The sequence below is a fragment of the Tyto alba genome, unplaced genomic scaffold (assembly GCF_018691265.1).
Source record: "Tyto alba isolate M040663 unplaced genomic scaffold, T.alba_DEE_v4.0 Super-Scaffold_17, whole genome shotgun sequence".
In the NCBI taxonomy this organism is placed as follows: domain Eukaryota; kingdom Metazoa; phylum Chordata; class Aves; order Strigiformes; family Tytonidae; genus Tyto; species Tyto alba.
In genome coordinates, this window is record NW_024881279.1 from 9392952 (window position 1) to 9532567 (window position 139616).

The window sequence follows — 139616 nt, forward strand, 5'->3', positions numbered from 1 at the left end:
GCGGTGGTTGACTCTGAGCCTTTTAGCTGTTAATTATCCTTAGGTGCTTAGAGGAAAATATCCCAGCAATTCCGCCCGTAAATCTTATTGATTCTCACCTTGAGTCTTTGGGAGCATTTAGGGCACCTGAGCAAGCTGCCACCACTTGAATTAATTGAGCTCTGTAGAACAGCTGCTGGCTGGTGGCTCCCTGCACATTAGGCACAAAGCAGAAAGACGTATGTCCTCAGCCAGCTCTGGCACAAGGTACTGATGGCAGAGAAACACGAACTCCTGGGACTCACAGCACATTGCCAGCATGCTTCATTTCTCCGTGGGAATGGCACATCCCTGGCTGGGCTGAGCCAGGGGCTTCCAGGGCTGCTGTGGGCAGTCCAGGACCTGGGAGGGATGCAGGACATCTCATCTGAAGCAGAGAGAGCTTAAGGTATGTTGACAAAGTGTGCTGGAATGCTTATACCTTGTTTCTCTTTGCAGAAATGTCTGAAATAATTTTGCTGAAATTTCTGATGGTGGTGGGGTGACATGGAGGGTAAATATCCATCGAAGAAAATATCAGCCTCAATGGTCAATTTATGCCATGTTTTCATGAACACCTGGAAACTGAAATGATTTAGGGGACATGTTAAGCAACTTCAGTCTAATATATCTAAAGAAAAATATACAAGGTAGGAAATTCTGGTCTAGAGGAGGTATTGCTTTCTACAGCCAATATCATCAATAACTAGGAAATGGGGGTGTTTTGAGAATTTTTCTCGAGCAGACAGGGTTATTTATTGGCTTTGGGAAAGTTCTACAAGGACTGTGGCTTTTGGAGGAAAAACCTGTGATGATAAAAGCAGTTATGTATCATTCACCCCTCCAATCCATTTATTAAAAACATTAAAAAACTGCATAGCAGACCTCAGTTTTTTAATTACGGGATATCTACTCTCGTTTAAATCTAACTTCTTAATAACAGGAAAATCCATGGGGCACATTCTCAACACAAACACCTTTGCAACACCACTTCCCAGTGGGCAGAAGCTGGGTGGAAGCGGCGAGGGGTCAGCAGCTCTGCAGAGCTGCTGGGAGATGGTTTCTGCCCCCTGGTTGGCATGAGTGCCCTGAGCAGCATGGTGCCTTTGGCTGGGCTGCAACAACAAACTGCCGAGCCCCTGGGCTGTGGAGTCCTGCTAAGTGAAAGCACTTTTTAATGGGGATGTAATGGAACTCGTTAGTGTCTGCTGTTTTATTATACAGGTTGAAAATTACTTATTAGTGTGAATGTCTTCACTCTTCATGCTGATTGTTCATATGCTTTGCTAGAAGGGTCCAAGAGCATTTATCTTGAAGCCAGGGAGTATCTTCCATCTCTCCAGATCACATGGCTGAAAATACAGAAAGCCTACAGGACTGTCCAGGAGTACTTGGTGTGTTCTCATCCCCTTGCTTTGGCAAGGAAAGTGGAGAGTTTGCTGCTCGGGCTGCGTGTAGTGATTTTGTGCATGGCGTCTCTCCCCAGAGCAGGAGCACAAGCTCTGGGGTTAAAAACCCACAGCAAGGAGAGGTTAAAAGCTGGGTTAAAGAAGGAGGTGTTGGAGAAGACCTCTCTGGCAGAAATGGGTGCTTTCTTCTGGTTCTGAGCTAAAGCAGGTTGAAATGCCAGTATTTGGGGTGACAGAATAAAAGGTTTGGGTGTTTCATTTTAGAAGTACTTGAGTCCTTCATGATGGCCACAATGTGCCACTAGTAGCTGTCTGCTGGGGTTGGGAGGCACCTGCCATGGCAGGGTGACAGGGACTTACTGGCAGCCTGCCCTCAGCCCCACTCACTGCTGGGGCTGCAAACTGGGACTGGCATTTGGGCTTCCACTGCTTTGTGGGAAAGAAACTGATCCAACCTGATGAAATGGTTGGGTTAGAGTTTCCTGATGAGGATCCTTAGGGCAAACTGGCTATTTTTCAATGGGAAACTGTCAGGTTTTCTGAAATTGAAAATTTCCAGTTCAGTTTTAGGATTGCAACTGGTGGCCCAGAGACCTAGGAATAGCTCTGCACCAGCATGCCACCCTCTTCTCAAGGAGATCTTTCTCTTCTAGGAATGACCTCTGGGTGCCCTTCAAAAACCTTTTTCCTAGTGGATGCCAGAGGTAGCCCTGCAGTTTGGTCAGTCATGCTACATTTGCAAGTCCCTCAGGAACAGGACTATGACACCCCTCTGGAGCAACTGGGTTCACTGAGAGCGCAGCACTTGCACGGCTGCTGCAAGAAAATTTGCTCAACCTTGAGTGCATTGTCCCTGACAACGCTCCTGCCTGGCAGGATTCATGGAGCAGTAACTACTACGTAAATAAATGTGCTGGGTTTGTGTGTCAGGGTTTTTGGTAACAGGGAGGGGGCTACAGCAGTGGCCCTTGTGAGAAGCTTCTCAAAGCTCCTCTGGCTCCAAGTCAGACACACCTCTGGCTAGGGCTGAGACAATCAGTGATGGTGGCTGTGCATGTGTGAGAACATATTTAAGAAGGGGAACCTGGGAGGAGGAGTGGGGACTCGTGAGGAGGAACTGCAAGGATGACACCTATGTGAACAGCGAGGTCAGTGGAAGAAAAGAGGAGAAGGGGGAGAGGAGCATGAGAGCAGAGATCTCCCCTGCAGCCCGTGGTGAGATGGCAGGGCTGCCCTCCTGGAACCCATGGAGGTCACCAGTGGAATAGATGCTGACCTGCAGCCTGTGGAGGAGCCCACAGAGAAGCAGGCAGCTGTGCTCGAAGGAGACTGGGACTCTGTGGGAAGGAGAAGCCCCCACCGTTGTAGTTTGATGCTGAGAGGACTGCAACATGCAAGGGTGACCCATGCTGGAACAGCATGGAAACGGCTGTGGCCTGTGGGAAAGAATCACACCAGAGAGAGTTTGTGGAGGACTGTCTCCCATAAGAAGGGAATCACGCTGGACAAGGGAAGAATGCAAGGAGTGCTCCCCCTGAGGAGGAAGGAGCGGTGGACTGACTGCAGCCCCCATCCCCTGCCCCTTGCACATGTGTGAATCTTAGGCTTTACACATCTCACCAGGGAACAGCGTGACTGGCACCGGCAGGCAGCAAGCAAGCTGGTCTGGAGGTGCTGGGGAGAGAAGATTCCCTTTGGAAGAATATTCCTGCTCTGAGGTCAGCACAGCTCCTGGATATAGGGAAAAAAGAAGTGACCAAGAGTGTGTGGCAACTGCTGATGGGCATTCAGTCCTTGGGACCAGACTAGAGGAAAAGTAAAACTGTAGGAGACATGTATAATGGTGATATCCTGTACCCAGTTCCAGACAAAATTAGGCAAGTGGAACCTGAGAAAGGGGCTGAGCTGCCATCCAAACAGAATGGTGAAGCTAAGGGGTGACATCAGCTGCTTTGTGCTTCTCCCCCATGTATCCCCCTTGCTCCAGGACACTGAATTAAAGCAGTTCCCAAAGGGAGGGTCAGGATCCCGGGTGAGGTCGCCAGACTGGCAGAAATCAAACAGGATATTCATGGCCAAGCAACACCTAGAGATGCTGAGGTTAACGGCCACCATCAAAGAATCTTTAGACCTCCAGGCCAGCATCAAAGCAACCAGGCATCTGCGATAAATATGCAAGCCACACTTCAGGCAAGGAGAGACAAGTGAGCTGTTGTACATGGAGCAAGGGAGGTGGGGAGCTCCTGCCCAAATCACTGCTTGGCAGAGGAGTTTCCCGGGAGACTGCTTCCTCAGAGCCTGTGTGGGGCCAGCACAGAGCTGGGTGGCACCACCCAGAGCTGCTTGGCATGGCCCAGGCAGGCACAGGGACACGTCTGGGGTGAAGGATGAGGTGGAGAAGCAGGCTTGGGGATAACAGGTAGGGTGCTTTTGTTGAATTTAGGGAAAGCAGAGCTGGATTACTTCCTGGTGAATTGTGCTGCAGAAATGGGGTGACTTCTTGGCTGCTTCTCAGCATAGCCCTGGAGCTGGGGAGCAGAACCTCCCAGTGCCACAGATGCTGGGCAAGATGGGTCCAGGAGAGGTGAGGACACCGAGGGAGGAGTGGGTCACGTGGAGCTTGCTAGATACAGCCGGTGTGTTTACACCGGCTGGAGCTGGTACACACTCAGCTTCCCTTCATGTGAAGGATGGGTGTTTAAGAGCTGACCAGCCAAGGAAATTTGTCCCTATGGCTGATGCAGAAAGGTTGGACAGACACTTCCCTTTCTCCCCCCTCACCCATGCATTTATTTTCTAACATTTAAAACTCTGCCGAGGTTTGGCCTGGCTGGCCACCAAGTGAGTGTGGAGAGCAAGACTCACTGTCTCTCTCCTGCCCAACAGCTCTGGAGCCAGTTTGGCTCTTGGCCACCACAGGTTCCTTCCTGCTCAGGCAGCAGGCAGAGCAGTGTCCTAAAGGGACCAAGGAGCAGGAACGCTGCACCTGGGCTGGGGGACAGGACAGGGACCCCACGGGGCTGCACAACCCCTGGCTGCAGCCACCTTCCTCAACCACCCAAGGACCTGCTCCTAGAGAGGGTAACGGTGCGAGCCTGGCTGGAGGGGAAGGCGGCCCGAACCAGTGGGAGCTGTGCAGCCCCCGAGCCGCACTTGCGAGGAGCACAGTGACCCCTGGCAAGGAGGGGACGGGGCTGTATGGAGTACAGGACCACAGCTTGTGTTATTGCAACTCAGGTAACCCCTGGGTATACAGCCAGGTGGCCAGGCCAGCGGCCGGTTCTTCTGGAGTTACATATAAACTTCCTTTTGGAATTTCACCAGACAAATGCTTAAATGTATTCAGGATGTGGCACATGCTGGCAATCCTGGAGGCGGCAGCGCACGAGGGTGTTGCTTTCTGAGCCAAGGGGTTGGGTACCGAGGGACGAAGAGAGCCAAGATTATCTCAGTGGAGCATCCCTGGCAGCCTGAGACTCCCTCTGCAGACCCGCCAGGCCCGTGACGCTGTTGCCCTTCCAAATGAAATGCTGAGCTCCTGTTTGCCGCTCACCCCCTCCTTGCCTTCCAACAGCTCCGCTGTGAAATCAGCTTTTCATCCCTCTCCACGCACCGTCAGCTGGGAGCTACATCTTCAGCGCCTTGTCACGCTGGCGGGTCTCCTGGGGGGGTTGCACAGATGTCCCCTGGGGGCTACAGGACCCGCCGGGGCTCCTGGATGAACCTTTTCGGGGCAAAGCGGAGCGGTGTGCTCACTGTGAGAGAGAAAAGGCTGGGGGAGGCTTCTTAGAAATAAAAAAAGGCACAGACTGAGGGCTGCTGTGAATTAGACAGATCGTGCTAAACGGTATTGGCAGTGCAAGTTGCCTTTTAAGTGTGTCTAATTTGCACGCAGTAACACACGGGGCTCGGACTCTCTTGCCGGCCGTAAGAATCAGGGGACAAACACCGAGGGTGTTAGTGAGGATGATGAGCGAGAGACATCCCATCAGCTAGACATCGATCACCTATTTTAACCTTCTCAAATAAACGTCAGTAGGTTTTGCAGGGCTCAGGACACAGGAGCGGGGGGTCCCCAGGACAGGGTTATTTCCCGAGTCGCTTCCTGCACCTTCCACTGGAGACGAAACCATCCGCGGCGCGTTATCGTTATCCCCGGGCGTGGGTACCCCACAGCAGCCCCATCCCTCCGCTCGGGGTTGCACCGCGCAGCGACACCCCCCCCGCGGCAGCCGTTCCTCCCCGCTTCCCACGACCGACCCTCTGCTCCTCCCCACTCGTGTTTCGGCAGCAGCGTTTCGCTGCGGGGGGGGGGGGGGGGAGCCGGCAGCGGAAACCCGGAGCTGGAGCGGGGCGGCCCCTTTAAACGCGCGTGTGTGTGTGTCTGTGTCCCCTCAGCCGGGCGTTGCATCAGGCACGTGCGCGCCGCCGGCCGGGCCCGCGGGGGCGCGCCCCGCCCCTCCCCGCCCCTCGCCGGCGGCGCGCGCGCGCGCGCAGGCCGGCGGCGGCGCGCGCCCCCGCGGCAAGTCGCGTGGTCCCCGCGCGTCTCCATATTGCGGCGGCGAAAAAGGGGGGGGGGGGTGGGGGGGGCGGGTAGCGCGGCGGCGGTGGCTACGGGGAGTTCCCCGGCGGGGCGGGGGCGCGCAGATGGCGACGCAGGTGGAGGCGCTGCTGCCCGGCGCCCCGCTGCTGCCCGCCGAGGAGCGCGCCCTGGTGCTGAAGCCGCCGCAGGACGGCGGCCGGGAGAAGGGCGAGCCGCCCATGGGCCCCGACGGCGGCCCCGCGGCGCCGCGGCCGCCCAGCGCCAAGCAGCAGAAGGAGGAGAGCAACAACCAGGAGAAGGAGAGCCTGCTGAGGGCGGGGGGCGAGGCGGAGGACGGCGGCGAGGCGGGCGGCGCCGGGCGCCGGGAGTTCATCGAGGCCCCGCCGCCCAAGGTGAACCCCTGGACGAAGAACGCGCCCGCCGCCGCGCCGGCGGTGAACGGGCAGTCGCCTCCAGGTGGGTGCTCCGGTGGAGGGTGGGGGGGAGGCGGTTGGTCGAGCCGCCGACCGCGCCCCGGCCGGCCGCGCCATGCGGCACGGTGTGGGGACGGCGCCGCGCCTGCGGCCCTGCCGGGGAGCGGGGCCGCGGCCGGGGCTGAGGGGGGAGCGGGGCTGTGGGGGGTGGTGTGTGTGTGTGTGTGTGTGCGTGGGGGGGGGGGTGTCGGTGGAAGTGGGAAGCGGCGGCGCCGTCCGTGGGCCATGAGGCGGGGAGCGCGTGTGCGGGGGAGGGGAGCGCGGCCCGGGCAGCGGCCATGAGGCGGCGGCGGGGCGGGGAGTGGGAGTGGGGGGGGGGGGGGGGGAGAAACGGAGGGACGGACACGCTGAGGGCCTGGAGGCGGCCGGGGCCTGGCGGCGGGCACGCGGCGAGCCCGTTCCCCCCCCCCGCTCCCAGCATTCCGCCGCAGCGCAGGCAACGTGGTCGCTTCCTCGGGCGCCGCCAGCCAGCGGCTCCCCCCGGGAGCGCGGCCGCCGCCACCCACACCCCACACCCCCCCCGCCCCGGGATGGCGTGGGGAGAGGTGTGGGGGGATACACGCACACACAGACACACACACACACGACGTTTCCCCGTCCCCCGCGGCCTGGCGCTGCCCACGTGTGTGCGGCGGCGGCTGCCCCCGGCGCGCAGGCCGCGCCGCCTTTCTCTGCCGACTCATGGCGGCGGCCGGGGGCTGCGGCGGCGGCCGCCGAGCGCGGCTCTGCCCCTGCCCGCTTGCGGCCCTCGGTGGGGGCTCTCAGCGGGGGGGGGGGGTGTCCCCAAAAGGGAGCCTCGTGGGGGAGCGGAGGGGCAGGCGTCCCGCGGTAGCGGTGGGGCGACGCTGTCCAAATCGCGTCTGTTAAACCCGTCAGTAAAGGGTGAAATTGCAGAACACCATTTCCTCGGAAGTTGGGAGAGGGGCTCCCTTTACCAGCCGGGCATCCCTCGTACCTGCTTCAACTGAATCGGTGCCAAGAGGAAAACGCACAAGTTTTCACTAAGCGTCTTGTTTGGGAAAGACTTAATTTTTGTGGCCTGCCTCTGTTAACTCTCAAATCGCACTGCCAGATATGACATCAGATTCCCAATTACTGTACATGCTACTGTTTTGCAAGAACTGTTACTGCCTGGCATGATGATTCATCAGAGTTATTGATCTTTGGAAGATGGACAGCTCTGCAATTTCCACCTGGAAAGCTGTTGTCTTAATGGGGTGTATGGAGGAGAAGTTAATTGTGCCAGGTAAAAGTCCATGTTTGGATTGTTTGGTGGTTTGTCACTGTACACATCAACATGAGTAAAGCTTAATGAAACCCAGGACAGCGTTGCTGTCTGCCTTTGCCTCTTGTAGTATGGCATAAAACTGGTCACATCGCTCCTTCGTGTGAAAGCTTCACTCACTCCTTCATGCTCCCTTCTCGAGTAACATTCCCTAGAAATAAACCAAAAGATGCAAAACCGCAAGATGGAACATTCCTGTTTGTGGCTCGCTTCTGAGGCATGTCCAGGTTCATTACCAGGCCTGTTGCAAAGGTGGGTGACTCGTCAGAGCGAGCAGAAGAGGCAGTAAGCCTCAAACAGGAGGTAGTGGGGCAGTCTGCCCAACACAGGGAGGGGGCCCTTGCAACGCCTGTGGTGACTTTTTGAGGGAGAGAGTGTGTCAGTAGTGTGTCCAACCTATGGTGGGGCAAGGGAGTAATGCTGCAACACTCAGATTTTTGGTCCTAACACAGTTATCCCAGTATTCCCGAAGGTATTTAAATAGTGGAATTGGTTAGTAGTGTGTTTTGGGATGCTTGGCAGCAGTGACTGGTTCCTGCAGTGCCCCAGACACTGCTGCTTCGCTCTCCTCTCTTGGGTCATTGTTTCTTTTGCTGCCTGCTCATTAGCAGAAGAGAAAACGTGTAAAATAAACACGGCTGACGAACTCCCACGAGGGACAGGCTGGCAGCTGACCTTGCCTGGCGGCCCTTCCCCTGAGCACCTTCTTGTAGAGTTTGCAGGCTCCTGGTCTGTCTTTGCTGCTTTGGGTGGAGGATTCCTTTTGGCAGATGCTTACAAAAAAAGGTTTGTAGCATGGGGTTGTGTGCATGGCAGTGCTGGTCAGGTGAGTTGTCTTGTTGCAGTGACCTCCAGGAGGTTTGCCGAAGGAGAGTGACTCCTTTGTACGCCTGAAGAGGATTGAGAGCTTCTGAATTCTAGAAAGTCACCACTGGATGGTTTTGGTTTTTCAGCAGAGCTTAGAAAACAATGGCTCACGATCCATTAGTGATCCCAGAGCAGTGCTTGTGTGCTGGAGATATTAAATGTTCCAGCCCTGATCCTGCTAGGGGTTGTGAGGAGACCAAGAAGCCTAGTGAAGACAGCTCCGTAAAGTTAAAGGGATCCCTCTATGACTTGTTTTACAGGCTTTGAAAGCCCTAATTTTTTACAACTATTACAGTAATTATAGACACATAGTACAGATTTAATGGACAAGACCTATTCCTTAGGTGTTCACCCATTCTGCAATCATCTGTGTTGGAATTGATGCTGATAAAAGTAAAGGCATTGAGCTCTCACCCAGAGAAAATGGAGCCACCTTCAAGATCTTTGTAAGGTTTCTGCTTTCTCTGTCAGAATATGGATAGGAAAGAGCTTAACAAACGCACCTCTGGTTGTTCTGAGCTGTTTGACTCGCTGCAGCTGGGAAAGTTGAATGCATTGGGGGGCTGAGGTAGGGACTGAAGAACTGTGTTCTTTCTTGATGGATTAGGATTTATCTTCAGAAGCCTACCTGCTGCAGCATTTTTATGCTCAAGGTTGACAGTGGGGTCTGTAATAGGGTAGTTGACTCAATGTTACTGCTTTTTCAGGAAGGAGGACTATTGAAGCAAAGCCTCTCCTTGCTTCTTAACCCCTCCTCCCAAAAGCACAACAGCGTGGCAGTAAGTGGAGCAACCATTACATTGAGTTAGACAACAGCGATACTGCTGATCCTGTAAGCAGAGGCTCAACTGGAGTGGAACGCCAGAAAATCTTCCTGGTGTCTTGACAAGATGCATATTACATTTCTGTCCGTATGCATTTCAGAATTAGAGTGCAAGGGAGCAGAGGGGATCCTTTGAGTTCTGAGATAACACGCAGTCCTGTCCTGTGTTGCAAGGCTTGTACTTGACACTGCTTACTGCTTGTGAGGGACGCCAGGAGAGCTGGTAATGATGCCTCATTTTTACTCTCTAATGATCTAGTAACGAGGTCTGTGTGACTGTCCCCTCTTTATTATACCTTCTCTTCTTACCATGTAAATAAATGCAGCCAGCAGCCTGACTGGCAAAGGCATGATGGTAGTGTGTGTGTCTGCAGTAGCAAAGGAAACATTTTCTGGCAAAAACAGTATTGCATTTTTGGCTATAAACCAGATTCAAAGTATTTTCTCAAATTCTTCTATAGAGCAGAAGTGTGGCTTGCAGTTAAGACAGCTCGACCTTCTGGAACATGCTGTACTCCTCCGCTGTGCCCTGCACCAGGGCTGGTGCTGATGCAAGCATTGGTGCAGACAGGTGTTAACAGCACCCCATTTTGAAAACCTGCTGGATTTATTTCAAGAAATGTTGCATCAAGGCACTTGGCACTTCTTAGTTTTTAAAGCCCTTTACATCTTGGAAGTAAGAACATGCAGGTTTTAATGACTGGCACTGCAATTGCCGAGCCTTGCCTGCACTAACTTTTATGCTGGTCTTCATTCTCGTTGCAAATGCTCAGCCAGGAGAAAGCGATGTATTTCCTAGTGGAGATGCAGGAGGTGTTTTAGTTTCTTGCTTGCCGTTTGGCAAATGCACTGGGCGGATAAGAAGTACTTTCCAGAAGGCACACCTTAGTTGCTAGCAGCAAGCACCAGAGGTTAGCTGACTATTGTTCAGAGAGAGCGCGTGTTGCTTTATGCCAGAGCAGAGTCTGGGTTGGCTACTGGTACTGAGAAGTTAGGGGAAGATTCATTAGCTTCTCACCCCTGGCTGACTAACTCCCCATAGGGCTTTCCTTGAAACCAGCCTCCCATACAGGAGATAAGATGTATGGGAAGCTTATTTTACCTTTGGCATTTCTTTGCGTTTGGAGTAGACACACGCATCGGCCTGTTTGGGTATCCAGCTCAGTAGTGCTGCACACACCTATTTCCAAAATGTTGGGCAATTCTCGCTCTGTCGTGGCATGTAATTGTGGAGCTCTCCTGGCTGTTTGTTGCAACAGAGCTGCTATCGCAGCAGGAGTCCTTCCCCCCTCTGCCCCGCCCCAAGTTTCCTCTCTGAAATACTGTTTTGTTCCGATCCCACAACTTGCATTTGAGTAACTTTTCCCGTCTCGTCCGGGAGGATGAGGGTAACTGCAGCCTGCTGCTCCAAAAAAACCATGAAACTCGGTGTTTTCCCTCCCCTGCATACCTTTGCCCTTCAGCTTTGTGCTGGACCTTTGCCCTGTTCTGCACTGTTTGTTTCGGGCAGGCTGGGGAATGCAGAGCAGCTCCTGAGAGCTGACTCACTGTCCCTGGTTGCTGGGCTTCAACGGTTGCTTCTGCTGCGACCTCCAGTTCCAGATTGCCAGGTCTGAGGTGTCGCCGGAGGATTCTCACTGCCTCCTTACGTGCACAGCTCTTTTAAGCTGTTTAATGCCTGTTGTGCCAAAGGGGTTTCAAGCGGGATTGCATCTGGGATCACTGGATTGGGCAGCAGAAAGACTTGGGTCAGATGTGAACACAAAGCAAGTGCAAAAAGCAAGGCTGGGAATGGGGGCAGTGGGGCTGCAATGCTCTGCTCTCCAAATTATGACACCTGATCCTTTTGCTGTGCTTGAATAGTGTGAAATTATCCTCAGGGGAACACCAAATGCCGATTTGGATAGAGTTAGGTTGTTCTTTGCATACTTGAAACTACTTTGTAATGTATCTCCAACACCACCTCTGTGGTTGTGCTTGTTTGGCTAAATAAGGAATGTGCATTTTAGTAGAAAGTCATGCTGTCTAGACCAGGTTGAATGTTTTAATCCTTACAGTTACTACAGCTACAAACAGCAAGCGTTTAAAAAAACCCCAAACTTCTTAATGAGAATTTAAATACACTTGAATGCTGCCAAAGGACTGTTGTGGCCTTTATGGTAGTGCACCTCTCAGAGGAGCTCTGCTCCCATCTCAGTGACCAGGTAAACGGAGGTACGGTGACCTCGCTGTAGATCTGGCAGATAGCTGATAGGAGAGCTGGGAAGGCTTTTTGCTCTGCGCTTACCTTAAGTCCAGCTGGGAGTGGTGAGCTTTGTTCATTCCTAACCACAGTACACATTTACATTATGGTCTTTAAAATGTTATTTATCCTCTGGTCATTTTGGCATTGGAATCTTTGCTGACTTCCTACCAAGGGCTTAAGTCTCCACACTGCTGGCTCTGTCAAATCCCTGGCTTGCTGTGCACACAGGGCTCTTGGGGAAAGGTGGTGTAGCCTTGGTGATACCTACTGGGATCTCTCATGGTGGTAATGCTGCTGTCTAGGTGGAGCCTTGCATGGGCTAGAAGTCATCTCCTGGGGTTGGGTAAAGCGTTGGGTACTCTGTGTGAATGTTTGGTCTCTGGCATGGCCACCTCTGCATGTTTGTCCCTTTCTTCACTTGAGACCAGGCTTCAGTTCCAAATTCATTCTGAAGGTCCAGGTCCTTGTTAGTGATCTCTGAGTGGAGTTGGGGGACTTTTCTCATTGCATTGAAATAACTGGCTAATCTGAATATCTAGTAGCAAATGATACAGCTGCAGACTTGAGCAGGTCAGAGGAGAGGTAAAAGAAAGGCTTTGAAGAAGTTAATGCAGTGCTGTGAGATCTTAAAGCAGCTGCTTGTGTATTTAGGAAACAATAATTGGTGACCAGAACAAATGGGAGCTGAATTTGGCCTTGAAATAAATCAATTACCAGAATTCTTTGTGGGGAGGGTCCCTGGTCAGGGTGGTCTGGATTGCTTGGTTGGAAGAAGTGGGTGTGCTTGTGAAGGTCCTGCAGCCATGGAGTAAAAACTGGCATGAGGCATTTGGTGAAAATAGGTTTGCTGATGGCCACTGTAATACTGTGCAAGATGCACCTGTTTTGGGGGGAAAGGTTGTGGAAACAGTGGTCAAGTCAAATGTCAGCATGTTTCTACACAGAGGCTCATCCTGTAATTGCAGGTTTCCAGGAGATCCTCCTAACTGAAGTTTCCTCTGTCGGGGCATGTGTGTGTGCTACAGTTTGGGGGGCATCTGTGGGCAGGCCTGGGTGGATTGCCTTCTCTGAGCCAACTGTCATGTGATGTGTTGTGGCTTTGCTGGCTTCAGTATTGCACTGGGCTGCTGGTGCTGGTTGAGCTGCCAGAGCCATCCTTAGCAAGTCGTGCGGCCCAGCTTCGATGTGGCACTTGGCTATGGACTTTGTCAGGGTCAAGAGCTTTTCCTGCAGCATTAAAACTGCATGTGCTGGGGGATATTCTTCTGTGATGTGCAAGGAAAGGGAGGAAGGCTGTGAACTGGATGATTTAATACCTGCCTTATCAGTGGTTTACCTTCAGTGTCCTTCTAGAGTAAAGCTGACAGGAGCAGCAGCTTGCCTCGACACTTCCATGTGTTGCAGTATGTACGAGAATGTGCAGCGGTCTTCAGTACTCTGCAATGGTTGTGATTTTATTTTTGCTTTTTTGGGGTTTGAGTTATCCCGTTCCTTTACATGGTCACAAGTCAGAATGGTTGGTAGGCATCTCTGCTGTGGATAGCTTGGGGCTCTGATGGTGTGTGGGAGGTGACCATGGTGGCTCTGGCTGGGTTGGATGCTCTGGCAGGACAGGTCAAGTGGAAGCCTCCATTAGCTCGAGAAATGGCCAGTGGAGGTGGCTGTTGGTGTGACACAGGTCTGTCAGTGCCGCTCAGTCTGGTTCAGGTGACACTCAGAGGTGACACGGGCGTGCTTTCTTCCCTTGATCTAGAAAATGGCACTCCACTTCCCTCCAAAGCGTGCGTGGCACACACAGCTTGCCCCAACCTGTTCTCTTGAGGAAGCACATTGGCTTCCTGCCGGGTACCCCTTGAAGTGGCTGGAAACAGGTCTGCAGCGTGCTCCTTTAGCAGGCAGAGCTGGCCCGTGACCTGGCCACATGCCTGCAGGAGCTTCTCTCCACTCCTGACTTGATCTCCAAAGTGGCCCTGCCCTCAGACAGGGCCCAGGAGAGGCATCTCTGCCCCACAAGGAAGGTGGTGGAGGAAAAGCATCTCTGGTGCTCCACAGTGTTACTTGCTCAGTTGCTGGCAGGCTCTGCAGAGATCCTTTGGTGAGAGTGGTAGCCAGGGGGGGAATGGGGGGAAACAGGGGCTTGGATGGGGCTTCTGAACCTTGCATGTCCTTGACACACAAGCCAGAGTTAAACTGTGATTGGAAAGTGGGGGAGGAGGGGGCGGAAATGTGCTGTGTGTCCTTCCCACTGGGCACCAGTGTGTAAGCCTCAGGGGCGGCGCACAGGTGGGAGCCCAGTGCTGCTCCATTCTTCCCTGCTCAGGTATGGGGGTGCAACCCCAGAGGCTCGGGGGGGGGTGGTGGGAGGAAGCAGAGTCCGTCCAGAGCACACTGCTGAGCACGTTTTTCCAGCTGAGCGGCAGCGTGTGCCGTGCTCCTGCAGAGTGACTCTGCAGTCTGCAGGGCATGGCTGCATGCTGGAAGGGATCCGCCGGCAAGAGGGAGGGCGCAGGGGGCTGCTTATCTCTTCCCCTTCCCTGGTAGTCATTTGCCTTTTTTGACCCAGCTGCCGGATGCATACATGGAGAGAACAGAGGGTTTTCAGGGTTAGATATGTTAGGTTTTAAGAAGTCTGAAACACTGAGAAAAGAGGTGAGTTTTTCCTGACTAAATATGTGGGGAAACGAGTATGAAATTGGAAAAGCCACAAAAATGAGGAAAGGGTAGAGTTTTCTTGATGGGAAAGTAAGAGAAAAGGTGTGTGGGGAGATGGGTGTCTTACCTGCCTGGTAACTCAGAGGTGCTGCCAGAAGGTGAGTACGTTGCTAAATACTTGGCAATGTCCCCCAGCAGATTATTTGTAATATATATTCGGCCTTCACACTAAATTCACTCTGCTTTTTTTTTTTTTTTTTTTTTTCCCCTTTATAACTGTGCTTTTGAAAGCTTCTGGTCAATGGTGCAAATGAGTGATTATTAATTTACCAAATGTTAGTAACCAAACTATCTGGTTTGCACAGTTAGAGATGATGAAGCTAGTAATGGAATGAAATAGTGAGAATTTATGGTTAATAAGCAACATCCAAATGTTTGATATGCCAACATTCACTTCACTTTGAACTACAAGAAATTATTTTCTAAGGGTTCTCCAGGGTCATATATTCCATTTTTTGTATTAAATGTTGCAGAAGAAGCACAGAGCTTATTCCTGCAAGACACTTAGGATTCTTACAACAATAATTTTATATTTTACTGTAGCCCTTCTACATAGTCACAAAAACAGCATAACTCAGGAGCAATGTCTGTTTATGTCAGCTCTCTCAGACTCACAGAACAAGCCTACTGAAAATAAAGACCATAATAACAAATAGCAATGCTCTTGGCATCATCTAGCATAAAAAGAGATTTAGAGGAGTGGCTGAAGCACTTCACCCTACCTGTGTATCTCCAGACAGGCGCATGTTGGCAAGTCAGCTACAAGGCTGTGCAAGAGGGCAAGGGAAAAATAGAGCAAAGAATTAAGTGTAGAGTGACACCAGTATGCATGATGCTGAGTAATTACTTGACTGTAGCAGCAGATACTGAAATGTGGAGAAATGCATCCCAGAAATGTTATTGGGAGGTTTTACTCTGAAACGATAGGATATTTGTGCACAAGATACCACCCAATCAGACAGAATAGCGAATCACGGAGGTGTCTTCACCATGTGCTCAGATGACAAAGCATGAGACTTTGCTGGCTGTAATCATATTAAATTTCACTTCCCAGATAAACCTTGAGAGCTCGGGGGAATACCTAATATGATCTAATGCATCTTCTGAGTGCTCAGAAATCCTCTGCCACTGCAGACAGTCTTGCACCTAACTGTTCAAAAGGGAGACTGATTTCTTTTGGCTTCCCCAAACTCAGATGAGCTCTTCTATCTCCCCTTTTTAAATTGGAGAATGACAAAGGTGACATTTGCATGCTCTGCAGGGAGAAATCTGCTGTAAGTGACCCATATTTTTAAAATGTAAAATTAAACCTGCAAATGCAACTGTGAGGATGATTTGAAAGAGATGGGCCAGATTACAAGTGGACAATGCTCTTAACTTCAGTTGGAGCTGAAATCAGAGTTAATCTAATCAACAGCAGAGAAGTGGAACCAAGCAAGGATGGGATTTGGAGAGTGATTGGAAAAGCTGTGTGTTTGATTAAAACCAACCAAATAGCCTGGACTGGAGGGGGGGAACATCTCAGACTGTGAGTCTGGTGATTTCTAATTCAGTTAAGAGATTAAATTATGTTGTCTTCACTGTGCTGCCTTGTGTGTCCTACGGACCCAGTGCTTGGCCATCTGCCCACAGCCCTAAGGTGGAGAGCGCCTTGCAATTTTCAGTTCCTGGGGTTTTCACAGGGATTTATGGCATTCCTGCCTGATGTTACCGGGCAGACCTATGATACTGGGACTTTTGAGGAGGTGGAGGGGATCCTCTTTCATGGAGAGATTGAATTTCTGCTACAGTAATGGGTTCTCCACTGTAGGGAGAAGGATCTGTCTTGCTCACTGCTTATTGAGCTGTCCTAAGGCAAAGCTTTGTGGTGGCGTCTGAGACTGCCTGTCCTTGATGTGCATGTAGAGAAGCATGTTGCAGAGTGCAATAACCCTGTCAAAGGGAAACGCCATCCTTTACTGATTTCCACAGTCTGGGATCCAGTTGGCTTCTGGGCCATCCCAAAACGGTTCTTGTATTTCAACACCAGTCTCTGACACATGTTAATTTTGCTTGATCATATCTGAAGTCTTACTGCGTGTTCAATATCCAGTAGCTTAAAGAACAGTTTGTGGAGGGTGACTGTAATCATTGGGCCCAGACTCATCTAAGGTTGGTCTCCTGGAAGGCTGGAGACTTCCAGTGGTATCACTTCAGGCTTACTGGTTATTAAAGAATGTGTGGCAGAGAGCTGGCTCACCAGCTGCTTCATGGGAAGAGCAATCAGGCACCTTGAAGGTGCCTTGTACATTCTGTGCAGTTTTTTGTCAGGTGTGTGAATAGGAGTGTTAGGGCTTGTGGTTGCAGCAGTAGTGCTTTGCTGCTTGTTCATTTTGGAGATGGAGGGAGAAGGGGTTAATGGGATAGAACACCCAATGTTTGTTCTTTCCAGTGCAAGCACTGATAAGTGGATGGGAGCAAAAACAGCCGTGACCTTACAGTTATTCCTTGTGTGCCTACGCATATGCGAGTATTGGATTCACAAGACTATCTGTTTGGAGAGCTCTCATTTTTTCCTGGTCAGGCTGACCAGATGCATTCCTCAGAACCCCATTGGCATCTCCGATGCTCGGAGAAGAGATCTGGACCCTCTTCCAAGCAGGTCTCTGACAGGTGCTTTTGCCAGGCACTGCGCTGGTCCCGGTGGTGACCGTGTCTTCAGCCGCAGTCACAGCCCTGCTTGGTCAGCTCTGCTCCCCTTCTGTCTGGAAGAGGCTGAATGTCAACATTAAGGTATTGATTTAGTGTATGATGAGAAGTTAAAGGTAGGGAGCTGTCTTAGGCAGGTAATGTTCTGATTCTGGAGTAGGTGATTTTTTTCTAGGGGTATTCATCTTGCAGCTTGGTGGTGCTGGAAGCCTTCATCCCTTTCAACTACATGTAGTTAGCAGGGGCACCCCAACTGAGCTTCACTAAAACCATGATTGTTTATACACTGAAAACCTATTTTAAGCATTTGTTTCCACATGGTTTATGGGAAATCAATGTCAGAGCTCACACTGGCTGCAGCTCTTCAGCCTCTTAATGTAGGTGACAGGGGTGTCTGAGAAGGAACATCCTTTGGTTGGAAAGCAGAAGAGAAACTGATCTGGGAGCTGATAAACACTTCTGTAGATTTTTACCTTTTTATTTCACAGACTTGTAGGACCTTACCAACAGCAGGTTAGGGTTGATCCATCTGGCTAGGATCTTTTACCTATCTCAAGCTTCAGCTTCTCTTCGAGGGGGTAAAGATACTTCTTATTATAGTACCTCAGCATTGTCCAGAGGCATGGGAGCTGGGAAGGGTTGGGAAGATCTGGGTGGCTGAGAGCTGGACCCTCCCTGAGCCTGCTTGGCAGGTAATGAAGGAGGGGAGGAGGAAGCAAGCAAGATCTCAGGAGGGACATAATTGTCCATGCTAATCTTTGGGTTTGGGGTTTCTTGCTTTGCTACTTTTTCTTACCAGACCTCGCCCCCTTCTCTACTGAGCATTGCTTTGAAGAGGCTTGTAACTGTCTCGGGAACCTGTGCAGGCACTACCTTGGCCTCTGAGGGGGAGCCAGGTGATAGATTTGAGCTGAAAAGTTGCCTGGGGATGGTGAAGAGATTCAAGCAGCATTGGTCTCTTTGCAGCAGACAGTGGACTATGTGGACTATGTAATTTGGACCTTTTCCCTGCCTGTGCTGTTTGCACTGGGAGGATTGCTGTCATAGCCAGAGGACCAGAACTGAGTCGTCCCTGCAGGGCGGCAGGTCAGTTTAGGACGAGAGATCCTTGGAGATCTTGCTGTCCACCAGCATTTCCCTTCCCCAGCCCTCTCCCAGGCAGCTAGTGCAGCCCTGGAGCTGCCATTGCATTTCAAGCCATTGCAACTGAGTTCTGGTCACGTCTCTTCTGCTGAGTCCCTGTGTGACCTTGGAGAGGTCATTTTTTTGCTGACGCCTGAGTCTTTTGTCTTCAAAATGTGGGGGATGATTTTGTTACAACTTAATGGGTCAAAAGCCAGAACAAATCAGCTAGTGTCTTCCTGTAGCAGTGGCAGTGTGGATGAGCCCCATGTCCCACTGGGAGTGGCCAAGGAGCATGCTGTCGTGTGCTTGTACCTGTGCATGCAGAGGAGCAGCCCTCGCTCAGCACACCGGTGCAGTGGTACCAGTCAGTGTGCTTTGGTGACTGGCAGGTGACATAAAGCACCCTGAAGTCGTTTTTCCCCCAGTTTGGAGAGCAGAAGGGTAATTGCAGGGGGCTGGCGGTGGGCAGCAGGGTGCAGGGAGCTGATTCTCGCTGGCACTCGGCCTGCGGCTGTGCTGCCCCTCTCGGCAGTTACAGCTGCGGGTTGCTGTAATAACGAGTCAGCGTTTCTCTTGCATCAGGGCTAATGAGCTGCTCTTCAGCTGCTGCTCCTCAGGCCCTGCTGGGAAGAAGCAGCATCCGTGGCAGAAGAGGGGTGCTGGTGGCAGAGAGACTGGGGACAGGCAGCGGGTGGTAAAGGTTTCTTCCTGACCACAGCTCCTGAGCAGGGAGAAGGCAGGCTTCCTGTGAGGGGGGTTGCATTTGATATTAAAGTGTGGCTGGTTGAGGAGCCCAGTTAGCATCATGCTTCTGCAGTGAGCAGAGGGGAGCAGCAGAGGGGACATACAGGCTCGTAAATGAGGTAGCCTTTCTGGACCTGTCCTGGTTACCTGAATAGCAGTGGTGGCCAGATCGCCCCTGAGGTGAGGGTACATGTGTGGATGCACCAGCTTTTCTCTTTAGATGCCCCATTTTAGCTTATGGTCTCCTCCCGCGTTTAAAAATACCATCAGACAAAAATTGGGATTCTGTATCCACCCCCCAGCACTGCCTCAGATAAGGAGGACTGCCCTCAATTTGCTTATGTCTCCTGGGCTTTTTGTGCAGCAACTCTGGGTATTGGTGTTCAGAGCAAATACCTCTGTCCCGTGTCTGCACCCTGTTGTGGCAGCCCTGAAAGGGATGCTCCATGCCTGTCCTGACATCCTGCTGGCTGCCACACGCACCCTTGACCTCCTCCTGCTCCTTCCTTCTTCCACCTCCCTTTGCTGATAATTTGTGAAACATGATTTCTGCTGAGATGTCATAGTCTGTATGGATAATGTATGTACAGAGCTAAGGAGGATGGTAAAGGGCTTGGGAAATACCTGTCTCAGCAGAGGCTGGTGCTATGATGAAGAGGTCATTGGTTCCTGTGACAATTATAATCCTTCTGTTTAGACACCAATTCTTTGGTTTTGGGCCCATGCTGAGAAACAGTGTCTGCATGCAAGCAGGGGAAGGAAATGTGAGACCACAGGGCCCGAGTTTCATGGGTCTTCCTTGATTGCATCGTGAAATTGTTACTTCTTGCTCCTTCCCATTTGGCTGCCTGGGGGCTATTTTATATTGACCCAGCGCCGCAGGCTGGATCTGGCTGGGAGGTGTGGTGAAGGCAGGGGCAGAGCTGCCTGGCTCTTCCTGCATGGGGAGTGCCTGCTGCTGGGCAGGTAGCCGGTCGGATGATGGAGAGCTGTGGAGCATCATCCTCTGCAGCGTCTGGCCTGCATCAGGATACCCAGCATCAGGGTGCCTTGAGGGGAAGGCTGTATGTGCGCTGGGAGGAATTGGTGAGACTGGTTTGCTGTCTTCAGCTTTATGTGTTGGGACTTTGCTTGAGCAAAATCCCAGCCTGGTCTCTGTGCCTGGGTCCTTCGTGCTTGATTTTTAACCTTGGGAGTGCTGGGAAGGGAGCTGAGCTGGACAGCCAGACTCAGTCCTGCAGTGTGCTAGATGGGCTCCTTGGAGAGCAGCCCTAGGGGTTTATCTTTGCCCTGCCAGCCACACACCCTTCTGTGTCCCTCCCCACCGTGGCTTTCTTGGGAAAAGAAAGTGTTGCCAGATTTAGACTTCTCTTGGGCACCTCAGGTGCTGCCCTTAATTGGCAGGCTAATTTCTAATCTAGTCACTTGTGCTTGAAAGAGGAGAAGGCATCCCAAAGGGTTATTGTGCCTGCTGTTACCTGACCAGCCCTGCCTCATATGTGTCCTCCCAGCAATCCTACTTTTCAGAAGAGCAAGTCCTGCAGACTGCTCTGTTCTTGTTCTCAGCAGTGGGGAAAGCTGCCTGCAAGCCCAGCACTCTGGGTCTCTGCTTTGGAGAGCTTGCAGTCACATCTGTGTTAATCATAGGTGTCATGAGTTAGAGAAGCTCAGTCTCTCCCAGACAGGAGGGCTGAGGAGTTGGATGCAAGTGTCCTTCCTCAACAGGAGTTGCACTGGCAAACCTCTTGGTGAATGTGAGCAATGTCTGCCCCTGGTCATCATGCGTGGCCCTTGCTTTCTACTGACCCAGGCATCTGAGGAGCTTCCACTGCTTTTCTAGCAAATGTGGTGGCAAATCTGTTGGGTTGCTGTAGTTTCTAGAAGGGGGTAGCCTGAACCTCTTGTGGGTGGCTGGTTGTGCAGATGGCTGGCCAGGCTGCAGCATGTATTTGATGAAGAGTTGGTTGGACAGCCTAGCAGGAATACAAACTGGAGAACTGCACCTGATAGGGGTATAGCAAGGGGAATGGTTGCCAAGGTCTGTAGCTCTTGGCTGGCACAAAGAAATTCCTTTTCTCAGCCATTGTAGTAATATTATTATTTGTTAAGTTTGTTTTGTGGTAATAGCTGGTACAGCTAGCTGATCCAAAGAGGTGGGATATACATTACCCAGTGCTTCTACCTTGTTCCTCTGCAGAGAAGCTGTCTGGGAGTTGCCAAAGTAGAAAAATGAAGAAATTTACTCTTGTTTGGGACCTGTTAGATCAAGTACAGGGTGTTTCTACTCGTTGTAGGAGCCTGACCTCATCAGCAACCATCACAGAAATACAAAATGTTTTACATGTACCTGGGTGATGTGCTGGTGGTGGGCTGCAGTAGAACATGCAGTCTGCAAAGGATCCAGACTGGTGCCTGGAGGCTTCTCCGGATGTGTTGGATTTTCCCTGAGATCATGCCTTCAACATGGCCACAGACCATAACCCTGTGTAAAACTACGGAGGGAGTTTTGATTTTATTTCTTTCCCCTCTGCCCCCACTTGCTTCTGTTGCTTATATATGGGATGAAAGCATCCCTGCCTGAGGACGCCTTGAACGCAGTTAAAGGTAGCTAAATAGGAGCTCTTTGGTAGAGGTGTTGTTTTGCTGTTTCTGTGTTGGTTGAGCCCAGGACAGAGAGCATTGTCCTGTCCAAGGGGTAGTCCTTGCTGCAACTCTTGTGACTTTACAGCTGAATGTGTGTTTTGGGCAGCTGATAAGCAGGAGCCAGGGGCCTGCCCCTGTCCTAGGAGGACCTTGGCTTTCTGGCAGGCTCCCTACCCCCTCTTCCAAGTTCCTTGAAGAAAACATAATGTAGTGCTCTCTCGAAAGTGCTGTTTTCATAGCTGCTTGGGGAAGCCTTTATCACAGTTTCTCCACACGTGCCGTTGTGTGTGCTCCGCAAAAGAGTGAGTCTTTCATCTGATCCTTCCCTGCTACCTCAGTGAGTGTCCTCCTCCTAGCAATAAATAGGGTCCATCAGGAGAAGGACCTATACCTCTAACTGGAAGGAGTTTGTGGGGTGGGAAGGTGTTGAATAATCCGTTTCGGCATCTGAAACCCTTCAGACTCCAGCAGCTATACGTGATGGGCTATGCTTGCTGGCAGAGCCACCAGAGATGGGAAGGGGAAGGACTCCTGCCGGGTGATGCGTGATGTGCCAAGGCACTGGGCATCTTCGGGGTGGTGGGTGCGTGCTTCTGGCTGCCTGTTCTCTGGTATAGGTGCCGTGTCGGAGTCAGCCACAGCTGTTGATGTCCCTTGTGGCTACAAAAATCAAGAACCATCAGGAAAATGCTCGTTTTGCTTTGGCTGCCATCTGCACTTCCCAGCCCGTCAGCATATTAGGTGTTCTCTGTGCAGGTTTTCATTTGATAATGCTGGCCAGGGGGAACGTGGGGGTGCCACCGACTAGGTCATTGTGTGGATCTTTGTACATCTTAACGAGCTTTTTATTCCTCACAGCTGTCTGTTAGAAGCCAATTTAGGTTATTTATGACAGCAATACATTCAGGTAAACACTGTTTCCTTCAAAATCTTTCTCACAACAAGTGGTTGAATTGAGGTGGGTTCCAAGCTGGATTGATGTTTAACTTGGGATACTAAGAAAATACTTCCTCTGTTTAGCTAAAGCAAACAAATCAAGAGAGATGGGACCTTTTAAATATGATTCGCACTCCAGCTGCAACCAATACTGACTTTTTTTTTTTTTTTTTTTTTCTTCTCTTTTACAGATATATTTCCAACTGATGGCCAGTCTGGTATGTATTAATTAAAAATGGAGTCTTCAAACCTCCCTCCCCCATGCCTTTCCTGCCCTTCTTTCTGCAGAGTCAGTACTAACGAGGTTTAGAAGACTAGTACAGGAATATGTTACAGATACTAATTTAAAAAACAAAACCCTAGAACACACAAAAAGCCAAACAAAAAAAACTCAAAAAAGCAAACCAAAAAAGCCCCTTTATTTGGCCATTCCTGTATGTCAATGACATGTTTTATGCTTTCCTGTAGTGATGACTGTAACTGCTGGAAGGTTACTTTCCTCCCATACATGGTAGCATGTCAAATTTGGGTGTCCAGGCTGAAAAGAGTCTGGGAAATTGTAGGCCTTGATCATCACACATAACCGAAAACATTGATGTGTCAAGATGCAGATGTAACTCAGAATTGCTGCTGTTAGTCTGTATGTTAGTTGTATACAGCTTGATGTGTCCATGAACCTGAAGATGTATATTTGAATTTGCAATACTTTGAAAAGATGCAGACTTCCTCCTTGGACTGCTCTGTGTGTTGCCGCTGAATATCGCTGTTAAGACAGCCGAGATACACACTGCATTGCCATCAGTGCAGGACCCATGAAAACTTCCTGGCCCCAGTGGTGCATGCAGCCTCACTAGGAGGGACCCTGCAGAAATGGATTGGGGTCCTAGGGAGGGAGAGGAGGCTACTCTGGACAGGTCCCAAATCAGGAGGGGGATGTAGTTTTTAAAAGCAGGCATCTATGATCTCAATTCTTGCCTTTCCCAGACTGCTGGGAACTCTTCATCCAGATTGGTGTTGAAGTTCTGAGACTGAAGGAAAGGTTTATGTTTTACCCAGTGATACCAATTCCAGTCAGTAAGATCTTGTTGTCTCAGAGCTGTAGTGTCCCAGGGAGATGTCCTGTAGCAAAGGCACTGGGAATGGAGGTCAGTGCCTGTCTTGACCTTGTGTGATCTCGGGCACGTCACTATGTCTACTTCCTACCTGCATCTTTGGCTTTACATGGGATCACATTTCCCCAGTTCACGCAGTAGTGTGAGGGTAAATTGCTGCTGATTGTGGAGGCATTGATCTGGATTTGGAAGTATGGAAATTGGCTCCATTGTCTTAAAGCTGATTTCAGTAAAAATAACTCACTGGTTTTGAGAGGTCTGGCGTAACATTGGAGACAGTGTAATTAGACTTCATGAGCTGAACCAGAGGGCTATAAGTTGTGAGTGTGTATGTGTTTTCAGAACTCTTAGCCAGCTGAAGAGGCCATGGTACATAACTAGATCTACTGGCGTGTTGCAGAAAATGCCTCTGTAGGTGTTGGAGAAGTAACCCAAATAGTATCCCAATGCATCTGTGAGTCTTTAATGATTTTTTTGCTTTCAGAACATGTAAGAGTGAAATATTAAGACTGGTTTTGAAACAGCAAAGGTATATTCCCATGTCTTGTTCTTAAGAGGCTTTTCTCCACCCTGCTGAAGACCTGCCTTCATTTGATGTTGGGTTTTGTCTGCCTGTGCTGCAGACTCAGAGGTGTCCTTTGGTTGGCATAACTCCATCCTCTGCTCTCCAGCTGGTTGGGGACCTTCACAGCTGCCTCCAGGGTGGGGCATGAGCATGTGCCTGCAGCAGATGATAGCGTTGTAGTAAGTGTGTGTTACATGTCAGTAGTGTTGCAGAAAACATTACCTACAAAGCTTGTTTTTTTGTTTGCAATTCTGTATTTCTAGGGAGATAAATGGAAGCTTAAACAGGATTCCTCTTAATGGTAGGTGCACAGGACACTGGACAGTCCTTTCTTATGCCTTCTTCAGAAAAGCCTTTAAAGGTGGTGTCATGCTTTTTCTTCCCATGCACTAAGCTCATCTGGAAGCCCTGCTATCTCAAAACACAGTGAAGTGTGAATGCAGCAGGCGAAGGCAGGGTAGCACCGCTGGCAGGGGGCAGCAGGCTTGCCTGGAGCATACCTGCTCCTAGCATCAGTTGTTGTGCATTCCTGAGGCTGTTGGGTTTGACTCTCTCACCTCCCTTTCATTGCTGAGGTTGTTTAACAAGTTAATTTGCTCAAGTCTGTTACTGCAAATCACCAGGACTCCCATATCTATGGCAGTGCCTATTTTTTAAGGTTAATCTTGTAAGGCCAGGTGGGTCTGTATGACTGGTTTCCCTTCTCGGGGAGAAGTCCGTTGTTCTTCCACCCAAGGAAGCAGTTATCATAATGACGGAGGATGATGAGTTGCGGTAACAGAGTTGAGACTTGCATAGGTGGGGAACCTGAGCCAAAAATCAACCATTTTGTAGGCACAGTAGCTGTAGTGTGCCCCAAAGCATGTTCCTGCTTGTTAGCGTATGGATGCTGGAGGCGTTCTGCCCTCAGCCTGTTGTCATGTGCAAGCGCTATGGAGGTGGAAGGGCAGCAGTGTTTGTGTCCCAGTTACCTAACAGTGTTTGGAAATAAAACTGTTCTCGGAGAGAGGCAACTGGCTTTGCTTCTGTCTGGCACAGCAGTTCCTCGGTCCTCTCCTGTCCCACATCCAGCGACTAGGATTTGGCAGCTGTAGGGTGCTTTTCAGAAGAAGCCACTTCAAACCTTGTGATCTGGAGTTCAGGTGGAAAGCTGGGAGACATTGAGACCCTTAAGAAATGTGGGGCTGGGCTTGGCGGTGTGGTGGCAGAGCAGAGGGACTGACTCTGTTCCCCACCTCTGCTGTTAGAGGGCTCTGAGGGCGGTGTCTCCACCTGGAGCTCTGTGGACATACTGGCAACGAACACCTAACCCCTCTGCAAGGCTGCTGTTGTTCACCTCCCAGGACTTGCTGCCACATGGGGTGGTAAAGTTTGCCTGCTATTTAAGGAAATACTTTTGCTTGCTTTAAAACGGATCTCCTGCTAGCTTTGTGTGCTGTTCCTGTGGCCTCTTGGCATTCACTGCAGCCAGTCCTCTTCCTCTCAATGGTGGAAGATCCCAGATTTTTTTAGTCTCACCTCTTAAGGGGCTGCCTTTGGGCAATTTAATTACTTTGTGCATCTATAACACTGCTGTGCCCTTATTGAAATGCAGAGACCAGAGTTGACTGCAGGGTGCAGTTGTGGATGCGCTGGTGTTCAACAGAGCAGCAAGTGATGCTCTGTCTTGGTCTTACTACTCCTGATGTGTTTTTTTTAATCTTCTGCTGCACCCTGAGCTAATTATTTTGGAGAATTGTCAGCAGTGATTGAGATATCTTTCTTGAGTTACAAATGCTACTTTGAATTAAATGCTGTGAAGTTTTCCATAACGAGATGTGGGTGATGCTCCCACTGCAAGGAAGCAATTTTTGATGGAGGATTTTAAAGGAAGAGAGATGGGTCTTTAAATTAGGAGAGAAAGTGCTGTGTTTGCACTGTTTTGTAACTGGGTATTCCTCACTCCTTTGGGAAGGCTCGCTCTGTTTAGGGTGTTTTTACTCTTTTATGCTGTGCATTGAGACAGGGGAGGCAGCCACCTGTAGCACTGGAATTACCTGGATTGGAGAGAGTGATTTATGCAGCAGGATCCATGTGACTGCACACAGGAAAGAAGTTGGCAGCATTTGTTGTATCAAAGTTATTTAGAAAAGTCTTGAATTTCACTGCGTCTGGCATAAGGTAGAGACCATAAGTGAGGATGCTCTATCTTGTGCTTGGAGAGCATACCCTGAAATCGGCTTGGCTGAGGTTCAGTAATCCTTAAGTAGGAAAAAAGGAGCCTTTCTGCCTGCTCTCAGAGATTGCAAGGATATTTGGCTGCCTTCTTGTTGTTACAGTTTTAATGCTCTGGATTTGTCAATAGCCCCTATACCTGTGCTTTATTTAATCCAGGGGGTTATAGGACTGTAGGATTTCTTCAGTTCATTTCTGGAGACACCCTGCTTAGTGGGTCACCTAGGCCTGGCCTCCCTAAATTCCTGGGAATGTTTGCTGCACCTGGTCCTCCCACCAAATCGCTACTGCTTTCCCCCGTCCCAGGGGATGGGGCTGGATTTCTGCCTGTTGGTGGCTTTGTCTTACATGGCCTCACAAACTGAACTGCTGCTCGGTCTCATTTTGTTATACTCAGTCGGGTAAGGAGGTTTGCAGCTGCCCTGGTGCAGGCGTTGAGGGCGAGTCTAGCAGTTGCTTTGCAAGTGGCCACTGCACAGGGAACACGCTGGTTTTGCAGATCCCGCTGCAGAAGTAGCCAAAGTCAGGTACAGGAATCACAGCGGGGAGGAACTAAGAATGATACTTTGAATTACATCACGGTCTCCTTTCTAGAAACCTGGTTTCTGGCTCTCTTCTTTAAGATGATGGGTTTTCCAGAGGCATGTTTTATGCAGTTTGCACCTTTGCCTTGGATGACCCCTCACCCCCTCCACTGGCACAGGCAGTGGGAGCTGTGCAGACCCCTCCTAGACAGTGTGAACGCTCAGATGGAGGATCTCGCAGCAGGCACTTGGCTCTCAATTCCTGACTCTTCATTGCTAAATGTTTACAGTGAGATGTACCAGATGCTTCCCAGGAAGGGTTTTGTCATCTTCCAAGTCCCCAGATGCAGCTGCAGAAGAGGCTGATGGCCATTAAAGGGATCACATCAGTGCAACGCCCTGTGTTTGGCAGCGACGCAGTGACCTCTTCTTGCTCACACTACGGGCACCGCCGGTTGTGCTGTCTCATCGGCTGCAGCGGGATGCAGGCGGAGAGCACCCCTCTGCTGATGACAAGAGATTAATGATGTCTGGTCCTCAGGCTTTCTGGCTTTGTTTTTTTTTTTTTTTTTTTTTTTCCCCTTCTCCTTTGAAGCTCTTCCACTGCAGTGGAAGGGGGAGTGGATGATGCTCTTGGCTTTTGTTGCCGCACACCTTTTTTCTGGGACCTTCTCTCCACAGCAGTGGCACACGTGTGTGACCACTGCATGGCTGCCTTTGCTTCCTTTCCATTCTCGGCATGGCCATGTCTGTCTTGTTCTCCCAGCCACTGTGCAGAGAGAGGGGTGGGCTGATCCAGGTGAGGCAAACTCCCATCTCTAGCTCTGATCATTCCCAGTCCTGGGCACGCGGAGGCTGGCAGCCAGAGCATTGCTGCTGAATGCCACCCTTGCACTGGTCACACTGGTTCCCTGTGTGCCTCCAGCTTTCAAGATAAGGTCCAGGACCTTGGGCTGGGCCGTGTTTGTTACTCTTGGTGCTTATCAGCTTTTGCCACTGACAGGGTGACCCACTGGGCAGCGCTGAGGATGGGAAGGGAAGGTGCCCCCAGCCCAGGCTGCATGCTGGTCTGGCCCCCCTAGGACAGCCTGTGTGTGTGCATGTACACCGTGCTTGGTCCATGCCTGGCATCCCCATCCTGGTGTTAAAACTCCTGGCTGGATGAGGGACTTCCCGGGTGACATGGAGGTAGGATCTCCGGAGGTGGCAGGTCAGCTCCTCCAAAGGGGGGGCCAGGGAGAGGCGGGCTCACTAGGTCATCTTTTTTCCAACTAAATATAGTTGCCCGTGCTTTCATAAGGCCAGGATTTTTGCATCACGTGACTGTCTTATCCCTCCCGGCCAGGCAGTCGGTCAGAGTAGGGGATCGTGTGTCTGAATGGGTAATAATTAACTGTTAACTAGCTTTTCATTAGAGCCTGGCAGAACAAGCAGAGCAGTACAGCAGAGGTAAGCAGGAACAGAGGAAAACTGCTCCTGGTCCCTCCTGGAGGGTGGACAACCCCCTTTAATTTGGAAATCAGTTGCCCCTAAAGGTGAGTGGGCTGGGATTTTTTTTACTGTTTTATTAGGAGTTGCGAGTCTTGCCATGCCTTGTGTGTCTGTCCTTGCTGTCCTGTAGTTCCTGCTCATGTCACCCCTCCTACTTCCCCACCACTGATTTTTATTTTTTTAGGTCATGAACTATCAGCTGTTCTCTGAGCCAGCTTGGAGGAGAGCCTGACCCTCCGGCTTCTCCATGATTTGGTCTGCCTGCGTGCCCTGGGCCCCTGCAGCCTTGCCTCAGGTGCCCTCCTCTCCCCGCTCTGAGGTGTCCTTGCTGCTCCTTGTCGCCCTGAGCAGCAGCTGGATCAACTTGCGCCTTTTCTCAGGGGCCCCAGCCTGCCTGTGACGGACTGATGTGGTGTTTGACTGGGAACGTTGCTGGCTTTTCCAGCCCCTCTCCCCTGAACCCGATGGAGTGCTTGCAGGTGTCCTCGGAGGTTTTTCTGTATTGTGTGATGGTAGAGGAATTGCTGGCTAAATGCTCTGCCAGCTGGAGACTTGACTGGACTAGACAAGCTGGGTCAGGCACTGGTGCTGGAGAAGCCTCTCCTGCAGGGGTGGTGGGGTGATGGGTGCCTTTCTCCCTGCTCAGGGAGAGCAGGGTGGCCTAGCAACTGTGGGGGCCCGAGCCAGCCTGGCTCCTTCATTTTGACAGTTCCTGGAGTCCAGTCAGCCGGATGACCTTGTCTGCGTCCCCAGTGTGATGCCTTCTGGGTTGTGGGAACCACTGGCTTTCCCAGCAGAGACCCCGTAGTTTGAGACTTGGTTTTCCTCAGAAAACCAGGGGGGTTCCTGTGCTGTCTCATTCTGCACAAGCCTGGTATCTCAGGGATCGGTGTGGTGGTGTGAGCGTGGATCGTGTGTCAAAAGTTTCCTAGAAATCCTTTTCAGGGAAGAGTGGTGCTTGAAAAGGCAGTGGGAAGATGTCAGTCACCCTTGAGAGAGTTCATTTGCTACCTTTAATAGTAGTGTCTGTGCCAGGAAGAATCCACAGTGCCCTCACAGGTGCTGTTAACGCTAGAAATGCCTGTTGGCACTTCTTAACCTGTGTAGCTTGGCCACAATTTGAAGGGTTTCTGTCTTGGACTGGGAGGCCACAGGGAGGATGGTTATGCATCTTTGCTAAGTTCAGACCCTTCCTGCCTCTCATCTGCCCTGGAAAGAAAAGTCAGACCCTGCAAATAACTTGTGTGTGCAGAGCTTATAACAGTTACATGCATTTAAGAAGCAATACTGTTTATCAGCTCGCAGTGACCAGGGCTGTGTTACATTTGGTGCCCCTGCTTGCTCTGAAGGTCTCTGTGCAGGTCTGTGCTGCCTGCAGTGTGCTGTCCGCAGAGAGACAGGCTCTGCAAGTGTCTTGAGTTGCTTTACCTCCCCCTGCTCTGGGGCTGTTTTAGGAGTATCAGCTGAAGGATGCCAGGGCTTGAAGAGCTGGGAATATAACTCAGGTGCCCACACTCCCAGCCGGTGGTGGTGCTGTCCCGGCATGCTGTATTGAACCTGCCTGTACCCCTGGCCTCTCTCCCTGCACTTTTTGAGGGCAAACTCTTGGAGCCTGCCTAGGACACCCAGGTGGAAGTGTTCTCATGCTCCCTGTGGAGCTGTCAGATGCCCTTTTTGAAGTTATTTTTAGCGAGTGATCTTTGCAGCAGTTGCAGAGCTTACATTGCAGAGAAGTGTAGGCAGCTCCCTGCTTCCTTTGCTGTTACAGTAGGGCTTGTAAGGTGGAGCTGCGTGCTGAGGAGCTGCACAAAATTGCTGGGAAGGCTTTGAGCCATGGTGCCTGCAGCTTGTCTCTTGCTCCTGCTGAACAGGCTTCCCACATGCTTTGCAAGCCTGAATCCTGCTCAGCTGTGTAGCTTAAGGATCTGGTCTTCTGCTTGGTCCTGACCTTACCCATTTTGCTGCAGTTTTTCTTGCATGTGCAGGAAACTTCTGATATTTCAGAGGTCTTGCAAATATCCCTCTTACCTTTATAAACAAGGCCAGATGCTGTGCTGCCAGCTGGGAGCCATAAGACCACATGCTGCAAGTGGTGGGGCCAGCTGTGGTTCTCCACAGTCCCCAGGAGCAGGTGAGAGCCCCTGTTGACACTCACTCCTTTATGCTGGAAAATGTCCTTGTGATAACATCTCATTTAAAGCTGTTAGAGAACTCCATCCAGTGCTCCTTTGATTTCCCCCTCCATGCATGCACCTCCAGCTACAACTGCGATTTGGTGGGAGGTAGAGCTATAAAACATTGCAAACCTAGAGAAGGTGCAGCCTGCATGCCCAGTTTGCCCTGAACCTTGCTGTTTTTGTATACCGTATGATGTCTTCAGCAAAATGTGAGCATGCCAGGCATTTGGTGCTATGAATCCCAGGCTTTTCCTCTTGTGCATGGAGCTGCAGAGACAAGCGTTTCTCATCTCAGTCTGGCGTTAGCTCTGATACATGGCTGAGGCACGCAGAGGTGGAAGCTGCTACTTGCTCTCTGGGGGTATCTGCACCTCTTTCTACATACAGGGGTGCTGCCAAATCGCTCCCCAGAGAGACCGAGGTCCAATTCCTTCTGCCTGTGCTTCCCAGCCCCTTTACAGTAAGGGTGTATTGCCCACCGCTGCTGTCTTGCTGATGAAGAGGTGGGTGCAGCAGCCATGGGCAGAGCGTTTGCCTGTCCCTCAAGGCTTTTCTGCCTGAAGCTTCATGGGGGTCCTCCATGGGACAGACTCTCAACAACAAAAACCTTCAGCACCATCTGCAGCAGGTGGGCTGCTGGTGGGAGGAGGGAAGGCTGTTGTCGGCTTGCAGGTCACGTCTGGCCTGCAGGACTGATCCTGCAAATGTCTCTGGAGAAGGTGTGGTGTTAGTGGGCACAAAGCTTGCCAGATGTGTCCTCTGATGGCTCGGTCAGGCTCAAACTCCTAGTCATGGAGATTAAGTGCATGGGCAGTGATGAATGCCACAGGAGAGCCTCCGAACCAGTGTCTTGCCCCTGATACTGTGTGAATCAAGCTGCCCTGGGAGAGAGCTTGCTTGGGGCCTGGAAGAAGGACATGGATGGAGTTAGTGCCCTGGGTTTCCTGTGTTGGTGAGGTTGCGACACACCTTTGTGCAGCTGTTCTCCATTGGCTCCCTAAGTCCCTTCTGGGGCCAGCAAGAGGGTTCTTGCAGCCACAGTGGGGTCTTGGCAGGCTTGGCTATGGCAGGCTGCTTGCTGAGTCCCTTTTTCTTGCAGGAATTGATCTGCAGGTTGGTGCTGTCCCACCATGTCTGTCCTGTGTATTGTACCCCAGGAGGAGGTCTCCTGCCCCCCCAGAAAGACTCTGAAGGAGCTAGCTATCTCCAGGGGAATCAGCTAATCCCCGGGCTGATTTTTCTCTGCCTGGGCAATGAGCGTGTGTATACAAATAGCGTGAGCAAGTAGTAGTCCACTTTGTAAGCTGTCTTAATGGTTTCTGACTTTATTCTTCTCAGAAGTTGTCATACCTGGATGTCCATTGGTTTCTCAGGAGGTTAATGCAATACCTTTTCCTTGCTGTCTCATTTTGACTGGGTTACTATTCCCCCTTTCACTTGCAACCTGCCCAGACCCCCAGGCTGCTCAGGGCTCAGCTTACCTTTGCTCTTTGTCACCTAGAGACCTTGAAGAAGCACTGCCAGAGCGGGTGTCCGTTGTGTTGGTTATGAGCTGTGGTCCTTGCGTGCACCATGACTGTCCCATGGAGCATGGGAAGGAGGGAGTATCATTTGGAAACTGTTGAGTAGTGAAGTGAATCCCGTTGGACCACTGGGAGCATGGCCGGCTGTCCCGCACGGCACCCTCGGGCCCCTGCCAGGGTTCTGAGGAAACTGGGGATACCAGTTTGACACTTCTAGCCCCAGCAAGACCTGCGGCATGGAGCATGCGCCCCTGCCTCAGCCTCTCCAGCGCAAAGTCCGGGCTCTGGGCTTCAAAACCACCTTCATCAGCAGTTTCTCCTAGGTGCTGGGGTGTGGGCTGGAGCAGCTCAGGGGCAGGCCAGCTCCTTTCTGTTGACTTGGCTGCCGGGGGAGGAGGGGTGTGCTGTGTCAGGGATGGAGCGTGTGCTGGATCTGAGGACTGCATCTCTACTGGGAGCCTGGGCTGCCCTCTGAGGCTGTTCCAGCTAGTGCTGAGGTGCTCTGAGCACTTGTCTACATTGCATATGAGTGGTATACCAGGAGCAGGCACTTCAGCTTTCTTGCTAGAGGTGCAGGTATTTCTGCAGTATAATGCCAGGTCTCTGCCCAGTCCTGCAGATTTATTCCACCTCTGCATCTGTCTTCTCTAAAAATCTATTACAGGCTGCACTGGATATAAGAAAAGGCAGGGAACCAGGCAGCTGGGCGTTGGGTTTGGATATCCCGGGTAAGATAGCAAATATGTCTCCTAGGCTGAGCTTGGTGGTCCTGTGGCACATGTCCCTCTTGGGGTGGGAACATTTAACTGTGGAGCTGCTGTTGCCCTGGCTGTCTGGTCCTTGTGCAGTGGCTCTTCTCCTTCCAGGTACTAGATGTTTGCTCACCTGGATGCCCCCATAAGCTTCCCACCTTGAGGGCTTCTGTGCCACAGCCAGCCACGGGCTGGAAGGAAAGAACAAGGTGTCTGCACAGCCTTGCCCTTCTTGGTGCTCGCTGGGTACATTGGGGAGCGAGCATCAAAAGCCAGTGAATTCTGTGGCTGTGTATTGGCCACGTGAGAGGGGTTTGGCTGGCATTACTTGTGCCTTGTCCCCTTGGTTGTTAAGAAATAACCTCCTCATGGCTGGGCAACCCTACGGGCAAACAATCTGGTTCTGGCTGCAGGCAGTGGATCAAAACTTGAGACCTGCTTATCTGTTCCTGGCTGTGCCAGCATCTGCTCTGTGGCTGCAGGCAAAGCCTCTCCTTCCTTCCCTGCCCACTGCCCCCTTGCCAGTGTCACACCACTAAAGCCCTGGCTCCTGCTGCAGCTGTTTTGTCTGTCCCCTTGCATGGAGGAACCTTGTGTTTTGGCTGGGGTGGGAGGTTGGTCAGGCAGTACTAGTACAACTGAAAATTACTTACTGCCACCATATAAATGCAAAAGGAGATTTGTGAAATGCCAGGAGGTCTGAGACATCTGTCAGCAGCTTTTAAGGACTCGGCTATCAACCAGAGCAGTATCTGTTATCCCTCGCTAACACTGCTTGTCCTGAGCTCCTGCGTGGGGTGAGCAACACTCAATTGCTCCCTATTTCCCAGGTTGATGCAGTGATGGAGGGCATGGGGTTTTCCCACAGTGGAGTTTGGCAGGGGGTCTTTTCAGCTGCTTACCACAAGATATGTTGCTGTCCTTGTAGGAAGGTTTTCTTCTGAAACCTTAGGACCTGAGTTGGCCTAAATGTGTTTTGTGTGGGTTGGGTTTGGTTTTTTAAATGCTTGGGTTTGCTAGAGTCTCTGCAGGAGAACATGAAGAGCATTTTGGGGCTTGATGTCCAGGAGCTTGACTACAGAATCGTTGATGGATTGGAGCTGGAGCCCTTGGTTAGGCTGGCGTGCCGTGGAGGGTGCCAGGCATGTGCAGCTTATGCTCTCCATGGCTCTTGGCCCTGTCTGTCTGTCTGCTATCAGAGTTACACCTCCTCGGTCTCCTGCCTTGGTCTGAGCAGTCTCCTCTGTGACTTGCAGATCTCGATTCCGTCTATGTTGGCGAGAGCCACCTGCAGCTCCCGCTGTGGTGCTGGCCTAGCTGTGTTCCTTGGAGCAGCCTCCCTGCCAGGCTGCAGCACGTTGCTTTGCATGTTTTGTCTTCCACAGCACTCTGCAAATGCTAATTAGTCTTCTCAGCACCTCAGCTAGATAAGGGAACCCTGTTCCTATCTTGCAGATAAGGAAAGCAGCAAAACTTGTTTCAAACAATCTCCTTCCTCCCTCCCCTGCAAAGATGGAGTCTGAGACACCCACTCCGGCAGCCTGTGCCCCTGCGTCCTCTCACTAGAGGTTGTAAGGGGACCTCTTTTCTACTGGTCCCCAGAAAAGCACAAGAACATCTATGGCCATGAGGCTGCTGAGCTGAAGCAGCTGGAGGAAAGGGCTGGATGCCATTGCCGCGAGCTCTGGGGCTGCAGTGCAGTGGGAGGAAGCACGTGGGTGAGATGCTCGCAGTGAGAGAAGGAGCCCTGCTCTCCCCCAACCAGGGAAATCAGTGCCTAATCAGGCTGCAGAGCAAGTTCAGTTATTTTTTCCTGTGATGCCAGGCATGTCAGTGCTGTCAGAGCAGGCAGGGGTGCTCCGTACCGGTGGAAAACCAGGCTGGCTGCAGGTTTGTGCTGTGTAGTGCTTGGTGCCTTTTGAAGCTATATTTAGTTGGTGACATCTGTGGGCGTTGAGTGGAGGATTTTAGGGACTGTTTTGAAAGTGCCTGTTCTTCCTACACTAGCAGGAAAGTTTAAAAGGCTTGTGGCAAACTTTGTGCCATGGAACCAGGATTCTCAATGAGGTGCACGTGGAATAAATGAGAGACATGTGAGACTGCTGCTGCTCATGAGGGGAGGCAGTGCAGGTGGGCTGGGGAGGTCCTGGGGGTAAAGGGGAGGATTTGGGGATCCAGCTGAGAGCTTGGGCTCTCTCAGAGGTGAAATCCCTATGGAAGAGCCTTGGGAAAGGGGCGCACGTGGCTCTGTCATGCCATGTCTGACTCTGCCTTATTGACACTTCAAAGCCTCCAGCTCTGAGCAAGGCTGGGCCAGCAGGATGAATCACAGGTTTCAAGGCTAGGAAGGGGACCGGTTTTGATCATCTAGGCAAAGTTGTCCTTCCTAACTCAGGAGATCAAAGGCAGTGAAGCTGGGTAGGAGGCTATTCAGGGTGTTTCCTGGGGCATCCCAAGATAGCCTCTGCTGTGCCTTGGGGCTCTCTTCACCTCCCTCCCACCCTCACCCCACACCCTAGTCTGGGGTGCTCTTCTTTGAAATAAAGCCAGTGGAGTCAGCACAAATGCTTGCTCCTGTCGGGTGCATGGCACCTGGCACGGGCTGCCCCTCGAGGCAGGGGCTGGCGAGTTCCCTCCTCTCCCTGCAGAGCACTGCTGTTGGAGAGGAGACCCTACTGTGTGGTTCTCCTGGGGCTGGTTTGTGTTAGGCAACAGCATGCTGCTCTGTTGGACTCCGTGCGTGTCCTGCGCAAGCCAAACCTGGTAGGGAGAAAACAAGTCAAATTTCTTTTTCTGCTTGTAAGGAGGTGGTGTATGAGCAGGAGCCAAGACAGGTCATGGTGGGGCTGAGGTCTTGTTTGAAGTCCATTGTGGTGCGAACCCCAACAGTTACACTCTGATACCTTAAAACACCCCAGGGGCACTCGAGTGTCTAAATACTTTTGGCTGCAGCAGGATTTAGGCACATCCCAGATCCGCCGCCGCCTCTCTGTACGTTCTGTCTTGTGAACTTGCTGCCCTGTGCTGGGATGCACGGGAGATCAAAGCATGAGACGAGCAGCACCCGTGTGCCGCAGGCTCGTGCGTCCCTGTCAGAGCTCTCCTCTACTCCCTGGGGAGGGCTGGCCACATTGGTTCGATGATGGGCCTTGCCTGTTCAAGGACATGTTTGTTTTGCTGTGCGTAACAGCAGATCAAGTTCTGTGTGGTGCTTTACAGAGCGACCTTAACTCCTCACCACCCCTCCTCCCTGGCTGTCAAGGCCAAGTGGGGAGGGCTGAGCTAAGTCAGGGAGTGCCTTCCTGTGGTGGGACGGGGTTAAAGGTCCATTTCTTGGCCACCTGGATTGATCAGGAGTTGTCTGATCCTGATGGGGCCCTTCTGAAACCCAGGTCTGAAGCTGGCTCTGTTTTCTGTTCACCTTTACCTCTTAGCCCTCCTTTGCTGAAGGGGGAGCTGACTTGCTTCCCACCCGCTCCCTCCAACCCTTCCCCAACCCTCAGCTTAGTTTTAAGTTTTCTTCTCCTCCTCCTCCTTTTGCAGAACATACGACTCCTGCGAAGGTGGTGAGGGCTGCCAACCCAAGACAGCGGAAAGGGAGCAAGGTAAGGCTGTGCCTGCTGTCCCCCTTGCTGGCCACCAGCTTCTGGTGCAGTTGTCAGCACTCTGTGAGCATCCTGAGGGTCTGGTGAGCAGACCGCTTCCTTCGCAAGCCTGGTTGTGGAGGGGTTGGTGTGCTGGCCTAACCACTTGAAAGAGTGTGGAGAGAACATCCTGATTCTCTATCTCCTCTTCAGCGTTTTAGTGGTGTTGCATGCTGCCTGCACTGATTTTCTGCCCAGCTAGGCTAGGGGAGATCTTCTCACAGCCCCTCTTTCAGGGAGACACTTGGAGCACAGCACTGGATATGGAAAGCCTCTCCCCACACCCAAGGACACCCCAAGTCCCTTGTGGGCTTAGCCAGTGCCCTGCTTCGCAGTCCAGGCAGGGCAGTGGCATGATAGAGCAGTGTGTCCACAGGTACTTTCTTCCTTGTGCAGTCTGTTCTTTACTGACACACAGAGAGTCAGGGTAATTGATTTCAAACAAAGAGACTTCTTTGGAGGAACCGGGGCAATCTGTTCCAGAGGATCAACACGTGATGGAGGGGCAGTTGCTTCTAAGGATGTTGCTTGCAGCTGGGGCACAGCTAGGGACATGGGCTGTTGGTGTTGGCTCCCAGGTGCCAGTGAAGACACACCTAAAACTTGATCTGACTTTCCTTAACTGTTCCATCCTGGGGAGAGGGGGGCCCTGGGAATGGAAGGTGCTTCTGTCTGGGAAACAGGCATGGTCTTGCACTGGAGGTGGTTTTTCTAGGAAACCTGCCTCCTGGGGAGAGGAACGTGGCACTTGAATGTCGAGATGTGATCTCATGGAGGACTCCAAATTAATTTAGAAATAATAACCCCACAAGGGCACGGAGTAGTTTCTGTGCCCAGATAATCTTAAAATCAGTGCCCAGCCATGATTTGTCTTGTACCCAGGCAGCTGTTTGGCTCCTTTCCTCTCTGAAACCTGGAGGAGGTAGAAATGATGGTAGTGGCCAGCTCACTTGTTCATCAGAGAAGTGACTGGTGGTCCTCCATGTGGTCATGGGATGTTTGGAACAAGGGATCTCCCATCACCATCAGATCCTGCTTGAATTTTCCCATCAGTTCTACATGAGCCCTTTGCTTTGTCGTGGCCAGCCCTTGGGTGCAGTTGGGCACTTAAGCGAAGCTATGCCTGCTGTAACCTGTCACTAGATGAAGGCAGCTTCTTGAATGGGGTGTAGCTGGTTCAGGTGGATTGAGGATGCTGAATGCTGTGTGCTTTCCCTGTCCAAGGGACAGTGCCTCAGTGAGTGAGTTGCCTCAGTGAGTGAGTTACCTCAGGCGGCTTAGTGCCAAATGCTGCTGCTGGGGCAAAAAGTTAGCTGGGAGCTGGGAAGCTGGTAGCTGACGGGGCTGGTGGCAGCCTCATTACAATCCCTGATAGACATAACCTTGTCTACAGTTATTTGGGATTAATTTGGGGACCCTGCTTGGGTGGGGAGAGGGGCTGTATATATGCAGCTTGGGTGTCGCCCCCAAACCTCCCAGGGACAGTCATCTGCAGGACAGCGGTGGCTGGTGGATGTGGCAGTGTGGCTGGAAGGGCTTCTGGCTGCTGATGGAGGGAATGGCACCCACAACTTGTGCACTAATGAGACCTTTCTCTTTGGATACAAGGTTGGTGACTTCGGTGATGCCACAAATTGGCCAACACCTGGAGAAATAGCCCACAAGAGCATCCAGGTGAGAGCGCAGAATCACTCTGGTGAGCAGGATAAGGCCCTTGCAGACCTTCCTGTCCCTCTGGAAGCACTGGCTGAGCCAGGCCATTTGGGGTGCTGAGTGTCAGTGCGGAGGTAGCCAGAAATAGCGTGCAGGGGATTTCCTTTTAGGGCTGCCCCTCATGTTGAGCGCTCTCCCTCAGTGCTATTCTGGGAGCCTGGAGCCCAGTTTAAACCCTCCTGGGCTGCATGAAGCAGGTAGAGCAGCTCCCAGACCTGCTCTCCTTGGGGCTGCTCAGTGCAAGAAGGGGCCTGATCAAAAGTCAAGACTTCCACAGTAGAAACTGAAAATGCCTGAGAAAGAGCTGGTGTGCCCGAGGGGCATGGCCTTCCACTCTGCTACGAACGTGTCATTGAGACCTTCCTATTTTTGGATGCTGCTTTGCCAGCTCCGGCTGTCTGTCAGGGCATGAGGGTCAGTCACCCTCTTGCCACTGGGGCAGTCCTGTCCTTTGTAGGCCATCCCCATCCAGGAGCACCAGGCCACCCTGGAAGTCCATCCTGGTAACTTCTGTGCCTGGGGCTTTTGTCTCAGCTTGAGCACTTCCCAGCACCTGCAGAGGCCCTTCCCCTGCTCAGACATAAGCCCTTTCCCCGGAACAGGACAGCTCTGTGAGACACAGAGCAGGGATGCTCCCAGCCTAAGGCAAGGTCCTCCTTCCTGTTCCTGCTCCTGCTGGGACAACTGGGGTCTGCCTCCAGCTCTTAATTTCTCCCACCTCTCACATATTTTATACACTGGTGTGTCTCCAGCAGCCGCACAAAGCACCGTCCCTCCGAAAACTGCCTGTCAAGAAAGACATGAAAGAGCAGGAGAAAGGGGATGGGAGTGACGGCAAAGAGAGCCTGAAAACCAAATCAGATGAGTCTGGGGAGGAGAAGAATGGTGACGATGACAACCAGAAGTCAGCCCAGAAGAAGAAAGGTAAGGCAGGACCTTGTGGGGACAGTCCCCCAGGCGCAGCCTGCCTCCCCACTCTGTGACCCACAGCCAGATGGAAGCGTCCACTGCCTTTCCTGAGGGCCTTGCTGGCAGGACACAGTCCCAGCGTGGGCATAGCTGTGGTGAAAAGGTATTTGCAGGCATCAAGGGGGCAACATGTAATTTTGCTGGGAGTAGGTGGAGCAAGGACCAGGTAGGGGCGTCTGTATGTCTTGGGAACGTGGCAGTAGTCTGCCCTCTCACGTGCACTCCGTGGTGGCACAGAATAGCCCCTGACTGTGGGTTGCATCAGCCAAGGTTGACACGTGGACTCTGGCCTGAGCCTTGGCGGGCAGAAAGGGGCAGAGGAAGGACAAGCTCTGTGAAGCAACAGGGGAGTTCTGTGTCATGTCCCTCCATGTCCGAGAGCCCCAGTTGGAGCCTTTCTGCATCTGGGCCTGGAGGGATATCTGAAGACAGGATCTGTCCAAAAGGCCCTGCTGCTTTCTCTCCTGCATGTGTGGGGGCTGCATGACAAGAGGGGGCTGCAGGGGAGGAAGTAGACTGCTCTCTGAACCTGTGTCACACCCAAACCCTGTCCTTTTGCAGGCAACAAACACAAGTGGGTCCCTTTGCAGATAGACATGAAGTCAGAGGTGCCTAGGGACAAAACGGCCTCTCGGAACAACCGGCAAAACGAGCAGCACAGGCACCCCTCCAACAACCGCAGCGAGCTGAAAGGTGGGGGCTCGGGCTGAGGGCCAGCATGGGGCGGTGGGCACGCTTCCTGCATTCAGAGGGCTCTGGGTGCAGCAGGCTTGCTCCAGGGAGGTGGTTTCATCCCATAACACTCCTCCTGCCTCTCCTTCCCCATCTGCTGCAGGCTGGCACCCGGACAACAAGCACGAGCGCAGCTGGCAGGACCACGATGAAACCTCCAGCGTGAAGAGTGAGGGAGGAGCCGTGCGAGGGACCTTCCGGGGCCGAGGCAGGGGCCGGGGCCGGGGCCGGGGCCGTGGCCGAGGAGGTGATCACTGTATGTGTGGCCTTGTGACAGTAGGGAGAGAACAGAGCATGTGTCAAAGTGTGCAGGGCTCTCTGTGTGCATGTGTGAGAGCTGGGGCTCCAAAGTGGGCTGGGGAGGGCAGAGCACTATAGGGATACAGGGGAGTATTGTGGCAGGACATCCTAGCTCGTAAGTTGAGCTGCTTTTAATAAAAGCAAGTTATTTCTATTAGTATTTTAATAAAGGCAGATATTTTTCTGCTGTTCGGGCCAAGCTCTTCCACCTGTTTTCTGCCCCTTGCAGTACCCCTGTGTGCAGGAGTCAAAGCATGCTGATACTCTGCGTAGGCTTTATGTCGTGTTGAGAGCCAAGCAGGAGTCATGGCTTGGATGGCGAAGAGCATCTGCACTGGCATTTGACAGGGCAGTGTCTGTGCTAACCCTGACACAGCTTCAGTGTAGAGCCTTCATGTGTCACCTGAGCTGCTCAGTTGTTCCTGGCCTCTCTTTGGTGTGGTGTGTTGAAGCTTTACTGGGATCCCTTCTTCAGCAAAGTTCTGAGAGCAGGAGGATGAGGGATGGGGGGGCAGTGATGCCCCAATGTGGGCAACCATGGGGGCCCCAGGAACAGTGCAGAGGGAGGTCTTTGTGCGGGAGTCCTGCCTCATCTGGCAGTGCAGCCTGTCTAGCAGATCCCAGGGGCTCTGTGCTGACCCTTACTGGTGTCCCACAGGGCACTTCGACTACCAGTATGGGTACCGGAAATTTGAGGGCTCGGATGGCTCCCGCACCCAGAAGTACGCTAGCAACATCACTTACTACTTTGACAACATCAGCAGCGCCGAGCTCTACAGTGTGGACCAGGAACTGCTCAAAGACTACATCAAGCGGCAGATGTAAGCACCGCCTCTTCTCCTTGTCTGAGTGTTGGTTGTTGGTGGGATGTTCACAGATACCCTCCCTGGAGCCTATTTCCATGCGTAGGGTTAGAGCCGTGTGTTGACTGTGCCACACACCTTCCAGCACCAGCATGCCCCAAGTCTGGGCTCCCCAGTCTGTCTCTCTTCAGCCTCGCAGTAGCAGAAGTGTGTGGGGGGGATTGTTTCCTCACGGTGCCCAGAGGAGGGTGCGTTAGAGCTGCCTCTCACCAATGTGTTGTCCATACAGAGAATATTACTTCAGTGTGGACAACCTGGAGCGAGACTTCTTCCTCCGTCGCAAGATGGACTCAGATGGCTTCCTTCCCATCACCCTGATCGCCAGCTTCCACCGGGTGCAGGCGCTGACCACCGACATCAGCCTCATCATCAAGGTGAGGGCAGGGAAAGATGAACTTCCTTCTTGTTCTGCTTCTCACCACCCCTGTCTGAGGCCTGTTTTCTAGATGGGCCATGGGTGAGATGCAAGTGGAGCCTTCCCTTGTTTTTGACTTGCTCCCTCCTCCTCTTGGTCCTCCTAGAGAGGAAGGGCTGGGGCTGAGCGACTCAGTGTGCCAAGACAGGGCCCTAAGTTAACTGGGTATCACTTGGTTGCAGGCTCTGAAGGACAGCAAGGTGGTGGAAATTGTGGATGAGAAGATCAGGAGAAAAGAACAGCCAGAAAAGTGGGCTCTGCCTGGCCCTCCTATGGCAGACTACACACAAACAGACTTCTCGCAGTTCATCAACTGCCCTGAGTTTGTGCCCCGGCAAAGCTTCCAGAAAGAGACAGGTGAGCACTGGGGGAATGTGGAAGGAGGTGTGGGATGCAGTGTTGATACTGAAGCAGGGATGAGACCCTGTAGGTCAGGGATGTTCCCTGGGGTAGGGCTCTGCAATTTACTTCCAGCTTGGTGGTGGAAGCTGGTATGGGCTCTGTCCTCAGACACCCAGAGCGCTGCCACCTCTGTAGAAGGAGGAGCATGAAATACACTCTTGACTCTTCCTCTGTGGCAGCTGAAAGGATTCAGGGAGGGTCAGTCCTGCTGAAAGTGTCTTGGCTGTGCCTGGAAATACTCTGCTGCTTCCGGGCAGAGCAGAGGACACTTGTGAACCCAGCTTTTCCTTAATGGGTGAGGAGATCCTGGGCAAAAATGGGGCAGCAGGTATGGAGCTGTCAGCCAAGTGCTGGGGAAGGGTCTGCTGTCCTTTGTGGGTGGCCCCCTGCTCTTGTCACCCCATCCCATGGGGACTGGCAGGAGCCCAGGCTGAGCCCGAGAGGTCAAGTGGAGGATCTTCTTGGTGCTGTCATTAGAGTTAGTTTTGGCAGGAGAAGATCTGTATCCAGTGGCTCCAGACTGTCCTGGGAAAGTTCCCGAAAGCAATGGAGACACCTGCTTTAGGGCTTTGTGTGTCTGGGAAACTGTCACTTACAGAGCTCTGTGGCCACCACCGGCATCGCAGCCTTAACCAGAGACTTCCCCCTTCTCTCCTCCCAGTACTTACTGGTATGCCTAGGCCACTGGATGCTAGCTAGTCCCACAAGCTGTGCTATGTTGCCAAAATAACTCCCTCTTTGGTTGGGTGCCTAAAGTACACAACCCCCCAGGCTCCTTCCCTCCCTCTAAAGCACCTTGTGGTTCTTGTTGGCTCTAGAGTCTGCTCCCGGCTCCCCACGGCCCGCCAGCCCAGTCCCCACCAAAACAGAGGAGGTCAGTAACCTGAAGACAATGCCCAAGGGCCTGTCTGCAAGTCTGCCAGACCTGGATTCAGAGACATGGATTGAAGTGAAGAAGAGACCGCGGCCCTCCCCAGCCAGGCCCAAGGTAGGTCGTGTAGGAGCTGTCAGGGTGGGGGTCTCCCACGTGTCTGGGTGACTTGAATCGTAAGTTGGCAGGTTTCTGATCAAATAGGATCTGTTGGTCATGGAGTGATATCCTGGTTTCTCCTGGCCCTATCTTGAGACCCCATTTGGAGCTGCTCCTCAGTGTGGTATAAATAAGGTGTTCTCCCCAGATGAGCAGCTTCTGGCTGTGATAAGGAAACAAGGGGCAGTAGTTGGGTCTCCAGGCAGTAGGCTTGTGTCGCTGTGCGGTCTTTACCCTGTGTTACCCTTGCTCCTCTACCTGTAGAAACCAGAGGAGTCAAAGACACCACAGCAGCAAAAGCAAAAGGACCAAGATGAACCCGAGGAGCTAGACTTCCTCTTCGATGAGGAGATGGAGCAGATGGATGGCCGCAAGAACACTTTCACTGACTGGTCAGATGAAGATTCGGATTACGAGATTGACGATCGGGATGTGAACAAGATCCTTATCGTGACACAGACGCCTCCTTACCTGCGCCGGCATCCTGGTGGGGACAGGACTGGCAACCACACATCCAGGGCTAAAATGAGCTCAGAGCTGGCCAAGGTGATCAACGATGGGCTGTATTACTATGAACAGGACCTGTGGACAGAGCAGTTTGAGCCAGAGTATTCGCAGATCAAGGTGAGAGCGGCTGATCTGAGGAAGAATATGCGTGTGGGGCATGGGGAGCCTCGTGCAGCAGGCTGGCTGCATTGTTGGTGTGAGATGGAAAGGGCAGTACAACAGGTTACAGCCCACTCCTGGGGTATAGCTAAGTCAGGCTTAGTCCTCTTGCAGAGCTTGGGATTCCTGGTTCCCAGCATCACAATCTGCTGCATCAGGGATAAACACAGCTCTGTAACATGGCGTAAGGCTGCAGCCAGGCAAACAAAGTACCAGTAATGAGGTGACCTGGAACATGGGGCCCATTGCTCTGCTGTCTGCCAGGGTATTGGCAGGCAGTGCCAGATCTGTGGGGGAACCGGGTGTCTCTGCGCTGTCCACAGTGCCCAGTGCACCGTGGCACGGTCCCTTGGAGACCGCACTTATTGGGGGCAGGTTTAATAGATGGCTCGGCTGCACTTGGCCTGTGCTCTTCTCCATTTTGATGCCAGTTTGCAAAGACTTGGGCTTTTTATAGAAAGCCCATCTGCTGCTTTGAAACATTTGAGTCCCAACTTGGTGACGCTCGCAGCTGGGGACTTGCCTAGACTCATTCAGTGACGGAAATTATTTTGGCTGTGAGGTGGGATGGGCTGTTGGAGCTACCAGCTGGGCTCAGTGTTCCCATGTCTGGTACCTGGCACATTGCTGAAGCAGTGCTGCTTCCTGGGGTGGCAGAAGCTGAGGGTGTGGGGAGAGCAGGTGTCAGAGGGACAGTGTGTACTGGGGTTATGGGTCCTTAACATACATGGGAGTGCTGTGCCCCATTGCTGGCATGGCTGTGAGAATGCAGGGAGGAGGATCTAGGGACACAAGAAGGTGGCAGCAGGAGCAGTCGGGTCCTAGCCAAGTGTGGGTCACTGAGCTTGCCTTGAATCTTGTTGTACCAGCATTGACCTGGGTGGGTAAAAACCTGAAAGAAGCAAGTGATGGTTTAGTAGAGCTGCCGTGTGGGATCCCTGAAACCTTTGGAGCAGCAGTGGCTGGGATCTGGCCCATGCAGTGCCTGGTTTTGTCTGCTGCATCTTCCCTTCCTACCTCTGCACAGAAAGAAGCCCTTCTGGGCACCCAGGCCCTGTGGCTGCACTTGGTGCCCAGCATTGTGGCTGTTGCACAAGCAGAGGTGGTGGTCATGATAAGCTGATGGGATGAGGGGAAAAGAGGGCAATTGGTTGCTTCATCATCTTCGTCTTCCAATGCAGCAAGAGGTGGAGAACTTCAAGAAGGTGAATATGATCAGCAGGGAGCAGTTTGACACTCTGACCCCAGAGCCCCCTGTGGATCCAAACCAGGAAGTCCCTCCTGGTCCCCCCAGGTTCCAGCAAGGTAAGAGATGGGGCACAAATGGGTGGAACTGAATTTGTCTCTATTCCCCCTGGTGAGAGGTACTCGGAGGTTTTGTAGCAGCTGTGGAAAAGGAATTGGGGCCACAAGCATGTGGGATTAGCTTTCCCAGAGCAATGCTGTGCTTCCAGGTGTACATTTTGGGGATCTGAAAGAGGAGGCCCGAAAGTGGGGGTATCCCAGTTGAGTGAGGAAACCTTAGCAGACTTAGATGTAGTATCGTGGCTGTGACTTTCCTCTTGGACCCTCTGTGAGTGCCTGGAAGGCAGCTGCCTGCCGGGCCTTGTTTGCCTGCGCATGGCACCTGGTGCCCTGTCCCCATCTTGGGGATGGGGGATTTATTGCTGCTGTCAGCCACTAGGAAGCAACTACCTTGGGAGGTCCCTGGAAGTTCAGTCCTTGGATCTGCTGCTAGGCTTCAGGCTGTCTGGCCAAGCTGGTGACATGCTGGATTTGAAGCTGCTTGTCTCAGAGTGCTGGGATGTGTCCCTGCATTCCTGCCCCTGCTGCTTCCCGTCTCCCAGATGGATGTTCCTTGGCTCTGGTAGTGCTCTCATTCTCAGAGCTCAGCTTGACCCAGGGTGCGGGGGGGGTTTCTCTCTGCAGTACCTACAGACGCTTTGGCTAACAAGTTGTTTGGAGTCCCTGAGCCTTCAACCATTGCCCGGTCTTTGCCTACAACTGTACCAGAATCACCCAACTACCGCAACGCCAGGACCCCCCGGACCCCTCGCACGCCTCAGCTGAAGGACCCAACCCAGACACCCCGGTTCTACCCAGTGGTGAAAGAGGGCAGGACGATAGATGCCAAGGTGGGACCAGGGCTGGAGGTACACAGTGGGAGCTGGGGTTTCCCAGCTGGGGCCTGGGGAGGAAGGGGACATGTCCCTGATGCACCATGTCTTGCAGACTCCACGGAAGAGGAAGACGAGGCACAGTTCAAACCCCCCGATGGAGTGCCACGTGGGCTGGGTGATGGACTCTCGAGAGCACAGGCCCCGAACTGCCTCCATCAGGTACTGGAGACAAGTGTGTGGGGTCATGGAGGAGCCAGAAATGGGAAAGGGAGCGAGTGTGGGAAGGAAGGGGAAGGGCTGCATCTGGTATTGCAGGGGAGGTCTCTTGTTAGGTGGCTGCAGAAAGGACTGGGACCCAACTTGTCCCTTTTAAAAGGGGCTGAGGAAAATCTGAAGCCTTGGAACAATGAGATGAGACTAGGTTGGAAACGTTAGTTCCCTTCCTAGTAGGATACCCCATGGCTCAGATCCAAAACCTAGAGTAGACAGTCACAGGGAGTTGGTGGGACCAGCAGACGAGTGCCATGGCGTGGGGTGTGACCCTACTCTGCTGTCAGCTGGGTGATACCAAGCAAGGGGGCTGACAAGAGTCTCTCATGCTCAGCTCCAGCCCCTCGGAGGGGACCCCGGCCGTCGGAAGCTACGGCTGCACCCCGCAGTCCCTGCCCAAATTTCAGCATCCTTCACACGAGCTGCTCAAGGAGAATGGCTTCACGCAACATGTCTACCACAAGTACCGCCGGCGCTGCCTTAACGGTAGGGACGCCTGCACTGTGAGGTGTGGGGCAGGGTGTCTGTGCTCCTCTGCGTCCGGAGACAGGCCACAGAGCACACGCACAGGGATAAGCAGGGTCCTACAGGACAACCTTGCTGGTAGCTAATGTTTCCCCACAGTTTGTGGTGAGTGTGAGCTGTGGCTCGGGGTGGTGAGCACTGGGGCTGGGTGCAGTCACAGGGCCCTCCTGTACATGAGCCCCTTTGTGAGAGCTGGCTCCCTGGGAGAGGATCAGCCTGATAATCATTCCCTCTTCCCAAAACAGAGCGGAAACGGCTGGGTATTGGTCAGTCCCAGGAGATGAACACGCTTTTCCGGTTCTGGTCCTTCTTCCTCCGTGATCACTTCAACAAGAAAATGTACGAGGAGTTCAAGCAACTGGCTGTGGAGGACGGGAAGGAGGGATACAGGTAGGAGAGGAGGGGCAGAGTGGCCTTTTCTGGGAGGGAAGTGAGGGGAGAAAAGTTCAGCCTTTTGCAGGGCTCACAGCAAAACAAAGGCAACGTCTCTGCCTTGCTGGCAGGTAGGACTGGGGTCACCTGCAGTCACCTCCTGATGCTGGTACACAGCTGGGCTCCTGCCTCAACAGCCTCTCTGCCCGGGTGTTGCGTGCACTGGTGTCTCAGCACCACATGCTTCTCTGTTCCCAGGTACGGTCTGGAGTGCCTTTTCAGATACTACAGCTATGGGCTGGAGAAGAAATTCCGGCCAGACATATTTAAGGACTTTCAAGAAGAGACCATCAAGGATTACGAAGCTGGTAGGTGCTTCCTTTGGCCCCCCCTGGGATTGGCAGCGATGTAGCCTCAGCTGCATGGCTGCTCCTGGGCCTCTTCTTGTGACTTTGTGGAAGCTGTACACTAGCACGTGTGATGGGGACCAGCTGGCTGTCCCGTTGCTCACTTCACAGGAGAAGGTTGAGTGAATGCTCACCATCCTGAAGATTGCTGGGGGGATGGAGGAGGGTAATGGGAGGTTGTAGCTCTCCCAAAACATTGTCTCTAGGGACACCAGTTCCTCTGGGATTTCTTAAGGCTGTGCAGTGGCTGAGTCTTGCCACCACCAAGTCAGCTGAGCCTGGGGACATCCCCTGTCAAGAGGGCTGCCCTTTACTGATGTAGGTTGCTTCCCTGCAGGTTCTCTGTCTTGCCTCAATTGTGCTCACCAGTGGGACAGGAGGGTCTATGGGGCAAGCTATGGGGAAGCCTGGAGGAAAGTGTTCTGACATCTGGTTTGATTTTTTTTTTTTTCTTTTTTGTCCTGCTGACGTCTGGTTTGGTTTTCTACCCCTCCAGGACAGCTCTATGGGCTGGAGAAGTTCTGGGCCTTCTTAAAATATTCCAAAGCCAAAAATCTGGACATTAACAGCAAACTGCAAGAATACCTCAGCAAGTTCAAGCGCCTCGAGGACTTCCGAGTGGATGTGAGTAGACACAAAGCCTGCACCACACTGGCCCCTGCAAACACCCCTTGGCCCCCTTCAAGGCAGGAGGATCTGGGGGGCTGTCCCCAAGCAGTGCCAGGCAGGGGAAGTCAGTGACACCTAGTGTCATGCCCTGTCATTGCAGCCAAGCCAGGAACAAGCTGCAGCGTTTGAATATTGCAAATTCACTTCAGAGCGGCTCTGGGGAACTGGATAAGCCCATCTTCCCTGGTGAGCTGAGGAGGGAAGTGAGCCCCGATGGCTTGAGTGGAGCCAGCATTGTGTGGAGCTTTGGCTTCTGGACTGTGCCCCTGTGTGGGAAGGAGGTCCCCAAGAGCAAGTTGTCACCCTTGGGCTTGATTGGAAGTCAGTCAGTCTTTCTGTCAGCAAATCTGTCCGCGGTAGACTTGGAGAGGAGGACAGCTGTGTGCTCGAGGCGAGTTCTTTGTGGGTCAGGGAGAGAAGTTGCAACAGGAGGTTTGCAGGAAGGCTGTCCCCCTGATCCAGGGGGAGGGCATCTGCATTTGGAGGAGGCTGTGCTGATCCTGGGGTGCTTTTCTTCCAGCCACCCATGGGGGAGGAAGGTGGACACAAGAGATACCCTACGACGTCAGGGGGAGATGGCAGGAAGCGCTACCCATCCCAGTCTTCCAGCAAAACGGTCAGCCAGTGCCCATCCAGCCAAGCCCACGCCTCACCCAGCCAGCCTGCGCAAGAGGATGCCAAAAACCGGAGCCAGCAATCCCCCGCCCTGTCAGCTGCAGAATCGCAGACAGTGGGGAAGTAGAGAGGCTGCAGCGTCTGCTTCCTGCTGGGGAATGGGGTGGGTTGGTGGGGGAATGGCTCGGAGAAGGGGAGACGTGAGGGGGTGGGACAGGAAGGGAGCTGGAAGGTGGGTACCCAGGAATAGGCTGCTCGGGAGAAACTTCAGCGCACATGATTTTTTCTCTTGTGGCTGGAAAGCAAAGACGATCTGTATCTAAAACACCATTTTGCTATTACAACCCTGACCAGAGCCAGACCCGCTCCCAGCAGACCCACCCTTTGCTTTCCCTCCCCTCCTGTGCACACACTCATGTCTTAGTGTCTCTTCGGGGGAAAAAAAAAAAAAAATATGTTCTGGCTGGGTTGGAAAGGGGAGATTTTTTTTATTATTATATATATATATCAAGTTTTAAATTATTGCTAGAAGTTTGTCTGGATTTACCAAAACAAGTCTGCTCTGTGCGGCCCCAACAACTCCCCTCTGTGTCTCCCCTCGGATCGCAGGGCAGCCCGCTCGGGAGGCTCGGAGGAGCGAGGTTCCCCGCTGGGGGACCGAAGCCGCAGCGTGTCGCGATGCTGCGGAGCCTCTGATCTCCATGACCTGGCTGACATCTCCCATTCCACGTACGGCGGTGCCTCTCCGACACCGACCGCCGCGACAGGAGCATGGCCCTGTTCGTCCTCCTGACCCCTCCTCCCCGGCGTCTTCGCCTCTCACCTTCCCGAGGGTCTGGCTCTCCCTCTGCCCGCCTCTCCCTTCCATCGTGGACAATTTGGAAGTCAACCAAAGGACCTTTGCCAAGGATAGGCTTGTTCTGACTCCTTCCTGCGAGGACGGCTGGTGGGAGGCCGGCAGGCACCTGGACTCAAGCCTGTGTTGGACGGTGCCCCCACTGCCCCAGGAATGCCCATCGCACGCAAAGACGGGACTTTGCTGAAGGAGATTTTTCTCTTCCTTTTCCCTTGCAGAAATGAAATAATAACGAAAAAAAAAATCCCCACAAACCCCTCTAAAACAACAACAACAAAAACTCTTTAAAAAGACACATCTCCCTTTGCTTTCTTCCTTGGAAATATTATTGAAGAAAAAAAGAAAAACCACAAAAAAACAAAAAACAAAAAACACAAAAAAAAAAGTTGCCTTATGGTGGAGCTGGACCGAGGAGGCTCTCTGGCTTCCTGCGCCCTGGGGTGTGCTGGGCTCTCGGCCCCCCTGGCCCAGAGACTCCTCATGGCATTGCTGCCGAGCTGATCTTCCCCACGGCCTTTCCTGACCCCACAGCTCGCTCGGATGCCTCCCACCATCGCGGAGACCCCCTGCCAGCCCTGATTCTGCTGAGGGAAGGCGCCAAGGGCAGTCAAATCCAAGACTTGTGCTCACAAAGTAGTTGAAGCCGCTACGTTGTGTATATTCCATTGTAGCATCCTCCCCGCGACAGCGACTGTACATGCTTACGGCCTCGCTCGGACCCCCCGCGCCCTCCCCAGGCAGGCTGGGGCAGGAGGTCGGTCTGCTCCAGTCTGTGAGTCCAGCGTGGTGGGGAGGTGAGTGGGGAGATCTGTCCCAGCAGCTGGAGGGACTGGTCCTTGCTGCGAGCGAGTGGGAGGGCTGGCGTGTCCCCGGTGCCGCTTAATGCTGTAGCCTGACGACGGAGCGACGCAGCCCCAGCGAACTCAGTGTCCTGCAGCCGTCACTGGCCTGGGGGTGCTGGTGGGACTTGTGCTGGGTGCGAGTGGAAGACCTGCCTGGCAGAGGAGGGCTCTCGCCTGGGTTTCTTTGTGCATCGTGTGTTGGCAGGCGGCTGTGTGGAGTCTCCTGCTCAGGGCGCTGTCCCTGTGCAGCTCTCAGGGCTGCGATAACACCGTGCTGCTCCTTGCTCGGCTGAAGCAGGGGGATGGCTGCAGAGCTGCTGTGGCATTTACTTGGTTCCTCTGCCCAGCACTGGGTGGGCTTCAGCGGGCAGACCCTCCCCAGGCTCATGAGCTGCGTTCCCTTGCAGGGGGCATATGTCAGAGGGGGGAGACCTGCTCCTGGGGCCCAGAAGGAGCCCTGTAAAGTCGTGCTCCTGCCATAAGGGTAGAACCTCCTTTTCAGCCAGAGCCGCTTGCTTTGCTGCCGCTGTGCTCCCTCTGTGGTGTCGGGATACCTGCTTTGCAGCTGGCTTGGTTGTGGCTCCGGCACTCCCAAAGCGCGCTCCTGCAAAGGGCACCGCAGTGGGCTACTCAGAGATGCAGCTGATTGCATTACCCCTCCCTGCCAAATCACAGCCTGGTAACGAACAGTGTTCTCCCAAAGTATCCAGTTGATCCAGAGCTGCGTCTCATAGCTGGGAGGAGTCGTGTCCCCAGGGCTGTCCCAGTGCAGCTGTGGGGCTGGCGGGTGAGAGCAGCCCGGAGCCAAGAGCAGAGATGAAGAGGGTGAGCTTGGGCAAGTTGTGGATCAGCAGTGGCTGCGGGTGCTCGCAGGGCCTTGGCTGCAGTTACCACCTTCCCGAACTGACACTGCGTTGAAGATGCTGCTTTAGTAGAGAGGGGGGGGAGTGGGGGGGGTGGTTGGGGTGGGGGTGGGCTGGTCCGCGTGGAGCAGCTTCGTGAACTGCTGCTAGAATCGAAAGCACAGCTGGGTGTGAGTGAGGCTGGGTGGCTGCTACTTTGCCGTTTCCTGGTGGTGTGATCCTGGCCCGGCCGCCCCTGCCGCATCACCCTGCAGCGTGGTACCGCTCGCGGGCCCCGTTCCGGCATGCCAGCCTGAGTCCGCAGCTTGCTCCGTTACAGCAGCAGTGCTCTGGGGTTGCGGGGTGGTAACTGGGCAAGACGGGCAAATAACACTTGTACAGTGCTGTGGCTGTGACTGTTATCCCTGGATTTCCCTTCTCTCGTGAGCTGGAGTCAGATCTCTGAGGTTAAGGATGCGGCTGGGTTTAACCCCGATGTGGGAAGGAGGAGCCTTGGAGGCTGGAGGTGGGGGTTGATCAAGGGCATTGGAGATGCGTTGCTGGTTGGTTTGCAAGTGGAAGCGGGTCTGGACATGCCACGGGTGGTCCTTGCTGCTGTGTCCCCATGCTCCTGTCATCGGTGCGTGTTCTCTTTTGAAGCCAATTGTCTGCGTTTTAGCAACAAACGAAGTAGGAAATTAAGAGGAACAAGCTCCTGCTGTGGAGTTACTGTGTGTGGAGCAGACTGTGGAATTGCTTATGTGGTAGAAGAGGTGAGAATTTCCCAAAATATTAATTGACTTTCAATTATTTTTTTAGTTGCGAAGGCTGAGACTCTAGTCTTGGCACAGAAGAGTTTTCCCCCCCTCTCTGCTGAGTCAGTGGTTTGTCACATCAGTGTGGCTGAGGGCCCCGTTTGAAAACCCACCCCCCCCCCGAAGGTGGGTCAGAAGAGCAATCCCAGCGGTCCCGCTGCCCTCCGGATTTGCGGACCGTGTGCCTTGTTTTACGCTCTGTTGGACAGCAGCGTAGCCGGGGAGCGAAGGGAAGAGGGACCTGAGGCAGCAGTTGTTTGCTCCCCGCTGTCTTCCTCCGGCCGGAGGGAACACGGGACCGCTGGCTGCTGCCCTCTGCCCGGGCACAGGGAGCCCTGGGGAGGGGGCAGCATCCCGCGGCCCTGCGCGGCAGCAGGAGCTGGGGGGAGGCCGGGGCTGCGGAGCGTGTGGTCCGTGCAGGAGGGGCTGGTGGCAGCGGGGCTTCCCCTGGGCGGGGGGGACACGTCTGCGGAGGCGGCCGGCCTCTTGCTGCGTAGCTGCACGCAGAAAGCATCGCACACAGCTCGCTCCACCGCCGGGCGACGGGACGGCTGTCCTGAGAGGGGTTTGGCTTTTGGGGAAGCTCTTGCCGAGGAGGGAGTTTGGCCTTGCTTTTAGTTTGGATGCTTCACCACGATCGTGTTTTCTGCTTTTTTTTTTTTCTTTCTAATTTTAGTGGTCTGAGTGGTTGGTCGCGCGTACCTCTGTGAGCACTGATCCGTCCCGCAGCTCGGGAGGGCTGCACGGTGCCGGCACCCAGCCGCCGGCTCGGCCAGAGGGAGCCCCGGCTGCTTTTGGGCCCGCAGGCAGAGCGGGGGGAGCGCTCCCCATCTCGCCCCCCTTCTCAGGAGGTCCCAGGCGGCTGCAGCCGGGGGGCCCTTGCCGAGGTCAGCCTGTCTGCGGGACGCAGGCGGTTGCAGCGGGGTACAGAGCTCTGGCGTGGGGTCAGGAGCGGAGGTGGAAGGTGGGTTTTGGAGGAGGCTTTGTTGCTTTGCCATGATCGTTTGAGGGAGAATAAAAAAACAAAACAAACAAACAAACAAAAAAAAAAACCCAAACCCTCAAAATTAAAAAAAAGTAATAATCTTGCTGCTCTGTTTGCCTGTCTGTCCCTCTTCCTGCTGCCCCCCTCACACCCCGGATGGCGGCTTGTCACTGTAGCCCTTGGGGTCCCTCGAGTTTCGGCAACTGCTCGTCTTGCTTGGGACTGGTCGACCGTACTGTAACAAAATGATGCGTTAACCTCAGTATCCTGCCACGTGTCTGTACACGTTTCACATGGCAGTGCAGAGGGGGCCTTCTAGCTGTTAATGCCTTTCCAGTTATTTTATCAAAAGGAACAAAACAAAAAAAAAAAAAAAAAAAAAAAAAGAAAAAGAAAGAAAACTGTAAATGTAGCAAGCTGTGTTTGCAATGCTTATTTTCTCCCCTCTCCTCTGAGACTGGTTATGTCACTTTGTCACTGTTTTGAAATGGATACTAGGTTTTTACTAAGAGAGGGTTGCTACACTTGATGTTAAATTCCTCACTGACTATGGTTTTTTGTTTTTGTTTTTTTTAAAGTTTCCAATACAGGTAATAGATAATTTTTTTTTTTTTTTAAAAAAAAAAAAACAACCCACATTCGTCTTGGTGGCATGGAGCCAGTGGCTGGAGGGCAGCATTTCAATGAGTAGTTTACAGTTTCACTTTCTGCAGACACTTGAACATAGGACCGACGTATCTGTGACAAGCACACCCCCTTGGTGGGAAGCTCCAGAGGAGCGGGGAGCGCCCTGGGTGCCAGCCAGCGCCCTGCGGACCCTGCTGGGGTCACCCCCGGGGTCCCCGCGCCGTCCCCCTGCGGCTCGCTCTCCAGGTGCCGGCCCCGCGCGGGGGCCGGGGGTGCCCCTTGCGGGAGGGGGTGCTTGGCACCACTTGGTCCCTCGAGCCTCCCGGCGCAGCCCCGCTCCCCCTCCTCCTCTCCCAGCCTGTCCCGGTCCCGTTGGGGTTGGAAACCTTTGGATCTGTGGCTCAAAGCCCCAGCGAGGGGGGCCCTCTGCTCGCTCGCCTGGAGCAAAGAGGGGTGATGGTTCCATGTGCTGGCCCTTCTCAAACCCTGTGTGTCCCAACCTCAGCCTTCTGTTTCCCAAAACTAGAAAGTGTGTGCAACCTTCTTCAGCTGCATTTATTGTAGAGACAAACTTAAAATGACTCATCACAGACCATGTATCACTTGGGAGGAAAATCTTGTTAATACGGCCCGCTGTACATGATCCATCTTCTGTCGATAGTACATAATCTTTGACCCATGTGCTAGGATCATCATCACATATAAAAGGAAAAGAGAAAAATGTAAAATACTTGAATGAGAGCTTGTATTATAACATTAATATTATTCAGAGTATCTGCTTTCTAGGCTGATGTGATTCATTATTCTAGTAATGCTTTAGTCCTTTGTAATTTGTGGTAATTATGCTTTTTCCTTTTTAATACAAAAAAAAAATGTATAAAAATAAAAACCTCAAAAGACAATGCAGCCTGGGTCTTCTGTTCTGCTGACTTGCCCTCCCCAGGGCGCTGTGGGTGGGTGAACAGGATTCTTCATCCCTGTGTGGTTGTAGGCACTGGAGGAGGGTGAGGGGAGAGAATTGGCTTCCATGAGCGGAGCTGGGCAGGCAGCAGGTAAGTGCAGGGCAGGTCAGCCCTGCGTGTCCTCTCCTCGGAAGCCAGGGTCTAGCAGTGGTGAGAGACTTGTCACTTTTGTCCCAGGCCCCCAGGCAGGGTTGAGACTTAAGAAGATCCTGGAGAAATTTTGCAGCATGTCTTGAGATTGGTTGTGTGGGTGCTTATAGATGTGCATCAAGGTGTGGGTGCTTTTTGTTGGGTCCTTTATTACAGGGTTTCACTGAGCACACAGCTCAGGACAGCAGCAACTCTTCTTTCCTTGGAAAGTCTCTGTCTGTAGTTTATCATTGTACAGAATTTTGGTTTGTGCCTCCTTTTGGCGTGTGGGAGTGAGGTGAGGCTCAGCAGGAGGAGGTGATGTACCAGGCCTTCTTTGTGCCACGTAGCCCATCAGCTCCCAGCTCTGCTTCCCTGTCCCACGAGGGGGAAGCCTGCTTTATGTTGGCAGACACTGGTTTGTGGAGCGGGGATGAGGGCGTGACAGCCCTTAATTCAGACCTCTACTGACCTCGCATGAAAAACTGCTGGGGGGAGGTCAAGGCTCTGTTGCATTTGCAGGGGAGAGTGTTTCTAAAGCTCTGGCCCCACTGATTTTCCATGGGGTGTATCCCATATCCCAGGTGTTCTGAGTCTCAGAAAAATAGTGGGTTTAATCCTATCACATGTAGTTCTGGTGAACTTGCTGGCATTTCTGTAGAGTGCTGCTGAAAGAGGCCAAAGCATGGCCTGTGAGAACTGAAGTGTTAAAACCTTTATAATGAGAACTCCCCAGGAGCTCCCCAAAGCCACGTGGCCCTGAGCACATCTGGCTTATGCGCAGGCAGCTAGAACCAAGTAGCAGTGCAAGTAATTAAGGAAAAAAAAAAAAACAAACTTTAAACTTTGTCTAAAAATAGCTTTCTAGAGCAGTTGGGGTTTTTTGTGCATTGGGTAGAAAATAACAGGCAGCAAAAGTGCACTCATCTCAAGTAGCATGTTTAAGTTTAGCTGTGGGTTTCATTACGTGGGAATAATAACTCATTTCCCAATTAAAATACTATTTGGCATAAATCATTGTCTTTCGCTCTGTGAGTCGCTGGGCTCAGCAAGGACCACGGGCTGCTGGGCTGGTTCACTCTGCTCTTCTGGGTGCCTCGGGGATGCTTTCTGAGAGTGGCGTCAGGCTGAGGAGGACCCTGTGTCTCTCGTAGGCTTTAGTTTGTCTGAACACTGTATCCGTCCCATGCAGATAATCCAGCACTCCCAGGACTCCGTAGCACTGGTTGAACCTGGAAACCAAACAGAATAAACATCACTGGAAGTTACTGAGGTTGCCTCGCCCTTCCTGTTTCCATCTCCTTCAGAGCCCTGATAAGCCGGCCACGCGATTTCTGCTACTGCACCCACCTCCCTCGCAGCCCTAACGAAGCCTGAGTGAAACTTCTCCCGCCACTTCCCTCTCCGGCGCTGCCGTTACCCAGACGTGGTGGCCCTGACCAGCAGCCGCGGAGCTGCCGAGCTGCCAGCACCGGGATGCCAGCGCGGCCGTTCCGCCCGGAGAGCGTCCGTGTCCCGGCCTGAGCCGGGCGGATGACTGCTCGTGAGAACTGGCACCATGGTTTGGGTGTTGCCCAGCATTCGGGTGGCAACAGAGCAGCCACGGTTCTGCAGGAGAGGTGAAATGTTGGATGGAGCGTGTCTGTGAATTTAGTGCACAGCCAGGTGGGAACACTTCCACTGCTGTGGTACGTATCCCTGAACAACCTGCTGAAACTGCTCTCCAGCACAGGAGGCCTGGAATCTCTGCCAGAAAGGGTTAATTGTGTTTGGGCAAGGTGTTATCTGATCAGTGTTACTAATCCTCGAGTATGGGAGAGGGACAGACTGGGAGGCTCCATGCAAATTTATTTCAGCTGTGTGACTTGCCCTTGCTCTGTCTTTATTCTAGATCACATGCAGTGTCTTCTGAATTTCTAGGAAGAGCCTTGAAGAGCACCGACTCTGACCCTGTGCTCATGCTGGGGGAAGTCCAGGTGATACCTGCTACTACATAATCTATGTGCTTCCCCCCATGTCATTTTAGGAAACCTGAAACGCCCAGCCTCAGCTGCCCCGTCTGTGCTTTGGAGAAAGTTTCCACGTCAGCTGATGGAGGAGGGTAAGTGGCAGTGAGGTGTCCGGCGGCAGCGGGATGGAGTCCTCTGAAATCCCCATCTCTGCTGAACCGCTTTAAGAACTGACAGCACCCAGCCTGCTATCGGGCAAACCGGCCAGGCTTCTCCACCCGTACCTGCATTACACAAACCCACTGCACCCTCGGGAAGGAGCTTTGCCCATCGGCAGTGCCGGGGCGCAGGCGGGAGGGCAAGGGGAAGCTGAGCAGCGCCCAGACGTACTTGAGGTGGTGGAAGTCGTGGAACTCCGGCGACGGTAGGAAGGGCAGGTGGTAGCCGCAGTGAGAAATGCTTGTTGTTAAGAGAGCAAGGGAGAACCATGCTGCGATGGAAACAATGTGAGACCCCATGATCATCGGGCCAGTCATGACAGGCAGCGTGTTGGAGAGCTAGAAATGAGAAGCAAACTGACCTCGTTAATCAGTCCACAACAAGGAGATTCTCCTCTAGGAGCTCAATTGTTTCATGTGGGTAGTGCATGGCATTAGTTTTGTGCAACCAGCATAAAGGGAAGATCTCCCTGCAAACACCTTACTAAAATTACATAATCATCAGAGAAATAGTTTACTCTAAGCTGAGTTTTACTCACTGCAAAACATAGTCACAACCCAAGCTCCCTAAGCTTGTAGTAGAAGTCAGACATGTGACCGAACTGGGGGTGTGAGGGCAGCATGATTCCAGTAAATGATCCCGGGGTCAGAGCTCTGAATTTCAGCTTCACCTTTGAATAATGCTGAAGCTGCTCTTGGGAAACCCAGCTGTACAAGGGCATGGCCTGGGGACATGTGCAGTCACAGCAGCGATGTGATGATCCCAGCTGCATCACTTCATTGTGTCCCACCAGTGGCACAAACGGCTGTCGCTTCCCAGACCGAGCTTATTGCACCAGCTAGGCTTAGCTGGGCACCTGAATATAAAAAGTCATCCTGCTGCCCAAAGACTGTCAGTTAGGGAGACTCACAGAGCTGGTGCTGCAGCCCAGGACTATTGTTAGCAGGAGATAGATAGTACTTGTAAGTGGAATCTTCTGAAGGCAGGATGTGTTTTCATGAGAAGTCGCAGCTGGAGCAGTGCTGGGAGACACTCCTGCAAACACTGATCCCAGCCAACAGCATGAAAATCACAACAAAATTCTGAGTCCGTGCAGTAACCCAGACTGTGTAAGTGTCACATCTCATGCTGAAAGCACCGTCTGTGCTCCCACCCCTCTCTGTGCTCCAGGAAGCACCATTCAGTCAGTTCTTTAACCGTTGGAGGCCCTTGGATCTGTGCTTTTAAAGCTAGCGGAGTGCAGTGTAAACAGGTACTGCAACCCTTCTACAGCCAAGCTTCTTGGCAATGCAGCTCAGCTTCCTCTTCCTAAGAAAGAAGAGTCTAAGGGCACATTTGCTTTTCTTCTCTTAGCACTCCTCCTCATCCCATGGAAATCACATTCCGTGCAGAAACCAGAGAGGGACCATGGAGAATTCACTTACTACGTGCTCTACCGGGTGAGCATAAATGGAGACCACGCCAATGGGGGATGTCCACTCATGGTGCTTCTTGTGAATGTGCTTATACAGGAATGGGAGGTGAACAAACCTAAGCAGAGAAAACAGAGAAGAGAAGGTTTGGAGTGCTGCAAGAAAGGAACATCCAACAATATAACACAGAATTTCTGCTGTGGTCTTGCTTAGGTCCCCCCTTTTACATAAAGATTTCAGAGCAGCTGGGTGTAAGTGTGTAGGACTCCTGGCTTCCCTCGCTCTCTCCTTCTTTAGTATTGAGCCCTCACTTGATCGATGTGTCCACTGGCACACGTTAAACTTCAGTCCCCATAAATCCCACAAATCAGTGTCCCTGAATGACTCATTTGCTCAAACCTGAGAGTACTACTTAGGGGAAGACTCGCTTTAAATTGTCACTGGTTTGACTTTTCCTACTGGCAACTATTAGATTCAGAATTTTAGGTTCTGCGGGTCCTTTGTAAGAAGTGGCTTTTTATTTTTTTTGTGTGCATTTGTCCAAAAGGGAAACATACATATTTCTGAGAATGCCGTGCTTTGCTGCTGCATGGTCTTTTGCAGGCTTTTTTCTTCTTTGCTTTAGTTTTTTCCTCTAATGTTGGTATCAGTGCTTAGAAAGCCTGCAGTGTCAGCAGCCAGGCCCCGTTTTGTAGGTGCTGTACAAGTGAATGGGAGATCAGTCACTGACCTCATGAGCTTTTTTCTTTCAGGATAGTCAGTCTTGTTCTTCTCTTTTCAAATAATGCTGGGTCACAGCTTTTGTGTAAAGCTCCCTGTTTTGTTTCTTTCTTAGCTTCTAAGCTGCTCCACCTTTGTAATTTTACCCATTTTTGCTTACTGCAGTTACTGGCAGCACCAAAGCCTCATGTTGTAAGCATGGATTTCAGGACCGGCAAGTCTTCCCATATAAATACAAGATTGGTGGAAGAGGGGAAATTAGGACTCCTGTTGTTTCAGGAGATGGGTATAAGCTTAAAGGCATGGAGCAAAACTACGGAGTCCTGTTCCTGTGCTCAGCTCACCTGTGTGTATAATAGAAGAGAATTTCCTCTATTAAGGTGAAGATGCTCAGCTCCACAAGAAACCAGTGGAAGGTGGGTAATTCCTTGCTGAAGGTATTGCCCCACCATTTCATGACGTAGAACATGGGCACAAGCATGGGCAAAGAGACAAAGAACTGATTACACAGCGCTGTGCAGATGGCTTGGCGCAATTTCTTTGTGTCCACCTGAAAAAAAGAAGTCAGGACTTGAGGCTAAGTCAGAAGCAATGCAGCTTTGAGTTGGAAGGATAAAGAGCTTTAACATTTGTAGGCAGCTTCCACATTAGCTTTGGGATCAACTTTTTAACAAGCAGTCAATCCAGATCTGATTAGTAGCCTAATTACAAGAACTGCCTTCCTTTCTGCAGTGGATAGACAAGACTCAGCTTGATTCTCCTCAAATCCTACCTGGTTGAGAGAGAAAGGCATAACAGGTTCTTCTCCCTGATCCTAGACTAAGAGACTGCAGGAAGTGTTTAGCCAGCAGAAGAGGCAGAGTGAGAAATACTTACAGGATCATTCTTGCCCAGCTGAATGCGATAGCGAGTAATGAAGGTTGGCTTTCCTGTTACATCAGCCACCATAAGGATTCCATTGAAGCCCCAGAAAGCAAGGCTAGGCACCACTCCAGTCCCTGTGGTGTGAGGAAAGGGCAGAGATGTGGGAATAAACTGAGAGCTGTGGCTAAATCGGAAACAAAATACAGTGGCACAGTATCCAGAGAACCTTGCTGGGACCCAGATGTGCCAGGTATGTATCCCCTACCCTGAGGTGGTTTCAAGAGGAAAGGTAAGACCTGGGGAATGGGGAGGTTAGAGTAGACAAATGTCTCATAAGTTGAAACTTGCCACAAGTGAAAGGGCTTTTCTGGGAGGCTGGGGATCTCTGTCATGGGTGGTTTTTAAATACCAGTAAGATAAGGTTGAGTTGATCCCTGGGACCTTGTAAGGTCCCTACTAGGCCTGTTCACCAGCTGTTAATCAGAGAAGAGTTTTATAGGTGCTACAGAAAGAGTAAAATTCATTAACTTTAATTTTCAGTAATTAGTTTTACTGAATCATCTAGTTCTCACAGGAGCAAAATATCCTCACAGGGAAGCCATTTCAGCAGCAGCAAAAAGATTAAATTTTCAATCTGTATGGGGGGTCTAATGGTGAAGCAGTCCCCAGGCAGCACAGTTGCACTACATCAGCTGTGGCTGGCTTTGAAGCCTACATGTGCTTTTTCAGTGGGAGGATTAGTGAGTTTGGGAAGGCACGTCTATGTCCCCATTTTAGATGTAATACATGGATGGTTCCTCCTACAGCAGAGAGTTGTTAAAACTCACCGAGGAGGAAGATTGTCCACTCCTTTCCCTCAAACAAGTAGTAGAACTTTAGCCATGCTGTTTGCCAGAAATGGCCTAAAGTGTCCCAGATATTCTGCATGTACCTGTGGGAATAAACGTTCTTGGTTGCCCATCTTTTCATCATCCCCTTTTCCCCCTCTCCACAGAAAAGTTTCTCCTCAAGCCCCCTTGTTTGAACAATCTTACCAAGAAACAGAGTTCACCAAGACAGTAAATATGAGCAGGCCTGTACCAAGGACGCAGGCAGTGATCTTCACGGCATCCCAGAGCTTCTCTTCCTGTGAGCAAACATCAAGAGTGAGCATGTGCTGCTGTGTCCTACACTAGCATTTTTGTATTTGAAATGCAGGAGGTAAAGGCAGTTCTATGATGGCCTGTTTTGTTTCACAAACTCTCTAACGAACATAATAATGAAGCTGTTATGGGATATGGTGCGTAACTGAGGGGGAGACTACACACATGAACGTCTGCCATGCTTATAGAGACCTGAAGTGTCACTGACACAGAATTTCTCTGGAATAACCAAAGGGAGAGAAAGGACCGCTGATTTTTCCCTCTGTTTTTATTTGGCACGCTTTGTATTACCTGAAGGGTAATAATATAAGGGGCTTCTGGACAATGCAGAGCAGTAGTAAAGCAAGACCTGGGGGGTAAGAAACAGTGCTCTGTCTCAACACCTCCCTCCCTCCGTATTTTCTCCCTCCCAGTATGCAGTGTGCTTTCTCCCCACAGTAGGCAAGAACTGCTGTGCTCAGATGATCTGATTAACAGCTCCATTTAATCCAGAACCACTCCTCTCAGTTTTCTTCTTTGCTTTGAAGACTGATTCTGAAGTCAGGCTCACGTGCCCAGAAGCTATATACAGAGTATAGAGGAGAGGTTATATGGGATAACAGAGGTTTAATACAGGCTATTACCTTTCCTTGCATAATTCACTTTGCTGTGTCTTTAGGCCATCACAGGGACAACTCAGTTCTAGTACTGAGAGTACAAGTTGGCTAGTAGGTACCATGTGCCATCTGGATAGAACAACTGCACATTAACAAGGAGCTAAAATACTCAACTTCTCAAAAGTATAAAGGTCTTTAAATCCCTGCTCTCAGTCACAGAAATGTTACCTACTGAAGAAATATTCCCATCTATAGCATAAGGGCACCTGTGATGTTAGCATGACTCTTAGTAAGGATTTTAACTATACAAAGCAACTGCAAGAGAGTCAGAAAATTACCAGTGAGACCTTTTGATTCCAGGAGTAAATATATTCAAAAAACACTGTTCAATATATTTGAGCATTTAAATATTCAAAACCAAGTTGTTTAGCAAATATATGACAAATATATAATTAACTATGTGTCTTTTAGAGTAGCCCAAGTCTGAATTGGTTCTGAAGTTCAGCAATCTTAGTTTGGGTTTTCTTGGGTCAATATGCATTATATTTATCTGCAGGATAAATGTTTAAAAAAAAAAACAAACAAACAAACAATGACATTCTAAAATAATATAGTATAATAACCAGCTAGTGTCTTGTTCATTACTCCGTCCTTCCTGTTTTTTAACTGTGGCGTTGTGCTGCACAAACAGACTGGAGTAAAAATAGCATGATTCATAGTTACTGTCCTCTTGTCTCCTGTCAGAGAGGACAAACAAGAGAGACAGCTCACTAATAAAGATTGAATGCAGGTGTGTTTAGGGTAATGCAATATAGAGGAATCCTCTCTACATGGCTTTCAGTGCTAAGAGCTTCTTTAAGATTCTGTAACAGCCACAGAACATTAAATATTGCCCAGGACTTGTCAGCAATATTTATCTGTCCCGGGACAGAACTTTGCTCATTAGCACTGAAACTTTCCTCATTAAAACAAACAACTGTTTCCTCCTATCATCTTTTTTTTTTTTTTTTTTTTTTTTAAATCAAGTTAGCATGTGGTTTGGAAGTAATTTAATGGACTCTTGCCTTACAGCTTGATGTTTGTGAACCCTACAGGTTTATATCAGAAGCAATGCAATCAGTTGCTGGCATTATCACTGGGTGTACTGAACTACAAATCCAAGGCTGACCAAAGCCTTCTATTCCAGCTTCAGATAGTGCAGGCTGGATTCTAGGCTGGAGATTTGCTCTCTTAGCAGATTCGTATTTCCAATTACATCCATGTTATACCTCATGTAGGCTGGCATGAGATAAGACTTTCTTAATCTTTAGACCCTGGAACACCATCTGCATATTCTTCAGAAAAAAGGTTACAAAAGCTATAAAAAGCTTAGAGCTTTTTAACAGAATTATATCCTATAAAACCTTTCTTTCTCCTGGGATGAAGGAAGAACGTAACAAAGAAAAACTTACAAGTGTCAGAATTTTTAGTTAGACCAAATAGTATTTCAGATTGTTTAGCGTTTTCCAGCTGAAGAACTCAAGAGTTTCAAAAACTAGTAACTGCTAATACTCATCAAACACTGTGTATGTCCTGCTTTGAGATAGGACAGAGAGACACTAAAGCTCAGTATATAAGCTATTTTAAAAGCCCTTTGGCTAGAAACTGCCTTGTTTTGAGGCTGTGTTTTTATTGCACACGATGAAGTGATTACGTGAATGAATCCCACACAGTATAATTACGTGAGCTGTAGAAGCAGAGAAGTTTACATAGAAAAAAAAAATCTTGTTCATCAAGTCCAAGTGCTAACACCCTGTTTCTCTTCATGCCAACAGCTCCAACACGGTAGTTTCCACACTCTGATCCATGGATCACTTGAGATCTTGCCCTTAAAGGGCTTGTACAAGATGGAAAATTCCTTACATGCAGAACAGGGTCACTGCCTGCAGGGTAAAGAGACAGGCACATCAGCTGGGAAACATATTGTTAAGCAGGACCACTTGGAAGACTGGGCCCAGTTAGATGGCACAGCTTCTCGTTACAGGGGAGTGTTGTAGTCTCTTGCCATGCCAGCAGAGATAACAGGCCCTTCACTACTTGGTACTGTAGCTGCAGTCCACTGAAAGGGGAAAATGCTGGGAAAATGCTGTAGTGATAAGAGATAAGCTCCTAGTTGTGCTAAAATGATCAGAGCATAGATGTGCCAGTCACTTGTAAAAGAAGATGATTCAACACATCCAGCCTTCCAAAGCACCTCCATAACACTTCCTTTAAAAGATGACCTTGAGCCTTTACCTGCTTCTGCTGCTCAGCCGTGGTGGAATATCCAGAGTCTCTTTTCATCTGAAATAAAAGGTGATCTAAGTGAGTGAACCTTGTACAGCTACAGAGTAGAAGAACACATTGCTGACAACGGCAAATCCCCTCAACTTCCGAGTTCAGTTGCAAAACTGTAAAATATTTACTCTCTGTCCTGTCCTGCTCCCTCCTTCATGTTGGACATGGAGCAAAACTGAGCTCTTGAGAAGAAAAATCCCCTTATTTCCCAGTGAGTTAGTATTGTCCCAGAAGACTAATAAGGATGCAAGGGTAACAAAGAAAAATGGGAGAACAGCCAAAATAAAAGCTTTTGATCGTGGCACTGGTGTGTTGTGGCATAGCTGCCTCCCTTGATCTGGCCCAGGAATACATTGCAAGCAGTAAGAACTCCAGCCCTTCGCAGACTGCAAGGAAAGGATGACATGCGCTCTTCCGTAACAATGACATGCTGTTAAACTAACAAGGATGAAAACAAAAATCCAACAAAGTGAGTTTGTGCCATGAAGAATTAATGCAGCAGAGCCCCACACAGCCCTCACTTATGTGGCAGAGGAACTGTAAATTACAGCTTAAGCACATGGTAAGTGAGAAAATCATCTTTGCTTCAAGTCTTGCTATGGCCAATTTGAGGGGTTAAAGCCCTACATGGACAGGTGGTCACTGCATAATAAATCTCCTTGCATTTGGCTCTGGTTTGACCATTTGTTGTCACATGTTGTCATTTGTTAACAAAACATTAAAAAAAAAAAAAAGAATAAAAAAAATCATCAAACTCAAGGTTTAAGAAGCTGCTGGCCCTTCACTGCTGTCCATGGCCACGGAAAGATCTCTATATTTCAGAACATTCTGTGGCTGTCCTAGGGATTATTGCATAGCTGTTTTTATATTGCTGCACTCTGATCATAAATTATAATTATCAAAAGCTAACAAAATATTCCTTCAGGTTTTCTTGGTTTCACCTGGTGTTTGTTCTTAAACACACAAATTCTAAAAATATGAAGGCCAGATTTCTGACAATTGTACAATCCATTTTGCTTTTCATATTCAGAAGAATATTCAAACACAGGCAAACTGTGTTACCCAGCGTAACAAAGGAAAGCACAAAGAAGGTATAAAGGTACCTGTCTAAGGAACAAAGAAAAGCAGTTGGAAAATTATTAATTAGAAAGATGATATTCTGTTACCTTTATGATGGTAGCAAGCCTCTTGGGAGTACTCCTCTCACAGTGTTTCAAAAAGGAAGAATACACTGCCCAAAAGAAGTCCCCATATTAGCCAGGAAGTTATATTTTAGCTTTGAAATTACAGCTTTCTGGATATGTTCTTACAAATGCAATTCTGTTTATTTACAGGTGTTTCCAGCTCTGTTTCCCTACATTACATGTTAGTATGCAAGTCAAGGGGCACAAGACAGAAAAATTGGACACCTTCTTTCTGCTTGGATTCTTGTTTACTCACGGACAGAAAAGGACAAGGCCAATCCACCAAACTATGTACTTTAGTGGAAGAGGCTGATGTTAAATGGTTCTGAGAAGAAAAAAAAATCAGGCAAAAAGTGATCTGAAACTTGAAACCATGAGCCTGAACTCCCAACTCCCTGTTTCGACACGAGGGTTGTATGTACTCCCATGGGAAATGCTAACTTTTGGTAGCTGCCTTAAAAAAAAAAAAAAAAAAAAAAAAGGCAAAAAGTAGGGTGAGAGGTGCCCTGAGGTGCTATTTCTTAAAATGACAATGTGTTAAGCAAGCCACAGTGTCCTAGGACTTATTGTCCTTCCCCAGATCTAGAGCTCCTTGCTGTTAGACTTTGCGAGCTCCTAAAGCCAGTCTATGAGATCTTCTGTACGTTTTTTTTTCCTCTGACATATCAAGTTTGCCAATCACAACCTTACTGAAAAAATATGGTTGGGCTCCAGCATATCTGATGAATACCTGTAACTAGCGGTCACAAATAACCTGCTAGCCTCAATAGAAGAGTGCAAATAACTTGATACAGGACAAATTGATCTTCATTTCCAAAAGACCTTCTGATCAGAGTGATGCATTTTATGTTACCTAGCACGCACTATATGCCCATCTTGTCACACAGGTCCTCCCCAGGCAGGTGTGACCACTGTCTCCAAGAAAACACTACTAATGCTTGCAATATGTCAAGCTAAATAATCCATTCCTTTTTGAGGTTTTACTCCATTCCAGATTTCTTAGGAGGTTGTTTGGAGCCTTGAACAGTTTTGAGTAATTGCATGGAGGGAGATTCCACAGCTTCTGTGGGAAATCTATTATAGTATTTGACTACCTTCACTCTACATTTTTTTTTTCCCCCTAGTAACTAATCAGAATGTCCCCTGTTATAACTCACAGCTCTTGCCCTTTTGCTGTGCACCTCCCTGTCTTCTCTACGACCATCCAGTAGGGATCTGAAAACAGCAATCTGAAATTATCCTGCTAGGTCAGTGCAGTAAACATTGTTGGCCATAGTTTTCTGTGGTTAAAGAGATTATTCTACTCTGATGACCCTGAAGTAGACAACATTAGATCTCAGAGAGGCAGACATAAAATGGGTATCTCAGCTGCTTGCTGGAAAGCTGATGCTTCAGAATTGTTCCTCCATACAGTAGTGCTGAGTCAAACTCTGCTCAATCTTGGCATGTGAAGAGTAGAAAGCAGAGCACAGTAGAAAATGTGACTCTGCTTTTAGTTTTTAGGAGGAGAAAAAGCCATTGCTTGACTGAGCCTCCTATTCTGTGAGTTTAGGAAAGAATTAAAATTATAATCACATTTCTAGTAGTGCTCCTTTTAAAATAATCAAATTATGATAGACGTCTTGCTTGGGCAAAGAATTCCAGTTCAAAACAGTACTGCCATGTCTGCTCACCCTCCCTCTCCTCAAAATCTCAATACACTACTAAGTCACATTTACAGGACAAAATTTTATACTATTTACATTAAAACAAGATAAATTTTGATGGATTAGGTTTTCCCCAACATCTCATTACCTACTCTTTTTTTGTTGGATAACGTCTCTTCTGATTCAGAATACACCAAATACATTTAAAAAGCATTCGTGTAACCATGGCTGTTTCGGCAAACAAAAAAGCCATTCAACTGCTTGGCACTGATCTCATGTTGGCATGTTATACAGCCCCGAATCAACCAGTGAGGATCTCAGCTGCCTGCAGCTATTTCCAAATATTAGCTAGAACTGGTGCTGTTTTAAAAGAAAAGCTCCTTTTCAGTTATTTCAAATAAGTTAACACCAAATTTGATCCAAACCAAATCCTAAACCCTGAAGTAAATGTAATCATTTTTCTAGTCAGTCTCTTGATGTTAAAGGGGAAACATACACTAGTCAATAAAGAATTCTAATACTTTTTAAATTATTATTTCCATGTACTTCACCATTTGTCCAACAACTGTTCATTAAGTCACAGAGCTGTGTTCACCAAATTTTCCACTTCAGGTATCAGAAAAAGCTAGTTTGTCTGAGTCATGTTTTAAAATGCTCAACATAATCTGAAAAGGGAAGAGCTGCCATATTCTTTGTTTGTTTTAACATTTACATTCTTATGTCCCATCCCTGCTGTCCCCTACCATTTCTGTTGCCCAGATAGTTGCAAGCTGAGGCTGCACACGTGCCCGTTTCTCCCTGTTTCGTACCCAGTATTGTACCCAGCACTGGATCCTTCTTCCAACACCAGCCGGAGTCCTGCTGCTGGCAGGCACAGCTGGGTGACAGGGTACGTCTGCTGGGACGACTGGCTCCCTACCACAGGGTCCTGGTATTCCTTTTTCCATTCTGCTTGAACCTTCTGTTGTAGACCTTACTTCACTGGAATCAACCTTTATAGTGCATGGACAGTGGAAAACAACTGCGCCTGAGACAAAACCAGGCTAGGACTATCCATGAAAGTATAGAATGTATAGAAAGGAAAACATAAGGACAACTTACCCGGTCACCTGAAAAGTTGCATATCAGCCGCACTATGTGGACAGACACAGGACTAGACGTCGTGTTTGGTGGATGTCCTACTGTGCCAAGCACTGCACAGATCTGGAGGCAACCAGAGTTCCTAAAAAAGCTTACGGTCGTACTTTACACAGACACATGACATTGTCTTTTCATGATTTCCTCAAAGTTTCTATCATCTTTTCAAGCTACTACACCCCTGAACTCTGGCTGCCCGTTCTTTGCTCACCTCTTGCTGTTGATAGCCTAGGAGAGGTCCTTTGTGTCTATTCAGAGCCCACAGCTCAACTCCTCACCTTTCACTACTGCTGTGGAAACTTTATGAGGGTTTAGGCAAGGCGAGGGGGGTGTGTTTCCAAGCAGGAGCTGGCTGTCCCCTCCCAGACAAGTCATGTGAAGCCAGTGCCATGACACTGTTAGTACTGGCAGCGTTCCCTGGGCATATGCGCATGCTGTCACTCGGTTAAGTGTCTGGAATACATCTCTGCAGGTAGGAGTTTTTCATCAAGAGTTAACAGCTGTATCTGAGAATAAAAATGTCATCTACACCTTAAAGATAAGTAGTTTTTATAATGCACCAACTCATGTTTTGAGCACAAAGTGCCTAGTGCCGGTGCAACTGAATGGGTCAAAGGTGTATTTGACCCATTTATAAGTCTATAAATTACACCAACGCTGTAGCTACATAGTGTCTTCAGCCAGTTGCAGGTACTGGTTCCATCTGTAAGGACAAGATGCAAATAGGTTAGCATGTGCTTGGGCTCAGTTGTCTTTAAATACGCTGTTTACAGACCATAAAGTCTGTAATTATGGTATTGCAGAGAGCAAGATGTGATTTGCAGAAGCATTGGTCTTTATTATGCAAATGTGGCCCCAATCTATGTTACTTACCTAATACACAGTGCCCTATTATGAACTAAGCTCTGAGAATTCAGGGTGATACTTGCCATAACTTCCCAGATTTATATTTCCACACAAAGAAAAACAAGGAATATCACCTCTGCCTCACAGTTAGCCTTGTGTGGCCATTCACAGGTGAAGCAACACACACACTTGTCTGGTAAGCAACATCTCAAGCTATCAGTTAGAGCTACAGAGAGATCTGCAAGCATGAATAACAGCGGTGCCTCGCTGTCTGCACCTGGTTTCTTGTACCTGCTGCTGCATCTGTATTTTTACCAATTAACTTTTTTCCAGAAGGAGAATATTCCCAGAACTCCACTCCCTCCCAACTGCACACTGTCTGACCTCTTAGTGTGGTAAACATTCACTGTGGCTTCATTTTAGATTTAAGACTGTGTTACTGTTTTCATTGACACTTTCTCTTGACTAATCCTAACTATTCCTTATTGGGGAAAAAGTTTGTACTTCTTAGCCATTGCTACTAATTGTTATTTATCAAAGACAGCAGACTCAACAGGGAGGAATGTGATTCCTTCAAATTATACACACACGTGCACAGAAGGAAGTGGAAACAGGCATTTCAAGAGAGGAGTCCCATATAAATTCTGTCCTGAGCTGATCTTTATTTGGACTTGAGCTTGCACTGGGAGGACTGCTCATCCAATACCCAAAACCAGGTGATAAACCAGTGAATTTCACAGACCTCAGTGTTTCTTTCTAACCGCTGTTCAATCCTGACACAGGTTATCTCTGAAATATTTATACTCAATAGCAACAGACAGCTCAGCATGTTAGTTATAAGGTTGTAAACGTAATTTACTCTCTGCTGCAAGTCTGTGTCTAGCGCAGGTTGGCAGTAACCTAAAGTGGCTTCTGCCTGTTGGCTCGCCTGTGCCCTGCACTGGTGTGTTCACCACAAAGACTCCAGCGTTGGTGCAGTCTTTGCTGAGGCATGCAAGAAGTCTGATTTCATCTCAGCAGAAAGGCTTTTTGATCAGGCACTTCATAAAATAACCTCCCTTTGTTCACTCTCCACAGTTTTTGTAACAGTCAGTTTGTTTCACTGTTTGAAAAAAAAAAAAAAAACAAAACAAAAAACATTAGGAGAAAAACGATGAATTATCCATCAGGGTCGTATAAACCCACACTGATAGTTCCTCTAATGTCGAAGAGGAATCTGAACTCGGCCCCCCTCACCCAACCAGTAATTCCCTGCATTCTGAACTCCATTTCTAACCATCTGCCAGGACACACATGTGGCACCACCTAGTACTCCGGTGGTATTCTTCGGAAACATCTGTGGAGCAATGGAAGGGTTAGGAAAGTGTAAATTATGGCCCTGCTGTTATGGTTCAAACATGTTCAGCAATAGCTGCATCTTTTACCTCTCAATTCATGTTTTAAGATTTCCGTAAGTTTTCTATCATTTGTGATGCTGTTACTAAGCTCTAAAGGAAACGCACAGCCATTTCAACAGGGCACGGTCCAGGATGTGTGGCTCCAGCTGACTTATGTGAAAATGTTGAGCTAAAGCCCTTTTTTCCACCTTAGAATGTAGTTGATCTACACAAACTGTTTTGTTGCTGTGGTCTTAACAGAACCATATAGAGTGTGTGAGGACTCAAGAACCTGCTTTAGAGTTCTGGGCCTGGAAGAAACTTTGGTAACTTCCAAATACAAGAATTATGGGCTTTTTTAAAGAGCAGGGTGCCTTTTCCAGCTATTCTTCATCTTTATTAGCCATGATCAAAATTAGCCACAATTAAAAAAATTCTGATTTCCCTAAGCAAAATGTTTCCAGCTCTTACCACTAGTGTTCGTAAACATCCTTGAATAGCCTTTTTTTTTTTAAACTACATGCAAACAGTTAAACATTACAAGCATTATTTATCGCAAGTGATTATTTCCTGCAATATTTTTTTTATTAGGGTAGCAAGGCACACATATTTTTAGTGTCCTGAGAAGACTCTGCCTCCCTTTTTCCCTAGATTCAGCATTCTTTCAAGCACTGGGTTTACGAACAAGAAAAATGATGTATTTTAGTCTGAACCTTTTAGGAAAAAAAATCTAACCTAGAACTCTAAAGAGTGCTGTAATTCAACCTGCTATATTTACCTGCTAACAATGTATGTTTTCTTGCACAAAATTCCAAACTCAAGTGACCACGGGAAGAAAGGTGATTACTTTCTGCCAATCTAGCACATTGCATAATATATGAATTATGCAATGCAAGAGACTGCAGAGCTGAGAAGGCAAAATGGTAACTATCTATCATCTTTGAAGATAAACTTTGAATCAAAATAACATTCAATAATGGGATGTCATAAGATGCTGACAGCACCAAGGTCACTTGATAGAGAGCAGTACTTTTCTAAAAGTTATGTTTCTGCTGAGGTATGAACATTAAACCTGGGACAATAAACCATGTCTTAAGTGTAAATGATACCAAGATTTTGTTTTTCCAGATACTGGTATCCAAATGGTAGGCAAGTAGCTGAGATCCAGTGAAAGACTCCCAAATGGTGGGCAGGTAACAATTCTGTATCAGTACAAGAACTGCAGTAATTTATAGCAGATGCAACCCTGTCCAGAAGGCTGGCAATCTAAAATATAGGACATACTGCCTAAGCTAAATGTTTAGTAGACAAGCTTCCAAATAAATTCAGTATCTGCCGTCAGCATCAACCAGCAAAGCAAGTGTTGGCAGCTGTGTTACACAAGAATTTACATTATGCTGCTTTACCGGATACAAACTTCTGCTGCTAGTATAATTTAAATAGCGTTTCCGGAAAAGGAGAAGTCAGCCTAAAAGTTTGCAGACATAGTAGGCACTCGAACGAGGACTTCTAAGCTCCTGCAGGAAAAGGCAGAACTTCCTCGACTAAGGAGTCTGCCACGGACCACAACACGTGCCAGGACAGCAGCAGTTTGCCCTCACGGCCTTGAACAACCCACCCTCGTCCCGCCGGGCCGCGCTGCCGAGGCCCGTGAGCCTGCGGGGAGGGTCGGGCCCCGAGCAGCACCGCTGAGAGGCTCCGCCGCGACCCGCCCGTCGCCCTCCGGTGAGGGAGGGGCGGACAACTATTTCTTCGGGGGACGCTCAGCCAGGGCCTGCCCCTGCTCCTGCCCCTGGGAACCTGCCTGCTGGGTTGCCGCACCCCGCGCCCGCATGCTGGAAACCCACCGAGCCCAAGGCCGCCCGGCCCCGAGGGCCCTGCTCCCTCATCCCCCCCCGCCCGTGCACTTTGGGCTCGCCCGCCGCTCCCAGAGCGCAAAGCCCGGGCGAGTCCATTAACCGCACTGGGGGGGGGGGGAGGGGAGGGGTAGGAGGTGGTGCTGGTGGTGTGTGACAACTCATCACAAGGCCACCGGCTTTGCGCAGGCGCACTGCGGCGCAGACCCCCCCCCCCCCACGCGTGAGCGTTCCTCGCTCCGCCCCACCGCGGGCGCGCGCCCCGCCGCGAGGAGGGCGCGCGCAGCAACGTTACCCGCCTCGCCGCGCGCCCTGCCGCCGCTCCGCCGGACCTCTCGCGAGAGCCGAGCGCCAACCCGGAAGTCCCGCCCCCCGCGCCGGAGGCCGCAGCCGCGCCTGCGCGCAGGGGAGCGGCCCGGCCCCGCCCTCCGGGCAGGTAGCGCGCGCGGGGGAAGGGGGTGGGCGGGGAAGGCTATGGGGAGCGCCGGAGCAGACGAGTGGCGGGGGGGACTGGGAGCGCGCGAGCAGGTGCGGGCGGGGCCGCGGTGAGGGGCTGAGGGGGCGGCGGGGGGGGGGGTGGTCGCGACACGGGACACTCGCGACACTGTGCCAGGACCCTCCCGCTTCCCGAGCGGGATGAGCCGCGTCCGGGCGGCCCCGGTCTTGCGCGGGGCCGGCGGCGGCGGGACGGGCCCGGGGCCTGAGGCAGCGCGGCCTTCGCCGGCGGACTGAGGGGGAGGGACGGACACACAGACACCCCCCCCGTGGCGTTACGGCCCTCCGGCCGCCGCGTGCAGCCCCGGGTAACGGCGCGCAGGGCCCGGCCGCCGGTCGGAGCGCTTGACCCCTGCCTGCGGAAAGCTGGGGTCGTTTTTCCCGTGTTGTTGCAGGAAACGGTAAACAACCGGTGCTTTATCCTCGGTGTAGCACTGCTGAAGCTGCCATTAGTGTGAGCTGAAATACCTTACTTCGTTGTTTCATGAATTACGTCAGAGAAGCTCACATCTCTAAATGTAGTCTGTAAAGCATTCTGTTACTGTCAGTAAAGGCTGTCACAGTGGCTGAGTATTAAATGTGAGGATTCCCTGCCTGTGCATCGTACGCCCAGAGTTTCAGGGCTTATGCCAGAGAAGAAGAAAGACAGGGAGAATGACTCTTCTCATAAATAACCAGACTGTTAATTGTGCATCCACCTGGTCACCAGAACAGATGCTCTTGTAAACGACTTTTTTCTTGTTCAGCACGTTTATAGGAGGTGATAAAAGCAAGAAAAAACTTTGTGTAAACTTTAAATGGGCTATTTGAAGCTGAAAATGGAAGTGTGACAGACTCCAACAGAGCATTCAATTCTTATATGTAGATCTTTTTCATATAAAGCATTATTTATTTATCTGTTTAATGCAGCACACTGATAAGATCACACAGCTTGCTGTTCTACGCTGTCATCTGAATTCAATATCAGCTGTCTTTACTGTGGTGCCTGCAAGATGCCAGCGGCCCTTGCAGAGAACAGCCAGGTTATCTGTGAAGTATGGGCGAACAATCTGGAAGAAGAGATGAGGAAGATTCGAGAGATTGTTCTAAGTTACAGCTACATCGCTATGGTAAATATTTTATACTTGTCCTAATTGCCTTAGTCAAGGGATTTTTTGGGGTAGCAGAATAAGTTGATTCTTGAGTGAGAAATTATTTCCCTGTACCCCCAGTCAAACTGAGCTGGAAGTTAGGTGGTGAAAAATTAGAAGGTGGTTCTGTAGAAAATTTCCAGAATTTAATACACGTAGTGCTGAGTAAGGATTGAATGAAAGATGGGGAAGAAAGACCACCTTAAAACATTTAGCTACTCGTAATTAGTTTGTGCAACAGAACAATGAAACAGATGTACAGTTGGGTTTAAATCTTTATTTTTCCACCACTGTATTTGTCCTTTGAATGTCTTTCTCTGTTTGATTATGGAAGATGTCTTGTAGGACAAAAGACCTGCAAGTGACAACTGATCAGCTGGGCTGCCTGCTTTTTGATGAGTTTCAGTGTTAATTCTTAGAGAAATGTTCTGGCTGTAGGTAGGACAATGGGTTCAGAAAGTTTTATTTAAGATGACTAGAATTTCCCCAGGTGGGAAGAATCTCTTCCTGTTCTTGAAACCCTGTATCTACTTGGCAGGAGCCAGTTGGGTACATAAATAACTGGTTTTAGTTATGAAACTGTAAGTTATGCCAACTTTGCTTAGCAACACTAAACTTCAAGATGTGAAAAGTCCTTCATAAAAGTGTGGCATAAAAGCACATGCCCCTGCAGAATGTGTAATATTGCAGTGTAGAATGCAGTTGTGTAAGTGAATGGGACTTTTTGTTATGTCAATGGGAGATGAGCTTTCTTGTTTCTATTTGATCTTACTGGAAGTGTGCTTATGACCTGTTTTAGTGGCTGTGCTGTAAGAGTGGACACAAAAAGATCTTGGGCAACGGAGAGATTTTGTCAGATACCCAGGACTGGATTCTTCATGAAAGTTTTTGCATACGCTGTAGTCGATAGAAATCGTATGACCTTAACTGAGACTAAAAATAGTGTGGAAGTTTGGGTTTCAGCAGAGATAGCACACAATCACTGGCCAAGTAAAAATGTTCTTCATCTAATAGATGGTTGCTCTGCTGTTAAGGTCTGTTTTGATTGGCAGCAGTGTTCGTTAGTGTAGGCATTGGCTGTTCCTCAAAACAGGTTATCACTGTCTGGATTATTGAATGAAGATGATCAGAGTGCTAAATTTAACTTGTAATTAGAACATGAAAGAACACTGAATAAATAAGTAAAAGTCCATTTTAGGAAATTTAGGGAAAATGAGAGGGTTAGTCCTTTGTGAGAAAGAGATGTTTAGATGATACAGTGGTGTATATTGGATGACTTGGGAATGAAACAAAGCTGAAAGAAAGGGTACCTGTAATGAAGGAATGCAACAGTTAACAAATTGTGTAGGGTGTTTTTTTTTAGTGTCTGACTTGTAGCAGCTTAAAGTCTGTATGAATATAGAAAAGGAGAAAGAAAAAAAAAAAACAAACAAACTGATTTTTACGGAAGAACTCACAGAATGTGATGCTGAAACCTGCAAGTGTGGAACTGAATAGACTCCCAATAGAGTGATAATAATGACTTCTAATAGAGTAAATGATGAAATAAGATTTTCCCTTCTGTCCTAGGACACAGAGTTTCCTGGAGTTGTTGTAAGGCCAATTGGTGAATTCCGGAGTTCCATAGACTATCAATATCAGCTTCTTCGGTGTAATGTTGACCTTCTGAAAATTATCCAGCTGGGCCTGACTTTCACAAATGAGAAGGGAGAATATCCTTCTGGCATCAACACCTGGCAGTTTAACTTTAAATTCAACCTTACGTGAGTCTTTAGCTAGGGAATAATTGCCTAATCTCTCTGCTGAAGTGATGCTTTCCTTTGGCAGGTGTCCGTATGTTCATCATTGCTGGGTGGTTCGGAGCAATAAAAAATTAGATTCCAATACAGATTATGTGGGAACCTATTTTGACATGACAGGAGTTTGCAATATTTCTGGAAGTCAAAGCCATGCTAAAATCCTATCCATAATACCCTTTCCCTTGATACTGCCTATCACCAATAATTTTATGTGCCTTACTTTTTTTTCTGGAAGAATGTTATACATTTAGATGTACAGAAGTATATGTGAAACTTTATACTTTTTTTTATATATATATAAAAATCCATCTCTTTTTGCTAAAAATACATGGATGTGCTGTTTGCAGCAAAAGGTAAAATACCTCTTTACAGATCCATGCCAAAATACAAACTGGGATCTAAAAAAAATGTTGGTGTAATTGTCACATCTGTTCAGGAGAATTAATCTTGTAAAATGGAGTGTGGCAGTTCTTGTCTCCTCCATACTGCCATATCCTGGGTTACAGTTGAAACAAGTTTCATTATCCCTTCCCCTGTAAGTGTAAAGACAAACTCAGCATAATTGCTGCTAGAGCTGCCTGGAAATAAAGAGAGGGTTTATCTGCCACAAACACACATTTATTGGAAATCAGTCACTGTGTTTATGGAACCGTCATTGGAAAACATTACCAAAATTTGTAGCTGCTATGTGCAGATCACAGTTCTTGAACCCAAAAGTTGCAATACATCCACAAATTTGTGAGCCTCTTGAAAGTATTGAAATCAGAGTGAAGTGGTTTTCCCAGTGTGATAACTTCATTTCACTCAGTTACCATGTTTGGCATGAATTTTGCTCTGTGTGTTGTCATGTCCTTCCCTCCCTACACCCCCCAAATGAAACAAACTAGTGCAGACATCGGGTTCCTGCTCAGCTCTCCACCAAGCATATCATCACTCCTCCTTGTCTTCCTTCCTTAGTCAAGTATTACACAATTTTGTTCACTCCCAGAGATGGAACTGGAGATGATGATACAATGGTATGTGCTGTGAAGTGAAAAAGAAAAATGTAGACAGGAATGATGCTCAGTGCTTGAGAGTCGCACATTTTATTTGGGAGAACTTCCCTCTTCTCCATGCTCTCATCTGTGGTGCTTCCATTTACCTTGCAGAAGTGACATTTTTCAAAATGTTATTCCATACTATGGAGGTGGGATCTTTGGATCTTGCACTATCAACAGAATTATTAACTAGTTGCGGTCACAGAGTAGCCTGTTACGGATGTAGGAGGCTGCAGTAGTGGTATTAAAACTGATTCAATTTGTATTTTCTAGAGAGACAAATGTGGAACCCAGAGATAGCCTACTGGTCACTCCAATTTTTGAAATCCAGTGTGGGGAGAATTTTTCTAAAATGAGCCTGACTTGGTAGCACCTTGAGTGCAAAGCTACTTTTCTCCTTCAGGGAGGACATGTACTCTCAGGATTCCATAGACCTTCTTGCCAGCTCTGGGCTGCAGTTCCAGAAGCATGAAGAAGAAGGGATCGATACCCTGCATTTTGCTGAGTTGCTTATGACATCTGGGGTCGTCCTTAGTGACAGTGTGAAATGGCTGTCCTTCCACAGGTACGTCTGGGATAGTTACTGACTGTGAAGTGAGAAATCTCTTTTTGATTGAAACACTGCTGCTGCTGTTCATGGAGACTGATGCAGATTTTAAGAAGAATTGGCAGCTCTGCAGTTCTTAAAATAAGCTTAAAGATACGAAGGCCAGGAAGTAAGGATGCTTGGCTCTTCATTTTCTACTAGCACTTACTGTGGTTTGAATTTTGTGTATGCGTTGCTTGCAAATCATTTTGCTGTCACAGTCTATCGAGGAAGTTATTAGTAAGTTGAAATGTGATTTCTAGACTTAGTAACTTGTGTGCATTTTAAAGTACAAGTTTTTGTTTCTTCTTACAATGTTGGTGGTGTTCTCAACTTCCATCTTGTGTTTCCTTCCTTGTAATCTGTGCACTTAAGGTATCTTTCTTGTAGTGTTTCAAGCAACTTGATTACAAAGCCTCAGGTCCTTGTTATCACTGCAAGTGAAGTGACTTGAGGGAGGAGGAGGTGGTAGCAACACATACTTGGAGGGTTTCCTGCTTTTCCATATTGCCCATAGTGACAGAAACATGGGGTGTTGGGGAAGAAAAGTGTGTTCTTCCCAGTGGCCTAGCTGTTCTGCAGGATGCCAGCAGAAGCACCCAGGGAGCATTCAGAAGTCTTCCATGGACATAGATGAATTCTGGCTCTGATCCAGAGGAGTTTTATGAATGTTAGAAAATTTTAAGGTTTGAAAACTACAGCACGTAAACTCTTGTGAAAAATGAGATATTGGTACCAACTGACTGTAGGTGTTGACTGCTTATCTGGTTTCTGTATGTTCTTGTTTTCAGTGGTTATGACTTTGGCTACATGGTGAAGTTGTTGACAGATTCCAGGTTACCAGAAGAGGAACATGAATTTTTCCATATCTTGAACCTTTTCTTCCCATCTATCTATGATGTAAAGTACTTAATGAAGAGCTGCAAAAACCTCAAGGTACTTGTATCTCCCCAGCAAGTGACAGATGGGCATCAACACTGTAAATGTACAGTAAACCAAGTGACAGAACTGCTGCATATATCACATCTTAAAACTGGAAGGGTGTATAAAAGCTAGTAGTCACACCTAAGCACCTATGACTAGGTTTGTATCTAATAGATGCTGCTCCCCCAGTTTTAGACTTACCAATATGTGTATTATATAGGGGACATTCCAATCAGCTTCTAGTTTGTCTATCAGTAATTTCAGAGGGTAATTACAATCCAGCATGCTTATCTTTCCTATGCAAGGTGGAGTATTTCTTCTTACATGAACTACTAAATGACTTGATTAACTGGTAGACACTTGGAGGGTTGAAAGTAATTTAGCTACTGAATCACAGCCTTGTTTGAGGAAAGGGAGGGAAAGGTCCATCATTTGTAACCTATGAATGTACCCAAAGTCATCTCAGGTATCTGCAGCAGGAAAGCAAGGTACCTAAATTGGAGAAGAGTATTTCTGCATTTACCACAGTATTTACCACTCTGTTTCACTCACAGCTGGTGTGTGTGTACTGCTAGAATCTGCACTGATTCATCATAGCCTCACATTTTGGAGAAGCTTGGCATTTTTGGTAAGAGATGGATCTTCCAAAATAAAATTGTTCTCATTGCAGGGTGGCCTTCAAGAAGTGGCAGATCAGCTGGATTTGCAGCGAATTGGACGACAACACCAGGCAGGATCGGACTCTCTTCTCACGGGAATGGCATTCTTCAGAATGAAAGAGGTACTGCAGTATTCTTTATTTATGGTTCTTCTTTCTCCAGTTCCTAGCCATAAATGTCAGCATGCATGATGTGTTTTTTGCTTTGGTTTGTTTTTTTGAGCCTTGTGGCCATCAGCTTCAAACTGTCAATAATAGGAATTGTTAATATTGGCACAGACTTCTGTTTACTCCTCTTCCACGTGCTTATTTTAATTTGCACAGTGCATCTTAGAGGTGGCTGGCTTCAAATGCACTGTTTAATTCACATTAGGTGCTTTCTGATTTAGAGGCACAATTAAACAATACCTGTGTTTTCCTTTTTTTTTTTCAAATCTGCAGTTGTTTTTTGAGGATACAATTGATGATGCAAAGTACTGTGGGCGGCTGTATGGCCTTGGCACAGGAGTGGCTCAGAAACAAAATGAAGATGTGGACTCAGCCCAAGAGAAAATGAGCATTTTGGCTATTATCAACAACATGCAGCCATGATAAGCGGTACCCCTCAGCAGAACATGGTTACCATATTGGCAGCTGCTGTCCTCAACCATTTTTCCTTAATAGTGTTTCAAACAAAAGGCATCTACAGTATACAGCCTGCAGAAGGCCTGCAGTTTTGCTGGAGCTGCATCTTCATTTGAAATCCAGAAGAGAGTTGACTGAATTCCTAATGCCAGCATTTGTGGTTTGCCATCTTTTTAATACCAAGGGCAAAAGACAGAACCTACTGTGTATACCTCTGTTTTTTTCCTCTTTATACTGTACAGAATCTGCAAGGAAGACTTAACAGTAGAATATTCAGTAGAGCTAAGGGTCTGGAAATCCACTGAAAATGGACAGACATGCACACAAATTTGCAAATTGTGCTTTATAAAGCTTATTTTAAAACTTCTGCATGTTGTGAGGGTGACTGCTTCACCTCATATTTTCTTATTTTATCTTTGTGTCGTCTGTGGAAATTGCTCCCTTTGACCACTGCAGAGGTTTGGGAATGGATGACATTAAAAATGGTCCTTGCAGCTAAAAATATTCAGAGATTTGCTTTAACAACAATGGGAATGGTTATTACTGAAGCTGATTTGATCAGCTCTCCACAGTTTCTAATTCTGTATGGTACAGGTTTAACCCATACTGAGCCTCAGCTTAGTTCTTATGGGTATTAATAAACTGTTCTGAAGTAGATGATGAGGCCCAAAGGTTCACCTTTGACAGGGGACTGGACCAATACTCTGACCTCAGTTTTCCTCAATTTAACCTACAAATTTTATTCTTCTCCTTGCAACACAAGTAGTCTAGCAGATGGATAAATGTTTGTTCCTTTTTTCCCCCTGCTGCTTTTACTATATGCTTAACAACAAACAAAATGGTTCCATTTCTTTTTGTTACAAACATCTGAAAAGCAGTTAGAGGATGGAAGAACAGCTTGGGATTCTGGCTTTTTAAAAAATGAGCTATTCTACAGTCTTTTTTTTTTTCTTAACAGCTCTAATGACTTTTCTTAAAAAAACCAAACACCACCACAACCCCTTTTGGGCATCACAAACTTAAAATTTTAGTATTTTGTCTTACATTTTAAACAAGCTTAAACAATCCATTATTAGGAGTTGAGGTTTAGAGCTGGTATTGAAAATGCTTGTAAATACTTGTTTTTAATTTTTGTAAAATAAATTTTTTTTTAAACCAGGCCTTGTTTTGGATTTTCCATCAAGCACTAGAATTCCTAAAGTTCAGGATTTTGAATCGGAATTCGAATGATACAAGCTCAGAGATGCTCAGGTTTCCTTCTTCTACCATTTACGATGCGCTACAGTGATAGTTCTTAGTAAAATCTGCTTTTGTTCTTACGGTATAGTAGTTGATAAAATTTGAGCATAAGATCTCTTTGGGGGAACTTGTATTTTCTTCTTCCTTGTCTCTGGGATCAGCTAGCAGTGTTGTGGAGTATTCTTTCAGTGCAGCATAGCCACTTAAAGTGACAAGTCATTTTGCTCTTCTGTCCTGCATGAAGTTTTCCTGCTCCACCTCAACTCTAGGGGTTCTTGCTTTAAAATCAGGACTGTTTTGTTAAGCTCTGGCTCCCCCTCCTGGTTTTCAAGTCCTTTGTACAGAATTTATCAAATTCATCTTAGTGGCAATAGTTTACCAGATAAAAATCCTTCTGCAGATGTGTTGAAGTATAACCTCTGGCTTTCTCCTACTACTCTTCAACTTGTTTTGAGGCTTTACTTACCTTGGAGCAGGAACATCTGCATTGTGTCTGAAAGAATCTGGAATAGCTCTTGATTTAACAAAATCCATTCCTCCTTTGTTTTTAGTTATTGTTATTGTACTTACAAACTTACTAAATTCATGACCACCCCCATCCTACCATAAACTTTTCTGCTGCATTTGGAAATTTCTATAAGCATGTTTTTAAGATAAATGCCACGTTCGCTAAGGCTTATACAGCCTTGTTCTTTGATTAGGTAGAGTTAGTTTTTCTAACAAGACAGGCAAAGCCTTTAGGTAAGCTGCAAAACTGGTCAAAGTGTTGCATGCTCAAGACTCCAGAATTTAGGATTATTTTTGGCACATCTAGAACAGCTTTTTTCTAGAGAATGTGGTAGTACCTCAATTTTATCATCACTGTACCAAAAAGCAGTTTGTTTTGCCATGGATTTTGACAAAAGCTGGGACTTTTCTTGACCTGGAGAAATGCTTTACCTTGTTAGTCATGCTGGCAACAAATACAAAAAGATCTTGCCCTCCCTTTTTTTGTTGTACAGGTGGCTTCCCAATGCAAAGTACTTGCTTTGTTTTATCTAGTGAATATGATTTATGTATAAAGTTTAACAAAAAACCCCCAGCAAATCAGGCTTATTTTTAACGCATTTGCCCTTGATTGGTACTGATTTCTATCAATCAAATTAAATGCCAATTCAGAGTGGTAGGAGACTTTATTTAAAGGAGGGAAAATAAACTCACACTGCTTTTGAGAACAATACTGGTTTAAGGGTCAGTTTTCCTACAGAAACCATTGATTTTCCTGAGGGCAGCTACTATTCCTCCTCTGCTGAAAGACTGATACAGCTGCTCAAAACTGTTTCTCTTACATGTAAACAGCAAGAGGTTTCACTAGCATAACTTCCATCAAATAAAAAAAAGACTATACAAAAATCTTTTATATAGTTCAAGGCCACAACCTACTGCTTTTCAATTTTCTAACACAATATCCTTGAGTAGTAGTAGTTGTTGACCACAAGTGAGTCTGTATGTAAACCTGATTTTTTGTAGTTTTATCCAAAATAACCATGGCCATCAAAACAAGCCTTCACTCAAAGAAAGAACAAACAGCCTTGGTGTTAAGTAGCTGCAGGCAGCTCAATAGAGACAGTTTGGTCTCAGAATGTCATGTCAAGAACCTCCTGCCAGCCTTCTTGTAAATATTAGTGCTACCCTGTTTCTTAAGGAGATCCAACGCCTGTTCGCGTAGCTCAGGAGGGCACTGGGAGCCGGTGTGAAGGAGAACAAGGCAGCACTCCAGCACGTCAGGGAACGGGAAGACCTGCAAAAAAAGGAACCTGAGGTGATGTCTATTCTCTCAATTTTAACTGTTCGACTACAACACATTCAGGCAGCCAGCTCTCTAAAGACCTTACTTTGCAGTATCTTTGGAACAGATAGTCAGTCATGAGTCAGATGTATTTTTTCCTCTTTCAGTGCATGTTTAACCAGGTTTGCCCCCTCTTGCACAATCACCATGATTACCTTCAGTTAGATTACAGACTAGAGAACAGAGGGGATGAGACAGCCTAGGAAACACGGGTTTCAAACATGCAATGCATAGTTTTTATAGTTCCTAATCTATAAAGGCCATTTTATGCCTTAAATTTCTGATTTCACTGTTTATTAAAACTGGTTATATAATTCTTAGTAGCAAGGGATTACTTTTAAAATATATGGGAGAGATTCATACAGAATATCCCATTGACTTTTCCCATGCAGGAGCTTCACCTACACTTTGCAACTGCACGGAGAAAGTTATGCTTGAAATAAAAATACCATCCTGATGCCATGTACCCACTCTCTCTCAAAATTGCTACAGAATCACAAAGAAAGTCACTGTTCCTTACTTTCTGTATGAAAGGGATTCTATGATGAGGCTGCCCTTACAAAAAGACCGTATTTTTCCAGAACCACACTGGCCCTCTGAAAACTTACCTTTAAATTGTCTGGAAACTCGGCTAGTTTCTGCTTTGCTTTCAGAAGCTGCTTCGTTAGCTCAGGGAGCGTAATTGGTTCCTTTACTTCATCTTTACTGTCAAGGAAAGAGCAGATGTTGTAACTTTTGCTTAAATGACTGCATAGCCTCCCTTCTGTAGAGGGACCACAGGAAAGTTGGACAGGTGTTACATGCTCTAGCTTATTCTTGCCAAAGTCCCAAATAATTGTTCTACAAAGAGACAGACCTCTTAGATCGTGCTTGTGCTTTCCATTATACTCCCTTTTTCAAGTTGCCCTGTTTATTCACTGTACCAACACACCCTATGTATCAGGAAATCATTCAGCTGTATTAAGTTTATGCTCATGGTAGTTCAACCCCAGGGAAATGCAATGTATGTTGAAGTGTCCCTGGGTGACAAGCTTGAGATGAGAGGCAATCTGAGCTAAACAAGCGTGTGCAGCACATTTCAAAAAAGTGCAATGCTTTTCAATCCATTCATTCATGTTCTGAAGCTTACCAATTCACGTGGTTGCTGTCAGAGCACGGTTTGTCTGATTCAGTCTCTGAACTCTGCTGCAGGTTGCTTTCCTGGGTGCTTCCATTTGTGTTTTCCTGGAGATTGTTCCTCTGCTGCTGATGCTGGCGGATCATGTCAGCTAAAATCTGCTGGACCTCGGCTATATCTCTCTGGGTGTTCTGTAAAGCAGCAATCTCTTCTGAAAGAAGCACTTTGCAGCCATTCAGTTTTGACTGTCTCTCTACCAAATCAACTGAGCTAGTTCTTGAATCACTTTCTGGCTCACATGTATGAACTTCATTTGTATTGGACAGGTTTTTATCCATCTCAACTGCAGTTTGATCAGGAGGTTCTTCAGAGCAGGACTGATCTGAAACGTAAGGCTTCTCAAGAGCTGTCTGCTCACTAGGACCCATCATAGAATCCAAATCAGCCTTTTGCAAGACAAGGGTGGCTTTGGGTGGGTTCCACCACAGCTCATACAGCAGTCCATAAGCCACAAAGCCCTCTAAACTTCTGCATGCGTCCATACTCTGAGAATTTGTGCTATCCAGTTTGTGTTTCAGGTTACCACAGCCTAATAATGAAAAAAAAAAAGTTACAAATAATTTATAGAGAATTCCAAAGAAGAAGACCAGATCTGGTAAATGAATGGCTATCGTGGAGACCCAAAGCAGAGATTTACTCAGACGCTGGCAGAATGGAGTAGGAAGCAGAAAATCAAAGGCAGACATATTTGAAATCTTTTTAAACACAATACTCAGCTCTAACTAGCATGAGACTGCATGTTCTCATCATCTACAGTAAGTTTGCTTGCTCACAAGTTGCACATCAAGATACTTGCACGATCAAGAGCTGCAAAGTAAATGCCCTGTATACTCTGCAGAGAGTGAGGGGAAGGGCTGGTTGGAGGGATTTGTAATTGAGATGAACACAGCCTTCCAATGTCCCCACCTCTCTTACAGAACAGAATTTGCTCAGTTTCCTCCATCACCCACACCAGCTGGCACTGCTGAGCTTCCTTCCACAGCCACAAAGTTTTATTGCCCAATGGCCCTTGCACTAGCCAGATTTGACAGGTTGCCATATATATGGGTATATCTTGCTCCTTCCGAACATTATTATGCCTAGTAATATTAATGGACACACAGCTGTGCTTACAAGGAAGATTCCCCTATCTGTCAATGCCAGCAGACGCAAGAAGAGACTTACCTTCAGGAAGGATGATACTGCAAATCTCTTGCATTAGAGTGAAATTACCAGCATCATAACTGCGGGCCACAGCTCCAAGAATACTTTTCACTGCTTCATCCCAGGTAGCAGTCTGATAGCTCAGGGCTGCAAGGGTCAAGTCATGGGAGATATGGAAAAGCACCTACAGGAAGCACCAGAGAGCATGATTAACAGTTTTACTGCAAAGTATGAATTACAGACTATGACCATTGTGGAAGAGACCAGAAACACGACTTAACCAAAACCAATTTTAATGACAATGCAATTTACAGTTTCCTTCATGCAGGAGATGGAGCACTTTTACATTACTTTTAACTGTGAAATCAGCAGCTGTGCTTGCATGTGTCCTACTAAATGGATGAGAAGTGGGAGAGTGTCAAAGGTCAGTGATTCACTGTGGTCAGAGAAGAGCTGCAGGAGCACCAGGCTACGAACAGACCTTCTGAACTCCAGGATATTTTACCAACAAGCAGCCCTGCCTCTCCAAACAGTTCAACACAAAACCCTGAATCACTGCTGAGACTACTCAGCTATGCCCACCACTCCCGCCCAGTCAGCACATCTCAGTGCTCATCACCAACACCGTATGTCGGTTCTTACCCTGCACAGAAACAAATGCAGAAACAAACTGGTGGCTACACAAGCTGTCCCAGCTGCCTGTCATCTACTTCTCCCAGCCTATAACCTCATCCTGCAGCCGGGTGCAGACATCAGTTCCCTGGGAATCGCTAGCACAACACCAATAAATGGCTGCGCTTTACTGCATATGCCATAGAAAGGCTCAGTGTGTATACAGCTCTAAATTCATTTACCTGCTTGGGGTGTGTGTTGCTGGTAGAAGGAAGATGCTCGATACGGCGCAGCTGCTCCTGCGCACATGTGGCTTGTTCAGTGGTGTCCATGCCCAATACCTTCTGCCACACTTCTATCACCATGTCCAAAAACGAGGCCTCTCTGTTCAGCTCCCAGCTGTGGTAACAGGGAGGCACGGGGCTCTTTCGGTCACAGGGATTTCTTTCACTAAGGCACTTGCAAAGCAGCTCGTTAAGGCAGAAAACAAGTCTTTGTCCCTTTAACAAGACAAAAAAAAAAGAGAACACTGACCTGCTGCTAAAAGAAAACCAATCCCTTACTGACCACAGCAAGTAGGCAAATTTAAGAACATCATGGCTAGTGGCAGCTTGTTGGTGATAGGCTGTCTCACAACTGCAGCTACCAAAGAATAATGCAGATAGAGACTCTAGGGTCAGAAGGAAACCTTAGAACAAGCTAAGCCAGCCTTCTTCTCAGTCCACATGAAAATAAATTTCTGGATTAAATCTCCATAAGATGGATTTACAGTTAGTTCATTTGTTCCTTTAATGTAAACAGTGAATCCTTTCCTTTGCTTCTTTCTTCTTATGATCAGTATTACATACTTGAAAAAAAATTCCACTTTTCTCAACCTCCTCATAACTAACAAGCACAGAGCCTACGTGCCTCCCCACCATGGCCCCTTTGCATCTGCAAATGCACATGCTTTTTCATAGGGTCACTGCAATAAGCTTCTAGAAAAAGATTTTGAGGCAGAACTTGATCAAAGGACTACCTGTGGGCTATTAACATATGGGAAGTTAATCAAGTTAACCTGGAGAGAGACAACGCTAAAGAAAGTGGAAAGGAAACGACCAGACTCACAAATAAAGTTTTATGTTGCTGAAGGACTTCCTGAGCTCCCACCCAGTTCCTGGATAAAAGCAAGTCTTGGGCACATCTGAAAGACAAAGTTGCTGACAACTCCTCCTCTCCAGATAAGAGCGCAAGCTCCGCAGCAATTTTAAGGGATGTCACATCCCCCTTTTTTGCCAACACCTTAACTGCATCATAGGGTGAGGAAGCCCCCAAATAACTGAAAAGAGATAAAAGCAAATCAACTTGATTAGTACTAAAATACTGGTTTTAAATTGTATTGCAACACAATAGCACAAACATACAAGTGGAGGCAAGCGTGTATTTTCTGCAGGTTCTCAGAACTGTCATTACTTCGCCTTACCAAAGTTTACTACAGACATCTGATGCAAAGCTACAAAGGGCGTCACACAGGCTAATAATCTGGACTGAAACCTCTGGTGGTATGCATACCACACACAGCTTGGATAAGAAATAGAAACAAATAGACAGTGGAAAGGTTGGAAACATCACATAGTCTTTTTGTATCCATCCCAATCTTAAGTCTTGCTAGACTAGTTTTTGAAGACTTCCAGTAATATCTGTGGAAAGAGATGGCTCCACTGCAGTATGGCATTTGGACCTTCTGCTCTGAACAGCCTTCTGGAGCTTCTAGAGGGAGTGTAGGGAGCTCGGGCTCAGAAAGCACCTCAGACAAATAGCAACCATACCAGTTAACAGATTTCAGCTGCTACAAAACCAAGAACCTTCCTTGTTTCAGGCACAGAACCAATTCTGTCTTCTTCCCAGTAACACTCACCATTTGGCGGCCATGGAATAATGACCATCTTTCTCTAACACAGCTGCCCAACTAGTGTACAGATCCTTCAGAATCGGATCTTCTGGACGCAACCTGGCCTTAGCAATTACAATTGCTTCCCTAATGCACATAAAGGAAATCAGATAGAAAAGTTAGTTGACTGTGTACAAAAAGTGAACCAAAATGTCAAATCTACCCCGCTAGAAAACAGGAACAAGTCCTAAACATATACAGCAACCTGTAAAAATGGTTCACTTTCAGCAGCTCAACAGCCTCGTATACTTTGTGGATGGACAGGAGATGGGAGGCAGCCTTCACATATTGCTCCTGAAAACACAGCTGCTTTGCAAAGGCTTCTACTGTCCAAACCCAGGCCTGATATCCAACTGCAAAAGAGAAGGCAATACAATTAGAGGCAAAATTTTAAAACTGGAAGAATTCCTGTGCAATGATACCATCACTGTTTTTTTCAACACGTATCCATTCTCTGCCCCACATTTATTTCTTGTTTCTGAACCATTCTAATAAAAGTCACTGAGGCAATGAAGCAGGGCAAAGCTAGGGCTTGAATACAACTGTAGGACTTTACTACCAGTAAAATAACTGAAAGCATATTTAAACAGCAAACTGGAAGGACTGCTACATACTACAGAGGACCGATCTTGTGCTTGGAAGGATGAGCCTGCTCCTGCAGAAGTCCCAAAGGAAACCACTCTATTTCCTGCTATCCCAACCTAAGGGTGCTTGCGGAAACACCCAGGTCTTTGTCATAAATAGGATATGCTTTGCATTTGATTTTTGTTATCAAGCAGTTAAAGAAGCAACTTCCTTCCAGTCTGGAACAGTCGTGAGTTTCCAACCCGGAACAATCAGAACAAGGCTACCCTTGGCAGCTAATTCCATCTGCTTATGTGTTACAAGAGCGAGCATACCCATGGGTGAGATTGCTACCAGCTGGTCTGTTAGCTCTCCCCTCTCAGCAGCTGCCTGGAGGACACCCTTCATATCTCCTTTCCACAACATGAGCTGCTGAAAGAGGTCTGGATGCCCATTCTCCAAGTGATGTTTTCCTGTTGGAAGCAAGCACACTTCCTATCAGCATGAGTGCAATGGCATTACTTGCCAAAGTAAAATAACTTGGCAAAAGTGAGAATACTCAAGCTTAAGGTATTGCAGGCTTGCATCTTAAAGATGTAAAAACTATTTGGGAAAAATATGTCTTTTCTTCTTTTCACAGAGACCTGCATTTTTAATCCTGTACTTTAATCCACAGTAAAGAAAATTCAAGCATTCTTTACAATTTGTTTTCTCCTTGAATGTAACAGTTACAATGGACATACTGGCAAAGTGGATTCATTATTGCACTTACCTTCCACATCAATCATCTTGTGCAGAGAAGCCCTGTCTGTGAACAGACCCAAGTGGATGCGATCCTTGAGGTCAGGAGACACGTCTTCATTACTATCTAGACCAGATAAAAAGAATTAATATTTAAGATTTGGTACAACACTGGGCACTGGGACCTGCCAAGTCACTGTACCACTCCATTTCACTCAACTGTTGGCAAATACTTATGTCTTCTTTCTTTCCTGTATAGCAGATTTAACAATTTGCAGGTCAATACTTAGGACTTCCATCTAAGTTTGATTAGAAGGATGATGTCTGTGCAGAACATTTATTCTAAATCAAATGTATCACATTCCCTTGCGTACTCCAAGGAACAATACAAACATCTTCCTAATGGCTTATTTTCTACTGCCCATACCATGCTTCTGAAAAACTTGGCACGTACACAGACAATTCTACCCTATCTCCACAACACAGGATCCTACTCAAAAACTGTATGGCATGGCTACAGTGCTGAAACACTGCAAGAGACGTTAAATAAGAGATCACAACTAGTCACACACTTTGATAAAGGTAGGGATTTAAAAAAACAGTACCTAGTGGTCCAAGTCAAGTCCTTAGGCACAGGCTTCTGAATACTTTACAGCACCTATCCTTTAAGTATTCTAGTTTTAGACTGATACCTTTGGTTTTCAGACATGTAGCCAGCCTCAAGCAGTCCTGATATAATTCATCTTTTGATCTGTGATCCATGAATGTGCTGAAAGGTAGAATAGAACGAGGCTTCCTCTTCTTCAGAGAGACATCAGGATCTGAAAAATCAGACGTTTTAGTCGCTGCTGCACAGTTACAAGAGTGTCCTACAGCAGAACTCTCCAACATATTCTAAACCCGCCCCCCTACTCCTCGCACAGGAAAACAAAACCCAGATGCTTAAGTGCCACGTGCATCACACGTGCATCACTATTATGACAACCGAGTACTGATCACTTTGCGTATTTTTCTGCCCATCTTGCCTGAAATGAAACTAGCAACTAAAAGGCAATATCTAACCTCACATTAAACAACTACTCAAGTGACCTGACAAGCAGGGCAAATAAAAGCACCAGCAACTTAAAACGTTTAAGAGCTTTTAAAAGCACACTCTTCTTTCTCTGGCACTTATTTGGTGTCACATTAGGAAGGGAAGCTGCAACCAAACAGAAACTGAGAATTAAAAACTCTGCCTTGATGCAGGACTGCTAAAAGTCCCTGAAACATACTGACTTGGTTTCTCTTTAGGTGGATCCTTTTTCACAGGAGCGGCTTTCTGGGTCACAAAAGGCTTTGGCAAGCTGAATGGAGAATAATCATATGCAGTTGAAGATGTATCCTTGGACACTGTGGAGTTAAATGATAAAAAAAGAAAAACAATACATGGAAAAGCCCATAGAATGTGATGATGTCAAGTATGCTGCTATGACATTACTTCTGAAATATACAGAAACCAAGCTTTGCTTTGCCATAGAACTTAACAGCTCTTTAGGGGAAGAAAATATTAAGAGAACATGACAGAACTGTCAGAAAGCTAAATAAGATGTCAACAGACACTAATGAAGGTCCAGCAGTATTATAGCATTTATCACCAGAAGTCAACACTGATCAAAAATTACACTGTTTCAAGCCACACACAGTAACTTTGTTCCTTAGGCCAGAATCTTCTTAAAGACAGTTAGTCCCAAACTAGTTTAGAAAATTATGTAAGACATTCCAGAACCGTATTTCCTTCAAGTGGACTATTTCAATAAACCTCTATTATGAGAAAATCTGCATGAAAATATTATACTTGGTGATGCTCTGAGGGCTAAACAGTTGGTGAACCACTGAACTAAGATAATTCAATTATTACCAGTCATGGAGACTTTATCAGGCACCTCTGCCTCCTGAGCTTCTTTTTCTCCTTCATGGTCTGACATTCCATTTTCCTCTAGCAACGTTTCCTTTGCACTCTCATCTCCATTCACGGCATCGCTTAGATCCTGCTTGGCTGGACTCTTTCCTATAGGCTTTTTCTTCTTCTTGGTTTTGACTTTTGGTTGCAGACTTCTTTTTTTCTCTAATTCTATACTCTTTTTGCCTGTAAAAGTTTGCAAAAGTTACCCTGATATTATCTGTAGAGATTTTCAGTGTATTAGCTGTCTCTCAAGATCAACATTTAGTTTCCAAATAAGGATAGAACTCAATTTAAACCTAGACACAGTTTATTCCTGAAGCGGTAGCAGGCAGATTTGGAATTCAGCATAACCACTTCTCATAGCATTTCAACATGGCAACTCTCTACTTCCCAGCTCCAATATCATCTTCAGGAAAGGATCTTCTGTTTGAATATACTTACCCTGAGGAGGCCGTGTATGCTCCTGCTTTGAGATGTGCCATTTGTGAACAGAAAAATCATCTGCTCCTGTATAAACAGAATCTGCATCCACTGGTGACCACTGGACACTTAGTAGCCGGCCCTGGTGCCCTCGGTAGTTGCAGAGTGGCTCCTCCTTCATAACATCCCATACCTTATAAATAAGAAAGAAATCTAATTGCTCAGAAAGTCTCATCTTCCCCTAATAGTCTGCATTTTCTCTTCAGTGATTTGCATTTGTAGGAGCTTCTCTTTTAGAGCGTTTGCACAGGTATTTCAAATACCAACATGCAACTGGAGAAAATTCAGGGCTTCCTTTGTTTGTATTGATACATCTGCATAACATCTTCCTTTTTTAAGGATCCAAAAGTGCTAATATGAAAACAATAATGACTGGACTTACAAATCAATTTGCAAGTCGCAAAAATATAGAGATACCTGCCTATCAGGTATCCAGAACTAGGAGATTGTTACCAAGGGTAAATCTGCAGCACTTCAGTAGTTTATCTCACAAAAGAAGCTTTGCTGTTTAGTCAGCTTGGTTCTAAAGCACTGTAAAATGGAAGATTTGAAACTAAAAGAAATACACTTACGAGTGGCTGTGGAACAATACCTGTGCAGTGCCATCATAGCAAGCGGATACCAATCTTCCCTCATGGTGGGGGCTCCAAGAGAGACTTGTGATTTTAGCTGTGTGCCCAGCCAGAGTTCGAAAAGGCTCTGTTATTGTCAGAGGACCTTCTGAAGTGCTCTCTGAAAAAAAAAAAAGGATCAAGTATGGCCAGCAAGACAAACTGGGAGTGAACCAAAACAAGATGATAAAACTTGGAATATAATCTGCGGACTGTTACCTATGACGCTTTTCAGATTATGCACATAAATAGTGGCATTGATTGATCCTGAAGCTATCAGGTAACTCAGCTCTGGCTGGCTCCCATGCTCATGATGCCAACGAATTGCGTTTATCAGTTTATGATGCTGCTGGATAGTGCAGAGCAACTTCAAGTCTGGTGCCTGAAATATTTCAATTGAGCTGAAACGCAAGAACAACAGTGTAAGAATTCCAGCAGTCAGTGAAAATGGGATTTTTTTTGTTATCCCGCACGAGCAGAACTACAGATCATGAAATAGATTAATTAAATGAGTTTTTCTTTTCTGGATTCAACTCGAGCCCTCATTTAGTACATCAGCAAAAGTGCGTTTCAACCATGAGTGGATCCTGGAAAAATAATTTAACATGATAACGTGGATCCTCCGTGCCAAAAGCACCTAAACCAAGGAACAGCAAGGAATGCTGTATTATCACAATTCAAATACATTGGCAGTGAAAGAAGACAGACAAACCAGGGCAACAAAAAGTACTTTTGCTTCACTACAGTGGTTCTAGTCAAGATCAGCACATATACCACCTTAACCTGCAAGTGAAACATACCCATCTTCATTGCCAAGAGCCAAGAGCTTGCCATCAGGTTTCCAGCTGATCTCTGTACGTGCAGGCAGTTTGTGCTGTAGAAAGAAGACATAACTATTGCCAAAAATTCTTAAATCTCTTGGATACATTCAACAGAGCAAGACTGGCAATTGTACAAAGTTGCAATTAGTCTTCAAAATGAAAGTCACAAAAGGGTCCATTGCATTTTGTAGCAGTGATATAAGCTTGAGCAATTAAGAAAGACTGAATGAGCTGATGCAAGAACCAGTGATTATTTTTATCAATTTAGTGAAATGTGTCAAAGGAATTTTGTCTGAATTCCAGCAGAACTTTGATGCTTGATCTCCTTATGCTCCTTGGAAAGCCCCAGCAGATCCTCAACTGGAGAGCTAACCCACTTCACTTATTTTGTACTTTCAACTAAGTGATTGATCATATGTGAGAAGATGTTATGGTCAGTTATCACCAGCCTGCCTCTTTGTGTTAGCTGCAGTGTAAATGGAAACACACTCCTGCAAAACCATGACTTCCTTCACTGCAACATTTACTTAAAAAATAACAATTTAACATTTGAAACAACAGAAATAGAGACACTGAGGTAGTTAACTCATGCACGCCCACTACATGATCTAAGCTAAGATATTATTCAGGATATTATTTCAAGTGCTTTGAAACTTGAAAGCTCTGTATGAACTAATTATTTTAAACAGTCACACACAGCTTTAAAACTACACTCTATACTTCAATTTAACTTTTCCAGTTAAGTAAATTACACAGTAGAAAATTAAGTAACTCATGCCAGGAACAAATCTGACATGTTGACACTGAGCGGAAAGAAAAAAAGACTCTTTTTCAGAGACAAACACATAAACTGATTAAATAGTTTGAGTCAGTAAATGTCTCTGAAGTTCATCTGTGGATACTGCAGGTTTCAGGTATTTTTACTTGTTACTGACACATCATGAAGACAAAACGAGAGACCTACAACTACAAGGCCATAGAAACTATGACACGGTTACCATGAAACCATAAAACACCCTCAAAATCATACTCACTTGGATTGAATTAGTGTCTCGGATGACTTTGTTGATGTCATTTGCCTCTCCATTAAGCTTCCAGGGGTTGTGCTGAAAAACAATACCTTCTCCAGCACAACTATATAAAGTTACAGAGGGCTGTTCACCTTCTCCTCCTATACAGCAGAGAAAAAAAGCCAAATATTCTATGTTCTTTATGAGTCTTCCCAGAAGTAATCACCCCCACTATAAACAAAATATTTTAACAGGCTCTATACATGCTTCAGTCGTCTGTGATCCAGCAGCAAGAAATTCTCACAATATAATCCTCTGAAAGGACTTTTAATTTCTACCAATAGATCTCTCCATAGCACAATCACTGCAAGCATTAAAATTCTCTTTAAATTTTGGTCCTGAAAAAAATTCAAGCTGCGTAAGAGCTAATGTTTAGTTCAATTGGTAGAAGCATACTTCTGGAGCTAAGGAACCTGTACTTGATCTGACATGGTCACTGCGGGAAGCCTGTGCAGTTACTGGCCCGTAATACCCTGAAGTAAGTGCAGAGGTGTGGTACTCCGCACCCACATACTTCCTTAACCTATCAGAATTCAAAAGCTAGAAGAGATTGTTTTGCTCTCTTGCAAAACTATTAAGGAATTGTTAAGCACAATGCATTCTTATCTGTTAGAAAGGATTGTGGCCAAGCAAATGGGGCTCCTTTGCCTAAGAAGGTAGGGCATACCAACTTCCTGACATCTGTGTGATCTGCATGGATGAACTACTTTGTCAAAAGGCGCAGGAAGACTCACCAGAAGACAGAGGAGGTGTTGGAGGTCCCCAGGCTAACGTGTATACAGTCTTCTTGTGGTAAGTACTGGAGATCTGAGGTGGTTTATTCTTAGCACTGGGCAGGAAGAGGAGGAAGGAGGAGCAGTCATATTTCACCAAAAGGAAAAAAAAAAAAAAAAAAAAACAAAACAATAAAATTTCAAAGCAACATATTTCCAGTGGTGAAAACAGACAGCAGGTGCTATAATGTACTAAAGCAATGGCTCAACAAAGCCTTCTTTAACATCTCCTGTAGGACACTACTGAAAATATAACAAAACTGTCCTGGTGACCTGTGCCTGCATGTCACTCTGCATTCCCTGAAAATGTCTTTCTGGCTGAAGTTTTCCTTGACTGATGTCCTCCCACCTCTGGTCATGCAATTTGAGTAAGATTACCTTAAAAGCTACCAGACATAATGGAGAGATGAAAAGATACACTGAAAAATCCAACTGTTTGACTAGTTTTAATTGAATCCTATGCTTGTCTAATAGTAAAGATATAACTCGGGAAAGACCACCTCACCTATGGTAACATACCACCAGGATCTGACACGAATGAATGTGACAACTACTTTCTTACTTGCTGGAGGTGGTGTCAAATATGCCAACTTTTCCATCATCTGTTCCAAAAGCCAAACAGCCTTCCTTAGTTGGATGCCAGGATAACTGTAAGCAAAATAGAAAGAGACTCATAATGACACAAGCTACAGACACTTTATTTCTAAATAATAAGCAAAAGGAAAACATTAAAACTGATGAGCAAGCACCAGCCCTTATATCCACCCTTCCAACTACAGCCACTTGATTTGATCCCTCTGCTATGAATATCAAAGGCTCTCCCCCTACCAGCTATTGTCAGATGAGATGAAATGCACTAGAATCATCAAAATACTACTTTATGTTGCAAAATAGAAGTGGAGAATATTGTAGGATGGTGAAAAAATTTTTGGTGTGAACAAGAATAACTACCAAGTTTTAACGCTGCCAGCAATTTTACCAGGCAGTAGCCTCTGGCCAACCACTGGTCAAACCCAACCTGAAGACATCCATGTTGTTTTTTGTGCATGTCAAACTTCCTAGCAGAGCAAGGGAAACTATGGATGAAGCAAGGAAGCATCTCAAAGGAGAATAAAAGCAAAAAAGTAATATGACAGCCAGCTGGACTTCAGCCCATTTGCATTAGATGTAATGCACGTACCTAGGGCAGTAAAAAGGTCTAAAAATTTGTTGTCTGATTCTGAAGTGCACTGAATGTGAAAAGAAGCAAGTACAAAAGGAACAATTTGGATTTACAGCTTCCGAGTTGGGAAAAATCTTCTTCAAAGAGAAATGTTCTTCAGATGGAGTGAGAAAAGAGACAAGAGATAAAGGAAATCAAAAGCATACTTACTGCTGTAACCTTGGACTTTATGCTTTGCCAGAAGGTTTTAACATCATAGATATTGTTCATGGACAAAGTATTCCACACCCGGATCATGCTGTCTCCAACACCGATGGCAAGACAGCCTGTGTCCACAGGGGAGAAGGCAAGACTATAGACGAATCCCCCAAGTGAGGGCATTGTCCAGCTACAATCAAGAGTTGACAGATCCCAGCACTTCACCTGAGGAATATTTAAGGAAGAAGGAATGGTTAAATGTAGAGTGACTGGTATGACAAGGAAAAACAAAGAATGAGTGAGACAAAAAAAAAATATCAAAGGGTCAAATTCAGGGCTTGACATAGTATGTGATCTACACCCAGAGGATTACATGTCATAGACAGGGCTGCAATAGTTGGAAGACTGTAATACAATATACAAAATTACTGTATTTTAATACTACAGTCCTCTTCTGACTTCAAAATTGGAGGCGGCCTGCTGCCCGTAAAAGGCAAAAAGTTAAAAAAAACCGTATAAAAACAATAGATGCTTTAGTTTGTCCAAGTAAATGTTTTTAAGAAGGAAAACCAGGCCTTTTTAAAATGAAACATACAGGAAAAAGAGATGGTAAACTCCCTTTATTAAATGCTTACCATTCATGTCCAGAATATTGTAACCATTCAGTCCACCATGGTAAGAGCTTGCGATTATAAACTAACAAAAATATACACAACCTGTGCTCAGAATAAATGTTGTAAAATGCTACAATAAACCCACTTGAAGAGAAAATTTGTGACCTTAAAAGGGGTAACTTCACTCAGTCAAACTGTACAGGTACCGCTATTTTCATGTTAATTTTATAAATGGTTCTCACATCTCTGTCCATTGAAATGGAAAAAAGGAGCTCTTTGTCTTGACACTTCACAGAACTCAGGTTGAACACAATACGGGAGTGATTTTGTCCTTCAGAAGATCCTAGAAGTGTCCACTTGCGTTTTCCAGATTGGGTCAAATCCCAGAGTAGCAGCTCTCCTCTGCAAAATTTGAAGCGTGTACTTCACTGTTCACTTCAAAAGAGTAACATAGGCTATATATAGCGACTATATTACGTGTATGCATACTGCAAGAGTAACACAGCTAGACACACAACCACTACATGTGCCTATATGTAGATACACACACAAACACCAGCCTACAAATTATATCGTTAGCCACACTGAAAACCGACAAGTCATTTTTTTCTCCCATTAAATGGACAAACTTACAATTAGCAGTCAATATTCCGTTAGATTATCAGAAAAATTATAGGACAAATAGTTTTCTACTACTGAACTCCCACTTTTAACTCTTGGCCTGTCTTCTCTACAGTTATACTGGGAAGGAAGGGGGTGTCAAAGTTTCCTACCCAGTTCTTCCTGAAGTATTACCCTGCAGTTACCCAGACTGCTGTGTGCTCTGCTTACCCAAAACAGCTGGATATAATTTCTGTGGAACGACCAGAAGGCCAGTGAACAGTCAGCCAAATGCGCTCTTTAACAGCAGGATCAACGGCTCCACCTCTTCTCTTTGTGGGTGGCAACTTCAAAGTCATTACACCTAAGGAACCAAGAGGGATTATCTAGACCTATTACATCAAAATTCCCTGAGAGAAAAAGAAGTCCTGTGAATCTGAAGCTATAAGTATGCTCCCCATGCTTTAAACTATCAAGTTAGCAAATGAAGGCAACAGGTAGAGAAGAATTCTTCCACTATATTGTTACTGTTTATCAGACATTAAAATCTTACTTACTTCTGCCTCTAGTAGAGCTCCATATTCGTATGGTCTGATCTTTGCTTCCCGAAGCCAGGTAACAACCTTTCTTTGTGGTCGTGTCCTGTGTCAGCTCCCCATTTGGAACTTTCCTTTCCTCTGACGGAACTACTGAGTACCATTTAAGTCATGTTGTTATACTTTAAAATTCAAAGCTTTATAAAAATTAACTGAAAATATATTATTTTGTATCAGAACATACTTCATTAAACTTATCAGTTGTCTTTGCTTAGCTACTTACTGACTTTCTGTAAGGAATTCAATTCTCTAGAAGGACATTTATATGAATTAAAAATTACTTCACAAACTATTAATCACTTTTACATACCTTGGAGCTCATCTTGCCAAGCAGGTAACTTGTCTTCACCGGGCACAGGGCACCAGGCCAGACAATGTATTTCATCGTCATGGCCTCGCAGCCGATGAAGTACTTCCCTTTTCCTGCTGATATCAATTATAACCACCATGCCATCCTTGTAGCTAAAAATAGAGACTTAAATTAATTATGAGATTCCTGGATAATAATACCTGACTATTTCTGAGCTCTTTAGCAGGATCACTATCTCTGTATTACGGACAGAGAAGCAGCAAGAGGACTATCAGACTAACAGCCAGTGGGAGCTCCAGTGTAGCACCAGCGTACCTACAGCTGCTTTTTCAGGAAGTGCAACCAGTACATTTGGCTTCAAGAACGACACTGATTCATTAGTAATATAGCTTTCAGAGACTTAAAAAACTACAGTGGCTTTTACACACGGAAAACTTTTCCCTTTACCACAAATCACTTTCTCCTTCCCTCTTGTGTTTGTTCTCTTTCAAGAGAACTGTATCATTAAGTCTAAAGGGCTTTCATGTTCCTGCTCTGTTTAGTGCCGTCTTGGGTACCTAAAGCACTAGAATAGCAGTGGTCAACAAAGGCCTAGTCAAACTAAGAAATCCTCTTCAGATGAAGTAACCTAGAATGTGACAAACACCAGTCAAGTCTAAATAAAAAAAAAAAACAGTTTTAAGAAACTTCAAGGATTCAAACCAAACCTGGACCCTCACATTATGATGGATTTCTATGTTTAGCTCATCTACTAAATCTAAATGTTATTTCTGAATTGTTGCATGCCAGAAGAAGAAAACAGAAAAAAAAAAACCTTACAACAGTGTAGCAAAAATTCACAGTAAGATTCTTGCAGAAGAAGAACGGAAAACAAAATGTAAGGAATATTTACCCAATTGCCACCAAGTTTTCATGGTGAGGAGAACAAGTGAGACAAAAAATTGTCCGGGGCTCCGGGAAGAACTGCTGGCTGTCACCTCTGTTGTACCAGTAACAAACAATTACACCTTTTTCATCACCAGATACAATCAAATCTTTCACAAGGGGTGACCAATGCAACGCTGAGATGGCGTTCTGAAGAAAGAGAATTAAATACATTCAAAGCTGTTTTACCACCATCATCTAACACAGAATAACAGTCAGAAAATAAATGACGAGTACTCCCCAGCACCGGCCGAACCAGTTCTAAAGCATTTCAGTTCTTCTGGGCTTGGGCACGATCGCTGTATTTGCTGATATGCTGCCCTGAGTGACAGTAACTGTTCAAATGTATGGTTTTAGTCTGGAACAGTAACTTGCTGAAAAGATTTTAAGCCAGCTGGGTTAAGTGGCACCTCCTACGCCTTGCCAGCAGGTTTTGGCGGTAACCACCCGCTCATTAAGGTGATGCAACAACGCGGCAGCCCTCAGGCTGGAACAAAAAGCTGGCCCAGAGGCGTTCAGCGGTTTTAATTTCACCGGGTTGGCAATTCACCTTCGGTTAAGGCAACACCACCTCGCTTCGCCCGCAAGACCCACAGCACCCCCCGCGCTGCGAGCCCTCCCGGGGCCGCCCCCCCCGCGCTCCCTACCTGGTGCAGGCTGTACCCCGCCACCGGGGCCAGCGCCGCCGCCTCCCAGATTTTGACGCTCCCGTCGTCGGAGCTGCTGGCGCAGAGGCCGCTCTGCCCCGGGCTGTGGCAAAACGCGAACCCGGAGATCCTGTCCGCGTGCCCGATGAGCTCTCCTGCACCGACAGCAAGAGACCGTCGTGGGACATCCCACCCGTGAGCGCACCGTGCCTTCCCACACCCGCGCCGGGGGGTCCCGCCGCCTCCCCCAGCGTGCCCGAACGGCTCCGATAAAACGCGGGGAGGGGGAGAAGGAGGGAGAGCCGCCGGCGGGAGAGGGTTAACGCGGTACCGTAAAACGCAGGTGTGGCGCCACCGACGTCCAGCAGGCAGACGCGGTGCCTCGCCGCGAAGCCGAAGAGGCGGCCGTCGCTACTGGCGTCGCTGCAGCGGCTGCTGTACCAGTTGGGCGAGGCGGGCAGCACCCGCGCCATCGCCATCGCGCTGCCGCCCAGCGCCGCGCACGCCGTCGTAAAGCGTCGCAAACGGCGCGCCTCGCCGTGAAGCGAGGCGGCGGGAAATGGCGGCGCGGTGGGCGGCGGCAGCGGGTGAGCCTGAGGGGATGGAGCCGGGGCGCGCGTTTTGGAGGGTCTCGCCTGCTTGTTCGTTGCTCACTGTGCTGTTTCCTTTCAGGCGGTGCCTGGGTGCGCGGTCTGTTCGGCTGGGCGCGGCTGGAGAGGTGAGTACGGCTCTGCTGGCGCCCTGGGTCGCTGTGCCCAGGCGCTCCCTGGGGCTGCGGGCCTGGCTCGCTTGGCTCGGCTGTGTTGACTTCTCACCCTGCCCCGGAGCTGCGGGTAACAGGTCGCGCTGTGCCTCCGTAGTGTCTTTCTGTGTACTTGGAGACTGCGGCGTGGTGGAGGTGTTTCCCGATTCCATACTGTCGGGCATCCGGGTTTTCTCTGCCTCTGCGGTGCAGGTCACAGTAACACGGCACCTGTTGCTCCCCTCTGTGCTTTCCTCAGTCATTGCTTTTCTGTAATTGTTGGTCCTTCTCACTCTGGAGAAATGACAAAGTTGTGCTGGGGGAGTATGGGTCACTGTTGACTGTCTCCCTGGCCTCAGAAGAAAGGCTGATGCGGATTCTTAAAGTGCAGAGCTTTGGTCTCCTAGCCTGTGGAGGTAAATTGTAGAGACCTGCGTTACTGAAGGAATTAAAAATAGGCTTATGTTGCCTGTACTTTGCTTACTGCCTTGCAGTTGGACAGTTACGTGCTAATTGTTCGTTTTACTCAGTTCTTCCGGCCTGTATGTCTCCCACTTGCTGTTTATGCATGATTCTTTCAGAAAAAGTGCTCAGCTTTTTTCTTTCCTGTTCCCCTTACTTACCCGTATATAACGTCCTTTTGTTTGTTGCTTGTTAATGTTTTCTTTTGCTTACAATGTGTTCGTGTCCTCTTTCTTCTCCTAACGGTATGACAGAGTTGCTCCTCACATGAGGTTGACCTCATCGTGAGGTTGCTACTCTCATGACGTTAAGACAGAGGGAATGTAAGATTCCTTACTCTGCCAGATGTATTAATGTGTCTTGCTAATACCAGGAAGACAATATGTAGTTCACTGATGCTTAAGTTGTTAAATTGCAAAATGATATTCACATGCTTGCCAAATATTTTCCCGTATTAATTGATGATCTTATGTCTGGTGATAATGAATTGTCATCTTGATGAGTGAAATTTTTAAGTATTACTCAAATAAACTGGTTTTGGTAAATAGCTGAAAAAATATTCCCTAACTTTGAAGTTGTGTATTATGCTACTCCCTACCGATAGGATGTGAAAACTTTAAGGTGTACAATGCCCTCTTGAAACTAATCAACATGTTCTGTTTGGCAGTAATTTTTAAAATGCTTTGCACAGTTTGGCTACCTACATGGAGCTGTTCAAGCTGTAGTAAAACTCACAATATCTGGTCTTGAACTCATCTGTTTCTTGTAGTTATGAGAGGCTGCTCAGTGCTGCTTGATGTAGTCAGCAGGGGGCAAAATGTAGCCTGTTTTTTCTGAATCTGAGGTGAGCAAACTGACTGAAAACTACGAGGTTTTTTGCTATTTCTGTTTTATATTGACTTGATTGCATTTTGAAAGTAGCTTAGATTATCTTTCCTTTCAAATTTAAGAATGTTTATAAACTTCTGATACTCTGTTGATACTCAGTCCCTTGAAAAACTAGAAATTTTCACAGCTAACAATCTTGTTGGTAACAGTTAAATAAGTATTGGCTAGTTTTGGAAAAGATAAAAAATTACTCATGTGAGTAATGAACCTCACGTAAGAACAAAGATATGACTGTGTCTTTGTGTGATGATCCAGGGATGCTTAATATGGAGTTTCATGCTATATTAATGTCGCTTTTGGCTCGTAATTTGCTTTAGGAAGCCTGAGGCTTCTTATTGAAGTAAAAAGCCATTTCAATGTAAACCATAGAGGACTTGGTTAGTTTTATTTTGTGAGTAGTCAAGTGTGTTAGTTCTCTTTACCAAGACAGGTAAGTTCACAATTTTCTAGATAAACTGGGCAGGGGATAAAGAGCTCTTATGTTCAGCAAAACTGTAATCTTGTCTTGCAGGGGGCTAGCACCTGGTAGCCTTTTTCCTCTGTCATGCATCCACACAAGCACATCTCTGCAGTTTGGGAAGTGGGAGAAAAAGAACAGGGTTGTTTACCCGCCGCAGCTGCCTGGAGAACCTCGCAGACCAGCTGTAAGGATACACCTGTGAATTTCCTTACCTACTTATGTTTAGCAATTTCTGAACAGATTATCACTGTCTCTGGGTGACTTCACAAGGCACTAGTTTGATAGCTTATTCATCTGCTATTTAAGATTTTAGTCAGTTTGGTGTATTTATATTGTAGCAATTAACATTACTTTGAATGTTTTCCACCTCTAAATTATATTGGAGCTTCAAGTTGCTTGCAGCTGATCCCCTGTAATGTGATGCAAACTGCAAAGGTACCATCCTCTGTAGAAGTCTCTGAACTACAAGGAGGTAGAAATTACCAAGGATGTATCATTATACACTTGTTCTTTTTGTACCTTCTAGAGAAGAATGTAATTACATTGTTGCTTCTGAGTACAAAGATATAAATGTAACTTTCCTTGGGTAGTGGAACTAGTGGTGCCTGTTTGATGTAGGTACAATGGAGTGCACACTCTTAATTTCTTAATTTCTATGTGTTATAGATTCTCCGAGGTTTGATAATGTGTTGCCTCTTGCTGTGGCCTCCCCTTAATGAAACTATTCAGAGGTTGTTTTCTGTCATAGTGGCTGTTTGAAATGTTTAATATGGACTGAGAGGCTCTGAAGTTATGTGGGAGTCTAAGATGTGGCATATGATTGCAGGTTTTTTTTCTTAGGAAACCATTTTATTTGTGCTGTACAGTGGATTTGTTCCTTCATTATGTTGTACAATAACTTGTGTTTTACTAAGCCATAAACTGAAGCAAAGAATCTAAAATCCTTTTGTTACCTGTATGGTCAATGTAGGGCTGTCTGCTGGCCCTTCAAGACAACTTTTGGAGAAGTCAGCATGAGTAACGTGGTCGAGTTTTTTAAATGCGGTCATAACAGATTAGTTTTTGATATCAGCAGGTTTATGCCTGTTTTTTCCTCTCTCCTCATATTGATCATTTTATAACTGGGACGTACAGTTAAATGTGAACAGAAACAAGCCTCTTAATTTGTTGCATGTGAAAACTAAGTGTTTTGTATTTGATCACTGAAGGGACTAATCGGTGCCACTGTCTCTACAGCACAACCTCGAAGAGTTTTAGGTTAATTCTTCAGTACTTCCTCACTCTTGAGAACTGATATTTTGGAATTCTACTTTAGTAATAGTTCTTTGTTGGGAGATAATATGTTGTGGCCTCTTTACTGGTCAGAAAAGTAAAGTATTTGCATCTCAGAAGAATTAGGGGGGTTTTGGACATGTGCTTTTTTGGACTGTGAGCATTTTTTGCTTCTGTGAACCTTATGGCCTATGACATAGAAATATGTGCTGTGTACTGTGCTGACTCATGCAATGTATGTGAAAATGCAATTATTGACAAACTCACTTATTAAATTGTTTTTTCAGCTGTTCATAAAGAATGCCATCTCTTCCAAATTTGTGTTGATGTTAAAGTTTACTAGCTAGTTTTGGTCCCTGTTGGTACAGTAATAATGCTAAATAGGTCTTTGGAGACAGCTCTTCATGCCAGTCAAACTTGAAACCCTCTTCACTTCTGAAGAGCTAATTAAGTTAATTCTGATAATATTGTTTAGTTGCTATCCCAGTCAGTTGAATTAACAGCAGAGTAATATTTTTAAGACTGAATGAGCATATCAGTCTGCTTCAAAATGTGGGGTGGAGGAAAGGGAAAGATAATGAAAAATCTTCTGATTATCCTTTTCAGGGACTTTTGTCTATAAACTAATTCTCATAAGATTGTATTAAAATTTTTTGTATGCCAGCTACTTTTTTTTAATGCTTTCAGTTTTAAATGTGAAAGGTATGTCTGCTTTGCTATGTTCATGGCATAGTAGGGGAAGTCACACTTATTTTATTCCTAGTACAAAAATAGTTTGTGGAACAGATGATGTATGCTCCATTCTTGTTTTCACAGCAAAATTACTGATCCTCTAACTTCTTTTTTTTTGCACCTAGGAAATATATCATTGTCGGAGGGAAATAAAATATAGCAAAGATAAGATGTGGTATCTGGCAAAACTGGTAAGCAAAAAGTACTTTGTACTGTATTTGTTAGAATGCAAAATTTAATTACTGTATTTACCTTAATAGCCTAGTTCAATCATAGTCTAATCATCATCTTCATAAGAGTCCCGGGGAACAGCATGTGTCTGTGCAGGCAAACAGTTGTTCATAGTTTGGTTTAGCTGCTTTATCCTAGTATGTTCTCAAATGTGTATCCAGTATCATATGCAGATTATGCACTGTGGAAGAATTTTCGTGTTGGTTTCTGCCTAGCAGTAGATGGCAAGGGGAACTTTAATAGGTAGATATGGGCTGTTTTTTTTCTTTAAGAAAATAAAATGTTTTATCAAGATTTATTCAATATTTAGCTCAGAAGTTCTATAAGTAAGATATTACATTGAGGAAATGGTAATTAAGGAGACTAAAGTCTTGATTTGCTCTTTATAATGGCCAAATAATTTAAACACTGTCTTCTGAATAAGAGAAGTATTTGTAATTACAGAAGTCAACTTTAACACTTTGATTGCAGATAAAAGGAATGTCCATTGATCAGGCTCTTGCTCAGTTGGAATTCAGTGATAAAAAGGGAGCAAAGGTGATCAAAGAGGTACGTAGTAGCATTCTTTAACACTCCTAGTTTCAAGAAAACTTTAAAATCAATACCTATCACCAGAAGTTTGGAGATGTTTCTATTTCTATGTTTTTCTATGCTTCTGTTAAGCCTGTTGAGAGCACATTCAAACAGCGTATTTTTGTACCAGTCATGTAATGTGACTTATGGACATGCCAAGGTCACTTGTGCTGGCTGTCGTAATTTATTATCGTTACAAGTTAAATGTGGGTACCCTCTCTAACAGTGCTTCGTGTTAAGTCCATGGTAGATAAAGTAGAATCCGTGTCTCTAACAGCTGCTACATCTATGTGCTTTGGTTCTTAAAATTGTAAGAGATGAAGGATATCATCAGGGAGGGGACTGAGTTCTGTAAAAGCTTGAAAGCTTTTCGTACACTGTAGTTATTAGGAGTCTCAAATTTCTCATTTTCTTAGCCAGAGCATTGATTTCTGGCATAATAATGACAAAGTATCCTGTATTAGCTGAAAATACTGAATAGCCTAAATTCATTTTGCACACCTTGGAACTGGTTTTAACTCTGATACCTATTTACACAAAGGTCTGTGGATGGAAGGGTGACAAATGCTGGTGAGAACCATCTTTTCCACTTCTTTTCCTCTCAAAAAATGTAATAAAGCTTTTTCATCTGTACACAAAGAACATACTTGTTAAGACAAACATATTTTACATAATTCTGATTTCTATAAAATACTTTTTCAGTAACTGACTAACACTTGCAATTTCCTCCATGTTATGTAGAAATAAGAAATAACATTGTTTCAATTCCTACTCAGTATTTCTGCTTCTTTTCCTCGTGTTACAGGTTCTCTTAGAAGCGCAGGAAATGGCAGTAAGAAATCACAATGTGGAATTCAAATCGAATTTACATATAGGTACATTTTTTTCCTTATTCTAGTGCAGAAGAATGTCATCCAACCTATGAAAAGGTTTTGTCCTTAATAAGGTTTTGTTGCTTCAAATCAGCAGAAACGGATAGTTTCTAATAAGGTTATCTTTACCAAAACATAAAAGGCATGTGCTTCCAACTTGTAGCACAACTGAAGTTAGTGTGGTGGTTGAGCCTTCAGCCATCATCAGTTTGTTATAGTTAGTGTCTGACTGGTGTTCTTGTGGCATCTGCTAGATGCATTGAAAGTGGAATTTCTGCTCCCTGTGTGAACAGAAAGTCCTGCAGAGGAAGATGTTTGACATGATTATGAAAGACTAGACAACATGAAGCAAACTGTTACTGCTTTTTAATATTGCCAGTGAACATAGATGCTGGAAGCTTTGTCCGTGACTAGTACTACTAGCTTTGTAGGATTGGAATCTAAACTTCTGTAAGAAACAGCGTAAAAGTAAATAAATATTTACAGTAATCTTCTTAATGAAAAGGCTTTGTTATAGATGATTACAGGATAAGCTTGTAATAACTACACTTTCCTGCCTAGAAAAATGTTAGAGAAATGTTTACTTATAGTTGTTTTTAGGACCAAATTAAAAAATTCTCATTTTGCCAAATATGGTATAAATGTTAGTAAGCTGACCTCATAAGCTTAAAGTAACGTGGATTGTAGAGCACATTTGATTAAGAATTCTTTGGAACCTTCCAGGCCTCCGCCGTAAGAAGGTTTATCTGCTAATGCAGGACTGGATGTGTAGATAACGAAAATACCTATGATGAGTGCAATAAAGGGAGAAAGGAGGGAAAATGTAGTCTATAAGACTTCTACCAAAATTCATGAGACAAACTACTGAAAAGCAGTGGAATTAATACCACCTTCAGAAGAGCTATATAATCTAGTAAGTGCTCAGTGTAGCTTCCTTTGGATTTGTCCGTTACTGCATATTTATCTTTGCATGCATGATTTCTAAATTCACCTTTTTGGTGCTCCTGAAGAGTGTTAATCAACTCACAGGTTCCTCTATAGCAGTAATCTGCTAAATGGAATAGAAGAAAGATGGAGAGAATCCCAAGTAGAATTAACTCTTCATATGCAGTCATGAAAAATACACTAGCAAGGCAGTGTTTCAGTTGCAGATGCGTAGTAGTTTATTCTTGACTGAATGGTCTTCTTCCCCCCCCCCCCCCGCCTTTTTCCTTCAGCTGTGTCAATGACGGGCAGAGGCAGCTATGTGAAACGGATTCGTTACCATGGCAAAGGCATGTTTGGCATCATGAAAATCTCCAGGTGCCATTACTTTGTGAAGTTGGTGGAAGGTCCTCCTCCTCCTCCAGAGCCACCAAGGACTGGTTTTGACCAAGCAAAAGAATACGTGCAGCAGCTGCGAAGCAGAACCCTTGTTAATACACTGTGACAAACTTTTGTGACTACATAGGTATTTCTTGTTTGACAATGTAATTATATAAAAGAATAATTAAAAATATTGTTTTAGTTATATCTTTGGTGCTGCTGGAGCTGGATGATGCAAAAATGATGATCTTTTTTTTCTTATTTGTCAAGCCATAGGTATGGAAAAATCTTGGAAAAGCAGCAACAGATGTTGCTTTTTCTGAGTTACTTGGAACACAGCATTCAAGATTTACCCTGGACTATCAAGTCTAGAACATACACTGCTGTTACAAAGCTTGTAAGGAACTGTGGTTGTCCTCAAATTCACACACCTGTCTCTGTTATGTGTGGTTGGGTTTTTTTATTGTAAAAACACATGCTTGACAGTCACATTGCAAGATTAAAGGACTGAAATTACTAAAATTTGACATCTTAAAATAGCTACAACAGTGGAAAAAAACCAAGTAACAATAATAGTTGAGGTTATCAGGCATCTATTTGTGGTTTCTTTAAAATCTGGACTCTAATGATCTTTCTTTACAGCCTCTGTTGTGCATCTTGGGCATTGTGTCTGGGAGTGAGGAGTGAAACAATCATTTAGAGTTCAGGTTTTGACAGAGTCAGTAGGTGGCAATGTTTAGTGTGTCAGAGAGGGAAGTGGCAATGAAAGCTTACAGCATATTGAAACTCTGTTTTTGATTCTGACCATGGCATTAATAGTCTGGTATGTGCATGGAGTTCAGACTGTTCTCTGTGGAAACTCTGTATGAGTTACAGGCACAATATGGAGAAAAGCTTGTCTTAGTGAAGAGTGAACTAATTATTCTGCACTGTCTGGAAACAAATTGCTTTTGTAATGTTGAGGCAAGTAAAATGCTCTGTGGACTTAATATGGAATGGCTTGTTGCATATACAAACTGGGCTTTCAGTTCTTTGAAAATGATCCCATTTTATCATGACTTCTTTGAAGAGAAAAAGACTGAGGTCAGTAGGGGAAATCTTATTTCACCCAGTCAAATTTTCAACTCAGATGGCCAGAGATCAGCATAAAAAGAGAGTGAGTAGTTGCTTGTTTATGCAAATGTCTGATATTTAGAACCTTCTTTTTCCATTCTGGGAATATTAGAACGGGTGATAGATTGCTTACCTCATTTGGGTCTTCTTACCACACCAGCTAGTGGTAGCCTTTCTTACATGTGTTTACTTCAATCAGTACTTGAATGATGGCAAAGGGACAATTCCTATAAGGAAACAGATTATCTTTGTCTTAATGAAGGTGTCATACAGCTGTTTCTTCTGGCTACCAAAGAAAGGGTCTCATGATGTTAGAGACTATTAGGGAATTGTGAAGTTACACAAGTATGTGCATAGCTCAGTACCATTAATGGGTGCTTAATTGCAGTCTGTTTTTCTGCAGTGCACTTACAGACACATTACTTGCTTTAAAGCCATGATTTCGTAACTTGTGTCTGAAAGATATGCTCCTGGTAAAGTACTCTATCTTTGTAGTCCCTGATGTGTGTTTGAATAACTGTTTCTGGTGTGCTATGACACAGCTGCGCTTTGCCAGCTGCCACAAAACTCTTTTTTGTCATGCTGAATTTCTTACAAGTTGTAGCAAATTTGAATGACTTAATCTTTCTTGGGGCCAGACATCTGGGATAAGACTAAGGAATTGCAAAATAATCCAAGCTTAATAAGCACTTATCATCTAAGCATATAAAACCTGGCTTCTAGATATTATATTCCAGTACCTATTTCTCCTCCATGCTCTAGGTTTTGCTTCGGATCCCTTCTGGACCTCTGGACAAGGTTGAATCCTTATATAACTTTATTCTAGTTACAAATCTGCAGACATGGAGAGAAGCGAGAGTGTGACTGATCTTTTCCAGCTTCTTTATGGTGCAGTAGGTGGCCCTGACACTACTTTAAACAAACAGACTTGGGCTTTAAAAATGTTTCAGTCAAGAAGCAAGGTTGTTACTTGTCATGTTTTCTTTCTCAAAACCGTAAGTGGGAAGACTCTTTTTTTGACATGCTTTTCAGCATTCCTCTTATTCCTTAGTACTCTTTTCTGCTGCCTTAAAGATGCGTAACTCAAGGTGGATCCTCATAGTGTTGGCAAAGGAAACAGGCGCGGCTGTGGAGCAACAGTACAACGGTGGGAGGGTTGGTGAGATGGGCTTGAACTGGTTTGATTCCTTTCTGTCACTGGTAGGACAGTAACAGTATCTGAAGTGGTTTCTGTGGTAGGGTGCATCAGAACACTGGTATGGGAACCTGCCTGAACCTTTTTAAAATTCAGTAAGATCTAGTGATAAAACTCCGTACTGTCAAGTTTTATATACAGATAAAATTGGGGGGGGGTTTATTCTACTGTGCTTTCTTGGTAATTAGTGCACCTGCACCTCAGATATTTGATATGGTTTCAGACAGGAAATTCCATGCTAATTGCAACAAGTCTTTAGTAGAAGATCATAATTTATTACTGTGACCTCCAGTAAAAGAACATTCTTAAATGAGCTATCACCAGAAGGGAGGGAGAGAGGCACCTAGGCCTCTACTTGATGCTAATTTTATTAGTAACATCTGGGGGCACTGCAAACTCACCGCTTGTGTGTATGTATGTGCTGACATTACAGAAACTGGAGAAGGAGCAAGTATGCATGAAGGTGTAGTAAGGCTTCAGGGGAATCTGAAGAGAGCAGAACTGTGAGCTGTGCTCTGCAGTGTGAGATTTAATTGAGGAAAACTTAAAAACCTGATGTTGGGCTTGTTCATAAGCATTTTAAAGTATCCAGTGAGAAAGTCAAAGGACTTTCTTTTGTTAGACAGCCTGATGTCTTTTTGGATGTGTGAATGTTTTTTCCTTTTCAAAACTCCTGGGCAGTTATTGAGAGGATAGTTCATCAAAGACAGAGTAAAGAAGACTCATGAATATAGTTATAAAGTGATCATCAGCCTCTTTAACAACATGGAAGATAAATGTGTGATAGACAATGACTGGGCAGTTCTGAGTTAGGGACCTCTGATTCTGCTCAGGTCTGTACTGGAAACTGCTGTTGTGAGGTGGACTGCACTGGGGCTCGGGTGGTGCCTGGGCACAGACAGGCCTGTTCTGCCCAGTGCTTCCACTGTGTTGCTGTACCTGGCATGAACTCGACAAGACCAAGGGCATGCAGTGCAAATCTTCTGATTACTCCTGTTTGTCCAAGTGAGAGGTGTGTAACAGTACATTGTGGAATTGCTTGGGGAAATCTTTCAGTCACTGGAGTGAAGGATCAGTAAGAATCACTGTTTGCTTTCTGCCAGTCCCTATGAAAATCCACTGCTGGGATGTTGGAAAGTCATTTGCAAACAGAATTCTTCTTTAGATAGAAATAAGGTTACTCCTAATATCCTCAATGAACCATAGAAACAAAGTGTGACATTCTTCACTGTATGAGCTATAGCCCTGCTGAAAATGCCCCTATTTCTAGCTTTTCAAAGAACAAGCCTTTATCGCTGAATGACATCTATCCAGCTGCAGTTCAGCCATGTAATTTAAAATAGTTACTAATTAAACAAAATAAGAGACTGTAATAACAATAATAATTACACAAGTTACTGTTTGCTGGAGCCTTACCTAGGGAAAATAACTTGAAAGGAGGGGAAAGTTTCAAGAACTGACTTGCGAGTACTTAAACTGAAGTAAGGAACAAGAGATCTCTTGGGACTAGTCAGCAAATGCAGAACTAATTTTGTATTTGCTCTAACATCAACACTTCTTGTTTCAAGGAAGTTGTATGCTAATACAGAGGGCAGGCTGCCATTGAAGAGAACGAGCCAAGGAGAGTGTAACTTTACATCGGGCAAATTAGGCATCCACCTCAGAGTATTAGCTGAAGAAGTTAATCTGAAAGTATGTGTTAGGCTTGAACAGAGCATTATTGAAACTAAAGATAAAACGTGGGTCAGAGCATCTGAATAATTATTACATCTGTGGATGCTACTTCTGTGTATTGCACAGTAGTACAGCCATCAAGTGTTGTGTGGTAAAACTAATTTGTCCTATGATCCTAGATTCACTCCCTTTTTCTCTCCTCCAAAAAGAATGAAATGGAGGATTAAACCATATTTGTATGCATATGATATCTTTATTTTAAATTAGCTTGGAGTTGGGACCATTGTTCCAACTGCATCAAGCCACCTGTGTCTCTGTCTAACAGTACTGGAAACCCAGCCACCTCTCTGGTAGCCTGTACAGGTGCTATGCTGCTCTTCCTGTCAAAACTTCTTACAAAGCCCAGCCCGAGCCTCCCAAGCTGTACTCTGTTGTCCTTGTCCTTTGTTCTATTGCCTGGTGCTACCAAGAAGTGGTTGATTATCACATTGCAACTGTCCCGTTGCTATCAGATTACCCTGCTAACTACCTTTTAGGCAGGATGAAGAAGCCCAGCTTCAACCTTTCATAAATCTAGTTCTCAAGCCCTTGTGCTGTATCCTTTCGGTTCCCTGTCTCTTTTGCAGTGGGGGGACCTAAAACCAGACTTGGTGTTCCAGGTACAGATTCACCAGTGCTGATGAGAGGGAGGTAATTCCCTCTGGTCATCTGGACATGTTTTTAATGGAGCCATTAATTTTAATATTAATTTATTCTTTTTAATAGAAAAGTTGCAAACAGCTTTCTGAATTCTGTTATTAATTAAACTCTTAGGCTAGCTAAGAGTGGAGTAAGGGCGTTTGTACATGCGATTGTGGTAAACTCCATCAACGTATGCAGCTAAGAAGCAATGAAATGTGTCTACATCTCTCCTATTGATTATCTCCTTCAGAGCAAGACAAACATAGGTCCTTACTGTATTCTGGCCATGTAAATTAAAACTTCAGATGAAAACAGAGTGGACTGTGATGTGCACTGCACTAGGCCATTAAAGGATTGTTTTTCAAAACCAGTTCTAGGTGGCCCGGATTCTTCTTGCCTTTTTTCCCCATTTAAAATTCCCAATAGTGCATTAAGATAAAGTCAGTAGTTAGTAAATTTTCCCCTGTGTAGTTTATGAGCTCAAGGTTATGGGCTAGAACAAGTAGTGTCATGCTATAAATCAGGTGTAATGGAACCGCTTGAGAGAACTTACAGAAGTCCTACTTCCCCTCACACAGTGTGCATTCTAAAACTCTGAAGATAGAGTTGGCACATACCAGAAACCCCCACAAATGGCTGATCAAGTCATTAATAATGAGCCTTGTCCTGCTATTTTCTCTCTTCTGGAATTTGAATTCCCTGAATCATTCCAGTACAGCAAGGTGTACTGGAAAATTCTTAATAGGGCTGTAAATTGGAAGACGGAACTTTTCACCAGAAAGGGGATGTAGCTGAACCCTGCTGTGGTGCAGAATGGAGTTAGGATATCTGCCTTGTGGTAGTTCTCCTTCCAGCAATCAAATGCCTTTTGTCAATGTGTGGTATCATAATATAGCTTTCAGCTATTCCTAATGGCTCTGGTTCTCTCCACTGGCTTAAAAAGTAATTTTCTGTTTCTTTCAGGCCTGAAATGTGTCACTAATTCAGTGAGTATGGATGTTGGACGGTCTGAAGAAGAACTTGCCTGCACAAGCAGAGGAAGGCAGTCCTGGGATAGCAGCCAGGGTCCTCCCAGCAGGACTGGCCTCAGGGTTTTACTCAGGTTAATATTGTGGCTGAAGGTTGCCTGGATGGGTTCACATTCTGTCAGCTCAGAGCACAGGCTGAAGCAATGAACTGTGCTATGACAGAGGTGCCCTGAGTTGGAGCCTGTAATGTGGTACTTGTGAGAAAAAGACAAGCTGGAGATACTGATCCTTGGGCTAGAAATAGTCACCTGGGATGACTTCTATGTAGAGCTTATATTACAGCAGTGGAAGAACTATGTTATGATAATACATCCATGCACATGCTCTAGCTATTTTTTGTAAATACTGGAGATCCCTGTAGGTAGCAACCTCTTAAATAACACTGTTGCTAGGTTTCCTCCTGAGTGTGCCCAGGGCCTTACGTAAAGGTAGAAATGTGGTTGCAGACAGTTGAATGAGGGAAGACAGATGGCACCTTCTTGACCAAGACATATCGAGAAATTTGAGTGTGAAACAACTGCCCTTAGGAGAAGGTGATTTCTAAAATCAGTGAAGGGATGGGACAAAATGATTTGGAACTTGAATTTACTTTGGGCTGACTGGAGTCAAGAGTAAGGGTCAGAAGTCTGATGCAGTTACACCTCTCTTACCTGTAAAAGTCAGTGAAAATTCTGTCTGAGATCAAGGCAATCCCAACTAAACTATTGGCTAAGTAGCTAGAAATGCCTGGGTTTGTGTCTAGTATGTCACACTTCAGCACAGAGATTCCCACCTGTTCTCATCAATTCCTAGGTGTTTCAAAGATACTTTTGATTTTGTTCTTATTATCTGTCTCTTTAGGGGGCCTGTGCTCACTACTTTTGAGGGGGATGGGGGCTTGCAAAGCAATCTTCATCTCCATCGGTCCTGATGCTGGATATACCTGTCTTTTTGAAGGTTTTCAGAGTGTGCTGGGAATGCATTTCTCTTCCTAGTGTTGAGAGATTTATTTTTTTAATGGGTATTTGTTTTATCTATCACGTGATAGATTTATTCACTTGATAATCTTAATCTCACGGCAACGCAGGCAATCTTCTCGTGTCCTGATCTAGCATGCAGTGATTTTATTCATTTAACAGTTTGGCTTTTGGATCAGATAGCCATTAGAGATAAATCCTGCAGTGTGCTGAGTATGCTTAACATCACTGGAACTGAGAGCAGCAGTAACCTGCAGGGAGCCTGCAGCATCTTTCAGGATTATGCTCTTGAAAGCTTTCTTTACACTTAAGTATATGAATAAGTTACTATGTGGTGCATGTCTTTCCTTCCTAGACCATATCCTTCTTTAATATGATTTCGTGCTGATAAGTGAGACTTCTTGATGAAATTTTTGCAATGACTGTTTGTTCTCAGTTAACCACTGTTGGGTCTCCTAGGAGTTCTTTTCAACGTCCATCTTCTCTGATACAAAACAAAGACATCCTTCCTTCTTTAAGGTGTGTTTTGTTAAAGTTAGTTGGAAAATGAGGGGGGAAAAGCAACCAAAAATACTTTAATGAAGTGACACTTCTACCCCACTCCAGCACAGTACAATAAATTCAGTATCATTGTCTCTGAACATAAGACATTAACATTTCTTTCTATCTACATCAGGAAAAAAAACCCAGGTCTCTTGTTCTCAGACACAGAAGCTTCCAGTTTACTACTTTTTTAGAAAAATAATTCAAATCTTTTATCAGACAGTATAGCATCTTCATTTCTCAAAAGTGGGTTTCAGATGTTGTATTTGTTCCTGATAGCAATCATGGGGGACAAAATACTAGGTTTCAAAAAGAGGCTAATAATGAATTTCCCCAATATGGTTCCTGGGATAGCAGGGGAATAGGGTGATGACCCAGGGGTGCATCACATACTTAGAAGGTGAAATGCAACAGCAGCCCCAGCAGTAGACAGTTCCTTGGCACAGCTGCAATTCTGGCAAGCCAACACATTCATGGCACTGTCAGCGTAAACATTTTGTGGCAACTGTGCAAAGCAGGCAGCCAATTGTTTTACTAATGATTGCTTCTCAGTGTTCTCTTCCTTCATCTGCCCTAGAGAGGAAAACTTTCTCCCCTGTACTTTAGCCTCTTGGATAGTGGTTTCTTTCTGTAAAAATGCAGTGCTAATAGCAGTAGCCTGTGCTGTGTTAGCTGTGTGGGATTTGGCTATGTAATTACATTCCTCCTTTAAGTTCCCTCCTTTTTCAGACTTTATTTGTAGATCCTGTCTGTGTGATAGCTGTAGCAGGGGTAGCCTGAGATCTTGCATCACTGCTGACTCCTCTCTGAGCTTTTCAGCTGCTTCCTGTTAACCAACATGATAGAAGAGTTAATGCTTCCGAAGCATTTCTAAAATTCTCCTTGTGAGGTGCTCAGTGAGGACTTGGCATAAGTGGGTGGTGACCTCCTGCTGACTCATTTGCACAGCTGGTCCAGGTTGACTCCAGTAGTTTCAACTGAGGAACATAAAAAAAAAACAGTTTGTGTGCCCATTAAGTTCTCAGAATACTCAGGCCCATGGGGAAGTTTAGGGCTATAACACTGTATATATGCAAACACAAAGAAAGGAAATGTTTGGTACAATATGTGGGTACGTCAGGGACAGGGTGGTAATTCTTCCAGCTTGAAGGTAGGTTCTTGACTCAGTGAGCTGAAGGTTAGTTGTTATGCTCTAAATGGGAGTAGCATGGCAAGAATCCCGACTTAAAAAATTGGTTTTGGAAGCCCACGGTTCATCTCTATGTTTAGTGAATCCTGTAGGATAAATCTGAGTGTTTTAAGTTGTGCTAAATTAACTCAGCCAGTTTCTGGGTAGCAGTTACCTACTAGAAATGAATCCTAGCTTCCTTAGCAGTTAGTACTGTTGTCTTAAGAGAATCTTGGAAGATTTCTGGGCAATATGAGCATGGCAACACTCTGGCCTTAATTCTGATAAACAACAATGATAAATACAAACTGAGCTCTGTCCTGCTGGTACTAGATTGCTACCAGCCTCTGAGCTACCTAGATTAAAGCTAGCTGGAGTGTTCAACAGTGGAAAGGTAACTTCAGATACTGTCCTCCTCCACCAGTTTTAAAAGGAGAGGGGTGTAGCTTCCTAATTGAAGGCTATCCTCTACCTCACCACTGTTGTCAGCTATGGAATCCAATACAGCACTTTCATCTAGTGACAGTGATGAAGTGGTTATTAAATGCAATAGAAATCATTCAGGCCCCTTTTGATTAAAAGCTTTGCTGTTATCTCTGGCTTGTTGTGTTCTTGGAAAAGAGCTCAGCAGAAATACAGAACTGGGGAGAGAAATGCTCCCCCTTTGTTGTTTTTGGGGGGACAGGGCTTTCAGGCACATAGAGGTAGGTATTTGCATCTAAAGCAAAGGGTTGATATATTATCATCTAATCTTAATCTTGAGAGTTTAGGGTACCCCCCACCTTGGGCACAAGGCTTTTGAGTAATGATCCAAGTGGATTAAACTGTGTGGAAATGTCATCTTTTGGGTACTCATCATGGTTATTTCTCAAGTGTTTGGTGCTTTATTCCATTACTTTGCATATAACACATGCCAGAGAAAGAGTGTGAAAAAATGTCAGCACACTTCTATTAGCCAGCTCTTTTGAATACAAACATAAAATATTAATTTAAATCAACTGAAAGGCATTAAAAACTTGATGTACTCTTTGCCCCAGAAGTACTCTGCTGATAAGAAACAAATTAAAAATGCAGTTTTCAAATAGCAAAAATGCTGCATATTTCAAATGAAGTTGGTCTTTTTATGGGTAGTGTTTTGGACTAAAAAAATAATATTAAATGCACATAAACATGATTACTGTAAATGGTGAAGACATCAAAGTTTGGCATCAAAGTTAAATGAAAGCACTTGGAAGTCTGTTTGTTTGATCTGTACATGAATAAGCTTAAAAAGAAGCCAGGGCCCTTTTACACAGCCAGAACTGGGTAGCCAGTTCAAATTCCCCTGCATCCCAGGGATTCCCAAACTAGGTTAGATCCAAACATGGTCATTATTTTTTGTTGTTTTTTTTTTTCATGTTAGCCTGGCATGCTTCTATGCCAGTGCATTGGGGAAAATGGCAGAAGACACAAGTCATAGGCTCTTATAAAATGCCTTTGAGTTCGTATGGAGAGTGGACAAACTCTAGGACACTGAAATAAAAGCCTCTTTTCTAGTTTTGCAATGAGAACTATCACAATGCAGGTAAATTGATGAATCCTTAACCTTGTTGAAGCCAAGGCTTGTATAGTTAACTGTAGTCATCTTGGTTGTGTTTCACCACCAAACATCCATTCCTGGGTTGACAAGAAGGTGTGAATTAGAAATATGGGTCAAAGCTGTTAATTTAAATCAGCTAAGGGTCTGCTACAGACTGAGCCACACTTAACATTCAATTAATTTCAGTTCACTCTTATGAAAAAAAAACAAAAAACAAACCAACCAAAACACAAACAAACTTGAGATGTGGAATCTGTAAGAAAAAAATGGAACTTGAATTCTTTAATGCCTTTTACCCAAACACCCACTGTGCTTTACAGTGATTAACTCTTACAGGAATCTGCATGGTGCTGAGGAATTACTCTATGCTCGGGGAACTCTTTTAGTATAGTGCAAATGTAAGACCTTTATCTCCAGAGAGCCAAGCTTCAGTTCATTTAGTTTCAGAGCTGGAAGTTGTAAGCAACTAGAAGCAAGACTTCAAAGAAAACCACTTTGGCTCCCATGACTTCTGTTTAGTGGCCCAAACCTTTTGGGATCAATGGACTTTCAACACTGAAGGGTGCATGACAGGCAATAAAACATGCTCTCAAATACACTACAAATTTATCCTGCTTCATTTGGCCTCTAATCACAGCCTCTCTGAGCACAGACCTTTTACCAGTAACCGAAGCTGGAGCTGCGTATGCCTCTCTGCTCCAGAGGAAGATGTTCTGTTTTGAAGAGCCGCTTGAAAAGCCATACTGTACCTGACACAGAAGATGCTGCTGCTTCACCCTGGCCTCTGTTTATAGCCCTGGAGTTAAATGTATGTCCTCCCCAGGGAGGCAGACTATCTCAGAGGATGCACATCCAAGCCTGTGCCTTTGGAGATGATGATTTCAAGGCCTGTATGAGGTCACTGCAGGGCAACCAGCAAGGCAAGTCTTAGTGGAGGACTTGCCCTTCAAAAATTCAGCCACAGCCTCCGGGTGTGTGCCTCTGACTTATAAAGGTATTATTTTTCCCTGCTGAGAAAGTCAAAATTGTCCTCCCCTAGTGTTCTCTTCCATTAAACAGTCCTACAACACATGTCCCCAAAACCAAATAATTATCTTGTTAAGATGGGGTTTCTTTTTCCTCCTGGGAAACTTCCCCAGTCAATTGCTAGAAGGAGAAACCTAAAGTCTCTGGATCACTTTTCCAATTACTTACTGTGAGTGGGAGTGCAGGAAAGATGGTCTTTATGAAAATAGCTATTTTTTTAAGTGAGAGAAATAATAAAAAACCTCCACTGGAATGAAAATACAGCCAGCATCCTCCTGGAGGGGTGGCAGCTGAGGTGGCAGGCTGCAATTTGGCACTGCAGTCTGCTCTTCAGGCAACACGCTGCTTTTTAAGTGGTGAGCCCAAATTTCATTGGAGTCCCTTGAGAAGATGGCTGTGCTTGCTGGGGTGGGTGGTAGGGAGGTGGACAATCCCCTGTTGCAGCATGATGCTGAGGCCGCTGGGCTTACCTTCTCTGGAGGCGTAAATCAGCTTTTCCACCTGCTTTCCCTGGCTCTTGCAGGTGTGTTTATTGTAGCTGCCGCTTAACAACATCTGGTTTATTTTAATTGTGTACAGGCTACTGTATTCTCCATTGCTTCCATTTAGTGCTAAGCTGAATTTCATGGGGGCCTGCAAAGCATCCCGAGGGAGGGCTGAAGGAAGGAGGCTGCAGAAACGGACGGTGTTGGTATGTCACTGTGCTTAAAGTAAAAACAGCCTTGGCAGAGAAGTGGATAGCAGGCTATTGGTGCGTGGCAAGCTGCTTTTCAGGTATGAAATTAGCTTGGAAATTCAGATGGTTCTGCTTTGTGGACAAGAGGAAAAACCAGGAAGACTCAATGTTATCGCCTACATCTCCCTTACCTGGGAGAGCTTCTCTGCAAGTGCAATAAATCCTGTTTCCTATGAATGCAAGAGAGCTCTTGAAATAATCTCATTTCAATCCCTCTTGTTATTTTTAATGGATTCCAGGATGAGCTGGTTGCTATGTATAGCTTTTTTACATACAAATTTGGGTTTGAACCCAGCTGAATATTCAGTCCAATTAAAAGCAAGGTCTCTGCTGAAACAAAGGCAAGGGGAAAAGTGAAGAAGGCTTACATGCAAATGAACGAAACAGCAAAAACAGGAGGACTGAATGTTTGTTATTCATACATATTCTTAGAGGTAATTATTGTGATTTTATTCCTAAAAACTGCCCGCTTTAAGAAGAAATGATTGCATTCTAATAAGTACTTGTTTATTAAACTTGCAGTAACTGAAGTTGAATATGAATTATTAAAATATCTGTGAGGTGCAGGGTTGTTTTTCTTTTGCCAGGTGTCTGAAAAATAAAAGCAACAGGAGAACATGCAGCAAATCAGGAGAGGCAAAATGTGAGGCAAGAACTGGCCCTGGATCAAGGGGCACGAGACAGGGTTCCCAAAGTCTGCCAGCAAAGCCCAGAGCTCTGAACCCCCGTCACCTGCAGGACAGCCCCTACCCTGGGCTGTGGGGAAGGGTCTGCACTGCCCGAGGAAGCAAACTGACAGTTTATTGCTCTCATCAACTTGTGTCAGGCTGAGGATTATTTTTCTCTTGAGAAACAAGGGGATATTTGGGAGGGAATAAGAATGCCAGGAGGGAAAAAGTAACAGTGGGTGCATTGCAGAACATGACAAAGAGGAAGGAGGGAAAAGGGGATGGTCTGTGAGACAGGTAGCATCTGTCTGTTTATAAAGGACATGATCTACCCCGTGGTTTCCAGGTACTGAAAGGGTTTCATCAGGGAAGAACAGAGCAAGGGAAGCCTGGAGAACTCGATAGATTTTGCCTTGTAAGAGGTTAATGGCTTAGCCCTTAAAACGTACCAGAAAATGCAAGGAGGTTTATGTGATGGCTTTGACGTATTCCGGCAATAAATACAATGTGAAGATGTTTCCTCAATTTTCTCTAAGCCTTTGACTTTACTCTGTCACTATGGGCAACTCACTGTACATAAGAGAAAAGAAGATATGAATTTCTGTTGCAACGTATTTGTGTTTTTCTTTCGCATAGTTTACTACAGCAATAAAGCTTATGCCTTTGCACTCTGTATCTCCCAGACTTCCCAGAAGTGTCAGGACCTTCTGACCAAGCTTGGCAGGTGAGGACAACTGTGGAAGAGAATTAAGTTTATAGAAAATCAGTGGCAGGTAGAGCAGAGATCCTATAAGCACCTGAAAAAGAAAAGCTGTGATGACCTCCAGAAAAGAGACCTTGTCCTCATCCTCCAGGAAAACTTTCAACTGGAGTTCACATCTTCCTAGAGCATGAAGTCCATCAGTCACTTGACAAGCCAAGTAGAAAATCAAGCTACATTTTTTCTTTTTGTGCTAATGTGGGTGAATTCTGGAGAACTGTGGAGCTGAAATGTCCTGAACAGGTGATACACCTGATTTCAGTGGGATGTCCTGTGCTTAAAATCAGTTCTCATTTGAGCAGCACCTGTGCAATTACAGTCTTTAATTTCCCACTGATTCCTGTGAGTTTGCTGCATGGTTGTACAGTTTTGTCTAAGAGAAATGTAAGTCAAGTAGTTCTTCTTTAAGCTCAACAATCTCCTGGGTGCCAGGACACAGGTACAGTCATATACATATTTTTGATTGCTGGTTATTCATATGAGGTGATGTAGGCATATGTGCCTTTTCAGCTGTGTTCCCTGCTGTGTAGTCCTGCTTTGTTCAGTCTTCCAGTGGAAGAACATACTTTGGCCCAGTGATATCTGCATGTTACTGTTTTGTTCACAGTGCTCATATTCTTAACATTTATAATTCAAATCTTCAGAAAGAAGTGACAGTTTCTCTTCTAAAAAATAAAGAGCAAAATGACTTGTGTTAATTATTCCTTCACACTTACTTACTCACCAGGTCATATATTACTCCAAGGCTTTTAGTGCCTTGGGCCAAAAAGGGTCATTACAGCACCCAGCCTAATGACCTGACCAAAACAATATAAGGGAGAATGAATCCTTCTCTGCTGAGCTCTCTGAAGTCATTGATGGATGCCTTGGGAATTCTACAAAGCAACAGCTCGGAAAACAAACAGAATTGTTCAGTGTTGGATATCACTCGCATGACTTCTATGCTATTACAAAGATTTACAGCTGGAATAATTTGATCTGGGTTTTTCTCTTTCCCCCATTGACTCACATTTTGGAAGGCAGTCAGACCCTGGGAGTTGGGTTTTGCATAATTGAAGCACCAGAACATATTAAGTGGAACGACTAATGGGGACGAAACTTTTCCCTTCCTTCCAGACTGGGTTATCAATTATGAATTAGCGGCAATCTAAGATCAAAGGGGTTCCATTTTTGCAGCTGAATTTGAGGATTTTGGAACCGAACTGATGAAATGTAGTTAATGACACATTTCAGGAAGGCAGAGACAGGAGATAGCATACAGGGGTGGAGTAAGTGTTTGCTTTAATATGTTTATGAACATGGACATACATTCTCAAATGTAAAACTGGATGCTGAGATCAAGTTACATAAAATGATGCTGTTAGATCCCCTTGTGGGGCAGGGCAAATGGGAATCTGATCTGTAGCACTTTCCTTAATGCTGTATATGACCTAGTTACTGAGACATACTATAGAAACATGTTAGGGTTACCACATATATGTTACACAAAAGGTTGTTTTGCACTAATACAAGTTCCATTGCTGTGGAGAAAATACATCTCTCCAGTCAGAACCGTTCAATACATGCTTAAAACAAAAACTTATGAGGATTTTATTTTAAAAGTGGCTACAACCTAATGGAGGGTCATTCAGAAGAGAAGCCCAAGGCAGGACTTAGTTACACACTCCCCTGAAGCAGCAAACAATAAAGGAGTTTATGATTCAAGGTAGTAGGTGGTGCCACAAAGATCACAGAAGCCTTAGGGAACAAGTAGTAATCTGCTGTGATTTCTGCAAGGAGTGTGCAGGAACACTCAACAAAGCAGAGAGGCGCATCTGGTGCCTATTGTTTAAAAGCCTTTGCTCTTTGAAATACCCTGGTTCTGAGTAAGCGGGACCTGGGTCAAGCCAGGTGAAAAGGTGTTTGTGATGAAGGGCTGAAAGCTTCTCCCCACAGGTGCCCCACAGTGTGGAGGTAATGGGCTCTGCGGGGGTGGGGCACTGCACAGGTGAGGCTGTGGGTCCCTGATGGGGCTGGCAGGGAGAAGGCATCAGCTGTGGTGCTTCCCTGAAACAAGAGAGGAGCAATCTCTTAACCTTGAGCCTTGAAGGCAGCAGGAGCCTGCAAAGCAGCTTCCCTAGGAGCCCTGGCAAAAGTGAGTGACTGCTGTAATAACATCCCTGAATTCCTGGAGGGAAATATTTGGGAGGGTGAGACTGGCTGGGTGAGAGGAGAGGGCTTGGGGATCAGCCCTGGGGAGGTGATGCCTCTGTGGCTGTCTGGCATCCCTGTTTGATTTAGCACTATGACTGGCTATCTGCTCTCACTTCAAAAATACAGCAGGTAAAAGTCAACTATATTGTATTATTTTAAGTAAAAATTTTTTGGGGTCTTTAAGTCATCATTTTTAATAGGGTGTTAGATAAATTTCATGCTGCGTATTACTCTGTTTGGGTAATGCCTCGGAAGTAGGATTTTAGATAAATTTAATTTTAATTGTTTCTTATTTTGTTTGGATAATGCCTCATAGTGAGGCTTTTTAAATTAATGTGAACCTATTACTAAATTATAACAGAGCAATTATGAAAATAATGAATTTATCACAACTGATATTGGAACAGGGAGGAAGGAGATTCTAGTGACCTGACTTGCCTTTGCTGATATATCAGGAAAAAATGTGGTTTGGAGTACTAGATTTTATATTCAAGCAGTTTAATATTTGGGGAAAAACTTTCAGAACTTCACACGTAGTTGAAATGTGAAATTAATATTTACTTTGGAACAAAAAGGCTTTTCTAATTGGGCTGAATGCAGAGGCCAAACTAATAAAACCTGCTTTAGCTTTTATTCAGAAATTTAGTTTTTTGGTTGGTTGTCTTTTTTTTTTTTTTTTTTTTTTTCCTTTTGTCTTGAGGACTTCAAACACTTTTTTTTTTTTGAGGATCTCTAATGAAAAATGTCTTTCCTCCCCCATTTCCCCCAATTCTGCTTTTAATTTGAGCAAGCTCTGATGTTGGAAAGGTGTGTCCTGTTGCTCTGAGTTGCACAAAGCTTTATTGTTACCTCTGGCTGTAACGATGAGCACCTGGAGATGAGAATATCTCCCTCTACAAAACAGAAAGGAATTTATTTAAACCTGTGATTTAGATGATTGTTTTTCTTTCTCTGGGTCAGTGTCTGCATTTGTTCACGTTGTTCATGTTTCTCCAAGGACTTAGCTACTTCCTGATACTAACTTTATTCAGAGATCTGAAAATTTGTAAATCTTTGTGAGACACAATAGAAGGCATGACCTAGGCATAGTCTTTTAGAAAATCAACCTAAAACAGTTATTATAGGGAAAACACCGTGCCCTTCTGGGCTGGATTTGTCCCTGATGACTCTATCTTAAGACCACGGTGGTTTCTTTCTCTAAAGGATCTTCTTGAGGCAGCAGAGCTATTGCTTAAAAAGTTACTGCTCTGTCTGGAGAGGGGTACTGACTGGTGCACTGAAAATGGGGACAGTGATAACTTCAATGTGTTACTGATTTGTTATCTGCTGGTTTAAGTCTGCTCCAGGGATGTGCAGCTCTGCCCTCTCTCCTCTGGTGTGTAAGCGGTTCCGCACTTCGGGTCTAGCTAGCTAGAGGAGGGTGTGAAGATGGGGAACCTCTAGCTCAGGGGTCTTTTTTGAGGAGAAGGGGAAGAGATCTCTGTGGTACCTGGGTTTTCATGAACCTGCTGGGGCTCACTGCTTTGACTATCATAGACTGGAAGGGGGAGCATCTCGCCCCTTGGGAAGAGGGATCCAGCCGATGCAGGCAAGTCAGTCATACAGTCCCTTGAAGGCTGCTAGTTGCTCACCTTCTGGCAGTACAAGTAATTCTTAATGTTTTTATAAATGGTCCTCTTCAGTGTTTTTTGGGTTTTGATCCTAGATGCAGGCTCCCTGTGCAGAGGGATCCCTGCGAATGTCTGGGCTGGAGGTAGAGGGCTGCTGTTTGTTATGGGGCCTGATCCAGGGGCTTATGGAGATGAAAACATGTCCTTGCAAAGCTGTTGTGCTCAGGGGGCTGCAGGGTTGGTCTGGGAAGTTAAACCAAATTCCTTATCTCTGCCATCTCTGTACTGCTTTGCATCCTCTGGACTCTTCCCTTGTCCTGCCAGAACATGCAGCATTTCACTCCCTAGAGCGTGCCAGCGATGTGAGTGAGTAGGTCCTATCCCCTCTGTTTGCTGTTTGTTTTATTCGGTGTGTTGTTAACCTTTACTCAGGGCACTTATTTACTTCAGGTTTTAATAGTGTGATAAGGTCACAACAAATTTAGTGGGAGGCATTTTAAGCACTTACAGCAATAAATCACAGTGTACATCACCCTTGTGCAGCTTATCCAGAACCAGAGAAATCCAATTTGGTCCATAATATGAAGGCCAAATAAAGCCAGGTATCATGGTGAGAAAGCTTTGACGTATGGCTCTGAAAGAACCTACACACTTCTCTATAAATTAACAGCTATTTTGTAGAGCTGACAAGTAGTTGATATTCTTGGACCTGGTCCTATTTGAGGCTTTCCCCCCACCCCCGCCTTCCTATCCATTTTCTTGATCTTTCGCTTTAGAAAATCCAAAGAGAAGAAAAAGAAGTCTGTTCTCTATTGTAGATTTTAAAACACTGGTGGTATGGACACATCTCACAAGTGCAATGAACTTTCTGGTAGTGCATGAAACCCTAAAACCTCAGGGACTCAACTCTGCAGGAATATGTTCTTATCTATTCTTTTATACATTGATTTTTTTTTTTTTTTTTTTTTTTTTTTTCTTTTCTTTTTCCTTCTTTTTCTAGGCAAGGCAGACTTTGCAGGTAGGATCAAACTAGCCTGCAGGTCATCTTAAGAGCTGCAAAGTCCTAGTGACCAGAAATGAGTAGCAAGCTCTGTTTAAGACCTGTAGATAAAGCACAAGGTAGTGTATCATGGGCCACTAAACTATGCTGGCCAGGAAATGGGCTTGATAACCTGGCATATATATCCTGCTTTAATTCCTGTTGGTTTATGGCCACTGCAGTACCCCAGGAGCCCTGCCAGTCGTCTGACCTTACCCCTGCCTTTAGTCCAGCAAAATTGAAAGGGTGTTTGAGAGAGAAGGGAAGTGGGGGAGGAAGGGATTAGTTGCAGGCAGTAGTGTTGGGCTCCTGAACTCTCTAAATGACCCAAAAGAAGATTGATTTTGCTGATGTGTAAAGCCTAGCAACCACCTGGGTTTTAAGCTAACATTAAAAATTAAATGCCATTTTCCATGTTATTAAAGGTAGAATAAAAAATGTTGCACCTTACAACATTCAGAGCAAGGAAAAGGAGGAGACTTTGTAGAGCTCAACAATGCCACAACTCTGACGTGCAAAAGTGGTGTGAGAAAGAAGGACAACTGTCTCCTTTGGTTTCTCCTTCATCCAGGTAGCGAGAGAAGAAAAAGCACTCTTTCTAAGTGAGAGACAGTGCTGTGATGTCTGCCAAACTTGCCAGAGAGTGGTGTCTGGCTGGGCTGTGTGAGCAGCACACCTGATGGATGCTCAAACCCAGCCTCCATAAAAATAGGCAAGTCAGGTGTTGCCAGGCACTGCTGCCACGTACTCCCTGCAAGAGCAACTCCCTGAATGATAGATTAAAAAGCAGCGAGAGCTCATCAAAATCTAGATACATCTTTTTTAGGTAAATAAAACCTTGTCACTGTGGAAGAATGGAGGGACTGGATGAATTTTTGTGGGAGTTGTGGGTGAGACAGATTTCGTTCTCATCACTACAGGGGTGTTTTGGGTACATGTAACCATTGCTGATTCTGTCACTTTAATTTTGAGTCCTTGCCTGATGTCTTTTTGAAGACTGCAGCTCCTAAAAATGTCTGATTTGTTTGTTTTTAAAGGCGTGAGCCTCCTACCTTCATCTGCATAGGTGAATCACAAATATCTGACCTGTCTGCATCAGGCTGGAAGGAAAGCCAAACTTTCTTTTTTCTTGTCATCAAACCCTAGGACTTTTATCTAAGTACATGTACTTTCAGACCAGTGGAGCTGAGGATACTGAGTGGATGAACAGCTGATGCACAGGACCTATGTAACTTGATGGAGGTCCCTGCAACAGAAGATGAAGGCCGTCAGTCCCTGATGTGAAACTTGGGGAAGAGTGGACAGAGATTTAAACAAACTGGATGTGCCCTTGCTGCAACCTACCATAGTGCAAGCTCTAGAGCTGTCACTAGCAAAGAACAGATGAGAGCAGCAGAGGCACTGGGAAATGGGGCACTTGCCTTTAAACAGGGTCTGTGCCTCCACCTAATGCAGTGAGCACCACACATGATCACTCTGCCATGGACTGAAAGCTGCAGCTCCAGAGCATTTTGCATGCAGAATAGTCTCTCTTGGTTTTTAATGCCTAACTATTTTGATCATCCTCTTTTAATTTTTGCTGATGAACTACCTCTAACTACTTTGCTCTAGTAAAAATCTATTTAATGCACAGCCATGTTATAAAGTCAAGCTGCAGTTCCAACATGCCTAATCCTAAAAGAAGCATTTGTTCAAAAAAGATCCATTTCCCTAAGAAATGTGCTTTGATTTGCGAAACAGAAAATATGTTCATTTAACCAAGCAATTCATGCGACAGGTCACTATTTCACCCTTTTGGTGCAGTAAAAGTTTATTCTTTTAATAGGTTTATTGCTTTTCGGTTATTCGTTTCCAAAGGACTCACTTGAGTGCTGCAGCTCTGATCTGGAGTACAGAAAATTAATTCTTTTTATGGTAGTCTATTCCTTTCACAAGTCCTCATTTTAAGTGCAGCTCAACTGTATTACAAATAACAGTATGTGGTCCTAGAGGGAGCACCAAGCCTCTAATTTAATATTGTATTAGAGACCTTATAATGTCAGTGCTGCCAAATTGAGCTTTTCTGTTTTGAACCCTCATCGGTGTCCTGAGGCGAGTTGTGAGATACCAGGCTGGCTGTTGTCAATGTGTGTGGATGCTTCTGGGTGTGTGCATTCATTCTTCTGGCTTTGGACTTCCTGGTCCTGAGCCTCATTAATAGAAATGAATGTCCAGAATGAACACTTATCTCAAGACTCTGCAGGGAGAGGGGGTTGGACTAGATGACCTTTAAAGGTCCCTTCCAACACAAACTGTGCTATGACTCTCTAATAAATAGGAAAGCACTGTGTGCAAAAATCATCTGTTACTGCCAGGGTTTCATGGTGAGGTACTCTGCTGTGAAGGCAGCAGAATCCATGGAGATACCCTGAACTCCCTCTGCTGCTGCGCACTCTGTCCCTGGTAGACCAGGGCAAACTTCCCTTGGTGCCTCGGGGGGGGACGCCTGAGTTTCCAAGGCCAGACTTGGGCATGGTCCCGTTTGCATCTACTCCTCCATTCAGTGCTTTGAGAGAGTTGGAGAGATAAAACCCTAAAAATCTTGGTTTGGTACTTGTAGAATAGATTTAAATGGGAATGATAGTCTTATCAGTTATAATAGAAAATGACCAACATTTGGGAGTGGGGTTAAAACCACTCACCATCTCACAGTGGCACCAGAATCCATCTTTTCATTCATCTCTAGAATGAATCAAAGCTCTGGAGAGCTCTTCCCTTACTTTTTCATTTTTTGCAGAAGTATTCCACCTTGACTTCTTAACTTCCTTCTCCTCTCTCGGCTAATTTTCTCTGGGTAGATTTCCTCCCTGTCACTGACAGGCAATGAGTTAAGTCTGGTACATCTTTTCTGGAGAAAGCAGCCAAGGTGAGTCCACTTATTCTCTGTGCTGTTTAAAGATAGGCATGGTTCAGCAGAACCTCTTTGCCCCTGAGAGTAAATCCCAGACTCCAAGATGCACCTTACTGTTGTGTTTCATGCTCTACGGGCTGAAGTGCCCGTCAGGATTTCTTGTGAGCTGTGGGGATGAGATGATACTCTCCACCTCACTTCAGCATGCTGACAAGGCACTAGTCATTCAGTGCTGACTGGCTCAATTTGACTTTGCTTGTGTCATGTTGGTATCTCATCCTATGTGAAATCAGAGCCTCTGTTTTGCAGGACTGGGTTCTGTATGTACCCACAGTGAACAGTGGTTTGGCCTGCAGGAAAAAACAATCTGGGTAGCCAAGATGGAGGGCAAGAAACAACAATATGTGCCCTTTTCTTTAGGAAAATTAAGAGAGGGAGAGAATAGGAGCAGCCTTCCCTGGGGAGCTTGCTAAAAGCCCTAGCAATGACTTCGAGGCCACTCTGGATGTTGGTGGCAATGCAGAAAGTCAGTGCGATGGTCCTGGTTGGAGGTCTGTGATTCTTGCCTTGGTTGGGGGGGAGTGGAAAATTGAATTTAATTGTCTGAGCAGAACAGTATTACTTTTGAAACAACTATTTATTATTATTTACTCTGGTACTAGTCCTGCACTGTCAGCACTCAAGTTCCCAGGCTCTTGATGCAGGATGTGAACACTCTGTTCCTGCTTGTAGGGCTGGTGGTCAGGGGCCAGCAAGCTCTGATGGGAGCATGTGAAACTGGAGGCGATGCTCAGTGAAAGAGGAAAATGGCACAATTTCAAGATGTCATTTGTAATTATGCTTGTAAGGGTTACCTTGCTTTGAAAGATTTTGTGAAAGCGTGGACATATGGACTTCCTCAGCATTCAGTTGTTTTCAAGAGGCATATTGTGAGTGGGTGAGTGGTTGATAGGATAGAAATAAGGAAACCAGAATTCTGCCAAATGGTGAATCACTTTTGGTTCTACCATTAACAGAAGGTTTCCCTTTCAAGGTGACTTTATTAATTGGGCCCTTTATCATCTCTTATATCACACGGGAAAGTGAAAACATATCAGCAACTGTGTATGGCCCTGGCTATGGAAGAAACAGACAGCTACTGTCTGCAAAATCGAGCACTTTCCATCAAAATTTAATTAAATTAGCCCAGATTCCACAAGTAGTACAACTAGATCTCCCTGGTACCTCCCAAGAGAAGCACGCTCCAAGTCAAGTGCAGCCGGAGACCATATTTGAAAATGCAGCAATTATTAGTTTAATTCAGTCATCAAATTAATTTTTCAAAAGCAGAAAATGCCAGTCACGGGAGGAAGTGGCGGTGGTGTGTAGCACACAGCCTGCTTTGTCTCTAGTGGGACTGTGGTGAAGGCAGCGAGAGGACAGACAGACAGACCGACCACACGCTCTGACCACTGGCGGTGTCCAGACCACCCCTAGCTAGAAGCAGCCCATTAGTTTGTTCTCTCAGAGGTTTTCTAGATGAGGTTTTTATTGTGCCCTCGGGACAATAGCATCAGAGAGGCATAATCAAAGCGATTATGCCTCTCTGCAACAGCTGCTGTATTGCACGAGCTCCGGAGAGCACGGGGGGGTTAAGCCTGGGAACTAGCCAGGGCTCCCAGACAACAACTCGCTCATCAGTCGCTGATGAGAAGTAGTCATGACACCTAAATTAGAGTCTGATAGTAGATAGTTTGACTACAGCCTTAAGCATTGCCATGAAATGCATTAAGTGTCCTGTCACATGCAGTTTGCTACTTTGCTCATTCTCTGCCCTGGAGACAACTGTGTGCGCAATAAGTTATTTGTAGTGGTAAGAATTTTTTAAAATAACCATACACCCTTCTGTCTGCTGGAGAAAGCAAGCTGAGATGTGGAAATAGTTGCAGCAGAGAGTGTAGTGATTGTCTTTTAATCGCACAAAAGCTGTATTACTTCATGGACTCTGATCAGTTCCTGAGAAGACACTGTCTTCTGTGCCTAACACCACAAAATAAATGTATTTTCCATAAAGCTTGTGGCTCTTCCATCAAAAGCAATGTGGCTGCTAAGGTAGTTACAGACACTGCAGGCTTGCACGCGCCTTGGTCTTTAACCACTTACTTTCTAGAACTCCTGGAAAAGCCATACACGTGTGACATGTGCTTGCTTCTTTGTTTTAAAAAGTTTATTCACTCTAGAACTCAAATATCACTTTAAAACACAATCATGGATACTTCATTGACCCTGGTAGGGTATCTATCTTTCTGCAAAACAGTGACAGTCTGACAGGTGCAGAAAGTACCAGTATGGGTAAAAGATATTCTCTAATTATTTAAAAATCAATATGACTATTTTAGCTCACAGATTACTAGAATAAGGGAAGCTATGCTCCCTGCAATTGTGAAACTTACTCTAGTGCTGAGAGGTTCTCTTCCAGCTAAAGTATCTCTGGGCTTACTACTTATTTTGTTAGAGAGAACCTGTACAGTCATCCTTGGAGATTTTTTGATAGGTACAGAAACACATGTATGTGAACCTTTTCCTTTTTTTTTTTGCTGACTTGTTCTGCATCTCACCATTTTATAGGAATCAGAACTGTGTTTAAATATTCCCATTTCAATATCCATATCAACTGCACTGCCCTCCTGAGAAGGTGGCTTTTCTAGGCTCTTTGGGAGTGCTCGTGTTTCCTTGCACCAGTGGATGTGCTTTTTCCATCTATACTCAGCTTGTCCTAAGCTTGATTGATTTCTTGAGTTTCTTTGCCTGCTGATGGACTGTCTGTATTTGATGCCTAAATTTTTCAAAATTGCTTTCCAGAAGGCATTTTGTTTTCTGCTTAGCACTTGCAGCTATATTTTAGCATTGATGTCAGGTTCAAGTACTAGTTATATTCTGTTTCAATCTGTCCAGTGTTGATTCCTGCTCCCCCACAAGTGATTGCTGTGACTGATCTTCACTCTCCTTATATTTATGTCTCTATGCAGGTTTCTCTGTTTGGTATGGTTGATGTGTTACCTTCTTGAAAAGCTTTCTGCCATGATGGTGTTTGACACCTGAGCTCCAAGGATTAGACATACGTATGTGTAGCCCTACCTGACTTGTTGTTTTTCCCAGGCTGTTCACCTTGTTTGTAGCTACTTGGAGGAATGGCACAGTAGCTCCATGTCACTAGCCAACTGTAGGACTTCTAAGTGTTTCTTGGAGCACCGTAGGGTTCTGGTGCACCTCTCTGGGTTCCCTTTCTTTCTCCAGTTTCTGACAGTGCCAACGAGTAAGACAGGTCCAAGCAGAAAAACTGTGTCTGGCCATTCACTCTTACAGTGTACTTCACTTCTGAACACTTAGGTATGCTCCAGCACAGGGAAGAAACCCTCAACCTCTTCACGTCAGTTACGGAAGGTTTTGCATGACAAACAGACAATTACAAGAGAATTACTTAATCAGCTACTGGAATTCCCCTCTATTGCAGGGAATCTTATGAAGCATGCAAGTCCTCAAAGTTGGGTGTAATTGGGCGACTCTAGATTTTGCATTGGTTCTTTGTCTGGAATGGATTATACTCTTTTTGTGATTAAAATATCTGCTTTAAGAAACAATGGCACCTGAATCTTTTTTTTCCTTGACATTTGACAGTTGAGGTCATCTTTTTGCTGGTACACATGGATACTTCAGGCAAAGTGACTTGAGATTCTTTGAGTGATGGACAAAAATAAACTTCTCTTGAATATTTTTACTTGGTGAACTAAATGAAACCGAATGCTATAGGCCTCACTTCACTTTCATGCATTAGAGGAAGTCTTAAACCCAGGTCTGTACTCAGAGATGTGATACCATGACCTTAGTGCGTTTGAAACTTTGAGCTAGGTAACATTTCCTGTCCAGTACCTCGATCCAGGCTTGAAGTAAACTAAGACAGGAGGGAGCACCCGGAGGTAAATATTCAGTGCTCTGTGGGGGGAGTTCAGCCATCCACATGATTGCCATTAATAGTAATGATGGTTGCGAATCTACATTCGCATGCATCACGTTGCACAATTACCCCTTTGGTGCTATTAGAGCATCTCTTGAGGATCCCTCTTCTCTTTTTGCCATTAGCCAGAGCACCTGCTTCTCCTCCAGAGCCCCCCACGGGATCCACTTCACCAGTCTCTCTTAACAGGTCTCATTATCTGGGGTATTTCATCAGTATTTACCTTAAGGAGAAGATCTAAATAATCCTGCCATGGCACAATAATAAAAACTGGAAGGAAAAATAAAAAATAACTATAAACCAGTTTCTTTTTTGGTACCCAATACACAGAGCAAAGCCCTGTGAAGTTCACTCACATCCTCCACATGGGTCTTAAGGGACCACCTCTATATCTCTAGGAACAGTTTCTACCGACAATTTAGTTGCCTATATACAATTTGGTCACTTCGGCAGCAGGAAATGCTGGGGACAGCCAGGCTGTCCACCCGGGGGGTTAATCTGTGCCTTTGAGGTGAACAGTGGTGTCCATCAATTGATCTGTGCACAGCAAGAGCTGCCTAGGGGCATCTCCAGTGAAAGACATCCCTGCCTGCAGTAGAGGGGTTGGACTAAGTGATCTTTAAAGGTCCCTTCCAATCCAAACCATTCTGTGATCTCCAGAATTGTCCAAAATTCCCACTCTTGTAGCAGTCAGTGGCTTTGTTGTGAAGTGGTCCATTGCTTCCATGCAGAGATTAACTGAGGAGTTCATGGACCATGCAGGGCAATGATGACAGGCACTTAGTCATGTCCCTGTTGCTGCTTGAATTTCTTGCTTGAATCCCAATTCTTACTTAAATGCCACAGAACTTGCCACAGACCCCGAGGGAGGTTCTGGTTTTCATGTCTGTTAGGAAAGTGTGAGGCGCTTGTGATGTGTCTGCCTGTGAGGTTACAGCCCCAGGCAGAAACCCCTTTTCTTGTTTTAAAGGCTGTAAAATAATGTGGTGTGCTGCTCTTGCCTGACACTTTGGCTCAGCATGGTTTCTTTTCTGGGTGAATTAACCTGTGTTGAACTTGATCTGCAACTAGATGGTTTCAGGTCTTTGCCAAGTATCTCTGTTAAAATTTGTCGTTCGTTCATACCATCAGTCACTGCACCCGTGTAAGATTAACTGGTGGCTCCCAGTAGTCATTTAATCAAGGGTGGGAAAGCCTTGTTCAGGGGAAGCTGTTGAATTGAATATGGATGGGAGAAGGTGATTCCTTCCTGCTTCCTTGTGTTCCTGATCAGACTTGAAAGTCATTTGCATTCTTCTTTAGTGAATTTTAACACAGTGGTGCTTGCACAGCCTCTGGTTAAAGGAGTAGAGTCATGGCACTGTGGTGAGATAGATCATAGAAAACATATCCCATGGTTTCACATAAGTTTTTCTTTACTGTTTTTTTCCCCTCTTGCTGATTCTTTTCTGTTACCCAGCACCAATGTGATGAGGTGTGGCACTTTAGTGATGCCAACAGTGTTCGATGTTCTGAGCTTGCTGGTCTCACTGGGAAATATCAGTATTGCACCAAAAGCCAACTGGCGTAGAAGATCTGAGGTGACCCATGGACCCATCAATAGCTGTAGGGCTCAGTGGTGTTTTGCATCCCTACAGATGAGCAGTGAGCCAAGGAGTCAGCACATAAGTTTTGCTTTACCAGATGATTTCTCAAGGGCCATTTAAGTCAGCCTTATTTTTTTTCAACTTGTTGGTCAGACTCAGCATGACCACCACAGTCAGATAATCTGATTCTTTTAGGTGTGCTTGAATGGTGCTGAAAGATTACACATTGGTGCTGAATCCGGAGCTTGGACCACAGGCATGACCCGATTTAGCATCTGAGTTTCTGTTTTGTTACAGGTATGTCCTTTGGTTTGGCTCTAGATGTGATGTGAGAGAGCATGTCTATGGGAAACTGTGGCAGTGGGAAGGGACTTTTGCTTTTAGGATGTCCAGGCCAGCTTTATGCTGGCTACTCTCTGCTTCACAGTGATGGGGCTAAACCATCTTTGGTGCAATCTGCTAAACCTGTTGGTGGTACACCACAAAAGGATCTGACCCCAGCTGCAGTTTTCTTGCCCACTTAAGCGTGTTTACTTAACTTTTCCGAAAAGATGGTGCATGAAAATTGCTTTTATTACCAGAAAAAGAAGTTTGCAATAAAACCTGTCTCCTTGGGTGCTCTAATTCTTTTTTACGAAGAATGAACATATTGTTTTAATTAATCATATGAAAGCAAAATTAGCATGATTATGTGAAAGGTGCTGTAAATCATTCTGATCCACATCATTGAACAAAGAGCACTTAGTTATTCCAGAGTTGTTAAAGATTTTATCTACCGAAGTGAAAATTCAATTAGCACAAACCAGTCTCATATAAAACTAAGGATTCTGACTGCAGGAAAACTTTGTGTGTAAATACTACCTTGTGCCAGTTTGATAAATTACTGTAATTAACTGTATCCCACACAAGCTAAACAATTTACAGGAATGTTGTTGTACAAAAGGAGTATCTTCTCTCTCATTTTTAGGTAGAAATTCAAATAGTCTCCATAATATTCTTCTGAACATCCTATTCTACATCAAGGTAAAAAAAATACTGTCAACAAATGCAGACAGCTCTGAAACTCGTTTTTGTTTGTTTGTTTGTTTGTTTGTTTGTTGTGAGTTATTTTTTTTCCCCCTCCTGATGCATTAGAAACAGGCACTGCACTTAACATGTTTCAATTAAGCAACTTGAATTCAATTAGTTAACCCAAGACATTAGTAGTGATAGACAAAGAAAGAAAGAAATGAGATTTTTCAGAAAAAACCTGTATTCCTATTCCTGGTCTATCAGGGAGACTTGTAGAGGTGTTAAAGAAAGGAGCAGAAATTGTGGGTATGGCAAGTTATGTCAGGAGACATCATCTTGATGGAAAAATAACTATACAAATAAATTGGTTTGTTCTTGGACATGTCTTTCCTCACCTGTTAATTATATTTGTCACGTTTTGGCTGAATTCTCCTCCTGTAAGGAAAAACTGTTGTCAGTGTCTTCTGGGTCAGGCTTTTTGCTGATATGTGTATGCAGTGACATATTGATACAGTTCTGTGGTTTGAGGCTGGTTTCTGTGTTACTGTCATCCCGTGCTGCTCTTCGTTTGTCTTGCAAAACACCTTATTAAGCAAACAGTAGTGACCTATTGTAGTGAGGGTAGTCAAGTAGAGTTTAAGTGGCAGTTTTAAGTGTTTTAATATTCCAGGGAGGGTTTTCTGACTTCTATGTAGATGAGGTTAGGCAGAATATGCAGTGTCCCATAGCCAGACATAATTGTGTTTGGGGAAGATTATCATTAGTAGCCCCAAAGATTCTATCTGGGTCAAACCCCGAAAATATTGTAGAATAGTCTACTATGGACTGGACCACGTGTATCAAGGAAGGCAGCCTTTCAGGGTCCTGAATGTAGTTGCTACATGTTCTTATTGGAAATGTGGTTGTTCAAGATATGATCAGGTAGTGTCTGTCTGGTGTCCTTTCTTCATCTTGTCTTGGGCAGTCTCTCCCACAGAGAAATGGGAAAAACCACAATAAAGTTGTGCAATCTGAAGGAAGAAAGGGAGAATGAAAACCCCACCTTTCTTTGGATGCTTGGATGTGAAGTGTGTCCCCTCTCATTTCCATGGTTTGGTCTGGTTGGATTTTTTGTGTAGTTTTAACTTCCTTTTAAATTTAACCTTTGTGCAAATTGGATCTGGAGTTAGCTCTGTTTGCCAGAAGTGACACATATTAAGTGTCTTGGCCTGTGCAGCAGTACCACACCAGACTGTCTGACTTAAAGGGTCTCTCTTGCTTTTTGGCCTGAAAACAAAAAACCTGAATGCAAGTAAGCCTTGAATTGTAAAATGGACTGGTGTGCATCCCTGGACTCCTAACCCTACAACTAAACCTTATGGCAGATCTTGGCATGTATGTTAATCAAAAGAGTAAGCTTTCTGGGTAAGATCCCTGTGCACCATAGCCGTTGTACTGATTACCCTCATTTGATTCAGAGGAGGGGGCAGAAACCTTACGAACTGCAGAATTACTGGCTCTGCTTTCTGTAGCACCTGAAAGTGTCCTGGACATTGCCCAAACATGTAATGACCTGGTCTCATTCTACTTCTATTACAGCTCAAGCACTGGAAGTCCTGGGGTCAGATCCTCAGCTGGTATAAATGAGCATTGCTCTGATTACAGTCAAAGATCTCTGCCAGTCAGCATGGGCTGAGGAGCTGGCTTTAGTTTTTTAAGGGAAAATGTAGGCAAACATAACTGGTAGCAAATAGGATACAAATGGCTGTAGATTTAGGCAAGGCAAGTAAAAGTGTGGCAGGGGGAGTGAGGAGGAGAGGGTGATAGTAAACACTCGAAGCAGACATCACTGCAGTTTAATAAAGTGAGAACATTTACCCACAACACAAGATCTGTCTGTGTGCCTAAAGTTATGTTTAATCTCATTCCCTTGGAGGTCACCAGGAGGGAATTAATTTTTCACTTAAAAAACAAAACAAAACAAAAACACCCACAAAAATAAGCATACCCCCATGCTGGTGAGGGGGTCACTGGGATACACCACCTGTACAACCACCCCCGACCCACAGCAGCTCTGCATGTCTCTACTCCAGAGCAAAGGGCTGTTTCTCAGCAGCTCACTTTCCCTGCCAGTTTAATTTCAAGTCAGTTGGATTGCAGGCTTCCTCCTTTTAATGCCCACTTATTTCTTTAAACAGAAATGGTTAACCATTTTGGGGTGAGGTGGATTACTGGAAGCGTTGTGTGCGCTGGTGGTGAGCAATCTCTGTGCGGGGAAAACCCCCAGCATGTTTCTTCCCAGTGCCAGATTAGCTCCATCAGTCCCTGCCGAGTGAGGAAATGGGTCATTGCTAATGTTGTTCAATTTTGTTTCTCTGAGATGAGCTGTGGCCGTTTTAGGTCCGTGTAGCTCAGCTATATTAATTTTGTAATTTGTAAGCCTCCGTGTTTTTCAAAAGCAGGATGACAGAGGTGACACTTTTACAGAGCTAAAGTGAGTCAGCTGTGGGGTTTTTTTTGCCCTTTTTTGGATGTCAGGCTGCATTCCTCGCTAAAATAAAAGTTCATTTTATCCAAGTAAGACTTGCTGGACTGAGAACCTAATCTGTTACCCTTTTGCTTCTTGCTTAAATGCCACAGTGGTACCTTATGGAATAGGCAATTGCACATCCACCTGCCTTACCCATCCCAGGCTCAGGGCAAAGTTTTTGGGAATAGTTTTGTTAATTACCCCTTTAATGAAGTCTGTTCCCTTCACTGACTTCTGAGTGCTTTTGGACGTGCTGCCTCTCTCTAAATGAGAAAAGGTAGGACTAGCAATTTGATGTCTTTTTGTGTGCATGAAGCACGCAAAATATTTCTTTGGAAAGAGAAAGGATGAAGCAAGAAGCAGTGAGTCTTCTCTCAAGACTATGCAAGTAAATTACTGAAAAAGTAATTCTAGCAAACTTCTGCCATGTCTCTGTGTGCTCCAGCATGTGGGTAGCAGCAGGTGCCAGCGGCTGTGCCCAACATGTGTTGCCTCTGCAGCTGGACACTGATTTTCCATGGGACAGGGAACTTTTTGCTGTGTCCGAGTCACCCCTGTAATGCCAGTGGTCAAGGTCTGGGTGTTTGTGCTCAAACCTGGGCTCAAACTGCTGTGCCAACCCCCGCAGGCAGCTGTCCTCGTTAACTGAAAACCAATGCCAAAGCGTGCCATGGCTGCCCTCCCCAACTTTTGCACTGTTTTAGGAGTCAGTCATGTATTGAATAGTTTATTCATCTGTTCCTCTTTCCACACACACACACACACACACACACCCCTTACACTTTCTTCGTCTGTTTTCTGAGCAAACATTAGCTCATATAATTTTACTGGCTTTCAAGTTGTGGTGGATTTTATTTGGCTAGTCACTTTTTGTTTTGCAAAATTAATTAGATAAGGATAGATTTAAGTGAGTGTGGAAGTCAGCAATGAAACATTATGTGCTCATTAGCCGGAATAATACAGTTGCTCTGCTGTAATCTGCAGAATTTCCGCAGAGTCAACGAGACGGATGGAAGTGAGAAGAGAGGAAGTTTTGCAGTGACCTCTTGCCAAGGAGGGTGGTGGTGGGATGGTTGCTTATCATCAATATCCTTTCTTTGGAAAGGACATCCTTCTTGGTCAGACCTACAGAGCGTGACCTGGGGGCTGTTCCTGGCTTTCAGGAGCAGAGTCAGCACTTTTGATACATCTCCAAGGCACTTGGCTGTCCTCCCCTTCCCACTGTTAAAGGATTCCCTTCCCCACCCTGTCACTGCAGACTTCCCATCAGCGAGGGCAGAAATTGTTCCTTCCTTTACAAAAAAAGAAGAATAGAGGAGAAATTAAAAGGAAGAGGTAATAGAGAAAATCAAACAAGACAGAACAAATCACAGTCTATATAGCAAAGTGGGACAGAATCTGTCCCTGTGTTCAAGCATGTGTGATTTTGAGCACTTCAAGCTGTTTTTTTTTTTTGTCATCAGAAATGCCACCATGATAAAAATAGTAAGGCTTTTTGTTGAGATGAATAAAGAGCCAAATTTTATATTAGAGTAAGGTAGAATTTCAATGTTGTGCTGGGTTTAATAGCCTAAAAAGTATGTTCTGAGGACCCCATATTTACCCACTTAGAGTTCATACCTTCATGTGGAAATGGCCGTTGTGGAGGCTAAATGGAAATGTTGTATCTGGGAGGATGGAGCTCTGCTTCTGCAGAGAGGATGAGCTGTCATGAATGTCAAGCTGCAGCCTGTGAGCAGAAAGGTGATCGAATTCCTGGGAGACAAACAGCTGGAGTTGTGCTGACATACGACTGGGGGCATGGATCTGGGGGTGGATGAGTCCCTTCTATAAATAATTGCTGAGGAATACAGCACACAGGATGCAAAGGACAGAAAACAATGCCAAGGACAAAAACTCACAACTAGGGAATACGCTGAGAGAGGGGAATGAATCATATAGTGAAAAACAAAACAGAACAGGGGAAGGTTCTGGGGTTACAGCAAATAATGATGCACCTCTCCTGTAGAGAGTCTCAAATGAAAGGCACTTGCTGAAAGTGCTTTATAAGCTGTACAAGGGATTGAATTCCCACTGAGGCCCCTGGAATTGCTTCCATTTATTTTTTTTTAATGAGTTGATTTGGGCCTCGTGGGCCATGTTTTGATCCCTTGTGCTTTGTGGATGTTTTCTTACTCTACCAGGCAAATATATCAATTGGTTTCAGCTTGACTGTTTGAGCACAAAGACTGTGTTAATTGTGAGTTAGGATATTCCTGTTGTTGCTTAGGATGGTAAGCTGCCATGGTATCAAGAATCTCTTTGCCTACCAGAGTTTTAGAAAGGATTTCTGTTACTATCATGGATAAAGTCTTGGTGCAACACTGGGTAGGGCTGTAGCTGGGGGATTTAAAGGAAAGATGGAGAGCTAGAAAACAGAACCTATTTGCAAATGTTTTTAAAAACATCTCAGAAGATGTTTTTAGCTGAGAAATCAAGACTGATGGAGGGAACTTGTCAAAGTAAGACTTCCCAACCTTTTACTTCAAAGCAACATAAGAAATTCACCCAGATTAGACACATGACCTAAGTAACATTAGTTATTTTATTTGCTAATCATACCAAGAAATTAGCTTGTCAAATATTTGTAGGTGACTCAAAACATTTATATTTTTAAGCCTTGAATGGAAAAGACCATTTTGCCCTCATGTCTTAAAAAATGCCAGACATTCAGCTGATGGTAGTTGGAATCTGAGGCAGCAGAATGCTGTTAGCAGAGACCACACAGGGATCAATTTTGGACCCCCATCTCCAAAGTGCTGCTGGATCTTTAACTCTTGCGAGTTTTGGTTCCCTACCACCACCCCCTCAATTTTTTGGTTAGCATAGTGCTGACACCTCTTCAGGTTTTACTTCTTTCCCTCTAACCCCAACTATTTCTGCTTATTTTAAAGTTTACTGTGACCACGTATCACATAATTTCAGATCTGAGTGTAAATAAGGG

At 46.2% G+C, this 139616-nt stretch overlaps 5 protein-coding genes across 16 annotated transcripts; 3 read left to right on the plus strand and 2 right to left on the minus strand.

The window, feature by feature from the left end:
- The first annotated feature begins 6024 nt into the window (after positions 1 to 6024).
- Positions 6025 to 49705, plus strand: LARP1 (La ribonucleoprotein 1, translational regulator). 3 transcript variants are annotated; one of them, XM_042789962.1, is made up of 20 exons: positions 6025 to 6426; positions 22703 to 22729; positions 36413 to 36474; positions 38122 to 38187; positions 38979 to 39150; positions 39757 to 39888; positions 40031 to 40183; positions 40886 to 41048; positions 41320 to 41464; positions 41688 to 41862; positions 42726 to 42895; positions 43202 to 43561; positions 44785 to 44908; positions 45533 to 45738; positions 45836 to 45942; positions 46328 to 46479; positions 46764 to 46908; positions 47149 to 47258; positions 47794 to 47921; positions 48487 to 49705. In XM_042789962.1, the coding sequence occupies exons 1-20, from the start codon at positions 6075 to 6077 to the stop codon at positions 48706 to 48708; spliced, it is 3171 nt and encodes a 1056-aa protein (XP_042645896.1). In that variant the 5' UTR covers positions 6025 to 6074; the 3' UTR covers positions 48709 to 49705. The 3 variants fall into 3 exon arrangements, with proteins under 3 accessions (XP_042645896.1, XP_042645897.1, XP_042645898.1); XM_042789963.1 differs by having other exon boundaries at positions 38982 to 39150; XM_042789964.1 differs by having other exon boundaries at positions 6026 to 6426; positions 40031 to 40174.
- A 3563-nt stretch (positions 49706 to 53268) lies between these two features.
- Positions 53269 to 72254, minus strand: FAXDC2 (fatty acid hydroxylase domain containing 2). Of its 4 annotated transcripts, XM_042789965.1 has the most exons (12): positions 72198 to 72254; positions 68036 to 68527; positions 67789 to 67909; positions 65024 to 65088; positions 63816 to 63863; positions 60838 to 60929; positions 60631 to 60734; positions 59816 to 59937; positions 59284 to 59489; positions 58232 to 58337; positions 56979 to 57145; positions 53269 to 55871 (listed from the first exon to the last, which is right to left on the minus strand). In XM_042789965.1, the coding sequence occupies exons 5-12, from the start codon at positions 63861 to 63863 to the stop codon at positions 55715 to 55717; spliced, it is 1002 nt and encodes a 333-aa protein (XP_042645899.1). In that variant the 5' UTR covers positions 65024 to 65088; positions 67789 to 67909; positions 68036 to 68527; positions 72198 to 72254; the 3' UTR covers positions 53269 to 55714. The 4 variants fall into 4 exon arrangements, with proteins under 4 accessions (XP_042645899.1, XP_009963188.2, XP_032861873.2 ...); XM_009964886.3 differs by lacking the exon at positions 72198 to 72254 and adding an exon at positions 70825 to 71003 and having other exon boundaries at positions 67789 to 68527; XM_033005982.2 differs by lacking the exon at positions 72198 to 72254 and adding an exon at positions 69530 to 69762 and having other exon boundaries at positions 67789 to 68527.
- A 21-nt stretch (positions 72255 to 72275) lies between these two features.
- Positions 72276 to 80314, plus strand: CNOT8 (CCR4-NOT transcription complex subunit 8). 5 transcript variants are annotated; one of them, XM_033005986.2, is made up of 7 exons: positions 72276 to 72338; positions 73307 to 73506; positions 75097 to 75290; positions 76767 to 76928; positions 77741 to 77885; positions 78544 to 78654; positions 78973 to 80314. In XM_033005986.2, exons 2-7 carry the CDS (start codon positions 73390 to 73392, stop codon positions 79120 to 79122), a joined length of 879 nt encoding a protein of 292 aa, XP_032861877.1. In that variant the 5' UTR covers positions 72276 to 72338; positions 73307 to 73389; the 3' UTR covers positions 79123 to 80314. The 5 variants fall into 5 exon arrangements, with proteins under 5 accessions (XP_032861877.1, XP_042645901.1, XP_042645902.1 ...); XM_042789967.1 differs by having other exon boundaries at positions 72314 to 72430; XM_042789968.1 differs by lacking the exon at positions 72276 to 72338 and adding an exon at positions 72511 to 72798.
- Positions 80315 to 81547: 1233 nt separating this feature from the next.
- GEMIN5 (gem nuclear organelle associated protein 5) lies at positions 81548 to 99661 on the minus strand. Of its 2 annotated transcripts, none has more exons than XM_042789961.1 (28): positions 99469 to 99661; positions 99138 to 99292; positions 98459 to 98640; positions 97567 to 97718; positions 97218 to 97346; positions 96892 to 97024; positions 96303 to 96462; positions 95459 to 95671; positions 94649 to 94734; positions 94048 to 94142; positions 93278 to 93414; positions 92223 to 92296; positions 91642 to 91823; positions 91404 to 91543; positions 90773 to 90944; positions 90287 to 90514; positions 89665 to 89778; positions 89082 to 89210; positions 88421 to 88516; positions 87984 to 88121; positions 87290 to 87437; positions 87052 to 87171; positions 86262 to 86472; positions 85397 to 85654; positions 84564 to 84726; positions 83352 to 83928; positions 82831 to 82927; positions 81548 to 82174 (listed from the first exon to the last, which is right to left on the minus strand). In XM_042789961.1, the coding sequence occupies exons 1-28, from the start codon at positions 99614 to 99616 to the stop codon at positions 82019 to 82021; spliced, it is 4593 nt and encodes a 1530-aa protein (XP_042645895.1). In that variant the 5' UTR covers positions 99617 to 99661; the 3' UTR covers positions 81548 to 82018. The 2 variants fall into 2 exon arrangements, with proteins under 2 accessions (XP_042645895.1, XP_042645894.1); XM_042789960.1 differs by having other exon boundaries at positions 97218 to 97349.
- A 21-nt stretch (positions 99662 to 99682) lies between these two features.
- On the plus strand, positions 99683 to 115872 carry MRPL22 (mitochondrial ribosomal protein L22). Of its 2 annotated transcripts, none has more exons than XM_033006182.2 (8): positions 99683 to 99724; positions 99810 to 99855; positions 101741 to 101873; positions 103819 to 103884; positions 104396 to 104473; positions 105303 to 105372; positions 106587 to 106819; positions 112301 to 115872. In XM_033006182.2, the coding sequence occupies exons 1-7, from the start codon at positions 99697 to 99699 to the stop codon at positions 106796 to 106798; spliced, it is 633 nt and encodes a 210-aa protein (XP_032862073.1). In that variant the 5' UTR covers positions 99683 to 99696; the 3' UTR covers positions 106799 to 106819; positions 112301 to 115872. The 2 variants fall into 2 exon arrangements, with proteins under 2 accessions (XP_032862073.1, XP_032862072.1); XM_033006181.2 differs by lacking the exon at positions 112301 to 115872 and adding an exon at positions 106945 to 107663.
- The last annotated feature ends 23744 nt before the right edge of the window (positions 115873 to 139616 follow it).

Excerpts from the sequence above, each read along its gene's own strand:
- LARP1 (XM_042789962.1), top strand. The coding sequence starts at position 6,075 with ATGGCGACGCAGGTGGAGGCGCTGCTGCCCGGCGCCCCGCTGCTGCCC. Across the intron at positions 40,184-40,885 it reads TGGCCGAGGAGGTGATCACT|GGCACTTCGACTACCAGTAT; the intron begins GTATGTGTGGCC and ends GGTGTCCCACAG. Across the intron at positions 41,863-42,725 it reads AAGCTTCCAGAAAGAGACAG|AGTCTGCTCCCGGCTCCCCA; the intron begins GTGAGCACTGGG and ends TGTTGGCTCTAG.
- FAXDC2 (XM_042789965.1), bottom strand. The coding sequence starts at position 63,863 with ATGAAAAGAGACTCTGGATATTCCACCACGGCTGAGCAGCAGAAGCAG. Across the intron at positions 60,930-63,815 it reads CGGCTGAGCAGCAGAAGCAG|GAAGAGAAGCTCTGGGATGC; the intron begins GTAAAGGCTCAA and ends GTTTGCTCACAG. Across the intron at positions 57,146-58,231 it reads CTCACCCGGTAGAGCACGTA|CTCTCCAACACGCTGCCTGT; the intron begins GTAAGTGAATTC and ends TCTCATTTCTAG.
- CNOT8 (XM_033005986.2), top strand. The coding sequence starts at position 73,390 with ATGCCAGCGGCCCTTGCAGAGAACAGCCAGGTTATCTGTGAAGTATGG. Across the intron at positions 75,291-76,766 it reads AACTTTAAATTCAACCTTAC|GGAGGACATGTACTCTCAGG; the intron begins GTGAGTCTTTAG and ends TTTCTCCTTCAG. Across the intron at positions 78,655-78,972 it reads CATTCTTCAGAATGAAAGAG|TTGTTTTTTGAGGATACAAT; the intron begins GTACTGCAGTAT and ends TCAAATCTGCAG.
- GEMIN5 (XM_042789960.1), bottom strand. The coding sequence starts at position 99,616 with ATGGCGATGGCGCGGGTGCTGCCCGCCTCGCCCAACTGGTACAGCAGC. Across the intron at positions 91,544-91,641 it reads TAATCTGAAAAGCGTCATAG|AGAGCACTTCAGAAGGTCCT; the intron begins GTAACAGTCCGC and ends TTTTTTTTTCAG. Across the intron at positions 87,172-87,289 it reads AAAGTGAACCATTTTTACAG|GGAAGCAATTGTAATTGCTA; the intron begins GTTGCTGTATAT and ends TATGTGCATTAG.
- MRPL22 (XM_033006182.2), top strand. The coding sequence starts at position 99,697 with ATGGCGGCGCGGTGGGCGGCGGCAGCGG. Across the intron at positions 99,725-99,809 it reads GCGGTGGGCGGCGGCAGCGG|GCGGTGCCTGGGTGCGCGGT; the intron begins GTGAGCCTGAGG and ends GTTTCCTTTCAG. Across the intron at positions 103,885-104,395 it reads TGTGGTATCTGGCAAAACTG|ATAAAAGGAATGTCCATTGA; the intron begins GTAAGCAAAAAG and ends CTTTGATTGCAG.